Source organism: Solea senegalensis, linkage group LG13 (assembly GCF_019176455.1).
Source record: "Solea senegalensis isolate Sse05_10M linkage group LG13, IFAPA_SoseM_1, whole genome shotgun sequence".
NCBI classification, from domain to species: Eukaryota; Metazoa; Chordata; class Actinopteri; order Pleuronectiformes; family Soleidae; genus Solea; species Solea senegalensis.
Genome location: NC_058033.1, coordinates 17,421,466 through 17,564,970, shown reverse-complemented (window position 1 = coordinate 17,564,970; position 143,505 = coordinate 17,421,466). Strand labels below are relative to the sequence as shown.

Genomic DNA, 143,505 nt, shown 5'->3' with positions numbered 1-143,505 from the left:
AGTAAATGTGTAAAAGTGCTTCAACTTTTTACCTGGTAGTCATCACTAGGAATTACTCTGAAGAAGGTTGGATGTTTTTGTCTGTCTGACAAACATGCACATGAAGAAAAGTAGCTGATCTGTGTAAAAACAGAGTGCAGTGTTACTGAGGAAAGAATAAATTTTTTGTGATGATTGACATAAATAAAAGTTACCGTTACCATGGGGATCCTGAATGGCTGCAGGATTCTTGACAAAACAATAGACTGAGCAGATCCAGAAGCCCCAATCACAGCGAGAGGTGACGAGGCATTTGTGCACATAGAAGAGTTTTCCTCATTCACCCCATTCAGCATCGATAAAACAGCTCTCTGTCCTGTCAGTGGATATCCACATGAATCGAAGATTTTGTAGCCCAGAGTGTGATTCGGCAACAGCACTGGATTTTGGTTTATCTCCTCCACTGCCAGTCTCATAGTCTGAGCCCACCGGAAAGCTCTGGGATAAAGTCTGTGGCTGATACAGATGAATGTAGTCTGTTAATATAAAAACTCTAAAGTTTATAAACACATTCTGTCTAGTACATTTTATATTAAGAGTGCAACAGTAGATATAATTTACAGGAAAAAGTAAGTATAATTCTCCCACTATCAACTATGAAACTCACCCATTGCAATTTATTGGTGGTGGTCTGTAGGTGCTGTTAAGGTCTGGCATTTTCAGATTAAAATGAAGGGGGAAAATCCCACCAATGACATAGTCACCCTGGACCACAAATCCTGGCTGGAAGCTGTTTAGAAGAGTGCACTTTGAGGCTGCTGGTGGAGCTGCAGTGGTGATGCTGGAAAGTGAGCTATCAGTTAAAGTGAGGACACTGATAGAACAAAGCAAAGAAAATATAGCAAGTGAAGTCATAATGTTTCACTGGGCTGAGGAGAGAATGAGAGGGACAGAGGAAATGATAAGGCACTTTATAAAGGCTACAGTAGCTCACCTTCTGAGTCTTGCATCTTATTAATGACAGTGTGGCTTTGGATTGGACAGTAGTCCACAATCAGGAACTAAAGTGGGTTATTGCAAACTGTGGGGAAAAAGCTGAGGCCCAAAACAAAGACAAATACACAAACAAATAGTCTCATATAATAACCGTTGTATGGTACTGTTATAAATGATTATTTTTTTTGTTAAATGTAAAGAGGCAACAGACATTAATGTTACTCATGATTTCTGTTTGGTTACTGTCATAAAGATGAAAGTAAAGATAAACAACTGTATTTTCCTTAGAGATGATTTTGTCATGATGCTTTGAGGTTTCTCAAGTGACAGTCTGACTGATAATTAAGATTTTGGACCCAGAAGGAGTCGAGGTCCAGAGAGCGCGGTGTCTCCGATTCCGGCAGTACACCTGCAGAGGCCCCAACACCTTAAGACACATGGATTCATATGATAAACTAGAGAAACCACAAAACCCTTCTGAATTTCGCACTGATGCTTGCACTGATAACCCTGCAGTCGACCAGTTCCAGCTATTTTCCCCTCCACAAAAGCAGCAATTTCATCCAAGTCCTCAATTCTCCTCCTCTAAAACAACACGTTAGAATATTACGACTTCAATCTCTTAAATGTGCAACTTTATTATTTAACTGTGTGCTTTTTTTTCTCAATGTGGCCCTAATACTTGTTGTACATAATTGACTTTCAACAAGTTTTTCCATTTCTTATTAAGGTGTTTGGGTCTCTACTTCCCATGGGCTCATCATCCATGGGAGGGGCAAAGGAGGTTGGGTGCAGTGTGAATATGCAATATAAATGCAGACCATTTACATTTGTTGCACTATTTCAGTCAACTCCACGTGATATAAAGTATTTCCCCATAAGATGGTCTTTATTTACTTTGTCTAAAGAGGCTTTCCTTTTACTGGTGAGAGCTGATACAAATATTAAACAGCTATGATGGAGACTTTGCCAAAGGTGGAAAAATCTCTGTATTGTTTATTTTGTTGTAGTCTACCAAAGTTTATAATCTACCATGGAAATGACCAAGATTCAATATTTATATGTCCTTCTCGTTTTTTTGTTACACATACTGTATTATAATAACTGCTTTTCTGCAAGCATCCTGTGAAAGTTCCATGTTATCTAGATCTTCTTGACATCAATCAGTATATGTAAAGAAATATCCATATCAAAACAACATTGATTAAATAGTTAGTTAGTCCATAAGTCACTAAAATAAATGTATAAGTCCACTTCCTACTGATTCAATAGCTTTGGGTTCATTTGTGTTTCATCATTTCTTTTCTTTCCCCATCAGGTGCTGTTTTGTATTCTTTTCAGGCTTCAGTAAAATAATGTAACTCTTTGGAGCAAACAGGCAGAACAATAAGCCAAAGCTGGAGGCCAAGATGGCAAATGACTCAACTGCATCTGCATAATTTCCAGGGGAGCTGATATAAGCAGGGATGAATGCCAGCCACACAGCACAGAAGATCAGCATGCTGAATGTGATGAACTTGGCCTCGTTGAAGTTTCCCGGCAACTTTCGGGCCATAAAAGCCAATACAAAGCACAGACAGGCCTGTAGACCAATATATCCAAGAACACACCAGAATGCCAGGCTAGAGCCCACACTACACTCCAGTATGATCTTTGAATGTTCATATTGTGTATTTCTGGATGGAAACGGGGGAACGTCAATGAGCCAAGCAGCACAGATAACCACCTGAACCAGAGTGCAGCTGGAGATGATGGTCCTCTGCTGCTTAGGCCCCAGCCACTTCATGATGTTGTGCCCTGGCCTGGTGGCAGTGAATGCAGCCAGTACCACCAGGGTCTTCCCCAGGATGCAGGAAATACACAGTGAAAATGTGATGCTAAAGGCAGTGTGGCGCAGCATGCAGGACCAATATGTTGGCTTTCCAATGAAAAGCAGAGAACACAGGAAACACAGAGTCAGTGCAAACAGTATGAAGAAACTCAGCTCAGAGTTATTCACACGGACGATGGCTGTGTGTCTGTGACAGAAGAAGACTCCACAGACAGCCAGAGTGAAGCAGGCGCCCACCACAGACATCACTGTAAGGGCTATTCCCAATGAATCAAAGGTCAAGTACTCCACTTTCTTGGAGATGCATGCTGTTCTGTCATTGTTTGACCAGAAATCCTCAAGGCAAATTGCACAATCTACTGAGTCTAAAGGGAAGAAAGTATGAACAATTGTCAGTATTGCATTTCTTCTGTACTACAATTGTAAGAATGGATTTACATTTTATTGTTCAGCTCAAACTCACTTGTCTGATTGCTAATTTTGCCACTGTCACATGGTACACAGTCAAAGCAGCAGATAGGCTCCCCACGACGGACAGCCTTCCGGGAGCCTGGAAGACAACTGGCACTGCACACAGATACTGGCACCTAGAGTGGAAAGACCATGTGCTGATATTGGTAAATTTTTATTGGTTAATCTTTTCACAGATGGAACATTCCTCCAAACCATCTTTCCAATTAAGTATTTGTTACTTCTAACAGTGTTTTGAGATTTATGTTGGTTTGATATATTTGGTCTGCAGATGTCAGTCTAAACGACAGGTATGCCAGTCGTCATCAAACAACTTTTTGATGGTCACATGGTTGTAAGGTGTACACTGAGGACTGGATTCCTTCCCATAAGCTTTTCCATAACCTGTGGTTCTGTTAAATATATTTAGCTGTAGATCTATGAGAGCTTGTTCAAAAATATTTAACGTCATGAAGAAAGACTCATTCATTGTCTACCGCTTTATCCTGCACATGAAGGTCGCGGGGAGCTGGAGCCAATCCCAACTGACGTGGGACAAAAAGGCGGAGTCAGGCCCAGGACGGGTCACCAGTCCAGCACACAGAGACAAACAACCATTCACGCTTACATTCCTTCAAGAAAGATCCATGAGGGAAACAGCAGTGGATAGTAGGTCACCAAACACATCATTGTCCAGCTGGGCTTTGAATCTCCGTTGTGTATGAAAATAAATATCAGATTCAGTCTGCTCTGTCCACCTGACTTACCTCCATCTCAACCTACAGAACTTCAACAGTTGGCATCTGATGAAGGAAAAAACACAGTGTGAGCAGCTTGCCTCACTCTGATGTCCTGCCCACATTATCCCGTCCTCCTGGATCAACAGCTCCTCTCCAACAGCCTTGGTTCCATCAAACAAACCCACGTTGACAAATTCAATGTTTCCTGCTGGGCCTCTCTGCCAGTTGATAATATCATAATAGGGTACAGAGTCGCCCTTGGCATCAAAGTCCACCATCTCACCAGCAATCTGAAAGTTCACTTCCTGGAGGTAATGTTGCAGCTTGAAAATTAAGAAATGCACTACATGAAACACTCAAATGTAACATAACGTTAACGTGAGCACATCTCATGGAAATTAACATATCTTTGTGTGTCTACAATGGAACAATAAACAATTTAAAAATATTCATAAAATATATTTCAATGTTAATGAAATATGTTTAATTTAGATATTGGATTTTTTTTTGTCAAAATTTAGATGCAACACAGAAAATATGTTTGCCACATGTACATTATACTGCATGACTTTGGTAAATGGGAAATTGTTATCATGGTCTGAGGTCCATCTGCAATTGTCATATCCATGCCTGGCAGACTAATTTTTTCCTGAATTTCCCCCTCCCTCCCTGTGGTGTCACTCTCTCACTAGGAGCAGGTCCCAGGCTCAGGCAGCTGCAGCTCACACCTGGTGCCAATCACCTCATCAAGTCCCTGCTCAAATACTCAAGCTTTCAAGCTACTCGCTGCCAGATCGTTTCCGTTCATGAGTGGTAAACTACGTCAGGCTGAAGTTTTCAAACTGATTCTTCCCAGTGCTTCTGTGAACTTGTTTCAGAAGATCCTCCAACCTGCTTGCTGCCTCCCTGGACCTGCTCCTTTCCCAGCTACCTGCCCGCTACCCTCCAACTGCCATCTTCAGCCCACCTCCTGCTAAACTTTTCCACCAAATAAACCTGTTTGTTGCTCAGCTCTAAGTCTGTGTCCTGGTCCTAACTCCCACTGGTTTTCCCAGCAATACTTACAAGGCCCACCACAGGGCTTTGACCCACAGTTTGTAATAGTAAAACAATAGTGGATTATGCCATACCTGCCAAGGGTGTATGTTGTTGCTCTGAGCACATGAGTTGTTCTGGAAAGGCCCCCTCCCTGGCTGACAGAGAAGGAGGTTGTGCAGGGAATGAGCAATTGCATATACAGCCTTATATACATTATAGGCGATTCTAGGGCTGGATGTATTCATGTAGGCTGAGTGCTGTTCCAGCAGAGACTCCTGCCCTGAGCAGGGCGGCATCTGGGTGACAGAGGATGGAAAATAACTGCAACCATACAGAGACTCCCACAGCTCATGCACCAGGACATTGTCAGGATATCTCTTAGGGTTTACTGTCTGCAGGAAGTCACCCAGTCTGGAGATATGACCTTTTCTGACGCCAAACCCAATGGTTCCTCCCAAGTACGGGTAATACTCTCTCCCTGAAAAGACTGATGCTGTGACCAAGGCTTCACTTGCCACCCACTGTATTCCAGTGATGTTCTGAGTCATGTAGTCTCTCAAGAAAGGTGTCATCTCCCCCTCAGCTGCAAATACCACCACCACTTTTGCAGTAGAGCTACGCATCACCTTTACAGAGGGTCAGATAATGTAGATGACAGGGTTTTACACAGAGACATAATCAAAACTGAGTGACAATGAGAAAAACTCATGTACACAGTGAAATTTAACTAGTACTTCTATAGACCTTAATATAAGGCGATATTTCAGGTGTTATAGGTTATACTTTTTTTGCCAATGTCATGTCATGTTTTTGTTTACTTATTTCCTGTTGTATGGTGGTACTAACATTGTCTCTTGACTTCACACCCTGAATTTTCCAACCATTGACATTTTCTAATCTGCCCCAATAATTTCACCTGTGACATTATTCATCTATTGATCTAATATGGGCCTGATGAGATAAATGGATGAAAGTGAGACAAAGATACAGTTTTTTGTGTGTCTAAATTTAATGACGATTTAATGACAAGGAGGTCCATGTGCTTTTATGGCTCTATGAGTTAATATGTTAACGCTTTAAAAGCTTTTGTTTAGATTTTGTTATAGGAACACATCACCACTCTACCCAGCCCCTAGTGTTTCAGAGGGTGTTATTATTTATCACATTATCAGTCTTTCAACTGAGTCTACATGCTGATGTTTCTTTGGGCAAGACACATCACATTACTGTGCTGGCAGTCTGTGAATGGGTATGAAAGATGTGTGACACAAAATGTGCTCCACATAGATGCAATGTATAAAGGTGTGAATGGGTTGAATGACATAAACTGTAGTGTAAAGCAGCTTTTACTGGTCATCAAGACTAGAATTACTGTATTTAAATACAGACCACTTAAAGGTAGAAGTAAACAGTGCACACAGCATTTTCATACCTTCATTATCCTAAGTCCCGCCTGGCGATTGTAGGGCAGAGGAATCATTTCTTGGTACGCTACACATACTTTGGTTTCCTGTAATTCGCTCAGTAAACCTTTTGCAGCAAAGCGGCCATAATCATTGTCTTCTCGCAGCAGCCCCACCCAAGTCCAGTTAAAGTGCACTAGCAGCCGTGCAAAGGCTTTTACCTGGGCTCAACAGAAAAAGACAATAAACTCAGTTTCAAACCAGGAAAGTTTCAAAAACTTGATGAAAGAAAGCAACATCTTCATAAATTATTTGGTTTTGTGCCCTGTTATAACATGTCTGTATCCTTTGTTTGTTAGGGACGCCACATGTAAGCATTGTTCAATCTTAATAAAATGCAAACTGTGCTGTGGTTTCTAAGACTCTGAAACAAGCAGAAAGACTAACAATGGAAAAGACATTGGCAAACATCAATAATAAAGATTATAACAATACATATATAAATAACAAATTTAAATATTATCATCAGACCATATAATATTATTATTATGACCAAATCAGAAAAGAAGACAAACTGAATATTAGAAAGAGAAAAAGTTATATATTTAAATCCATGGATTTAACCCTCAATGGATTTCTCAAATATTACCTGTTGTTTGAATTTTATAGTTTAAAGCTCTAAAGGTAGTTATAATTAAAAAAATATATATGTTGAGCTTTGGATGAAAACAATAACTGACCACACATTTTACATTTTACCTGGTAGTCATCACTAGGAATTACTCTGAAGAAGGTTGGATATTTTCGTCTGTCTGACAAACATGCACATGAAGAAGTGTAGCTGATCTGTGTAAAAACAGAGTGCAGTGTTACTGAGAAAATAATACATTTTCTGGGATGATTGACATGAATAAAGGTCACTTTTACCATGGGGATCCTGAATGGCTGCAGGATTCTTGAAACAACAATAGACTGAGGTGATGCAGAACCGCCAATCACAGCGAGGAGTGACGAGGCATTTGTGCACATAGAAGAGTTTTCTTCAGTCACCCTGTTCAGCATCGATAAAACAGCTCTCTTTCCTGTCAGTGGATATCCACATGAATCAAAGATTGTGTAGCCCAGAGTGTGATTCGGCAACAGTGCTGGATTTTGGTTTATCTCCTCCACTGCCAGTCTCATAGTCTGAGCCCACCGGAAAGCCCTGGGATAAAGTCTGTGGCTGATACAGATAAACGTAGTCTGTTCATATAAAAACTCTAATGTTTATAAACACATTCTGTCTAGTCTATTTTATATTAAGAGTGCAAAATAAGACATAATTTACAGGAACAAGTAAGTATAATCATCCCACTATCAACTATGAAACTCACCCATTGCAATTTATTGGTGGTGGTCTGTAGGTGCCATTAAGGTCTGGCATTTTCAGACTAAAATGAAGGGGGAAAATCCCACCAATGACATAGTCACCCTGGACCACAAATCCTGGCTGGAAGCTGTTTAGAAGAGTGCACTTTGAGGCTGCTGGTGGAGCTTCAGTGGTGATGCTGGAAAGTGAGCTATCAGTTAAAGTGAGGACACTGACAGAGTAAAGCAAAGAAAATAAAGCCAGTGAAGTCATAATGTTTCACTGGGCTGAGGAGAGAATGAGAGGGAGAGAGCAAAAGATAAGGCACTTTATAAAGGCTACAGTATCACACCTTCTCAGTCTTGCATCTTATTAATGACAGAGTGGCTTTGGATTGGACAGTAGTCCACAATCAGGAACTAAAGTGGGTTAATGCAAACTGTGCGGTAAAAGCACCCTAAACAAAGAAAAAAAACAAAGACAAATAAAACAAACAGCAGTGCATTTGCATGATCACTATGCAACACAACATTCAGATTACCTATGTAAACTCTTGATCATTTTTTTTTTTTAATTTCTTAAAAGATTCTGAGGGTTATGGAACAAGTAGAAAGTACAAAGAACATGTGCTAAAGTTTTGGCCGTAACCCACACCAGAAACTCTCTCTCACTAACCAGAGCAACAATAACAGACACATGCACATAGCTCCCTTAGCTTAAAGACACAGTGCACAGAACAGCTCACTGGAACACACACGTTCCTTAGGGGTCATTACACTGCCCCCAACAGTAAGTTCCTTGACCCTGAGGGAACAGTAAAATCTCTGAACCGGGAGAACCTGGGTTCAAGCCTCAGTTTGAAAAAGGGCCTTTCTGCATGGAGTTCTGCATGCTATAAAGTGACCGTGGGAGTGAATGGTTGTTTGTCTCTATATGTGGCCTTGTGATGAGTTGAGTTGAGTTTGGTACATAGTGGTATACAGTCAGAAATATATGAAAGAACAGAGGCTTTGCTTCTATCTCAGCTAAAAAAACTTGTATAGAGGCATGTATGTATTGTTACTACAGGTATAGGATAATGTATTACCAACAGTAGTTACAGTATGAAATTCAAGGAACAGAACATCCAACACTATAGCAGATTGAGTCATTAATGTACCCACTATTGACTCTTTATTCACACTTCACACTTTATTCTACAAATTAGAAACGGTGTACAGTTGGAAGTTCTTGGAGAGTTTTAGCTCAGTTGAGTTCTGTTATGATTATCTTTTACTCACAACCCTAAAATGTATCAAACTTCAGAGACCACCCTATACTCTGACATGTTCAGCTGTGTGTGGTGTGTCTTAAGTCATTGGGTCGTTGAACAGCACTCCTGAAGTCATTTTCATCTCTGCAGCCTCACAACAACAATGGACCTCTACAGTTCTGGATGGAGATGGATGTTTTCTTCTCCTTCATCTCTGTGACACAATAACCATCAGTTGTATATATGTTATTTTTTAAGAGGACTATTCACTGACATTTGAACAACTTTTTAATGAAAAAAATTGTGTCTGGCTCCTTCTATAAGAACCAGTTTTACAAAAATCATAAACCCCCAAAGCAATCAGAGAAAACACGTAGGGATGTTGCTTCTGATCACATAGTTTGTGACTCATATTGAACTGTCGTTTCACAGATCAAAGGAAATCTTCTATCTCACTAGGTAATTGCATCCGTGCTAAGAGCAGTGGTGCTATAAGGAAATAAATAAATGTGAAACAAGATACGAAAAGTTAACACAGATAAATCACTTATACGAACATGAACAGCCACAGGTCTATATATATATATATATATGTATGTTTGTGTGTAACTGGAAGGTTGTGGGTTCAATTCCAAGCTCTGCTAGTTTACATGGACTGAAACTTTACCCCACATTGCCCCTGAGGGCTGTGGCAGCAGTGTAGTGTAAAGTAGCTAGAATTCATCAAGACTGGAAGTGCTTTATAAATGCAGACCATTTATCTATTTTTGCACTATTTCTGTCAACTCTATACAAACTCTGATACAAAGTATTTCCCAAAGTATTTACTTGCTCTGTGCAAAGGGGCTTTCCATTAACTGGTGAGAGCTGGTACAAATATTCAACAGCTATGAAGGAGACTTTGCCAAAGGTGGAAATATCACTGCATTGTTTATTTTGTTGTAGTCTACCAAAGTTTATGATCTACCATAGAAATGACAAGGAACCAATACTTCTATGTCATTTTGTTACACATATGTAATCACTGCTTTACTGCAAGCATCCTGTGAAGGTTACATGTTATCTCAATCTTCTTGACATCCATGAATATCTGTAAAAAAATATCAATATCAAAGCAATATTGATTAATAAACATGTTTTTTTAAATGGTTAGTTATCTATAAGTCACTGAAAGAGTCCAGTGCCTACTGACTCCTTTTATTGCCTCCACTGATGACCAACTGAGTCATCACAGACATACCCACACAGATACACCAAGCAAGCACTGGGGTTATAACAGTCATTTTTACTAGAATCAATATCTGTAAAGAACTATCAAAATCAAAGCAACGTTGAATAATTATTAATTAATGTTTTTTGAATGGTTAGTAATCAATAGGTCACTGTAAGAGTCCACTTCTTACTGACTCAATAACTTTGGGTTCATTTGTGTTTCATCATTTCTTTTCTTTCCCCATCAGGTGCTGTTTTGTATTCTTTTCAGGCTTCAGTAAAATAATGTAACTCTTTGGAGCAAACAGGCAGAACAATAAGCCAAAGCTGGAGGCCAAGATGGCAAATGACTCAACTGCATCTGCATAATTTCCAGGGGAGCTGATATAAGCAGGGATGAATGCTAGCCACACAGCACAGAAGATCAGCATGCTGAATGTGATGAACTTGGCCTCGTTGAAGTTTCCCGGCAACTTTCGGGCCATAAAAGCCAATACAAAGCACAGACAGGCCTGTAGACCAATATATCCAAGAACACACCAGAATGCCAGGCTAGAGCCCACACTACACTCCAGTATGATCTTTGAATGTTCATATTGTGTATTTCTGGATGGAAACGGGGGAACGTCAATGAGCCAAGCAGCACAGATAACCACCTGAACCAGAGTGCAGCTGGAGATGATGGTCCTCTGCTGCTTAGGCCCCAGCCACTTCATGATGTTATGCCCTGGCCTGGTGGCAGTGAATGCAGCCAGTACCACCAGGGTCTTCCCCAGGATGCAGGAAATACACAGTGAAAATGTGATGCTAAAGGCAGTGTGGCGCAGCATGCAGGACCAATATGTTGGCTTTCCAATAAAAAGGAGAGAACACAGGAAACACAGAGTCAGTGCAAACAGTATGAAGAAACTGAGCTCAGAGTTATTCACACGGACGATGGCTGTGTGTCTGTGACAGAAGAAGACTCCACAGACAGCCAGAGTGAAGCAGGCGCCCACCACAGACATCACTGTCAGGGCTATTCCCAATGAATCGAAGGTCAAGTACTCCACTTTCTTGGAGATGCAGGCTGTTCTGTCGTTGTTTGACCAGAAGTCCTCAGGACAAATTGTACAATCTACTGAATCTAAAGGGAAGAAAGTATGAACAATTTTCAGTATTGCATTACTTCTGTACTACAATCGTAAGAATGGATTTGCTTTGACATTTTATTGTTCAGCTCAAACTCACTTGTCTGATTGCTAATTTTGCCACTGTCACATGGTACACAGTCAAAGCAACAGATAGGCTCCCTACGACGGACAGCCTTTCGGAAACCTGGAAGACAACTGGCACTGCACACAGACACTGGCACCTAGAGTGGAGAGCACATTTAACCTGATATTGTTAAATGTTATTGGTTGATATATTAAGAGATGGAAAATTCCTCATAACCACTTGCCAGTTAAGTATTTGTTACTTCTAGTTTCTCAGTTTTTTTGAGTTTTATGTTGGTTAGATTTGGTCTGAAGATGTCAGTCTAGACTACACGTATGCAGGTAGTCATCAAACAACTTTTTGGTAGTCACATGATTATACGATGTACACTGAGGACTGGGTTCCTGCCTATAAGCTAATCCATAACCTGTGGTTCTGTTAAATATATTTAGCCTTAGATCTATGGGAGCTCTTTCGGAAGTATTTAATGTCATGAAGAAAGATTCATTCATCGTCTACTGCTTTATCCTGCACACGAAGGTCACGGGGAGCTGGAGCCAATCCCAGCTGACAGGACAAAAGGCAGAGTCAGACCCAGGAGGGCTCACCAGTCCAGCACACAGAGACAAACAACCATTGGTTACATTCCATACAGAAAGATCCATGAGGAAAACAACAGTGGATAGTCAATCACCAAACACATCATAGTCCAGCTGGGCTTTGAATCTCTGTTGTGTATGAAAACAAATGACCCTGTATCAGATCCAGTCTGTTCTGTCCACCTGACTTACCTCCATCTCAACCTACAGAACTTCAACAGTTGGCATCTGATGAAGGTAAAAACACAGTGTGAGCAGCTTGCCTCACTCTGATGTCCTGCCCACATTATTCCGTCCTCCTGGATCAACAGCTCCTCTCCAACATCCTTGGTTCCATCAAACAAACCCACATTGACAAATTCAATGTTTCCTTCTGGGCCTCTTTGCCAACTAATAATATCATAATAGGGTACAGAGTCACCCTTGGCATCAAAGTCCACCTCCTCACCAGCAATCTGAAAGTTCACTTCCTGGAGGTAGTGTTGCAGCTTGAAAATTAGGAAATGCACAAAATTAAACACTGAATTGCATTGAACAAGGTTTGCAGTAAAATGTTGTCTTCCAGAGCTTCCCTGTCTTCAGAGTTTTGAGTTTTCAAGGCCCCTAAAAATCCACAATGAATATTGATTGACACTTGTCACCATAAGTGAGAAGTCCAGTGCTGTGTTTACAATGGAACAATAAACAATTTAAAAATATTCATGAACATATTTCATTAATATTTAAATATATTTTAATTATATGGATATGGGTATGGATATGTACAGTATGTTACATGATTTTAGTAAATGGGAGATGTTATTGTGGTCTGAGGTCCATCTGCAATACTTACAAGGCCCACCACAAGGCTTTGACCCGCAGTTTGTAATGGTAAAAAAATAGTGGATTATACAGTACCTGCCAAGGGTGTATGTTGTTGCTCTGAGCACATGAGTTGTTCTGGAAAGGCCCCCTCCCTGGGTGACAGAGAAGGAGGTTGTGCAGGGAATGAGCAATGGCATATACAGCCTTATATACATTATAGGCTACTCTAGGGCTGGATGTATTCATGTAGGCTGAGTTCTGTTCCAGCAGAGTCTCCTGCCCTGAGCAGGGTGGCATCTGGGTGACAGAGGATGGAAAAGGACTGCAACCATACAGAGACTCCCATAGCTCATGCACCAGGACATTGTTAGGATATCTCTCAGGGTTTATTGTCTGCAGGAAGTCACCCAGTCTGGAGATATGACCTTTTTTGATGCCAAACCCAATGGTTCCTCCCAAGTAAGGGTAATACTCTCTCCCTGAAAAGACTGATGCTGTGATCCAGGCTTCACTTGCCACCCACTGTATTCCAGTGATGTTCTGAGTCATGTAGTCTCTCAAGAAAGGTGTCATCTCCCCCTCAGCAGCAAATACCACCACCACTTTTGCAGTAGAGCTACGCATCACCTTTACAGAGGGTCAGATAATGTAGATGACAGGGTTTTACAAGGAGACAAAACAAAACTGAGTGACAATAAGAAAAACCCAGATGTACACTATGAAAAAGAACTAATATTTCTGCAGACCTTAGTATGTTTCAGGTGTTCATTTTGAAGAATTTTCTTTTGGCCAAGTCAGGTCACGTTTTTGTTTACATGATTCATCACTCCCTATTGTATTTTAGCACTAATTGTCTCTTGACTTCACACCCTGTATTTTGTCACCATTGAGATTTTATGCTCTGCCCAAATAGTTTCAGTGTGACATTTTTCATCTTCCTCGTGTTATGACCCTCTTCATTTTCTGGACATTGTCTCGCGTTTTGTGACCCTTTTGTCATTTTTGATTGAAAGCACATGCACTGACCCATTGTGGACATAGTTAAATCATGTCTTAGGATTTATTTTTATTGATACATGGTCTGAGAGTTACAATTCAAATCATGACAAATAGATTATAATGCATTATAAGCTTGGGATGCATAAAATATTACTACAAATAATATTTGTAGTAAAATGCCAGACGAGATGTACACCACCGCACACCACAAACTCGCACTCCAAGGTTTGCTCACAACTTGGCAGCCCTGCTAGTCTACATGCTGATGTTCTTTGGGCAAGACACTTAACCTCACAGTACTGTACCAGCAGTGTGAATCCGTATGAACTATGTTTGACACAAAAACTGTACGGTAAAGCAGCTTTGACTGGTCATCAACAGTAGAAATGCTCTATATAAATACAGACCTCTTAAAGGTATAAGTCAACAGTGCCCACAGTGTTTTCATACCTTCATTATCCTTAGTCCCCCCTGGTGATTGTACAGCAGAGGAATCATTTCTTGGTACGCTACACATACTTTGGTTTCCTGTAATTCTCTCAGTAAACCTTTTGCAGCAAAGCGGCCATAATCATGGTCTCCTCGCAGCAGCCCCACCCAAGTCCAGTTAAAGTGCACCAGCATCCGTGCAATGGCTTTCACCTGGGGTCAACAAAAAAAAAACAATCAACTCACCCAGTTTAGTTTTAAAGACATTAAAAAAACGTTCACAAGTAAAAAGCAATACCTTCATAAATTATTTGGTTTTGTGCCCTGCTACAACATGTATGTATTATGTAAACGATAAAGAATGGAAGTTTGGCAGAACAAAGAAATATGGATGTATTATTGACAGGGATGGCACATACAGCATAAGCATTGTTCCATCGAAATAAAATGTAAGCAGTGCTGTATATATAAGTGAAAAAGTGAAAAAGATATCAACAAACAAATCAATAATAAAGATTATAACATCAACAAAGATTATGATAATGACCAAACCTGAAAAGAGCACTAACATCATATAAGAAAGAGGAAAACTTATATATTTAAATGCATTTCTCAGTGTTTAAAAAATTGCCTCTAGTTTATATCTTTATAGCTTTAAAGGTAGCTGTAATAATTATTTCTGATGACAGAGTAGTAAATTTGTTCAGCTTTGACCAAAAACAATAACTGACCACATGTTTTACATTTTACCTGGTAGTCATCACTAGGAATTACTCTGAAGAAGGTTGGATATTTTTGTCTGTCTGACAAACATGCACATGAAGCAGCGTAGCTGATCTGTATGAAAGCAAAGTGCAGTGTTACTGAGAAAATAATAATATTTTTGTGATGATTGACATAAATAAAAGTCACTATTACCATGGGGATCCTGAATGGCTGCAAGATTCTTGACACAACAATAGACTGAGCAGATCCAGAAGGCCCAATCACAGCGAGGAATGACGAGGCATTAGTGCACATAGAAGTGTTTTCCTCACTCACGCCATTCAGCATTGATAAAACAGCTCTCTGTCCTGTCAGTGGATATCCACATGAATCAAAGATTTTGTAGCCCAGAGTGTAATTCCACAACAGCAATGGATTCTGGTTTATCTCCTCAACTGCCAGTCTCATAATCTGAGCCCACCGGAAAGCCCTGGGATCAAATCTGTGGCCGATACAGATGAATGTAGTCTATTCATTTGAAAAGACTAATGATGATAAACACATTCAGTCTACTCCATCTTGAATTAAGAGTGCAAAATTAGACATCATTTAAAAGTAAGTAAAATCCTCCCAATATCATCTATGAAACTCACCCACTGCAATTTATTGGTGGAGGTCTGTAGATGCCGTTAAAGTCTGGCATGTTCAGATTAAAATGAAGGGGGAAAATCCCTCCAATGACATAGTCACCTTGGATCACAAATCCTGGCTGGAAGCTGTTTAGAAGAGTGCATTTTGAGGCTGTTGGTCGAGCTGCAGTGGTGATGTGGAAAAGTGAGCTGAAAACAGAGTAGAGCAAAGAAAATAAAGCAAGTGAAGTCATAATGTTTCACTGGGCTGAGGAGAGAATGAGAAGGACAGAGCAAACAATAAGGCACTTTATAAAGGCTACAGTATCACACCTTCTGAGTCTTGCATCATATTTATGACAGCGTTGCTTTGGATTGGACAGTAGTTCACAATCAGAAACTAAAGTCGGGTAATGCAAACTGTGGGGAAAAAGCTAAGGCCCTAAACAAAGCAATAACAAAAGACGATACACAAATAAATAATATTGAACCTGTTATTATTATTATTTATTATTATATTATTATTAACAGTTTGGTCAATGTCAAAAAGATGCAAGTAAAGACTTGACTACTTTACTTCATCACAGAGCTCATTTTGTCATGACCCCAGGAACTTTTCTCCTAGTCTTAAATGACATTCACTCTTGAGTTTTTCCTTTTCATATTAAGGTGTTTTTGTCCCTGTTTATTATTTCTGTCATATTTTCAAGTACTTCATATCAGTAATTTTGTGCTAAAATTATTCCATGGTGCTCCGTACAAACTGAAGTGGCACCACATTGGCAAATGGTACAAGGTTTCATTTACAGTACATGCATGAAATTTGGCAGGGTATTCAGACCAAGAACTAGTCAAAGATCAAGTGAACTACTGAGTTAAACTCGTAAAAACTTGTACATAACATCAGCGTGATCTTTAAACATTGAACATGAAAATTTACCAAAACTTCCAAGCTACCTTACAGGGTGTGGCTGTGGCACAGCAATGAATTTGCATGATCACAATGAAAAGAAAAATTTGTATTTCCTAAGTATAACACATGATGTTGTATTAAAAAAAAACCTCTTGGTCTTCATCATCATCATCTACAGAGGGTCGCGGGGGGTGCTGTGCCAATCTCAGCTACATCGGGAGATAGGCGGGGTACACCCTGGGCAGTTCGCCAGTCCATCGCAGGGCCACACACAGCTAGAGACAAACAACCATTCACTCTCACATTCACTCCTACAGTCAATTTAGAGTGTCCAATTCACCTAATCCAAACATTGCATGTTTTTGGACTGTGGGAGGAAGCCGGAGAACCCGGAGAGAACCCACGCACACACGGGGAGAACATGCAAACTCCATGCAGAAAGGCCCTTGTTGCAACCGGGGCTCGAACCCGGGTCTTCTTGCTGCAAGGCGAGAGTGTTAACCACTATACGACCGTGTGGCCCACCTCTTGGTCTTGTCCAATGCAATTATTTTCAGTGTCTGCAGGGACTGAACACACCACTTGCAATTGGTCCCAAGCAAAGCCATCTCCATGCTGTCCTGCAGCTGCCTGGCATAGTCTGGCCCAGACGGTGTGGCTGTGTGTCCGGTGGCAAACCAAAGGCCAGTTCTGCAGGTGTCCTCAGCTCCCTGCCCATCATTAGCTGAGCAGGCGGGCACATGGTCGAATCCTGGACCCCTGACTGGTTGGCCATGAGTACAAGGAGAAAATGGGTGTTGGGCCAGTGGTCTGCTGTAAGGATGGCTAACTGCTGGGCGAGAGTCCTGTTTAAACGTTCCACCATGCCATCGCTTTGGGGGTGAGGTGGAGTTGTGTGGGTTTTCTGCATCCCAAGGCACTCGCACATGGCAGTGAACACCTTGGATTCAAAATTCCTTCCCTGGTCACTATGCACAGTCTCAGCCGTGCTAAACATCTCTTCCACTAAGGTGTCGCCACGATCTCAGCCTCCTGGTCCGGGATGGCATAGGCTTCAGGTCACTTCAGAATAGAACATAACAATTTCCCTGGTCCGTACTGGGTAAAGGGCCCATAATGTGCACAGCCACCCTTTCCATAGGGGTGCTTTCTTGTTGGGCCTTTTAAGTTGGGTCTGGTGAGTGGGGGTGGGCCAGTCCTTGATGGCACCATTTTTTCCCTTACAGTGTGTCGACGCCATATCGGCCCAGTTTGTGGCCCAGCAACTCCACCTCCCTCCTTAGGAAGTGGCACTTGTCGGGGTGCAACTTGAGGCCTGCAGCTGCCACTCTCTCCAAAACGTGTTCCATAGAGTCCAACACCTCCTCAGAGGACCTCCCATGAATCAATAGGTCATCCAGGTACACAAGACACTGCTGACAAGGCACATTTAACATACTGTCCATCAATCTCTCAAAATAGGCCGGGGCATTACAAAGGCCAAAGCTAAGGACTTTGAAGTGCCATAGCCCTCTTCTGGTGCAAAACACAGTCTTCGGTTTAGACTCTGGGGACAATGGAATCAGCCAGTACCCACTCCAGAGGTCTAGCTTGGAGAACCAGGAAGAACCCCCCACCAAGTCCAAGGATTTCTGGGAAGGGGGTATGAATCTTTCTTTGTGACCTTATGTAGTCACAAAGAAAGATTCATCCGTGTGCTATTTTTCTTAGGCACTATCACCACAGCAGAGGCCCATGAGCTATTGGACAGCTGAATGATGCCGGCTTTCAGCATCTTCTCCAGCTCCTTGTGAGCAGCGTCCTGGTAAGCCAGGGTAAGGTGAGAAGGACACATTTTAAGGGGTCGAGCATCACCTGTGTTCCACCAGGTGTGTTAGACCCACCTCACTCTAATTGAGGGCAAAAATATCGTTAAATCACAACAGAACCAGTGTTGTTTTTGGAAGCCATTCTAGATTTAGTCTTAGTTTTAGTCTTTTGGACAAAAATGCTTATTAGTTTTAGTCATATTTAGTCATTTCTATATGTGACAGTTTTAATCCAGTTGTAGTTGAGGAAAATTTAAAAAGGTTTTAGTCAGTTTTACTGTATTTTCCAGACTACATGTCGCACTGCAGTATTAGTTGCATCTGTCAAAAAATAAGCCATGAAGAGGAAAAAAACATATATAAGTCACATCAGTCTATGAGTCACATTTATTTTTATGATGTCAAATGTGAGGAGGAATGCACGGAAATTGTCGACCTTGGCTTGGAAGTCCGGTGGCAGTTTCTGACACATCGTGGCACTGCATGAAGTGATAGCACTAAGAAGGCCCGCCATCAAAATCAGTAGGAGTAGATGTTGCTGTCCCTCAAACGAAATAAAAATCCAATCCAGGGCGTCTCAGCCTCCTGAGGAAGTACAGACGCTGGTGTGCCTTCTCAATTTTGATAGTCACATGATTATAAGGTGTATACTGAGGACTGGGTTCCTGCCTATAAGCTAATCCATAACCTGTGGTTCTGTTAAATATATTTAGCCTTAGATCTATGGGAGCTCTTTCAGAAGTATTTAATGTCATGAAGAAAGATTGATTCATCGTATACTGCTTTATCCTGCACATGAAGGTCGTGGGGAGCTGGAGCCAATCCCAGCTGACAGAAGACAAAAGGCAGAGTCAGACCCAGGAGGGCTCACCAGTCCAGCACACAGAGACAAACAACCATTCAGTCTTACATTCTATACAGAAAGATCCATGAGGAAAACAACAGTGGATAGTCAATCACCAAACACATCATAGTCCAGCTGGGCTTTGAATCTCCGTTGTGTATGAAAACAAATGACCCTGTATCAGATCCAGTCTGTTCTGTCTACCTGACTTACCTCCATCTCAACCTACAGAACTTCAACAGTTGGCATCTGATGAAGGTAAAAACACAGTGTGAGCAGCTTGCCTCACTCTGATGTCCTGCCCACTTTATCCCGTCCTCCTGGATCAACAGCTCCTCTCCAACAGCCTTGGTTCCATCAAACAAACCCACATTGACAAATTCAATGTTTCCTTCTGGGCCTCTCTGCCAGTTGATAATATCATAATAGGGTACAGAGTCACCCTTGGCATCAAAGTCCACCTCCTCACCAGCAATCTGAAAGTTCACTTCCTGGAGGTAATGTTGCAGCTTGAAAATTAGGAAATGAACAAATTAAACACTGAATTGCATTGAACAAGGTTTGCAGTAAAATGTTGTCTTGCAGAGCTTCCCAGTCTTCAGAGTTTTGAGTTTTCAAGGCCCCTAAAAATCCACAATCAATATTGATTGACATTGATTGACACTCTTTGCCATAAGTGAGATGTCCAGTGCTGTGTTTACAATGGAACAATAAACAATTTAAAAATATTCATGAATATATTTCATTTAGATTTAAATTTTAACTATATGGATATGGGTATGGATATGTACAGTATGTTACATGATTTTAGTAAATGGGAGATTATTTTTGTGGTCTGAGGTCCATCTACAATACTTACAAAGCCCACCACAAGGCTTTGACCCACAGTTTGTAATGGTAAAGAAATAGTGGATTATACAGTACCTGCCAAGGGTGTATGTTGTTGCTCTGAGCACATGAGTTGTTCTGGAAAGGTCCCCTCCCCGGCTGACAGAGAAGGAGGTTGTGCAGGGAATGAGCAATGGCATATACAGCCTTATATACATTATAGGCAACTCTTGGGCTGGATGTATTCATGTAGGCTGAGTTATGTTCGAACAGAGTCTCCTGCCCTGAGCAGGGTGGCATCTGGTTGACAGAGGATAGAAAAGGACTGCAACCATATAGAGACTCCCACAGCTCATGCACCAGGACATTTTCAGGATATCTCTTAGGGTTTACTGTCTGCAGGAAGTCACCCAGTCTGGAGATTTGACCTTTTTTGATGCCAAACCCAATGGTTCCTCCTAAGTAAGGGTAATACTCTCTCCCTGAAAAGGCTGATGCTGTGACCCAGGCTTCACTTGCCACCCACTGTATTCCAGTGATGTTCTGAGTCATATAGTCTCTCAAGAAAGGTGTCATCTCCCCCTCAGCAGCAAATACCACCACCACTTTTGCAGTAGAGCTACGCATCACCTTTACAAAGGGTCAGATAATATAGATGACAGGGTTTTACAAGGAGACAAAACAAAACTGAGTGACAATAAGAAAAACGCAGATGTACACTATGAAAAAGAACTAGTATTTCTGTAGACCTTAATATGTTTCAGGTGTTCATTTTGAAGAAAATATTTTTGGCCAAGTTAGGTCACATTTTTGTTCATAATAATTCATCACTCCCTGTTGTATTTTAGTACTAATTGTCTCTTGACTTCACACCCTGTATGTTCCCACCATTGAGATTTTATGCTCTGCCCAAATAGTTTCAGTGTGACATTTTTCATCTTCCTCGTGTTATGACCCTCTTCATTTTCTGGACATTGTCTCGCGTTTTGTGACCCTTTTGTCATTTTTGATTGAAAGCACATGCACTGAGCCATTGTGGACATATTTAAATCATGTCTTAGGAAATTTTTTTATTGATACATGGTCTGAGAGTTACAATTCAAATCACGACAAGTAAATTATAATTCATTATAAGCCTGGGATGCATAACATATTACTACAAATAATATTTGTAGTAATATGCCAGACTTGAGGTACATTACCGCACACCACATACTTGCACTCTTGCCCTGCTAGTCAACATGCTGATGTTCTTTGGGCAAGACACTTAACCTCACAGTACTATACCAGCAGTGTGTGAATGGGTATGAACGATGTTTGACACAAAAAAATGTGCTCCACATAGATGCAATGTAAATATTTGAATGTATGTGAATATGTGAATGACAAAACCTGTAGGGTAAAGCAGCTTTGACTGGTCATCAACAGTAGAAATGCTCTATATAAATATAGACCTCTTAAAGGTAGAAGTCAACAGTGCCCACAGTGTTTTCATACCTTCATTATCCTTAGTCCCCCCTGGTGATTGTACAGCAGAGGAATAATTTCTTGGTACGCTACACATACTTTGGTTTCCTGTAATTCTCTCAGTAAACCTTTTGCAGCAAAGCGGCCATAATCATGGTCTCCTCGCAGCAGCCCCACCCAAGTCCAGTTAAAGTGCACCAGCATCCGTGCAATGGCTTTCACCTGGGATCAACAGAAGAAAACAACTCACCCAGTTGAGTTTTAAAGACATTAAAAAAACGTTCACAAATGAAAAGCAATATATTCATAAATGATTTGGTTTTGTGCCCTGCTACAACATGTATGTATTATGTAAACGATAAAGAATGGAAGTTTGGCAGAACAAAGAAATATGGATGTATTATTGACAGGGATGGCAGATACAGTATAAGCATTGTTCCATCTAAATAAAATGTAAGCAGTGCTGTACATATAAGAAAAAACAAGCAGAAGTGAAAAAGTGCAAAATATATAAACAAACACCAAACAAATAATAAAGATTATAACATCAACAAAGATTATTATATTGACCACACCTGAAAAGAGCACTAACATAATATAAGAAAGAGGAAAACTTATATATTTAAATGCATTTCTCAGTGTTTAAAGAATTGCCTCTTGTTTATATCTTTATAGCTTTAAGGTAGCTGTAATAATTATTTCTAAATTTGTAGTAAATTTGTCTAGCTTTGACCAAAAACAATAACTGACCACATGTTTTACATTTTACCTGGTAGTCATCACTAGGAATTACTCTGAAGAAGGTTGGATATTTTTGTCTGTCTGACAAACATGCACATGAAGCAGCGTAGCTGATCTGTGTAAAAGCAAAGTGCAATGTTACTGAGAAAATAATCATATTTTTGTGATGATTGACATAAATAAAAGTCACTATTACCATGGGGATTCTGAATGGCTGCAAGATTCTTGACACAACAATAGACTGAGCAGATCCAGTAGGCCCAATCACAGCGAGGAATGACGAGGCATTTGTGCACATAGAAGAGTTTTCCTCACTCACGCCATTCAGCATCGATAATACAGCTCTCTGTCCTGTCAGTGGATATCCACATGAATCAAAGATTTTGTAGCCCAGAGTGTGATTCGGCAACAGCACTGGATTCTGGTTTATCTCCTCAACTGCCAGTCTCATAATCTGAGCCCACCGGAAAGCCCTGGGATCAAATCTGTGGCCGATACAGATGAATGTAGTCTATTTATTTGAAAACTCTAATGATGATAAACAAATTCCGTCTACGCCATCTTGAAGTGCAAAATTAGACATCATTTAAAAGTAAGTAAAATCCTCCCAATATCATCTATGAAACTCACCCACTGCAATTTATTGGTGGAGGTCTGTAGATGCCGTTAAGGTCTGGCATGTTCAGATTAAAATGAAGGGGGAAAATCCCTCCAATGACATAGTCACCTTGGATCACAAATCCTGGCTGGAAGCTGTTTAGAAGAGTGCATTTTGAGGCTGTTGGTGGAGCTGCAGTGGTGATGTGGAAAAGTGAGCTGAAAACAGAGTAAAGCAAAGAAAATAAAGCAAGTGAAGTCATAATGTTTCACTGGGCTGAGGAGAGAATGAGAAGGACAGAGCAAACAGTAAGGCACTTTATAAAGGCTACAGTATCACACCTTGTGAGTCTTGCATCATATTAATGACAGCGTTGCTTTGGATTGGACAGTAGTTCACAATCAGAAACTAAAGTGGGGTAATGCAAACTGTGGGGAAAAAGCTAAGGGCCTAAACAAAGCAATAACAAAAGACAATACATATATAAAGAAATTATAATGAACCTGTTATTATTATATATTATTATTATATTATATTATTATTATTGTTATTATTATTATTATTATTATTATTTATATATTATTATTATATATTATTATAGTTATATATTATTATATATTAACAGTTTGGTCAATGTCAAAAAGATGCAAGTAAAGACTTGACTGCTTTACTTCATCACAGAGTTCATTTTGTCATGACCCCAGGAACTTTTCACCTAGTCTTAAATGCCATTCATAATTGCAAGTTTTTCCTTTTCATATTAAGATTTAAATTTTCATTTTGTATTTTGGTCTCTGTTTATTATTTCTGTCATATTTTAAAGTACTTCATATCAGTAATTTTGTGCTAAAATTATTCTATTGTGCTCCGAAGTGTCACCACATTGGCAAATGGTACAAGGTTTCATTTACAGTACATGGATTTAACTTGGCAGGGTGATCAGACCAAGAACTAGTCAAAGATCAAGTGAACTACTGAGTTGAACTCATTATTAAGACTTGTACAGAACATTGGCGTGATCTCTAAACATTAAACATTAAAAGTTACCAAAGGTTCCAAGCTACCTTACAGGGTGTGGCTGTGGCACAGCAGTGAATTTGCATGATCACAATGAAAAGAAAAATTTGTATTTCCTAAGTATAACACTTGATGTGGTATTAAAAAAAAAAAAAAACCTCTTGGTCTCATCCAATCCAATTTTTTTTTCTTAAAGCAGTGTGTTCAGTGCCTGCAGGGACTGAACACACCACTTGCAGTTGGTCCCAAGCAAAGGCATGTGCCATCTCCATGTTGTCCTGCAGCTGCCTGTCTGGCCCAGACGGTGTGGCTGTTGTGTCCGGTGGCAAACCAAAGGCCAGTTCTGCAGGTGTCCTCAGCTCCCTGCCCATCATTAGCTAAGCAGGCGGGCACATGGTCGAATCCTGGACCCCTGACTGGTTGGCCATGAGTACAAGGAGAAAATGGGTGTTGGGCCAGTGGTCTGCTGTAAGGATGGCTAACTGCTGGGCGAGAGTCCTGTTTAAACGTTCCACCATGCCATCACTTTGGGGGTGAGGTGGAGTTGTGTGGGTTTTCTGCATCCCAAGGCACTTGCACATGGCAGTGAACACCTTGGATTCAAAATTCCTTCCCTGGTCACTATGCACAGTCTCAGCCGTGCCAAACACCTCTTCCGCTAAGGTGTCGCCACGATCTCAGCCTCCTGGTCCGAGATGGCATAGGCTTCATGTCACTTCAGAATAGAACATAACAATTTCCCTGGTCTGTACACGGTAAAGGGCCCATAATGTGCACAGCCACGCTTTCCATAGGGGTGCTTTCTTGTTGGGCCTTTTAAGTTGGGTCTGGTCAGTGGGGGTGGGCCAGTCCTTGATGGCACCATTTTTTCCCTTACAGTGTGTCGATGCCATATCGGCCCAGTTTGTGGCGCAGCAACTCCACCTCCCTCCTTAGGAAGTGGCACTTGTCGGAGTGCAACCTGAGGCCTGCAGCTGCCACTCTCTCCAAAACATGTTCCATAGAGTCCAACACCTCCTCAGAGGACCTCCCATGAATCGATAGGTCATCCAGGTACACAAGACACTGCTGACGGGGCACAGCATTTAACACACTGTCCATCAATCTCTCAAAAGTGGCCGGGGCATTACAAAGGCCAAAGCTAAGGACTTTGAAGTGCCATAGCCCTCTGCTGGTGCAAAACACAGTCTTTGGTTTAGACTCTGGAGACAATGGAACCAGCCAGTACCCACTCCAGAGGTCTAGCTTGGAGAACCAGGAAGAACCCCCCACCAAGTCCAAGGATTTCTGGGAAGGGGGTATCAATCTTTCTTTGTGACCTTATGTAGTCACAAAGAAAGATTCATCCGTGTGCTATTTTTCTTAGGCATTATCACCACAGCAGAGGCCCATGAGCTATTGGACAGCTGAATGATGCCGGCTTTCAGCATCTTCTCCAGCTCCTTGTGAGCAGTGTCCTGGCAAGCCAGGGTAAGGCGAGAAGGACACATTTTAATAGGTCTAGCATCAGTTCCACCAGGTGTGTTAGACCCACCTCACTGTCATTAAGGGCAAAAATATCCTTAAATCACAACAGAACCAGTGTTGTTTTTGGAAGCCATTCTAGATTTAGTCTTAGTTTTAGTCTTTTGGACTAAAATGGTAATTAGTTTTAGTCACATTTAGTCATTTCTATATGTGACAGTTTTAGTCCAGTTGTAGTTGAGGAAAACTCAAAAAGGTTTTAGTCAGTTTTACCGTTTATTCCAGACTACATGTCGCACTGGAGTATTAGTTGCATCTGTTAAAAAATAAGCCATGAAGAGGAAAAAAACATATATAAGTCGCATCAGTCTATAAGTCCCATTTATTTTTATGATGTCAAATGTGAGGCAAAACAGTGTTGCTGGACTTAGACAGAGGGCATGTGGTGTCTTGGCCATACCACTGGCTTAGGTTTGCAGGAGAAGGCAGGACATCATAGGCAGCCCTGATGTAAAGCTTGTCTTGAATGCCTCTATCTCCCACAGCTCTTACCAGGAGATCTTCCTCTTCTTCACTCCTTCCCATGCTATCCACTGCCCTTGTTTTGCCTGCGCCACCGCTTGTGCGCACCTTCCCGCTTTCGCTTCCCGACGTACCTCCTGGACCACCAGCTTGCGTCTCTCAGATGGAGTGGCCTTGATCCATGCTGGTGCACTGGCCCCAAGGCCAAGACCATTCCTCCCTTCCTGCACTCGGCCCAAGATGTCCCTATGTCCCTGTGTCTGAGTGTTGCCTTTGCCTGCTCAGTTGCAGCCTATGGGGTCCACTTCCTCCTGGTGGCCAGGATGGGGGCGGTTTGCCCCCTGTTTCCAGGGGGGTTGCTTGTTTTTTTGGGGGGGCATGTGCAGAAGTACAGTCCGTGGGGGTGGGGGCAGCAAGGCTATGGGGACTACAGAGAGTTCATGAGTCTGACAGCTCCAGGGTAGAAGCTGTTTCTCAGTCTTGTTGTCCTGCTCTTGATGTTCCGGTGGCCCTTTTCCTGCATCTGGAGGTGAAGATGTCCATGGTGGTGGGAAGGCTGCTGCCCACAGTTCTCTGTGCAGCTTTCACCACTATCTAAAGAGCCTTCTTCTCTGCTGCAGAGCAGCTGCCGTGCCACATAGTGATGCAGGAGCACAGGACGCTCTCCACTACACATCTGTAGAAGGTGATAAGGGCTGACCTTCCAAGTCCAGCGCGTCTCAGCCTCCTGAGGAAGTACAGACGCTGGTGTGCCTTCCAGACCCGGCTGGAAGTGTTGCTGCTCCAGGTGAGGTTGTCCTTGAGATGCACGCCCAGGTACCTGAAGCTGGAGACCACTTCCACCGCTGATCCTCCGATATGCAGGGGAGAATGGGTGGGATGTCTGCCCATCCTGAAATCCACCATCATCTCCTTTGTTTTCTTTATGTTGATGCATATGTTGTTTTACATTACATTACATGTCATTTAGCAGATGCTTTAATCCAAAGCAACTTACAATAAGTGCATTTAAACATTTGGGTACAAATGCATCATATGTTGGGTGCACATTTAAACACAGGATCCAGGCAGCTTTCCAAGTTCCAATATTTTATTTTCAAGTAACGGTAGTTGGTGATGAGGGGTAATGGTGGATGATTTGTCTATATGAAAATGATAAAGGAAATATTACAATCTAGCAAGTATCAAATATACAATAAGAAATTAGGTTGTCTTAGACTTACATCAATATTGCATCCACTCTTACTTTCCTCTCTTTAACAAAGGATTAAACTGAGGAATCTAGTATAAAGAAACACAAACAATAAGTAAATCTTTAAACAATATGTAGTATCAACCAAATGAATCATTAAATGAGTAAACGTCCTTAAAACTCACAGCCAGTGTTCCTTTGTTCTCGTGGATTGTTTGGAGGGAAAATGGGGGGTCAAAGGGCAGAAGGGGCGGATTATATAGCCTTAGGGGTGTGGTCCAGGTAGGTGTGGCAGTGATGAGGCAGGTGAGGAGGAGACAGGTGAGGTGGAGACTTGGGATTTTAACAAGTTTGTTTTTTTTTTGTCGCCGTCGTCTTAGTCAAGGTAGAGTCGGAAGAAATGTGTTTTTAGTTGCGGCAGAAGAGGTGGAGGCGTTCCACCATTTGGGAGCTAGGACAGTAAACAGTCTCAAGATCTGGGAATGCCTCTGTGATCCTCTCAGTGAGGGGGCAGCAAGCCGGTTTGCAGATGCTGAGCGGAGTGGGCGGGCTGGGGTGTAGGTTTTGATCATGTCCTGGATGTAGGCTGGACCGTTTTCCCTGTCCCAACACTCCAGGTGTTCCTATTCCCGCCTGTGGCTTGACTCATCGTTGTTGCTGATGCGTCCAACAACTGCTGTGTCATCAGCAAATTTCACAATATGACAGCTCGGATGTTTAGGTGAGCAGTCATGTGTGAGCGGGGTGAACAGAAGAGGGCTCAGCACGCAGCCCTGGGGGGAGCCAGTGCTGAGGGTGATGGAGGTAGAGGAGATGTCGTGGATCCTCACTGACTGCGGCCTGTCTGTCAGGAAGTCCAGGACCCAGTTGCAGAGGAGGGGGCTCAGTCTGAGTGAAAACAGTTTATGGATCACAGTCTGTGGTATGATAGTGTTGAAGGCTGATGTGAAGTCGAGGAAGAGCAGAAGGACGTAGGAGTCTTTGCTCTCCAGGTGACTGAGGGCTGTGTGGACCACAGAAGAGATGTCGTCCTCTGTGGATCTGTTTTTCACTCAAAGCAGTCCTGCAGTTTGGCGTCAGCATCACTGGGCCGCACCGTGATCGTCATCTGTGCAGGTCTGTTGTGTCTACGCAGTGGCTGGTAAACAGGGACCAGCATGATGGAGATGTGATCGGAGAACTAGAGGGGGAGGCAGGGCACGGATCTATATGCACGTCAAATGTTGGAGTATACACGGTCTTGTGAGCGGGCATTAGCCAGGAACACGGATGGGATCGGTGGTCTGTTGGCCCGCTTGCCCCGCTTCTGTTTTCACTCATGCTGCTTCCTCTTGCCATCTCCCCGCAGCACTCTGCTACACCAGTCCGGTGTCCTCCAGAGCCGTAGCTTAGCTAGCTTAGCTCTGAGCTCAGGAGCTGAGGTTGTAGTTGTTGTTGTTGTTGTTGTAATTGTAGCCAAACAGTTCCTATCTCGAGAAGTACTGTTCGGCTGTATATAATCCGTCAGTTTGCACGCTCGTTTACACAAGCAGAATAATTACAGTTGGCTGTGGAACCAACTAAATTGGGCATAAATCCGGGAGCTAGAGAAGCCGCTGCACTCATGCGCACCGCCATCGCACACGAGTGCACAATGCCGATGTTTTCCAGGCCGCTGGCTACCTCCTTCCTGAGCTGCTCTATTTGCTCTTTGTCTTTGAGGGAGGCATCATACCAATGACCTAGACTCTTCACAGGCTTCTCGGAGACTGTTGGAATGGGTTCCTCGCCAATGTGACAGCAGTGGTCTGAAAGTTTCCCCTTGACGACTGAGATGCTTCTGGACCTGAATTGGAATTAACGGAGTAGCTCCTTTGCCTTCGACCACTTCAAATCGTTCCACTCCATAGGCATAGATTAGATCACCCAGTCTTTCCAACTTCTTCATGGCGGACGTAACTGCACCGTTAAGCCCCTTCCAGCAGCAAGCTGTTCAAGAACCTATTTGTGGACTCGTTCCACAGATTAGCCTTCTTTGATTTTTTCATAGAAGTAAGACTGGGCGTCCCTCTGTACCCGGCACGACTGTTGATCGGAGCGGACTCTCCTTTGGCATGAGATTTGTTGCAGATGTAAACAAACCCAGGAGGGATACATTCATTTAATTGTGAATAATCACTGGGCTGTTGCCACGTTTCAGTTAGGCATTCATCCAGGATGTCGTGAAAAAAAGGACCCTTGTTGGTCAAAGTGTCACGATCCCACTCTCCTCCACTATTATTATTGTTGTGGTTTTCCTCCGTGCTGCTCTCTCTCTCTCTCCCCTCTCTCTGCAGAAGGCGTGGCTGACCTACTTCCACTGATGACGCTGGTGATCAGCAACACCTGCGGCGGGTCCTCCTCACCTGCTCCTGACGATCAATCATGAGTTTTCTTAAGCCTTGCCATCCCAGTCAGCAGCGTCAGATTGTTTTGCTCCACCAGTGGTAACGTTGTAGACTTTATTTTGTGACATTACAACTCTGACTTCCGGATTACCCATTTGTGGTGTTCTGCCTCAGGTCACCACGTCTCCTGCTTCCCCGAGAGATTGGCTAAGAATATGCCATTAAAAACCCTTAATAGTGCAGAGTAGGATTTTAAACCCAGACTTAGTGTTGTTGTTGGGCAGCCCGTGGCCAAGGGGAAAGGGAACTTGGCTTGTAAAACAACAATAATACACCGGGGTTAGAAAAGAAGGGCAGCAGGGGCAGTTGACACATAAAAATACAATATTTTACTTTATTTAAAAGTAGATTCAAGTTCCAAGGAGTTCAAACCTGACGTTTTGGTCTCAAAAATAGCCAAACAAAGAACCAGGTTGATAGACAAGAAAAAACATACACACATCCAAGGAGGGAAAACACCACAGCAAACACCCTCCTTTCCACAAAAAGGAGTATGAACACCATCAAGGTCTCACAAAGCTGCAGCACCTTTTATTGCCTCCACTGTTAACCAACTCAAGACTCCTGTGTGCAGGAGGTTGAGAGTCAAAACAGACATACCCACACAAATACACCAAGCAAGCACTGGGGTTGTAAAAGTCATTTTTGAATACTAGAATCAATATCTGTAAATAAATATCAATATTAAAACATTATTGATTAATGAACATGTTTTTTAAATGGTTAGTTGTCCATAAGTCACCGAAAGAAATCTACAAGTCCATTTGCTACTGACTCAATAGCTTTGGGTTAATTTGTGTTTCATCATTTATTTTCTTTCCCCATCAGGTGCTGTTTTGTATTCTTTTCAGGCTTCAGTAAAATAATGTAACTCTTTGGAGCAAACAGGCAGAACAATAAGCCAAAGCTGGAGGCCAAGATGGCAAATGACTCAACTGCATCTGCATAATTTCCAGGGGAGCTGATATAAGCAGGGATGAATGCTAGCCACACAGCACAGAAGATTAGCATGCTGAATGTGATGAACTTGGCCTCGTTGAAGTTCCCTGGCAACTTTCGGGCCAGAAAAGCCAATACAAAGCACAGACAGGCCTGTAGACCAATATATCCAAGAACGCACCAGAATGCCAGGCTAGAGCCCACACTACACTCCAATATGATCTTTGAATGTTCATATTGTGTATTTCTGGATGGAAACGGGGGGACATCAATGAGCCAGGCAGCACAGATAACCACCTGAACCAGAGTGCAGCTGGAGATGATGGTCCTCTGCTGCTTAGGCCCCAGCCACTTCATGATGTTATGCCCTGGCCTGGTGGCAGTGAATGCAGCCAGTACCACCAGGGTCTTCCCCAGGATGCAGGAAATACACAGTGAAAATGTGATGCTAAAGGCAGTGTGGCGCAGCATGCAGGACCAATATGTTGGCTTTCCAATGAAAAGCAGAGAACACAGGAAACACAGAGTCAGTGCAAACAGTATGAAGAAACTGAGCTCAGAGTTATTCACACGGACAATGGCTGTGTGTCTGTGACAGAAGAAGACTCCACAGACAGCCAGAGTGAAGCAGGCGCCCACCACAGACATCACTGTCAGGGCTATTCCCAATGAATCGAAGGTCAAATACTCCACTTTCTTGGAGATGCAGGCTGTTCTGTCGTTGTTTGACCAGAAGTCCTCAGGACAAATTGTACAATCTACTGAGTCTAAAGGGAAGAAAGCATGAATAATTTTCAGTCTTGCATTACTTCTGTACTACAATTGTAAGAATGGATTTGCCTTGACATTTTATATTTCAGCTCAAACTCACTTGTCTGATTGCTAATTTTGCCACTGTCACATGGTACACAGTCAAAGCAGCAGATAGGCTCCCCACGACGGACAGCCTTCCGGAAGCCTGGAAGACAACTGGCACTGCACACAGATACTGGCACCTAGAGTGGAGAAACCATGTGCTGATATTGGTACATTTTATTGGTTAATCTTTTGACAGATGGAACATTCCTCCAAACCACATGTCAATGAAGTATGTGTCACTTCTAGTTTCTCAAGTGGGTTTAACACAGTGTTCTGAGTTTTACGCTGGTTAGATATGAAGTATTTTGTCTGCAGATGTCAGACATAGTCTACAGTAGGGCTGGGCGATATGGACTAAAAGTCATATCTCGATATGTTTTAGCTGAATGGCGATACTCGATATATATCTCAATATTTTTTCTGTGACATAATTGGGGTTTCCCCCAAAGCATTATAGCATATCAGATAAAATGTCTTCCAAACCCTTTAAACAATAAACAAACAGTCTTTTATAAGTTCAAGCCACATGCCAAATATCAGAGGTCACAGAAATAAAAATGCTCCTTGAAAAAAATAAGAAATCTTTCCTGCATGACAATAATATACAGTAATTAATTAAAAAATACAATACTGTTACAATTTTTACAGTAACAATAAACACCTTTCCACTGACGTATTTACTGCAACTGCACTGCAAACTGTTATTTCATAAAGAAAAGAAACAACAAAAACAGATGATGGAAATATGATAACACTAGTGTAAGGACCCCTCCATACATAGTTTTCAAGTTATTTCATTTCAAATGTTCAGAGTTTATAATGTCATTTTTGTATGTATTGTTCTGTGGAGATCATAAAATAGTATCTGTGCTCCAGTTTCTGTGATGAGAAGTTGCACAGAGAGGTGTCTTTCTCTTTCTGGCCACAAGGTGGAGTATCTGCTAAAGTGAGCATTGCTCAGGAGGCAAGCGCATGTGTATGGGAACAGTTTCCTCCCGGTTCCATAGCAATAGCAGTCAGTGCGTGACAAAAGACCGACATTCTTTCCAGAACACATTTTGTTGCTGGTCATCTGACACTTTAAAACCAAACCACCTCCAAATTATCCAGCCATTGTTTTTTTCGTTTACTATCCAACTCCTCCTCATCATCATCATCCTCGTCTCCATGTTGTTACTGAGTGTAGGTGAGAGGGGAGGGGGAGCACAAAGGGTATGTGTGTGTGTATAGGGATGCAGGGAGAGGAGAAATAGGTGCAAACTTGCGGCCCATGTATTGTCATTTTAACGCAAAATGAACTATTATTGATAGCGATGTTGTCCCGTGTTATATCTTGTTTATATCTCGATATATATTAAAATAAATTAAAAAAATAAAAATAAAATCGCCCAGCCCTTGTCTACAGGTATGCCAGTCGTCATCAAACAACTTTTTGATGGTCACATGGTTGTAAGGTGTACACTGAGGACTGGGTTCCTGCCCATAAGCTATTCCAAAACCTGTGGTTCTCTTAAATATATTTAGCTGTAAATCTGTGCCACATCTTTCAGAAGCCTTTAATGTCATGAAGAAAGATTAATTCATTGTCTACTGCTTTATCCTACACATGAGAGTCGTGGGAGCTGGAGCCAATCCCAGCTGACAAAGAACAAAATACGGAGTCAGACCCAGGAGGGGTCACCAGTCCAGCACACAGAGACAAACAACCATTCACTCTTACATTCCATGAAGAAAGATCAATGAGGTAAACACAGTGGATAGTAGTTTACCAAAGACATCATAATCCAGTTGGGCTTAGAAACTTTGTTGTGTATGAAAACAAATTATCCTGTTTCAGATCCAGTCTGTTCAGTTCACCTGACTTACCTCCATCTCAACCTACAGAACTTCAACAGTTGGCATCTGATGAAGGTAAAAACACAGTGTGAGCAGCTTGCCTCACTCTGATGTCCTGCCCACATTATCCCGTCCTCCTGGATCAACAGCTCCTCTCCAACAGCCTTGGTTCCATCATACAAACCCACGTTGACAAACTCAATGTTTCCTGCTGGGCCTCTCTGCCAGTTGATAATATCATAATAGGGTACAGAGTCACCCTTGGCATCAAAGTCCACCTCCTCACCAGCAATCTGGAAGTTCACTTCCTGGAGGTAGTGTTGCAGCTTGAAAATTAAGAAATGCACAAGAAGAAACACTGAATTGCTTTAAACAATGTGTTCAGTATAATGCTGTCTTGCAGAGCTTCCCAGTCTTCAGAGTTTGAGGTTTTAAGGCCCCTAAAAATCCACAGCCTAAATTTGTATAGTAGTAGAAATGTAACAAACCGTTAAAGTGAACACATCACATGGAAATTAAAATATCTTGTTGTGTCTACAATGGAACAATAAACAACTTAAACATTTTCATAAAATATATTATTAATGAAAGTGTTTTATCTTGATTTTTTTTTTTTTTAGGTTAAAATTTTAAATTTAGAGGCAACACCGAAAATGTGTTTGCCATATGTACATTATGCTGCATGACTTTGGTAAATGGGCTTTGACCCACAATTTGTAATGGTAAAATAACAGTGTATTATACAGTACCTGCCAAGGATGTATGTTGTTGCTCTGAGCACATGAATTGTTCTGGAAAGGCCCCTTCCCTGGCTGACAGAGAAGGAGGTTGTGCAGGGAATGAGCAATGGCATGTACAGCCTTATATACATTATAGGCTACTCTAGGGCTGGATGTATTCATGTAGGCTGAGTGCTGTTCAAGCAGAGACTCCTGCCCGGAGCAGGGCGGCATCTGGGTGACAGAGGATGGAAAAGGACTGCAACCATACAGAGACTCCCACAGCTCATGCACCAGGACATTGTCAGGATATCTCTTAGGGTTTACTGTCTGCAGGAAGTCACCCAGTCTGGAGATATGACCTTTTTTGGTGCCAAACCCAATGGTTCCTCCCAAGTAAGGGTAATACTCTCTCCCTGAAAAGGCTGATACTGTGATCAAGGCTTCACTCCCCACCCACTGGATTCCAGTGATGTTCTGAGTCATGTAGTCTCCCAAGAAAGGTGTCATCTCCCCCTCGCCTGCAAATACCACCACCACTTTTGCAGTAGAGCTAAGCATCACCTTTACAGAGTCAGATAATGTAGATGACAGAGTTTTACACAGAGACAAAATCAAAACCGATTGACAATAAGAAAAACTCAGATGTACACAGTGAAAAATAACTAGTATTTCTAGTGTAGATCTTAGAAGGCAATATTTCAGGAGTTAATTTTGAAGAAAAGAAGTGAAGTCATGTTTTTGTTTACATGATTCATCATTTCCTGTTGTATGTTGGCGCTAATATTGTCTATTGACCTCACACCCTTTATTTTCCCACCATTGAGATTTTATGCTCTGCCTCAATAGTTTCACCTGTAACATTTTTCATCTTCTTCGTGTAATGACCCTGTTTATTTTCTAGACATAGTCTTGCATTTTGCAACTCTTATCCTTTTGTCATTTCTGATTAAAAGCACATGTACTGACTTATTGTGGACCTCAGATTTTTCCGTCACCGTTTTAAAAATGATGGAAAATATTTGGTTAATGCAACCCGTGGTGTTATATAAACATATTAAAGAGGGTCAGTGGTAGAGTGAGTTGTCTTTAAACTGAAAGGTTGAGGGTTTGATTCCTGGCTCCACGAGTCTACATGTTGATGTTTCTTTGGGCAAGATACTTAACCTCACATTACTGTCCTGGCAGTGTGTGAATGGGTGAATGAAAAAAACTGTAGTTTAAAGCGGGAAAGGAGTCAATAGTGCCCACAGTGTTTTCATACCTTCATTATCCTTAGTCCCCCCTGGCGAGTGTAGAGCAGAGGAATAATTTCTTGGTACGCTACACATACTTTTGTTTCCTGTAATTCTCTCAGTAAACCTTTTGCAGCAAAGCGGCCATAATCATTGTCTCCTCGCAGCAGCCCCACCCAAGTCCAGTTAAAGTGCACCAGCAGCTGTGCAATGGCTTTCACCTGGGCTCAACAGAAAAAGACAACTCACCCAGTTTCATATTGCAGACATTAAAAAACTTGAACAAATAAAAAGCAATATCTTCATAAATTATTTGGATTAGGGCCCTGTTATAACATGGATGTATTCTGTAAACTATAAGGCATGGAAGTTTGGCAGAACAAAGAAATATTGATGTATTATTTCATTATTGGGACGACACCAGCATTGTTACATCTTAATAAAATGTAAGCAGTGCTGTATATATAAGACTCTAAAAAAAGCAGAACGACTTATAATGAAGACATTGACAAACATCAATAATAAAGATTTAACAATACAAACAAATATAATTTAAATGTACTGATAACAATTATCAGTGATTATTACAAGGACCAAAACTGTAAAGAAGACAAACAGCATATAGGAAAGAGGAAAACTCATATATTTCAATTCATTTTTCAGTGTTTGAAGATTTACATCAATTTTAAAGGTGGTTGTAAAAATTCTTTCTGATGACAGAGTAGTAAATGTGTCAAGCTTTGACTGATAACAATAACTGACCACATGTTTTACATTTTACCTGGTAGTCATCACTAGGAATTACTCTGAAGAAGGTTGGATATTTTACTCTGTCTGACAAACATGCACACGAAGAAGCATAGCTGATCTGTGTAAAAACAAAGTGCAGTGTTACTGAGAAAATAATAATTTTTTTTGTGATGATTGACATAAATACAAGTCACTGTTACCATGGGGATCCTGAATGGCTGCAGGATTTTTGACACAACAATAGACTGAGCAGATCCAGAAGGCCCAATCACAGCAAGGAGTGACGAGGCATTTGTCCACATAAAAGAGTTTTCCTCACTCACCCCATTCAGCATCGATAAAACAGCTCTTTGTCCTGTCAGTGGATATCTACACGAATCATAGATTTTGTAGCCCAGAGTGTGATTCAGCAACAGCACTGGATTCTGGTTTATCTCCTCTACTGCCAGTCTCATAGTCTGAGCCCACCGGAAAGCCCTGGGATAAAGTCTGTGGGCGATACAGATGAATGTAGTCTGTTCATATAAAGACTCTAATGATTATTAACACATTCTGTCTACTCCATTTTATATTAAGAGTGCAAAATTAGACATAATTTATACAGGAAAATGTAAGTAAAATCCTCCCACTATCATCTATGAAACTCACCCATGGCAATTTATTGGTAGTGGTCTGTAGGTGCTGTTAATGTCTGGCATTTTCAGATTAAAATGAAGGGGGAAAATCCCACCAATGACATAGTCACCCTGGACAAAAAATCCTGGCTGGAAGCTGTTTAGAAGAGTGCAGTTTGAGGCTGCTGGTGGAGCTTCAGTTGTGATGCTGGAGAGTGAGCTATCAGTTAAAGTGAAGACACTGATAGAGTAAAGCAAAGACAATAAAACAAGTGAAGTCATAATGTTTCACTGGGCTGAGGAGAGAATGAGAGGGACAGAGCAAACAATAAGGCAATTTATAAAGTCTACAGTCTCACACCTGAGGTTTGGATTGGACAGTAGTCCTCAATCAGGAACTAAAGTGGGTTAATGCTGAATTGTGGGGAAAAAGCTAAGGCCCGAAACTATGAAAAAAAATAAAGACAAGTACACAAACAAATAGAGTCTCACATGATAATGTACCTGTTATTATTCTTTTTTTTTTTTAAAGAAGAGGCAAGAGGCATTTGTATCTCTCATGATTTCTGTTGGTCACTGCCAAAAAGATGAAAGTAAAGACTCGATTACTGTACTTTTCCTCAGAGCTTATTTTGACATGACCCCAAGAACTTTTCTTGAATGATATTCATCGTTGTTTGTTTTATTCCATATAAATGTGTTTTGGGTCTTTGTTTAGTATTTCTGTCATATTCAATAATTTGTGCTAAAATTATTCCGTGGTCCTTCGTATAAATTGTCACCCCAATGGCAAATGGTACAAGGTTTCATTTACAGTACATGCATGCCACCTGGCAGCGTGACCAGACCAAGGCGTGCGGCAGCATTCTGAACAGGCAGTAGGCAAGAAAGGGAGGCCTGGCTAACTCCAACATAGAGGACATTACAACAGTCTAGACGGGTCATGATAAAAGCATGTAAACGTTTTTCAAAGTCTCTGCTGGACAGAACTGACCTAATCTTAGCCATTTGCCTCAGTTGAGAAAAGCAGTATTGAACTGTCAAATTTCGACTCACAGTCTATTTTCACCCCTGGATTGGTAACAGTGGTTCTTATAGAAGGAGCCAAGGTCAATAAGTTGGGTGTCAGGAGCACAACTCAGACAGAACAATATAACTTCCATTTTTCTGTCATTCAAACTCAGGAAGTTTAATGGCATCCATGCCTTAATGTCATTAACACATTTTAATAGTGAGTGGACAGAGTAGTGGTTAGTGGTATGTAAATTTGACAGTCATCTGCATAGCTGTGGAAATAAATGCCATCTTTTCTCAAAATAGAACCTGAAGGAAGTACAAGAAAAAGAGGACAGGTCCATGAATGGAACCCTGCAGCTCCCAACAGTGGAGCTAAAGAGGACTCAAAGTTGTTAAGGCTCACACAGAAACTTCTCTCAGACAGGTAGGTATGAAACCAGTCCAGGGCTGCTCCTTTTATAACCACCCAGTATTCAAGATGATACATTAGCGTTTTAAACCCGGGCTGAAACACCTCAAGAATACTATTTGTGTCTAAAAAAATACTGTAATTGGATAAAAAACAACTTTCTCCAGGACTTTAGAAAAGAATGGAAGTTTGGAGAGTTGTCTGTAATTAGCAATGTAATGTAATGATGAGATGTCCACCATGGCACATCAATATTATTCAGGAAACACCTCCAGGATTCACTGGGATGCATCATCAGTGTAACCTGAGGTCTCACAACATACACACTCGCCCAGGTGACCCAGCCAGGGCTGATCAGGCCCGACTTGCATCCCAGCAGCTACCCACGGATCAGCCGTTTTCAATCAAAGCCACCTAGTGGTTTTCTCTGCAGCTTCGCTGGCTGATTTAATGGCCCTCTTCTTCTATGCTCCTGTTATGCCCAGCCGAGTAAGGACCTTGCAGAGTGAGCGTCCTTCAAACCCTCTGCAGCCGACCTCTATGGGCTCATAGAAGGTTCTTCAGCCTCTACCGCTGTACTCCTGCACTAGTTTCTTTGCTTCCTCTATGCGCTCTTCCCAGGGCACTGTCAGTTCTAGCATGATCAGGTGTTTTGAAGCCTCAGAGGTGATGATCATGTCTGGACGGAGTGAGGATGTTGTGATATGTTGTGGGAATGTCAGCTGCTTTCCAAGGTCAGCTTGCAGCTGGCAATCAGAGGCTGTGAGAAGGCCTGTTGTTAGTTTTCAAGGGCCTGGTGTTTCTACCCAGCTCTGATTAGGATGACTGCTTTCCTTGGTGGGCTGTGAAGTTTGCTGGTGTTAATAGCTGAATCTAGACACTCTGTGAATGCCCTAAGCACCTGGTCGTGTCGCAGATGATAGTGGCCGTCTGCAAGACCCTTTTGGCAGCTGCTGAGGAGATGTTCCAATGAGCCTCTTCCAGAGCAAAGCGGGCAGGAGTGTGTCTTCTCTTTGGCCAGACGAGATTTGCTGGGCTTGACAAGGCATCATAGACTGCCTGCATCAGGAACCGGACACGACAGAAATCTGCCTGTACGATGTTAGACCAATTGATCCTGCGCTGCAGAGTACTCTCCCACCTGGTCCATGCTCCCTGCTGCCAGAGCCCTACTGCACTTTGCTGACCTGGGTCTTTCGGAAGTAGCCAAAACCTGCTCTGCTGGTTGCAATAGTGCCCACCAGCTCCTTCTGTCTCAGGTGTGACTCGGCCATCTGATCTTCCTTCTCCGCTCTCCATTTTCTTCCTGTCCTCACCTCAATGATAGCTGCTGATACTTTAACATGCCTGGAGTCCCTATACTGGAAGGCTTACCACATGCGAGCCACCATAAACTCCTTCAGACCACTGGGCTAAATTATTTATTTTATTTAGTTATTTCCACGGAGCGAGCACACCAGTTGCATCTGGTGTGCTTGAGATTACATTACATTACATGTCATTTAGCAGACGCTTTTATCCAAAGCGACTTACAAAAGTGCATTTAAACATTTGGGTACAAATAAGACCTAGATAGAACACCTTAAATAACCTTGACGTTTAAGTGCATTTTAGAAATATGGGTAAGTCAAGTGAATTGTCCATAAAGTTCAGAGAAGAGATCATTGCCTTGAACAAACAAGGAAAATGACACAAAAAGAACAAAGGCACCAAATGTTACTATAGATACAGCTGGAAGTATAGTTTTTAAGTTCAAAGTTAAAGGAACAGTGGTTACACAACTTGGACGTGGCAGACGTGGCTGTGTAGACAAACTTGTTTATACAAAGAATCAACTGCTCGCGCTACGAAGAAATGTTGGTGGTGTTCACGTTAACATCCCAGAGAAATTGTGGTGCTTTCGGGGTTGCAAAGCGGGAGTTAAAGTCAATAGTGATGTGGAACGTGAACTCACTGGCTAATAAGACTGACAAACTGGCTGCCCTGGTAACTAAACAGAAGTTGAACAGGGAATGTAGTCCGAGACGTGGCTAACTAGCTGCATCCCCACGGCCTGAAAATTACAACCCGACCTGACCCAGCCCACGCACGACCTGCGTGGGCCTGACCTGACCCGGCCGGACACACTAGCATGAATTGTCCGCCCGAACCCGTCTACTATCGGCTGCTGCACAGTTAACAGACAGGACTTTGGTCAGATGGCAGCATCCACAACTGGTTGAATTTCAGCCACAGGAATGTTGCGGCTTTGTGGAGATCAGTGATGGACATTTTCTCCCCCAACTGGTGCACATGCCGTTGCCACACAGCTGCCAGGGTTAGGGTTATCGCTGGAAATTTTAATCACATAATACTGGATTCCACCCTCACTCATTTTTTACGTTTGTTGAATGCCCAGCTATAAAATAGGACAATAGACCTCATGTATGCAAACATGAGGGATACAGCGCCACCCCCCTACCCCTACTGGGAAAGTCAGACCACAACCTCATTCATCTTCAGCCAATGTACAAGACAAAAGTACAGAGGCTACCGGTTGCCACACCCACCTTCAGAAAGTGGACACCAGAAGCAGAAGAGGCCTTGAGAGACTGTTTTGAGTCCACTGACTGGAGTGTGCTTCAGAATGGAGAGGATTTAGAGGAGGTCACACATTGCACAACTGACTACCTGAACTTCTGCATGGATGTTGTAGTTCCCACAAAGACTGTGCGCTGCTTTTCAAACAACTGTCCATGTCATTCATCTGGATTTGTTTTTTTTTTTTATCATACTGTTTATGTTGTAAGTGTATGTTGTGCGTGATGTCTTAAGCTACTGGGTCCTTGAATTTCCCCTTGGGGATCAATAAAACTATTCAATTTGAATTTGAATTGAATTGGAGTGCTCCATGCCCGAATTCCAAGACACCCTTATTGATCCAAAGGCACGAGAAAAGTCGGCTCCACTTTGCCTTAAACTATATAAATAAGCCAAAAAGTTTTGGGATTCTGTTCTGTTGAGTGATGAAGCAATACTAGAAGTTTACTACAAGTTGTCAGGCCTATGGATCAGTCTGGAGGAGAAGAATGAAGCAAAGAACACACTGTCTACAGTGAAACATGGCAGTGGCACAGTGATGCTTTGGGCATTCTTCCCTTCCTCTGGCACTGGAAAACTTTAGTGTGAGGAAGCTTGGGTGTCATTGGACCCTCCAACCGGACAATAATCCCAAGCATAGTACACCAGGGTTTGGTTTCAGAAGAAGTCCTGGAAGATACTAGAGTGGCCATCAGAGTCGCCTGACTCCATTGAAAGTCTCAAGGTGGGATTTGAAAAAGTTGGTTGGAGCATGCAAACCCAAGACTATTAAGGAACTGGAGGCATTTGCCCCTGAGGAATGGCCTAAGATTCCTCAGGAACACTGCCAGAAGCTTGTGTCATACCAGCAAAAGGGTGATCTACTAAGTACTAAAGATGTGTTAAAAGTGGCAATTTGTGTTGAACTTGATGAAACCACTTGTAATATGACTTGTGTTAAGCAAATTAAATTGTTATTGTATGATGTGTTCATTGCAAACAGCTGCTAGTTTGGACATTTGCCAATAAACCTAATTTGCAGCAGGGATTGAATAAGTTTGATTGCAAATGTATATACTTGTCAGTGTATTGCATATACAGAGAGAGAGTGTATGCACTCCACTGAAGAGACCATCCTACACTTTTTATGATGTGCAGGGTTAGAGCGAGTCATTTTTGTACTGGAAGATTGTGGGTTCAATTCTCACCTCTGCAAGTCTAGAGTCAAGACAATAACCAATATTTCTGTCATTTTGTTACACATATTGTAATAACTGCTTTTCTGCAAGCATCCTATGAAGGTTCCCTGTAATCTAAATCTTCTTGACAGCCAACACATTTAGTACAATCTTGTACATGCTTCTTTAGTGAATTTATTGTTTAAAAAAAAGATAATATTGTGAGGATTCTGTAATATATTAAGTGTCTTGAGATAATGTACCTTGTGATTTGGATCAATTTTGTACACTAGAGTCATATCTGTAAAGAAATATCAATATCAAAACATCATTGATTAATGAACATGTTTTTTTAAATGGTTAGTTATCCATAAGTCACCGAAAGAAATCTACAAGTTCATTTGCTACTGACTCAATAGCTTTGCGTTAATTTGTGTTTCATCATTTATTTTCTTTCCCCATCAGGTGTTGTTTTGTATTCTTTTCAGGCTTTAGTAAAATAATGTAACTCTTAGGAGCAAACAGGCAGAACAATAAGCCAAAGCTGGAGGCCAAGATGGCAAATGACTCAACTGCATCTGCATAATTTCCAGGGGAGCTGATATAAGCAGGGATGAATGCTAGCCACACAGCACAGAAGATCAGCATGCTGAATGTGATGAACTTGGCCTCGTTGAAGTTCCCCGGCAACTTTCGGGCCAGAAAAGCCAATACAAAGCACAGACAGGCCTGTAGACCAATATATCCAAGAACGCACCAGAATGCCAGGCTAGAGCCAACACTACACTCCAGTATGATCTTTGAATGTTCATATTGTGTATTTCTGGATGGAAACGGGGGAACGTCAATGAGCCAAGCAGCACAGATAACCACCTGAACCAGAGTGCAGCTGGAGATGATGGTCCTCTGCTGCTTAGGCCCCAGCCACTTCATGATGTTATGCCCTGGCCTGGTGGCAGTGAATGCAGCCAGTACCACCAATGTCTTCCCCAGGATACAGGAAATACACAGTGAAAATGTGATGCTAAAGGCAGTGTGGCGCAGCATGCAGGACCAATATGTTGGCTTTCCAATGAAAAGCAGAGAACACAAGAAACACAGAGTCAGTGCAAACAGTATGAAGAAACTGAGCTCAGAGTTATTCACACGGACAATGGCTGTGTGTCTGTGACAGAAGAAGACTCCACAGACAGCCAGAGTGAAGCAGGCGCCCACAACAGACATCACTGTCAGGGCTATTCCCAATGAATCAAAGGTCAAGTACTCCACTTTCTTGGAGATGCAGGCTGTTCTGTCTTTGTTTGACCAGAAGTCCTCAGGACAAATTGTACAATCTACTGAGGCTAAAGGGAAGAAAGTATGAACAATTTTCAGTATTGCAAGATTATTTCTGTACTACAATTGTAAGAATGGATTTGCTTTGACTTTTTATTGTTCAGCTCAAACTTACTAGTCTGATTGGTAATTTTGCCACTGTCACATGGTACACAGTCAAAGCAGCAGATAGGCTCCCCACGACGGACAGCCTTCCGGAAGCCTGGAAGACAACTGGCACTGCACACAGATACTGGCACCTAGAGTGGAAAGACCATGTGCATTGGTAAACCACTGCCTAGTGCTTGCTCATTTTGTGAATTGTTGGGTTGCTCTGCTCTCCTTGATGTTGTCTACATACAGTGTCTTGAGATAATGTACGTTATTATTTGGCGTGTATGAAAATAAATATCAGATCCAGTCTGTTCTGTCCACCTGACTAACCTCCATCTCAATCTACAGAACTTCAACAGTTGGCATCTGATGAAGGTAAAAACACGGTGTGTGCAGCTTGCCTCACTCTGATGTCCTGCCCACTTTATCCCGTCCTCCTGGATCAACAGCTCCTCTCCAACAGCCTTGGTCCCATCAAACAAACCCACATTGACAAATTCAATGTTTCCTTCTGGGCCTCTCTGCCAGTTGATAATATCATAATAGGGTACAGAGTCACCCTTGGCATCAAAGTCCACCTCTTCACCAGCAATCTGAAAGTTCACTTCCTGGAGGTAGTGTTGCAACTTCAAAATTAGGAAATGCACATAATGAAACACTGAATTGTGTTTTTTTCAGTAAAATGCTGTCTTGCCGAGTTTTGAAGGCCCCTAAATCCACTGTCACTATTGATTGACATTGATTGACACTTATTGCCATAAGTGAGAAGTCCAGTGCTGTGTTTACAATGGAACTATAAACAATTTAAAAATATCCATAAACATATTTCATTAAGATTTAAATATATTTTAATTTAGATTTTTGTGTTTGTCAAATGTACAATATGGAACACATTAAATTGGCCATAGGTGTGAGAGTGAGTGTGAATGGTTTAATGGTTGTTTGTCTCTATATGTGGACCTGCCATGGACTGGTTAACTGACCAGGGTGTACCCCACCTATCGCCCTATGTCAGCTGAGAATGGCAGAGCACCATGTGCGACCCTCCTGGATGGATGGATATGTACAGTATGTTACATGATTTTGGTAGATGGGAGATTGTTATCATGGTCTGAGGTCCATCTGCCCACCACAAGGCTTTGACCCACAGTTTGTAATGGTAAAGATATAGTGGATTATACAGTACCTGCCAAGGGTGTATGTTGTTGCTCTGAGCACATGAGTTGTTTTGGAAAGGTCCCCTCCCCGGCTGACAGAGAAGGAGGTTGTGCAGGGAATGAGCAATGGCATATACAGCCTTATAGACATTATAGGCAACTCTAGGGCTGGATGTATTCATGTAGGCTGAGTTCTGTTCAAGCAGAGTCTCCTGCCCTGAGCAGGGCGGCATCGGGGTGACAGAGGATGGAAAAGGACTGCAACCATATAGAGACTCCCACAGCTCATGCACCAGGACATTGTCAGGATATCGCTTAGGGTTTACAGTCTGCAGGAAGTCACCCAGTCTGGAGATATGACCTTTTTTGATGCCAAACCCAATGGTTCCTCCCATGTAAGGGTAATACTCTCTCCCTGAAAAGACTGATGCTGTGACCAAGGCTTCACTCGCCACCCACTGTATTCCAGTGATGTTCTGAGTCATGTAGTCTCTCAAGAAAGGTGTCATCGCCCCTTGGCCTGCAAATACCACCACCACTTTTGCAGAAGAGCTACGCATCACCTTTACAGAGGGTCAGATAATGTAGATGACAGGGTTTTACAAGGAGACAAAGGTGCCACTATTGATGTAATTAATAAGCACAAGTCTTAAGAATGGCCGCCACATTTGCTGTTCGCTGTCTGCAAGCACAGGGAAACAGTTGTTTCAATCAGGGTGTAACTTTTAAACTTTTGTTTTAAATTAAACTTGACTCAACATAGATGTCGTGGGTGTATATAAGGCTTTTTATAATTCAATGTATATAACATCCATTTAACTGATTTTTTTTCATTTCGTTCCTGACATATGAATTAAATATCAATACATTTATGCTTTTGAATGTAAAAACACCACAGCCACAGCACAAGACACAACCAGTGGGTACCACACACACATTCCTGCTATTAATAGCCATCTTTTAAAAGTGACTGCAACCTCACCCTATCCAACAAATCATTTTCTCTGATTATCATCCTTCCACTCATCATTTAAATTGCACCCTCTGAGACCTCTGTGACACAGGGAAACTCTCTTATTTCCCCTGTCACTCAAACATTTGTACAAACCGCACACCAGCAACCCAGCAACCCGGTCTAACAGGAGAACTCAGAGCATAAACAAGTTTACTTTTGGATTATGCATTGACTCCAGGTCAGGGGTTCACTGCTATAGAAGCTTTAAATTAATGAGAGCAGAGAAAATGCCACAGCAATTAGTCTCTTTGTGACTGACAATGCAGCTTTACATCACAAACATGTTTGCTTCCAGTGGTAGCTTGACTTCTTATTTGGAGTTCTTTTATTTTCAGGACATCAGTACTGTTACCATCAAAAATAGGGCAGTCTTTAGAGGGACTTACATAGTCGTTTTCTGATTAAAGCACATTTACAGCTTTAAACAGGGGAAAAAAATCACCAGATTATGATTATTACTGAGATTTTCAATACAGAAATGATTGATCGAGAATTAGTTTTGGACCAAAATGGACAAATTAAACTTCTTTTGAGTTTTAATGGTAACTGAAGACTGAATTGTTTCCAGTGAGGGGTATTCATCAGCAACATGCATCTTCACTAATAAATGTTGCTAGATTTTACACATTGTATACAAAAGTACAAGAAAACATTAATAACTCAATTTTGTATAAACCAAATAAGTCATCATGATCAAGAGTGGCCAATTTTCAGAATAATGCATTTTATGTGAATTTCTGATAGAAAAATGTTGTGTGTTCAAGCATGAAATGAAATAAAATGAAATGTTGGATAGAAGTATACTGTAGCACTGCACAAAATGAAAGTACTTAAAAAAAAAAAACGCTGGTTAATATAATATGCGTGCATTGGCGCATTCCTAAAACTGGTTTTAACAGGCACAGTAACAGATATACAGTCTGTTTATTTTCACTACATGTTTATACAGGCAGTGCACTGAGGGCACTGCTTCACTCCTCTAAAAGAAAGCTGGACTATGACTTGATGCTTAAATGGTCTTCTGAGAACGATGTGGTCACCACGGGGCAAGTACTGTACCAGGGCAGAGGTAGCCTGACTGTTACTAAGCTGCTGTTTGTTTTGAACCTCACTTTAATCTGTGAACTATGACGGAGTGTTTTTGCGGGCAGTAAATCAAAGGCCTTTTTGTGTTGCAGTGTATCAACTTACTTTAATAAGCTGTATTGTAGCAGTTGTTTCACTATAACACAATACACAGTCAAATGCCTTTTCTCCTGTTGGCAACAGCCTACACACTAGCTCTACAATGGTGCCCCCTTGAGCCTATTAGAGACATAATATTTCTGCTTATGCAATTTGCCATAGTTTCTAAATCTGTAGTTCAGTCATAAACACATTTTTAACATCACAATGTTAGATTTGTTTTTCATTGTTCTTGAATGGGCATAAACTGCTTTTAGCACTTTGTTCTCTCTCTCTGTTGCAGACAATGATTGACAAATCATATCAATTTATTAAAATATATGACAAAGCATTTAAAATTTGTAATATTTTGTAATTTTTGACTGATTCTCTGGAGTTCACCAGGTCATGAAAAAGGGAGGATACACTCAGAAAAAGAGATACTGATATTAAAAAAAAACAACTCCTGGTTATTGTATAAGTCGGATTAGCCATGGATCTGTGTGTACATACAAACACACACACACACACACATAAGAGAATGCCCATCAAACCTCTCCATACATGCATTATGTAAGACCACTTCAGGGGGTTTTAGAGGTGCAGACTAATGCATCAGTAAAACAAACCCAGAGCTCCAACAAACCAGACAGCAGTAAAATAACATTCCCTGACCAATAATATTAAGTCCTCAAACAAAAACACAAGCTCACAAACTCAAGGGCACCAACAGCTGTAACTATTAGCAATATTGAGGAGGACGGATACTGAGATTATTGCCCACATTAATTTCTAACACAAGAGCTCCTGAGGCAAAGTCAGATAGGGAGTGTGATTGTTAAGGAATGTGTGTCTGTGTACTGATGTCTCAGTATATGTGTGGACTTGTGTTTGCCTGGCAGAAACACCAGGTTATATAAACTGGTGGGAGTGAAGTGCCGGGTGGTGTCTATGGAAACAATGACAGCAAGGAAAGATGGATGGTTCACCAGCTGACTTGGGTACAGCAGCCGAGAGTATGGGAGGTACAGTGGCTCCTTCTTTAATTTCAGAGGAACTAACCAGTGGCCTGCGTGTATCAGCAGGAGAGCCACAGAGCTAAGTGTCACAAATGTACCATAAACGCAAGAGATCATGAACGTGAACTGTGAAACACTCACAATACTGAGACCATTAATCCTAGTTGTCCCTACTTTGTGGTCACCAGGCATGGAGCTACTGTTGAAAAACTGTTTGAAAAATGTCATGATATACATTTTTGGTAATACCACCCACCACTATTTATACGATAGTATGACAACCTTTAAGCTCCAGAATGTAACTTCCGTTGCCAAAACACAGCTAGTGTCGCTACCCCATGCCTCAAGTGAGCCTGCAGAGACATTTCCTTTTGGAAATGTCTCAAAGTCCGTATTCCAACTGTTCTCTTTCAACATTCTTTTCGGCCTCTCACTACCATTATCACTATTCGTCATGTTTGAGGGAACTGGGGTTAATTCCTTAACTCGTGTGAACTCCTTTGACAGTGCTTTGGATGTAATGGACATTCATTTATATTTAACAGTTACAGTGGTATACATTGAAACCAGTTTCTGGTAACTTTCTTCTGTCAGCTAACTCTCAAATACAAATACAAATGGCCTATACTACAGAAGAGTATTTTTGTTGGGCATTATTGATTGTGATTATAAAAGATTACTACAACTAAGTCAAGAATTATTATTTTTTTGGATTGGAATCTACCAATCTAAACCTTTACGATCAAACATAAATGTATTTTTGAGTGAAACTGAATTGAACAGATATTAAACAACACCGCTCACAGCACAATGGCATGACATGCGGCCTACTCCGTGTATGCAAGTTACTGGTTGTGGAGGTCTAGACACAAAACAATGGTGTTAACTGGGTTGCAGACTGGCTGTGCCAAACAGCTGGAGACATGGATGAGGAGGGAGACTGAGTCATGAAGGAGGAGGGGAGAAAGAGTGATGAATAAGAGGCGGGGGGAGGGGGGGCTACAATAAAATGGGAGCAGTATGATTATCCTACTAATTAACCTTAGAGAAAAGGTCAGTAAAATGAGAACAAAAGCAAAATAAACATGTTCTATTTTTCTACATGACAAGGAATGATAGTGCTCAGCTGGTGCTACATGCTGCCGTCTGCTGTCTGGCTGAATATAAATAATACATGCTCAAACTCTGCTTTTCTATCACAAAATGTTCACACTGACTCAGAAGCCTCTCAGCTGCAGAATACTGTAAGACGATGCATGTCAATGGACCATAACCAATCCATGTTTTAACACACTGCAAGTTGTTTTCACCACCTTCTCTGTGTGGTCCTCTGCTGCTCGGAGCCTCTCTGCTTCGAGGTTCAACCTGTTATGCATTCAGAGCTGGTCTTCTGCATGCCAAGAATGTAGCGGGTGGTTATTTGAGTCACCATTGCCTTTCTATCATTTCTAATAAATCTCAACATTCGCAACATGGGGTCCTTTGGCATCAACAAGGCATTCTTTCTGCTGCTTACTGGATATTATCTCTTGTTTGGGCCATTCTCTGTAAATCACAGAGAGGGTTTATGCTGAAAATCCCAGTAGATGACCAAAATCTCTCAAATTCAAGTCACTTAAATCAAATTTTGTCCCCATATTGATGCTGGGTTTGAATTCAGCAGGCAATCCTGACCATGTTTATATGGCTAAATGCTTAAAGTAGCTGCCCTGTGACTGGCTGATTCAATATTTGCATTAACTATCAGTTGAACAGGTGTACCTCATAAAGTATGTAGGTTTAAAAAAGAAAAAATAAGCTAAAAATGACCCAGCAACCATGCCGTCACAAACACATAGTAGCATCATGACCACTTCACTTGGTGTGTTTTATTTAATAAATACAATAACATTTGTTTGTGATATGAGTGAAATAATGTAAACAAAACCATATTTATTTTCATTACTGGTGTTATACAACCACAGTAGTGGTGTTTCATGAATACAGGCTGCTTCTTAGCCGGTGTGTCTATTTACAATCAGGGTCTCCTCCGTTAACACAATAATACAGACAGATGCTAAGCTAATGTTCCGCACAAAGCAAAACAGCGGCATTGTTCGCCGCGTGTGGCTGATACTGAGGGAACAAGGAAGTGTGTTTTATTGACTCGCGTCTTCTTCAAAATGTAACAGATGTCGAACGCTATACAACACCCGCGTCTTCTGTGGCTAACGCGGATGCTAAGCTAGGAGAAGCCCCGGTGCCAGTTAATCGATGTTGTATCAAGTCATTTTCTTTGTCGTCCACACACAGGCAGAAAACAACACCGGACACAGCACTAATGCGACATGTAAACGGAACTGTACCTGCTCTGCGTCGACCTCGGCTTCTACAGAATCATTTCCCTCCAAAGGTTTCTTTATTCGCGTGATTTTTGGAGCTTGTTTTCCATCAATCCGTCTCGTCTCTCCAGTCTCCTCCAGGAATCGTGCCTCCCCGGCTGACAGCACCACCACTGAACGGGATGACAGGGCCACGCCCATAGCAACCAATCAGATGTCGAGGATCTGGAAACTGAGGCAACGGGCGTTTCTCATTGGCCGGACGCGGTGTCCGTCAACGTGTCGCTAGGGGCGCACCGTGGTCCAAGGGCAGGACACCTGCCATGGATGGATGCTGAGCGCCGCAGGTGCAGACAGATCAAATGATGAAAGAAAAGAGGGGGGAAAAAATGAGAAGACATTTGTGTGGAGTGATAATGGAGATGTTAACTGCAGGCAGCTGCACAAACAAATGACGAGTTGGAACTGTCTGCTGTTTTCCATAGCCTGTGAAGACTGGTTTGCACAGCAAATACAGTACTTTATGTTAGTTTGTAATCTGCAAGCAGGGGAATAATAAAAGTACTTTTGAAACAAGACATAAAACATCTTCACAACACTGTTTTTAGCCAATAGTCTTCATTTTATTAAAGTACTATTCTTTTTCTTACGAGAGAATTGCTACATGAGTTTAATTTGTTTGTGCCATGTTCCTTTTTTAGTTAAGAGGAAGCAAAAATACTTCTATGTACTTGTCATTTTTTATTATTATTCTTGTTTCATCTGAAGAGCTGTGGGGGAAACTCATAAACACATGATTCACTTAAACTTGACACCAACAAACACAATGATACACAGACGATATACAGACAAGACAGGTCCCAAATAGTATAACAGCAAAATTCTGCACAGCATAAGAGGAATTGATGGGTCTTATTTCATGAGAGGAGGTTCCACTGCTTAGTTTATACTTGGCAGAAGTTTGTGCAATGATTTTTCTCCTCATTGATATGAATTTCTATGACGTGTTTCCAACATTATCCAGTTGTCATTATAATATACTGTATAATAATAACAATGTGTGTATAAAAAAGTATAAATACAACGTCGAACAGTCCAGATGACATATAACATAATACAGTAACAACAACAAAAGAGAACTGACCAAAAGTGTAAATAACAAACAAAATGGCACGGAAATTCAGATTATATCAAAACAAATTTATAAACAGTCATTTCAGTAAGGTGAAATCCTTTTTTTTCTGCTGTTTTTCAAGTGTCATGTATAATCATTTCAATAAAACATATACTCATTTCACACAATTTAAAATAAGACAGCATTATTAGCGAGAATAGTAATACAAATTAAATAAAATGATGATTTAATGTCCCATTAAAGAGATAAAATCATGTTTGTTGCATGTACAGCACTGTGCAAAAGTCTCAGGGAGCCAAACGGCTTTGTTGTTTTTATTAATTCTGTGATCACTGGCATTTTGGATCGGAATGATGTGACGGAAAGTTGGTCTTATAGTGTATAATGTAAATCAGCAAACTTACACAACATGTGTATGTAAAGCACAAGCACGTGCGGAATAAACCTGGTGCAATAGACCTTTTCTTGGACATGAAACACAGCCGTCTGTCCGACTTAGTTCTCTCTGAAATGGTTTTACCTGAAAATAAAACCTATAGAAGCGTTGTTATTTAAAACTGTATGCATGTTTTTGGATGTGTTTCAATAAAGTGACTGAGAAATAATGACACTGTATGGTCATGGATATTATAGCATTGCTCAAACAACACATCTAATGGTGGCCGAAGACTTGAACACAGTAATGTATGCATTGTTTTAGAGGGTAACACATGAAAGCTATACTAAAATGCAAATGCATTCCTTATTGTGTAGCTTCAGTTGCTACATTTCTGTGTCGATGAGGATAAAGAAAAATGTAATTCAGAATAAAAAAAAATTCAGAATAAAATGATGCAAAAGGACAGAGACAGAGAGCAGAAATGAAGTGGAAGAAGCAGATGGCATAATAAATGCAACCGATTGTTCACAATGGCTTAATAACTTTAATTGTGCTACTAATGTGAATTTGGATCATATTGTGGACAATGTTAAAAAAAAATTATGTGCAAAGCAGATTAAATAAAAATGTCAAATATGTACATATTTTTGCATACAGTGCTGGTATCATTTTCATTTGTAGGGCATAATTTAATTCAAAGTTAACAGTCTAAGAGCTACTTTTTTTTTTCGCAGCCCAAGACTTATTCTGCGACTTCTGATATTAATAACCCTTAAATCTAAATTCTTTATTCTTCAGTCACTCTGTAGAAAAAACTTGTTTCTGAGATCACTTTGTCTCCCAGTTCCATCTCAAAATCACGTATACGGGCTCCATTGTGATGTTTAGTGTACACAATATGCTGGTATTTACTCTTCCATCCATTCTTTGTTATTCCACAGTGCCCTCACCAAGAACAGATGAAGCACGGCAACATGGAAGTGGCTTTTTACGCGGCACAAAGGGACCGACCACTGTGAGTGCGTGACTGGTGATTTGATCCCTGGCTCGTCCTGTCTTCATGCAAAAACACTACATCCTAAAGAGCTCTCTGTGTATAAATACATGAGAGGGAAGGGGGGGGAGGGGAAAGCTGCTTTGAACAAAAGTGTCTCATCGTTGGCATTTTTTTTTTTTACATAACATAAAGAGAAAAGCTCAAGGATTGTCAACCTTGTCTCGCTAGTGCAAGTGTCGCGCAGGAGCCAAAAGACGGCCCCTGCGTCGATAGTTTCCAGGAAAGTTCCCGCCTCCCTCAGGCATAGCGAGGATCCGCGCCGTTGAGCGACACCCGCTGGAAGTAGCCCGGCTGCTGGTAGCAGGGAGGCCGCGCCGTCTCCATGAAGATTGTGGAGGAAGTGAGGCTTTTGCGGTCCTTTTTCAAGATGTGTCTCCTCTGCCAGCGGCAGAGTAAGAGTTCCACCTGCTCCCTGAAGAAGCTGGTGGTCAACGTGTAAAGGATGGGGTTCAGGGCACTGTTGATGGGCAGGATGAAGATGACGACCCAGCTGGAGATGGTCCCTAAAAGAGAAGAAAGTTTAAAGAAGAGTGTGTTCCAGTGTACTTTAATGCCACAAATATGTTAGCAAATAGTTCAAACAATAGAACACAGATGGTCTGATCACTATCACCAGATCATCTGGTTGAAATGTCCAAAACTTAACCATTTAATCACTCACCAGGTATCTCCACCTTCAACAGTGAGAGGATTTTGACCAAGAATATGGGAATCCAGCAGAGGGCGTCAGAGAACACGATGAAGAAGAACCTGTTGGCCACGGCCACATCTTTGTGCAGCCTGCTTCTCAGGTCTGTGGCGTTAATGCCCGTTTTGTAGATGGAGAAGAACATGCTGGAGTAGGAGAAGACGATCACCAGGAACGCCACCAGGTTCAGACCTAAACAAGTGCACGAGAACATTTACATACATGAAGATGTAAAAGATATAAAAATACAAGTATACCAAAGTAAAACTACCTCCAAAAAGGTTTTTTAAAAGCATCAAAAGTACTGAATTTTGCAGGCAAATTGCTCCACAGGTGGTGTTAATGCATGAACATTTATTTAATGTTCAGTTCAGTGGCTCAGGGTTGAAGTTCAGTGGCCATGAAATGCCACATCATTATTTGTAGCTTATTTTGTGACAAGATTAGTTATTAGTTTGAAAATTGTACAGTGCATCTACTGCAGATGTGTCTAAATATCTGTGTCTATAATCTTTAGTAAATAAAGTTAGTTTAGTAATAAACAGAGGTGCATTAAGCCTGTGACTAACTGACATCACCAGACTTGGTGCTAATGATTTGTTTAAGTCAGGGGTGTCTAAAGTGTCCTTTTTTTCCCTTTTTTTAACAGTAACATTTACATACAAATGCACTGTTTTATAAAAATGTAATTTTCATTGTCACAATTATCATTTTTAAATGGAAACATAACCAAATCTAAGTCACGCAGGAGTGAAAGCGATTTTTTTTTGTCCAACTCCATCCCTGGCTATAAATAATACATTATTAAACCAAAGCTTTGGGCCGTGAAACACCTTTACCGAGGGCTGCGATTGGCCCGCGGACCGTAGTTTGGACATGATGCTTCGCTTGTGTGTGTATGTTTTCTCTCTTCTCCAGGAAGTCCTTTCGTTTTGATGCATTTCTCTGTGAACTAGTAGATTAAATGCTTCTCCAGCATTTTGCCGCATCAATAAATCATCAATACTGATTCCCGGGCCTGACGATGAAGACCATGTACCCTTGAGGTTAAGCTTGGGCTCACACATCAGTCCATAAAACCTGGTTCTAGCTTTTTTATCTTTGCTAATAACACGCCTGCCTTCCTACTCTTACTCCTAATGAGTGGTTTACGTCCTGCGTTACGACCTCCGCTTTTCTGCTGTCAGTAGTTCCTTTGAAATATCGACAGTAATAACATCACCTGTGCCATTTGGACGTGGAATCACAGACTGTTGGTTTTTGGGGTTTTTTTTCTTTACAGATCTCTACGTACTTTCGAGCATGAACTCCTGCCGTTGTCCTTGACTGACCTGGCAAAAACTGATAGGCTTCAAACAAAAAACTGGAATTGAAAAGCCAAAACCGAGACGTAAAAGCTTAAACCCTGAATGGACAAAATGTCTTCAGCGTGCACAACAAAAACAAAGTGGCCTTGAGCAACACACAGTGGCACCTCTTTGAATTCATTCAGAGGATTCTTATTTAAACAGCAGAGTGGTTGGAACTGTCGGCGCCCTCTGAGACCGTCAGTCTCTGTAATGGATTTGTCACCGTTGCCAGACTTCCGCTGCTTCTCAGCGACAACACGGGCTAATAAGAAGCCCCGACTAATCATGTATTGTTCATGGAGGAGTGGTGTTTGCTGTTTAATGGCCTCAGCGAAGGTGCAAAGGCTATTACTTGTTGTGGTAGGTGGTTAGGACACTGTGTACAATAGCAATTAAAGTGGGATTAGTTTGCTCTGGGAACTGTGAAGGAAGAAGAAAAAAAAAGCGACACTGCAATCACTTCCTACATGAATCATGCAGCGTTGGTCGTTTTAATTCAATTTTCTCCATGATATGCAACAGCTTGACTTCTTGCAATAACACTCGATACTTTATTTTTGGAATCCTTGGAAATTCAGTAGATTTTGGAACTTCAAGTTAAGTTTGGATCACAAAGAGTGAAACCTCCAATGTGCAATGTCTTTTCTCTTTCAACATTTTATTTCCTTAGCCTTAAGTTTGCTGCCGTCTCACTTAACTAATACAGCTGTCATGCTTTTGCCTTCCCTCCATTACTCGTGATGTAAAGCCCATCACTATTGGCGTGTTTCCACGAGCACTACTTGCCTCGCCTCGGCACGGCAGTTTTGCTTTTCCATTAGCGATAATACCTGGTACTTTTTTAGTACCTGCTAAGATGAGGTGAGCCGATACTGCGCGTGATGTCGTCAGAGTGCCGTCACAGGAAGAGGCACAAAAATAAACCGAACAATGCCCAAACTGTAGATCAGTTAAAAAGACTTAATAGTCCTGAAAATGTGGGTTAATCTCCGACATTTAGCAAAGGAAATGTCTAAAATGTCATCATTTAACAGAGGAGTCTGGTGTATTTAGCCGCCGTCTTTAACCATTTTTACTCTGTCTGGCTTCATTTACATTTTTAACATCTTGTTCTTTTCTTTTTACCAAATTCATAATCAAACACTGCACTTTCCCTCAAGTGCTAAAAAGACAAAAAGCTGCTGCCACTTTTTTTTCTCGAGTTAATTGATCAATTTTATAGTCACTGTAAAATTTTTACAAACTTTTGCTTAAATTTACCCAGAAAAATCCCTGTGGAATATCCTTTGGCAGTAGGGTTTTCTTGCCTGTCAGAGTGCAGGGGGAAGCAGACTCCGTTGCGTCCATAATAGTTTCCAAACACGTCCTCATTCATGAGAGGCACGGCAGCAATAATGAACCCCAGTAGCCAGATAGAGGCCAGCACCACCTCACAGGAAAAAACACACACGTTAGCATTAATGACAGGTTTCACTTCAAAGGCCCACATTTAAAAAATAAAAGTTAAACGATGACTCCTGGTTCCACTCTTGGTTATTTAAGTGGAGTCAAAGATTTAGTTCAGCTTCAATTATCGCCTGTTGATGGACAAGTCATTTGTGGAGGCAACTGTGGACGGCAAAGCTTTCTAACTGAAGCTGACAGACACCGGAGAACGGAGCTTTTAATGCAAATAGTACAAAAAAAGAAAACCCCCGTGCACAACCAGAAACACGAGTAGGTGCGGGTCAAAGACGAAACAATATAAGCAAAAGTGTGCAAAACAAACACATACTGAACTGATTTTACTTGATTTTGTTTGTAACTTCCTCGCGTTCACTGCATGCTGAATAAAACTGAGAAACACTAAGCAACTTTTGTACCTTAACCATATTGTAAAAACACTGTTATATTAGATCTTAGTTCCATTCAAAAATAATAAAAAATACAGACAACATAAAGATGATAATCGGCAAAAGCAAATGTCACATCTGTTATAAATGTATGCTTTATATTTACTTATTCATCTTTGATCTTATATTTTCAGACTGAGTGAAACCATTAAGAACTTGTGTGTTTTTTCCTCTTTTTTTATGCAGTTTTGAGTTTCTGCACAGCCCAGGTGACTCCGATCACAGCACGCTCCTGTGGCTTAGCTGCACCCACGAAACACAGCAGTGCCCTTTAATTATACGTATAATAATGTACATTTTTTGACTAAACTCCGGAGATACTGCGAGCGTTACACAGCTGTGCTCTAATTAGGATCAGTTCTGGCAGAGCAAGAGTCTAATTATAGAAAAACTCAAGTATCTGAGGATCTGACTGTGAATAATTTGTCAATTTCTGAGCACACATTCAGCGAAAGTCGTATCCACTTAATACGAAGACCAAATGGAGAACATTTATCACAATAGTGGCACTAGAGAATATTATTTTAAAACTGAAAAACGTATAAAGTACAGATGTATGATTATTTTATGTGCCAAATTACCTTAGGTGTGCAATAAAGTGCTTCTTTTGTTATTTCTTCTATGAAAAAAAGTCAAATATTTATTCAGTAAAAATAAAAACACACGTCGTCAGCAGAGATGTCGTGTCACTCACCCCCGTCTGAAGTTTTCCTGGGCGTAGGTTGCTGAAGGGAAAGACAATAACCAAGAACTTTTCCAGAGTCAGATAGGTCAGGAGGAGAACAGACACCTGAGAGAATAATAATAATAAAAAAATAAGAAGAAGAAACCCCAAAACGTTTAGTTTTTTTTCATTATAAACTTATGGATTTATTTATTCCCCTCCGACGTGTTGCTTACATTTATAAATGGCCTGTTTCTTGCTTCAGATAATCCATCACAAGAACAAAAAATAAATCGTCTGTCACAGTTAAATTCCCCAATGTGTACAGACACAGACTAATGCGAGGGTGAAGCGCAAACTCACCCTTCTTGGGGGTTTGTTAGGGCGATGCAAGACTTGAATCTCTAAGTTTCACAAACCTTTGAGCAAATGAACATTGCTTTTTTGTTTCCTCTAAAGTTAGATTGTGAATTTAAGTGTAGATCAACGCCAATATGGCATTATTTATCGTGATTGAAGGGTCAAATCGGGTCAATAATTGTGTCCATATATGATTACTTTTATTGTACACAGATAAACTTTATATCTGTTAATTAGATCAGTGGCCTGATTGGCTTTGGTGAGATTTAATTCCACTTAATAATTTCCACTTTATGAGATTTGCAAATTCCAAAATTTGACAAAAACAACACATTCAAAATCAGAAATGGAGTCGTAACGGCTCCTGGAGTCCTGGAATACTCAGAATCAGCTTTACTGATTAGGATGAGTGCACATACAGGGAACATGACGCATTACTATGTGCAATAACACATAAAACGTACACAGAAACACGACAACACAACTGCACAAATAAGTGAAACAATATGGTGAATGAATGAGGTGCAGGGGGAAGTTAAATAAGTGAGGATTTTGGTTTGGGTTGAAGTTTGCAAGTAAATAAATAAATGTTTTTTTTTACACATACTATACACTAATTACAATTAGTATGTGAAGTGTTGGATTAAGTAAATCCCAAATACCGTAAAACAGTGCGCTTAAGGAGAAAGGTCCAGGCACTGAATCAGGAAAAAGGTTGTTTAATGTCTATAATTTATATCTAGTGAACGGTGTTATAAGAGGCATAATAAATTTACATTGCACAAGTTATGAACCTGCCACTGCCTTTACGCGTTGAATCTATTGTGCTCATAAAGGGACGGCATTTATTTCTCCCGCGAGAAGAGATTACAGTCGATTACTCACGGCTAAAAGTATCCATTACAATAGTGGCTCATGAGGGATAAAAGTTGCAAGGTGGAGGTTTTGTATTTTAATGTTGCTGAAGGAGGAAACACATAATCTTCAGCCCATGGAAACGCAATTTAACAGCGCCGCGCCAAGGTGAGTCGAGTTGAGCCGGTGGAAACACGCCTTTACTAAACTATATGTATCAGACCTTTCACGCTGCTCCCCACAATCTGCGATGGCGCCTCAGGTCTCCTCAGATCTGAGCTGTCCAATAAAATCCTTCAACTTATCTCATCACTGACTCCAGAGCTTCCATCATTGGTCCCCTGACACTCAAAAATCTCAGTTGAGATAGTTTTGCAGCTCATAAAACTATAAAAACCTGTCTGTCGACTTAATAAACGGTTAAGTGATCACATAAAAAGGACATGGGTTATTAAAATCCATCATGAAATGAAAGTCATTTTTTAAAAATACATCTGCAACAACAAGAGAGCACTTATTTCTTTTTTTTTAGCTGTTGACTTCAATGATGTGGGGGGTGAAGTGGCGCAGACGAGCAGCCACACTGAGCTGTTAGATGAGTAGCCGCGGGTGAGAGGTTTCCCACGTCCAACCACTCAGTGAGGTAAGCGCCTCTTTTCACTGAGCCCCGCTGTTTGGAACCTCGTGTCGTGTGAAGCGGAAAATCAGAACACAGCGGCTCACAGAGTGACCGGAGAAAAACGACTGCGGCGTAACCTGGTGTTATCAAATCAAGACGACAGAGGCCGACATCGACACGTGGAAGTCGTGGCGTGTCACTCGTGCGTTACCTCTGACGAGAGCATGGCGAGGAATCCGATGGTCCGACACTCCACGCTCTCCATCCAGAGCAGAGCGTTGCGGTTGTACTGCCCGCGAAACTTCACATCGAACACTCCGACAAAGAACAGGTACACGCCCATGAGGCAGTCTGCACCTGGATGGATGATTGGAGACAGTACATCAGCGGGTCCACGTGACAATGATGTAAAATTTGAATTTGGGATAAAATATGACGGGCTTTATGGGCTCAAGGTTCTGTACATTTGGAAAAGTTATGTGCTGAATAAAAAGGGCGAGAGAGAGAGCAGAGGGAGGGGGAGTGAAGCCTGGAAGAGGAATGAGATTCAGAGAGGGACATGATTCATAAGTAAAGTGGACCACAGAATTGTAGAGCAGGAGAATACAGAGAATACAAAACTATGTGAGTGTGAAAATGGATTTATTATGGATTTTTCTTTAATTTATTTTTCTTTAATGCATTCAATTTGTACAAACCATAACGCATTTTTCATTTTTTTTGAGTGATTATCTTTTACTTCTGCAGCGTAACCTCTGTACTTTTCTAGATTGTTGTTTGGAATTTTACATTTCATGAAGTGGGAAGAGGCCAGAGTCATTCGCACAGAAGAAAACCCGATACCAACAGTGGATCATGGTCATGGTCAGACAAAAGTCGTCAGATCGGGATGAAATTTGGTGAGTCTGTTACTCCAAAGGCTCTTTAGGAAAACTACTTTAAAATTCCACTTTTTGAAAGCTTTCACGTAAATAAAATACATGAAATTGCTCACAGTCGGATATGATGATTGTTAACCCTACTTTTATTTTATAATTGTGTAATTATGGCATTGCAAAGTGCATTTTTAAGGGTTAATTGTAGACTTTATGTATTATAGTAGCATCGTAGCGTATGGTTACTCACAGCACAGGACCTTGATGCAGGCAGCATGCAGATTGTTCTCCGCTCGGATCAGTGACCTCATGCCGATGACTAAGAGGTTGCCAAAGCACGTAATGAAGGCCATGACCCAGACGGACACTCGCAGCACTATGTTAGCCAGCAGGTCCTCAAAGGAAGATATACCGTCTGTGTTGGGCTTACAGGACCTGACGTGTGGCGCGTACGAGCAGTACTGGAACTTTGTAAAGTATCTGGCAAAAGAGAACGCACAGAGACATTGACAGAGATAACGCGACATTTTCTTTGGTGGGAGAGGATTGTGACACGTGTGTGGGATGGTACACACATGTGGGACAGGTTCTCCATAGGGAGAAACATCTTAGTCTGAATATCCGGGATTTCTATTCCTTCTAGCGCCCTAGAGAAAGAAAGAAGAGCACATTTTCATTATCAAACAGGCTGCAGCACTGAGTGTGTGTGTGTGTGTTTGTGTGTGTGTGTTTGTGTGTGTGTGTACACACACTCACAAAGACTGAAGATGTGTCAGATGGTTGAAGTGGCTCGGGTGAATGCGGAGGAGAGGATTGTAGGAGACATTTCTGCAACAAGAAGCACAAATGACAAAGTCGGTGAAGCTCGTCAGGGTGAGACATGCCTGAGGATAGATGTAGAAGTAAGTAAGAGTATAAAATAAGAACAGCACTGATATGCTTCTTGACAGCAGATCCAGAGAATGATATCAACATATATACTTGGAACTATTCCTCAAAATAAAGTGTGTATAGTTTCTTCCGTCTTTTGTGTTATTTGTGTGAATTCCTGGTCTTTATTTTTACCTTTTTTTTACCAAAATTAAAACCAAATGTCATACAAGCACCAGTTCATGCCACGACAGCCACAGGCAAATCACGCTACTACACTACCTGTTGAGTTTAGAGCTGCAGCTAACGATTATATTCATCTGTCTGTATTTTCTCGTCCAGAAAATGTCAGTAGTTCTCAAATGTCTTTTTGGACGAAAATGATTCATGATGATTAATGATTTCTTTGTCGTATGGAGCAAAGAAACCAGAAGATATTCACATTTAAAAAGCAAAAAACGATGAGAATTCTTGTTTTAACAATGAAAGAACCCTCAAAGCAAAATAGTTAACGGTTCATTTAATAATCGATTATTATAGTAATTTGTTTCAGCCCTAGTTGAGTTAAGTCTGGGAACTGTCACCTTTCCTTGAACCTGAATGTTCAGCTCCCTGTTTGAAACGTAATCCGCCTCTGCTCCACCTTCTGCTTTCGCCAGCTCATTCACAAAATTTCACAGATTAAAATTGGTCATTTTAGCCGTTCAGTCATTATGCCCGTCCATCTGATACCACGGCACAATGTGACATTGTTCCAGTTGCAGAATGCAGGGGTGTTATGCAGGATTTTTGTCTCTGTGTTTGCCTCCATGTGGGTGCTCAAAGAAAAAGAGGCAAAAAGCAGTTTTCCTTGAATAAAATGAGTCATTTGCCGTCGGCAGAAGCATCACACTGGCAGATCACAGATGCTTCGTTAATGACACAGTGTGAAACGAAGCTGTCTTAACTCGGCAGAAAACCCAACCCGCCGTTTTTAATCATGTGTGGAGGACCATTTTGGAAAATGTACAGTATTAAAAGCGTCAGCACATTTTGAGTGGCGAGAGAACAGATGAAGCCATACGTTTATTTACTATTCCGCAGTAAGCTGCCTAAATTGTTGTGAAGCTTCGGAGACACAGCAGTGCAATTTTTAACTCTGGAAACCATCCACCAATCATTCCACCTTTAACCCTTAGAATACAGAGCTTTTCGGCTGCTTTTTTTTCCATTTCTATGTTAAAAACGTATATAATACAGAATGTTATATGATTTTTTATTTATTTATTTTTATTTATATCTTTATAGAAATCAGATGAAAAACACTATATAAAAAATATGTGATATATGTGGTTCCTTTAGGGCGCAAACGTCTTCACAGCAGGTGAGACATGTGAGGACTGAGTCCATCGTGTCTTTATAAACTCTTGTGAACGTCAAACGGGTTTGAAACATTGACAATCTGTCTCTCTATCACAGCATGTCTGATCTCTAATCGAAGCATCAGTTGTCGTGCTTCCTTTTCTCTCTTTTCATTAAATAACCAACCCCCAAAAAAAATGTTTTATCACCAACCGCCTCTGGCCAAATCAAATGTGTGGACCAACCGCTGTGGCCACAATACTGGAATGTTATTGTGGAATTATATTGCTCAATGACCCAAACATATGCTGCCCACATGACACCGTGAAAATAAATCACAATTTTCTTTTTCAGATCGTTCCAAGCACCACGACTATAAAACAAAAACCTGGCTTTTTGTTATTGATTTCTAATACCTCACCCACCCCCGCTGCTAATGAAATGTGCATGGAGCTCATTAACGTAATAATAACACTATTATTCATGAGGCAGAGAGCGGAGAGATTGAGATTGTATGGCACGAGCTGTGAATTCATCTACGCTGTTGCCTGCCTCTGAAATTGTTTCTGAACAGATTACTATTTAATATCTCTGATTGTCTCTAATGTCTCTGAATTCAAATCTCAAAGCCGGGGGAATCTAAACAGCATTCTATCCTTCACTTCACCCTTTTTATAATCCGCAGATAATACGGCACACCCTCTCCTCAGAGCTGATATCAGTTACTCACAGTTTAAGAAGGGATTTGGAAAGGTTTTTAAAGGTGTTTTTTGGCAGCTCCCTTATCCTGTTACTGGACAGGTTCCTAAATAGAAAAGGAGGAGAAAAGATTAGGCATTCATTACCAAAGACGACTAATGCATAATTAAATGGGAAAGAAGGAGAGAAGGGGACATTTGATTTAAAGGGATTTAAATATACAAGTACAAGTACAGTAAAGACAACTTTTTAAGATCTCAGTCCATTTCCTTCACTTTAACACAGTTTCACGTGGCGTATATGAACTCTGGCAAACTGATTTATAGTCTTATTTTTTTTTCATCTTCGTACATGACAGTGGATTTGATTTAAATACCATGAATTAAAACGTGTATCTATTCCACTCTGTGATTCTTTCTTCGTTTATACCGGTTTTAATGAATTCTTCGGTCATTCCAGACACTGCCACTCCCACCTGTCGACCAACTCCTCCTCTTCCATTCGCTCTCTCTCTCTCTCTCTCGTTCCCATTCCTTTACACACCTGTTTCGACTTGCTCTCTGTCAGATTGTGTTTGTGCCATTTTTGTGTCTTAGTTTCCCAGAAGTCTGTTCTTCCCCCCCCCCGTTCCATTTGATCCTGATTGTATGTTTGACCTTGCTGAATTTCAGCTTGATCGTTTTCTATTTTATATAAAGATGCTTTTAGATACTTTTCTGAGATCTGTGGCCATGATGTTCCATGATGAACCGCCAAAGATAAGAAACTGCAGTTCCCTTATTCTGATATACTTGTAAAGAATGTTTATCTTTTGAATGAAGTGCACTTTTATCTCCACATTTGTAGACATTTGTTCGACTACATGTCATGATTTCATCTGAATCTGCAATGAGAAAGATACAAACACCTTGGGTGTCACTCACAGTTCAGCCAGTTTCCACAGAGACTGGAAGGTGTTTTCAGGCACTCTTCTTATCCTGTTGTCCATCAGTAACCTGAAACGGAGCACAGCTGCTGTCAGGAACCATGCAGAGTTGGACAAACGTGATGTGATTTCAATCCCTGCTAAGACTGGATGTGATCTAATTTGTCATGGTATCTAAACACAATAAGGCTACTGGGGAAGAAGTTTCCAACATTTGTATATATACCACATGCTTTAGCATCCTCTTGCTGGTGCACAGGAAATCAATTCACCCATAAATGTAGGCCTTTACTGTAATCTCTACCATCACGACTTAATCGCGAACCCTTTAAACTAAATGGGCAGAGCAAAATGTCCCTTACTTTCCCCAGAAAATTGGTTTTCACAAATAAATAGAAATCCAAGACTAAAAGCACTGTGTTGACCTAACAAGTGGAAAACTACAGGAGATCCTGTTACTGTTTTTGGAGGTGGTAATAGTCTGACATCAGTGCTGTCACAGACTTGCAAGGCTGAGAATGTGGGTGGAGAAGGGGGTGGAGTGGCTCAGTGGTTAAGACCGGTACCCTGTGTGCGAAAGACATCATAGTCGCAATGGTCGCAAGTTCGATTCCACCCCTGGCTGATTGTACTCAATTCAATGTAAGTTGCTTTGGATAAAAGCGTCTGCTAAAATGACATGTAAGAATGTGCCCTCGCTGTTGTGGGTTTCTGGCTCTCAAAACCTTGTGTTATTGATTGTAACATGATCAACAGGTGCAAAATCGAGCACTTTTTTCAAGACTCAATGTAGGTGTCTTAGACACTGATAACTCAGTGGTTAGTAATGTGGGGGGATACAGCCACTCAAACTCGGCATTATAGAGTAAAGCCGAGTTAAAAAGACGAAACAAATAAGTTTTTATCTTTTATCAGAAACATCAAAACCAGATTGTGTTTGTTTATGCACTACTGAGACGGTAAGACTCCACAGATGGAGCGAGCAGAAGCTTCTTACACCAGTTAAGTGAACAAATGCTGCTCACATCTGTGTGGTTTACAGACTAGAGAAAATGTCACTGAATAAAACTTAAGGAATAAAACAAGTCTGTGCTCCTTTGAGGAAGGAAAAATAGCTGTGTCTGAATTCAGGGGGCCACCTCCTTTGGAGGATGTATTCGAAGGTTGATTGCCTCGCAGTGCCATGACCCATTTTGCACGGCTCCTTTACTTTAATGGCCGCTTACTGCACGTCCAACGATGACAAACAATACGAGACGTTCAGGGCCATCGACGATGACAGAAAGTCGTAAAAACACATTTTTCTATTTGAATACCAGGCTTCGACCCAATTGAAAAGCTATGACTGAGTTATCCATGTATCCGTGTATCCAGTCCATCTGAGACCAGATAATCTCATCTCAGTTTGTTCTCCGCGGTGCATGCGGCTAAATTGAGACGCAGCTGATGTTTTCTCTGCGAAAAACAACGTGACGCGAGCGACGGCAGAAACGTCGCAGAGTGACTGATTGACACAGGGAGACGACTCATTTGTCATCTCAGCTGACACATATGAGATAAGTAAACACGAGGGAGGCATTGCGTTTCCAGCACTTTGGTTGTAAATATGTAGAGTAAATGCAGAGCTTCACTCTTGTCACACACAGATTTTAATGCCATTTGAATATTTTAAGTAATGTTATTTTAAAGTCTTTGATTGTCTGTGATTTTCGTTCTTTCATTCTGATAAAGAAGAGTGCGTGGCATTGCATTAGGAGGACAGGACAGAACTTATCTACATGTTTGCTGAATAGAATGTTTGCTACCACTGTGTTTCCATTCATTTCCTGTGCAACGAAGAGCATCCATCACAGACTTTTGTCCCCACTAAAGTGTAGAAACCATGTATGTGTGTGTAAGTGTGTCGCAGTAGACTCGCCGCCAGCGTCTCACAGCGGAGAATGCAGCTGACCTTTAAATGATTTAAAAACATAACGGCTTTTTCCAATCACTCAGATTCGGTAAGGTGGTTACTGACACATTTTTGGGGGTGAAGAAAATACACTTTACGAGGATTTAATGTCAGATACTCACAGAACCCCAAGCTTGCTGCAGGACTTCAGGAGGGAGTAGTTGAGAGTTTGAATCTGGTTTCCCTCAAGATCCCTAAAAACAGCAGGAAAAAAAATAGGGAATTTAAAGTGTTTGCACTTGACAGGACTTGTATTCCAAATAAAAACATGATCATATTTATGTTTGAGTGGCATTAAAAGAGAAAGAGTGAGAGAAGTGAGGTGAAATAGGGACTGACATAAAAGCTACAGGTGGAATTAGGTCATTACTATTTCAGAATCATCTGTCAGGCGCTCTTTAATCCACTCTCAGACCAAATTTAGCTGGTCGAGCTGACCGACTGCAGTGACATCCACTGAGGGCACTTCAGCGCCACTCGTCTGCCTCATACCACCGACTACACACCTCCTGTTACCTCCGGGTCTCAGTTGATTTGATACACACACACACTGTCAGTCTGCTACATCCTTGAATCCCACACACACACACACACACACACACAGTCTGACAGAGCCAACTCACAGCCAGTCCAACGCGGGCATGTGTTGACAAAAGCTTGGGTGTGGAAGCTGCAGCAGCGAGGTGTCCACCATGGATCTGGATGGAGAATGAAGAACCATTTTATTTTGCGTGAAAACTTTTCCACCTTTAACAAACGTTAAGAGTTTACGTTAAGAGATGCTCCATCCATGTTCAAAACTTAGACTTTATGCACTTTGTTCTCTATGTTGTGAATAAACAGAGAAATCCTGCACTTTTAACTTTTCATGGACATTTTGTTTTCTTCAGTTAGACAGATATTGTCATGTATCGCAATATGATTGTCTTGCAATATATGGATTATCACAGAATCGCTGTATCGTGATATTATTGGTATCGTGGACCATGTATCATATCGTGTTGTATCGCATTGTACCGTTTTGTGCAGCTTCGCATCCCGTCGCCATTGTATTGTATCATATCGTATCATTTGGCGTCATACGTATCATTTCGTATGGAATTATTGTATCGTATCGTATGGAATTATCGTATCATATCATAAATTATCGTATCAAATGGAATCGTATCGTATCATTTCGTATCGAATTATCATATTGTATCATTTCATATCGTATATTATCGCATCATATGTATCAAATTGATATATCGTATCATTTTGTTTCGTAACGCTTGGTATCGTGAGGTATCCTGTGATTCCAACCCCTATAGTTTCATCTAAATAAAATGACTTTGTATTGTGTTTATTTAATACTATTGTGTGATGAAATCAAGACTATAATGTGAATATGTATGTGAATAATGACGATATAAAACAGTAGAGAGATTAACAGCAGATCCCAGGGACGTGGGACCGTCCTCTCATTTGACAGTGGTGAATGTTTAAATCTAAAACCAAACATTTGGTCACTTCAGTTTCAGACAGTCCCTCCTCAGAGGCCCAGATCAGCACATGTACAGTATATGACTTATACTGCTCGAAAGATTCAGTATATGAATCTTTCGAGCATAAACCTTTAAAGGCCATTTTGAGACGGCTTGTTGTTGACATCACTGATACTAATAACACAGAGACATGACTGAGCATGCAAGGAGGTGGGAAACTGAGCAATTCAAATTATTAACAAAGAGCAAAAGTGATCTGACAAGGTCTTGATTTCCTCTGAGCATTTGAAAGAAAAGAAAAAAGACAAAAGAAAAAAAGGGATTTCATAAAAACAATGAAGGGAGACGAGGATAAAGTTGATAAATAAAAAGATGTAACTCACAGATACATGAGAGACTGGAGTCCGATGAATGTGTCCTGGGACAAACCTCCGAGTGGATTATGGTCCAACATCCTGGCACAAAGAAATAACACAAAAAATGTATATATTATTGGTATCAAAGGAATAGTGTTATACAGGTGCATGTAGTTTGTGTGTGTGTGTCACTCACAGCCACTCTAACTGGTGCAGATCTCTGAAGACACCAGGACTGAGGGAAGATATCAGGTTCTCACTGAGAAACCTGATCCACAGAGAGTACAAAAACAGTAATGTGTATTTAATGTCATATAATAAACACCAAAAGAGCTCAAACTATTGCTTTTTGTAATCAATTATCTACTAATTGCAACTACTTTGACGATAAATTAAGAGATCCAGTCATACATTGAAGCAGTGATAGTGGGAATAATAGCTACTGCGTCAACTACTGCGTCAACTGGAAACTGTGATTTTGTTTAGTAATTTAATTGAAAAGAAATGAATGAATTAGTCGATCATGTTAAGAAGTTGTTACGGTCTAGTTACAGAGCTCTTCTTTTTTACCCCAAACTATAAACTTTACAATGTCACCTGGCAGATTGAAATTTTGCAATTTTAAATGTCACTTTACAGATAATAGTATAACCTGTGGGAAAATGTCAGCATCTGCTGAGTGAATGAATTTAACACAGTGAAATATAAATAGGAGACGAATTAAATACTCACAGCCTCTTTAAATTGTACAGGCCACTGAAGGCATGTTTGGATACTGACTGGAGGCTGTTGTTTTGAAGAAACCTGAGGTAAACAAGAGGGATAAAAGAGATTGTACAGTAATTGGGTGAAGTTTGTTCTTTCACCTGAAAGCCATGACTATAAACATGGTCACACACACACACACACACACAGAGACACCGGCACAAATAAACACACACACATACACATGTTCTCGACCTGTACAAAACGTCACAGTGATTAACTCCCCGCAGTTGTTGTCCTAATTATCGCCGAGAGCGCAACCATTTCTCTCCCTCCTCTTTTTGTCATGGCGGTGACAGGATAATACACAATCAGCATATTCTCCACAGCAACAGATTATTGGATGCAAATGAGGACGCTTACAAAAAAACTAAATGATGACCCCTGAGCACTTAGTGACCTTTAATTTGGAAATGTGAAACTTTACATGAACTTCCCATCAATTAGCAGCCGTTATTATTATTATTATTGTTATTATTGTTGTTCTAGATTCTGCACAAAGCCCTGCGTTTGCTTTTGCAGCTTTTGCTTATGATTCACCTTTTGAGCCTCAAAGGTGACGAGAGAAATAGCGAAAATTAGGGTAGAGAACAAATCAAAATTTTATGATCGCAATATGAAATATTTCTTCAAGATAAAAAAAAAATTGAAATCGCAATACAGCTTACAGCTATTTTTCAAATCGCATGAAATGCAATATTTGTGTGTCAAAATATAGTTTCAGATGAATTATTATAACACATCTTATTCTACAGACTGGAGAGAAGATCTTCGCTTCTCAAAGAGCTGCACAAATATCACACATTAATCTTTTTGAAATAAGTTTTTCTGAATTAAAATGAGAATAATGATTTGAATGAATCGTATTTCCTGTCAAAATAATTGCAATTAGATATTTATTAATAATCGCTCGGCCCTACTTCATTTAAATTTTGTCTATTTTTTCATTTGTTTGAGATGATGTTGGTTTGGAAAGTTGATTTTTCAGCTGGATCACCTGCATAGTGATGCATCTACTTTCTTTACATCTTCCAGTCACAAAATATCATCTCAAGCCTTAATAAAAAAGAATTCATTCTTAAATGCTTGATATCAACTGCATTTTTCACATACTGTATAAGCCACAGCTTTAAACTAATAGGAAAACACGAGTAAATATGAAGAGCAAAACATGAGGGTTGTGTGAGATATATTTTAAAATTCATGGAAAACAAGCACGAGTGTAGTACTCACAGTCTCTGTAGGGCGGAGAATTCCGAGAAATCAAAGTCAGACAGCACTCGAATCTCGTTGCTCCGCAGTGACCTGGAAAAAAAAACCCGCGCAATGCACATTAGAGGAAAAAACGGCAACACATATTTTGCATAAACAGACACCTGGAGTGCAGTTAGATTCAGACAGCGAGAGACGGCGAGGGAGAGAGAAGACTCCAGGACTGCATTATAGCTTCAGACTCTTTGAAGAAGCTTATAACTGAAGTGTCACCTGTCAGATTAAAAATAATCAAAAAGTCCATCATGTCCTGGAGTCTAGGAAGTTCATATAAAGGACATAAACAGAGTATTTTTGGCTGCTTTTTTCCATGACTTTGTTGAAATGTACAGTTTGTGCAGAGACTATAATAGTGTCATGTTTCCTTTTTTTTTCCATTTTCACCAACTATATAAACACACCTGCGCAAAAAAAGGTACTAAAATCTGAATTTGCGAAATTTGGAAATACGTCACAGTTCAAAGTTCACTCGGCTCATTTTTTATGAACAAAAACTAAAGAAAAACGGTCTAATTTTGTGACGTCTGCACAATTATTGCTACTTTATATACTAAACTACTAAAAATTCGATATAAAATGAACCATAACTTTGACTCAACAACACATAAAAAGCCTTTCTTTTTAAAGCCTGAATATGTGACCTATAAGCACACACACACCCACAGGACGTCCATATAAGGAGTTGTGTATTATTACCGTGGCAATTTACCACGTGTGCACCTGCTGTGTGAGCACTAAGGGTTAAACACACACGGGAACACATCTGTGCATAAAAGCATACTCACACACACAAAATGATGTTACAATTCATGTAAATCTTTGTTAAAAATGACCTTGTAAAATTATTATTTAACCAACCAACAATCATTAGGTAAACAACAACTGGAAGTAAAATGTAAAGCATATTTTAGCGATGCATAGTAGAGACAAAGGGTTAATAAGTCATTCTGTATATTCATTCATTCAAGATACTTACAAAAGATAAGAGATTTTAAGGCAAACAAATGTCTAAATTTGACTGACAATGGACACCATCTCCTCAAATCAAATGCTCACACAACAAAACTAAAGATATACAAAAAGGAAACGGTTAAAAAACATTACAATCCTGAGATTTTCAACTTGAATTTGAATGATTTTAATCCCAAAATGCCACGTCTTGTCATATATTCCATGACGTCACATGTCATACTTGTCGTACACAGTCTTCTGGTTTTAACGACACTTGAAATTACACAGATCCGGTAGTTAAGAATCTCACATACAGTCATTTCCACATGTAACAGCAGCTCTCTTTGTGCAGAAGGTGCCCACTCGCTGCATTAAGAGACAAAAACAGTGAGCAACTGAACACCAAATTTAAAAAAGGAGATAATTACATGACATTAAGTCCCAGACACAGTTACCTGCTTGTACTCTAATGTCTCTATAGTAACAGACGCTGCTGCAAAGATCTGACTGACCTGAAACAAGTGAGACAATAAGCATTAAATAATAAATAAAGACGAGGTAGTAGACCTGGAATTACAGTCGCCTCACCCTGAAGTCCAAGAGGATATTCTGTGCCAAAAAGAGCTCCTGATACACGTGAACTTGAGGTCACAGTGAGGCTGGACGTTGACTGATCCAAATTGAATGAGTGAATTGTTAAGTCTAAGTAAAAAAAATAAAAAAGGTAGGATTTTTTGAAATATTACATTCTGAGAAAGACGCAGACAAATGGACGAACAACCCCAACACTGAAAGGAAGGGAGGCTTTAAAACAAAGGGATTTTCATCTCGCGGGGAGTTGAAATTAAATAAAATAAAATGTATTGGCCTGATTTATACTACTGCAAATCAACAATAACACTGTCACCACTCGTCATCCTCAAGGACTCAAGCAGATGATTTACTTGAGCTGACTTCACTCTCTCAGTATTAAAGGTCGTATTAGTCATGAATCAAAAAAAGACTGAAGTGTTTCTTAAGTTTCTTTTCAAAGCTTCTTTATGCAAACTCAGGCTGGTTCAATCCTAATGTCACGGCTGTCAGACTTGAGAGCAAAGCACCTGAAGCAGATCTTCAGAACTACTTTACTGAAAATGAAAGTGAATGGTGACTTTATATATTAACAAGTTACATCACCCATTCATTTGTGAACTGCCATAAGTTTTTCCTATGTGCCAATTAGTGTTAGTTAGTCTTTGTTTTTCAGTGATTGTGGATGATGTCATTAATGGTGATTAAGACAAATGTTATTGCACTATACATACAGTAGTTTATTTCTTTTTTACCACAAGACCACAGCAAAGGTGGTGGAGGTCAAATGTGCTGTGTAGGGGTGAACTATAAAAAAGTATAACTCCATTTACATATACGTTCCACAAGTACAAGTAAAATACATAAAAAGACAATAAAAAGAATAAAACAACAAGAACCCTAGACTAAACAAAAGCCTGATTAAAGTCAGATGTTACTGCACCTTACACACCGGGTGGCACATTTAGACGCTCAGATCAGAGTGTAAACATCCACTGAGCCTAACCTCAGTCCTATCCTGGCCCTTATAACCCTAACCATAATCTGTTTACTTTTATTTTACCTCTCCTCTGCTGTGAGCTGCCTGTGGGTGATCGGCTTGTTATTGGATTTTTAAGTCAAATGTGAAAACAACACTGCAGAGAAAACAGAAGAGTCTTGTCCTGCAGTTAATGGACGTTAAACACTGATTTCTGGCTGCAGGCAGCAACTGTTTGAGAGTAGTTACAAGCTTTTCGTTCTTTATTTTTTGTTCAACTGCACTTCAACATCTTAACAAAGGCTGGACAAAAGGCTGCCAGTGTCATTAACTATTTCCTCATTCTGGGAAAGTTGTCTCAGACGTTGAATGAACGACCTTTAAAGTACAAAACTCAAAGTCGGCGAAAGTTTCCTCAAAGATCCCAGCAATAAATAGCTTGTGATCGGCGATCACCGTGTGATGGGATTAACTGTGAGCTGTTTTGAGAGGAAATATACGCAGAGAGTCATGTTATGACGGACCCCTGCCTCGCTTCACTCCGTATAATCCCTCAGGATTACAGACTGTACGGGTCAGTAAGTGATGCTGAATGAAACTGACTTTGAGCCAGACGAAATGCATGAATCTGCATTAACAGGTTGTTATAGAGATTTACTCTTATCAGGTTTTCGGGGCAATGGAGGAATCAATGGTGTTGTTTTATCGGGAGAATCACAGAATTATACGATGATATTCTGTTCTTGTGGGACAAGTAAATTAAATTGTATTGTAACAAAAAAAAACCCAAATGAAACCAACCCAAACCCAAACTGAAGACTATTTTTAGCCTCAGTGTTCTGTGGACTGTGCGATCTCTGAGGATTTCTCTGCCGGTGTCTCTATGGTTTCCATTTCCGCAGCTGGTTCACACACACACACACACTTCAAACGTAATCCTTTGTTGCGGCTACACTTTCATTCATAACCATTTACAAAGACAATTTAACACAGACACGTTGATTTAGACTGGACTATGGCGTGTAACAGACGTCCCACTGACTGATTGGTTTGGATATTTACCACATGGCTGATACGCCTTGAGCAGCTGGCCAGCAGTTTGACGCCCAGCTTCACTGACCTTTATTACATCTACTCTTTCACCCCTGTTTCCTGTTGACGATTCACTGTGTAATCCACACAAAAATGCCAAAGACATCATTAAAAACGGGCCACAGAAAAACACTGTTGAAATTATACAAACTCTAAATTCTAAGTGAGTATGAGAGTGAGTGGTTGTTTGTCTCTATTGGACGCTTTTCCACTACATAGTATCTTGGCTCGACGAGGTTGGTTTTCCATTACACTACAGTACCTGCTCAAGTGGGCGGACTCATCACAGCGCGGCTGCATGACACTGCCATGACTTTGTTTTACACGCGACACACAAACGCACCAACTAGTGACTTGTAAAGCAGCTGTTTTCGGTGTAACTGAATCATTAGAATCAGTTCATTAAAAAGATTTGTTCACAGAAGCGTCCCCCGTGACGCTCATGTGGAGGACAAAGCAGAGTAGAAGATGAATGACTGTTGTAATTAAGTTTTCTAAGCTCAGCAGGGCTGCTTTGTCCGCTCTTCCTATTTAAAAAAAATAAAATAAAAAAGCATTAACTCATCATGGGTGATTTCAGCATGACCTTTGTGACAATAATTTCAACGTCTGAAAAGACGAAAGGCTTTTATTATCAGTTCCCGTGCCTGTACCCGTCTAATCTAACCTTAAAGCCTGAAGCCAAATGAGGAGCCAAAGAAGCCCCGGGAGAGAAATTACGACTTCACACAAAGACAGCATTTCAAAAGACGCATAATTTCACACAGAGTCACACTTACAGCCAGGTCACATTTGGAGACAGGGGTGGAACAGTCTGCAGGTTGACCTCCACACACTCCACATCTGTCTGGATGCAATCACAGCTCTCTGGATACTCCTGCAACACTACACACAAACACACACACAGTAAATCAGTAATTTGTTTGTATTTCTGCTCCTGGTCTCTCTACCTCACCTCTCCTTTGTCCCCTATTTTTCTTTTCACCCCAACCTGTCTAGGCAGACGTCCGCACATCTTTGGTTCTGTCAGAGATTGCTTCTCTCCACTGATGCCCAGTGCTTGCTCATTGTGTGAACTGTTATCAATAAGGTTGTCTCTGTGCAGTGCTTTGGATTAATGTGTGTTGTGAGTCGGCGCTATACAAATAAATGTGAATTGAATTAGTGTCTGTCTGTCCGTTGTATTCATTACAGTTTTTCTCCACGGTCTCCAAGTCAGAAAAACACAAGTCTATGTGGAGGAGAACTTTCACCGCTCTCACACAGAGAAACAAACAAAAAAACGGAGGTGAGATGAACTATTTATCTGAGATACGCGTGGGTTATGCAGACTGTGTGAAGAGTTTTGAAAAAAAAAGTTGCTTCACTGTTGCCCAATGCTCGTTAGCATCTGAAGAAAAAGTAAGTCCCAGTCGAGCTCTGACTCACAGCCATATACTGACTCATAGAAGGAAGCTCCTTGTGTCTCCCAACAGTAAAGTATGCAGTAGTAAAGCATCAGAAGCTTAAAGTACAACATAGAACAGGAAAATACTGTGTAGAACATGTATGGTAAGAAACAGTAGAGCACAAAACACAGTCCAAGTATAGTATAATATAATAATATGCATGAGTAGAAGTAAACACACATTTTAGATATTTAGTGACAACACTTACGGCACTCTTTCTGAAAGTCCTGGTCCACAGGATTGGCATTCTGTAGTGTTTGTCCAAACAGGTCTGCCCATCCGACGTTGTCCCCTGCAGAGACGGACAAGGAGCAGCCGTTATGTGTGCAGCGCAGTGGAAAAGTGACCACTGCAAGCAGAGCAAGATTAATGCATTCTATGTCGACCACTTCATTCTCCACACGAGGGTCGCACGGCCGCTGGAGCCGATTCCAGCCGACATAGGGTGAACACCACAGCCAATATAGAGGCGAACAACCACTCGCTCTCAAATTGGAGTGTCCAATTAACCTCTGCATGTTTTTGGACCGTTTGTACCCAGAGAAAACCCACATACACATGAGGAAACCCACAGAGAAAGATCCTCGGTTGAACCAGGATTAGGGCAGTTATCATTAGTGCTATAATTAGCACCAGCCAGTTAAATTCATTGCCATAATTAGCACTGGCTGAGTAAATGATCACCACCAGCACAGAGAGGGAGTGAGTTTTGTTTAATCATCACAACTCTGGAATCTGAACTGTGACCCAGAGTATTTAAACTTTTGATTAGAAGCAAAAGATGCTGCACTGCAGCACAGCGCAGGGGAGAGCACTAAGAGGCGGATCACGTTGTTATAGTCACTGCATTTGGGAACAACAATGGAGCAGCTATACAGTGACTGTGAAAAAGATTACCATCAGTTCAAACTCTGAAATGACTTGATTCTGTTGTGAATGCAGCTTTCTGTCAGCTACCATTCGCGGCTGCCTCGCGCTGCAGCGCTTCCTTCCAAGGCTTTCCTGTTCAAACTCAGCCTGAGCTTGATGTAGTTAGTCTAATATGTGTTTGCGTCACCCTGTTCATCACAAACAATTGTTGCTATGGTTACTGCTTGTTTTGCCCCTTTTACAGAGCGTAAAAAACATCCAATGCACATATACTGTAGATATGAAAATAAATATTAATGGCCCAGCCCATCTACGGTGAACACAATTTCAAAATAAAAGTATATATATGAACGTCCACAGACATCGCCTGCAACCAGAGATTTATTGGATGACACCAGCTGTCAATCACATCGTCTACACCTCCTGCAAAATTTAGAAAACTGAACCATTTGCTACTGAAGAAGACCTGAATCTAACAACTGAGACCTTTAACTATTTTAAGTATTGGCTAAATTTTCCCACAAACTTCCATTTAAAAGGAAATATTTGTTATGTAGTTAATTGGGTGGAGTTGCTTCATCTAAGTGAATCAAACCTTTAATCTTTTATTGTGTTTTTTCAATTTTTCAAAACAAACCTGCTCTTAAAACTAAAACTAATGAAAAATCTAAAACTATTGGTTGGGACCCACAGTCGGTGGATTTGCTGCATCTTTCCAGCCTTTTACTAAAGATATATTAAAAAATAATGTATAAAATGAAGTTGTGATTCATTTATCAAATATGTATCCAGGTTTAGTTATATTATGCAGATGATTTCCTGTTGTCACAGTTTATATTATGCAATCGTTCTTCATCTTTAAAAAGTTGGTTCCCCATTAAAAAAAAATGAAATAGCTTTGATGGCACAGCTGCTTCGTGGAAGAGCCAAAAGTAGCACCTCGTGCTTTAAATATTACGAGCTTTAAATATTACTGTGGATCTCACGATGACGATGACAGTTCCGACCCCAAACTTCAGCCTGAAATTCCCCGCAGTCTGATCGTTACACAACGCCTACGGCTGAATCTGTGTATTCACTGTGCTGCGGCTCATAAACACAAAGGAAATGAAAGCAAAGGACTTTAAACACAGGTGTAATAATCACCAGCACTAATCCATCTGACTGTGTTCAGATTATCAGTTTGTTTTTTCAGTTCATGTGACTCAGCTCGGGTATCTATTTACAGGGCTGTGTGAACACATGGGAATAATACACAACTCCTTATATGGACATCCTGTGGGCCAAGTGAACTTTTATAACTGTGACGTATTTCCAAATTTTGACAAATTCAATAGTAAGCAGCAGAAATGAGTGAAACATTAAACAACAAATGGAGGGGAGTGCTGCGTTAACTACTGTCTCTGAATCTAGCGTGTTGGGGGAATAATAAACGTACCGTCTTATCTTCTTTTCTGTTGTTGTTCTGTTACGTGTCGTCATCCAAGAGGACGATCGCTCTTAGAAGCAAAAACGTTAATGTCAACTGTCAAATCTGATCAGTAAACGAAATCAGATCGAGGAGAAGAAGAGAGAGCCCGGCATCTGTTTTGCACTGTGTGCATCACATTTCAGCTGTCAGCTGCAGAGCCGGATAAACTATGATAAACTCTGCCTGTGAGTCTGGAATTTCTCTCTGCGAGTCAACGAATGATGACCCCTTTCCTTTTGTCAGTACAGATGCTATGATAAACAAACAAACACAAGTCATGATAACTACATTCCTGTAAATTCAGCCTCCAGCTACGAGAACATGGATGAAAGAAGAGATTAAAATAAATGTGCTGGTGCTCACGGTTAGGTGAGGTTTTTTCCCTCTTATTATGGCACTGCTGCACAGCACAGCACAGCGGTGGACACGGCGCTGAGGGCAGGCTACCTGATGATGAGGAGGACGACGAAGAGCGAAGGCGAAGAGGAGAAGTAATAAAGCACAGATGGATTGATGATGGATTTCTGGTAACCGGCATGAAGCCGCGAGCGCAGCCAGACTGAAACCAATTTGTGCCCCGTTTTCTTTCGTGATCTGGACACTGCGGGAAATTTTTGTTTGGAGAAACTGCAATACTTTATCTGATTCTGCCGAACGTCGACTACAACATCGTCATTCACGATACCGTTTGAAAGCAGTGGATGTATGAAAAGGATTGAGTCTCGTTATGAGCAGCAGAAACACGATGTGTTTAAAGACACCTGATGCGCTATAATTTATGCCACAACACTGGTCTGTAGACACACAGTAGTTACAAGTAGCCTGAATTCAATTATTTGTTCCAGAAAACGGGTTCCAAACAAAACAACAGCTAATTGGGAATGCAGTTCTAGTTAAGTGGGAAAATAGATTTGAGGAGACAAGGTATCGACACAGTTAATATTCAACGTTTGCACATTTCTGCAGCTAATGAAGCAGTCAGTGTTTATCTGTTTCCGTGCCCAGTTTCCTCCTAATTTACTCGAAGACAGCAGAAAAGTGAGGTGAGTTTTTCCGAAAGATCCTTAAAGGTTTCAGGAGAGTGAGCGAGGCCGCGCTCCGCTGCATTTCCTCTGAAAAAAATGTTGCTGTGCCTGCTTTAACTTGCCAAACATGGAGGCTTCAGTCATTTAATGACATCTTTCATCGTGAAAAAAAACAAAAAAAATCGTTGACTCTTCAAAGTGATTGAAGCCGACATATAATGATTTGCCTTGTCGTTTGCTTTTGGGTGACTTGACATTTCGGATCGACTACGGAATATTGAGCTGAGTGAAAATCTGAAACCTTTCCCTTTCTCCTCTCACTCGACTAAATCTGCAAACGGACACCCTTTCTTTAAAAACATACGTGTAGAAAAGTCAATCTTTTCTGTCAGTATCGCCCTGTGTCTACATGCATGTGAAAAAAAACTACAAAGTTTGCTAGGCAAAAAAGAACTTGAATCTCGCGATTAAAAAAATGACGCCGTTAAAATGGGTTTGTGTTGACGCCGTTAATAACACGTTTAACTGACAGAACTAATCTTGACCTCACTCGAGTCTGAATTGTTTGTTATTATAGTGGCTGTTCCGATTCTCGTGTTTTTTGGATTTGTTTACGCCTACGGAGGATGATCTAATCCAAAGGTTTAGCACAATTACTCAATTAATCGATTACTAAATGAATTGCCGACTATTTTGACAGGTTTGAGAAACACTCATCGACATTTTACGGACCAAACTAGAGAGAGAGAGAGAGTGAGTGAGGAGCACCGAGACGAAAGACATGCGGGAGGCAGGGATTATTAAACACAGGTGAAACACGTCAGGGCAAACAATTACCATAGACGAAAAAAAAACAGGAATTAAAACAAGACAAGTTACAAATAAAGACATGTACAAATGAGAAATGAGAAAAATAGGAACAAAGTGCAGAGCGACTGAAGAAAACTTTCAGGGAAAAAATAGTGAGCTGTGAGTGAGATTCACTTCATGGCTTTTGTCTTTGACGAAGGTTAAACTCCAAACAATAGCCAACGCTTTACTGGCCCCAGTATAGCAGCAATTACACCTTCATGCCAAATGACTTGGGAAGTCTGTGCTTTTATATTTTTGAGCATCTGCCCAGTTTCTTGCTGTAAACAAGCACATTATGTAATTAATATAAAAGTGAAACACTCTTCTCTTCTTCTGGTCTAATATGATAAAAAACTTTAGGACCCCAGTTAAGATGATCACTACTAATGAAGATGATTCTATACTTTTTTTTTGCCTAAATGTCATTATAATATCAACTGCCAGGCGACATTTCTTAAATCGATCTATTACTTTTTTGTGGTCACTTCAAGATAAGATTAGATTAAATTACCCTTAAACACCTGACCCTCGACAGGATTTTTTTTTTGCTTAATTTAACCATCAAAGGAACAGAGAATGTCCTGTAACTGAGTGCCTTTTTCCCATTTTTTCCAGAATAACCGAATCAGATCAGAATCAGAAGAGCTTTATTGCCAAGTATGATTTGCACATATAACTTCCACTATCTGGCAGTTATTTACAATTTACTACATGTTAAAATACGGGTTTAACTATTTAAAATGAGGAAAAACACTGCAGTTGTATGCAAACAACAGATTGTGTTTAAACTGAAATTTGAACAGTATAGTACATATTTACAATAATATTTGTCTCAGTGTGCAAAAACAGGCCTAAAATGGAAACTATGTACAGGTGTTCTTCCATCTCTCTCCTCTCTGGCGACAAAGACGCTGATTTTTAGGCTTCCTGAAAGAGTGCAAGTGAAATTACCGTAATTGCTACGATGTGCAATCTTCTCAGCTTTCAGAAACCGTTGGAATTTTTTCCGACAGCACAAACGCAAGAGGAAAGAGTGGTGGAGAGGGCGAGAAACATTGATAGTGATCAGAGTTGCTTTCCTGATCACCGAGCAATTTACTGCCACTTTTCTATAAATACACACATACAGACACTTACCACAGCGCCGCTCATCTGCTCCATTAGGACAGTCTTTGTGTCCATTGCACTGCAGAGCCTGGGGGAGACACTCACTCAAATTCCCACATGGGAACTGACCCAACGGGCACCTGGCCTCTACTTCTGGTCTGCTGCTGGCCACCAGTGCTGGAGAAGACATGGAGGGAACAAAAAAAAAAAAAAGAGTGAGATTATAATAATAAACCCAGTTCTCTTCTAATTTTGAGGAAAAAAGTGTGATTTTTAGTCCAAAAATATAAGTCAAATTGTCTGCTTGAAATCTTGGTGATATAATAAAACAAGTGGTTGTAATTGGGCGAGCATTTAACTGTCAATTTATTTCATTGACAATTTCATCAATAATATTAATAATAATACATTGTATTTGTGCCTCTCTAACACTCAATAAATCAAATACACACAAGCTTAAGATAAATTGAAACAGACCAATTAAAAAGTTAAAAGAAGTCAGAGAAAAATAACCTTTTCTTCCTCATGAAAACCTGGTAGTGAATTCATTCTACTTCACCTTTTATTTGACTTTACTTTGTGCAACCGGTGATCCAACATTTTGATCATGAGGCGACATTTTAAAATGATTACAAAGATATTCAAAATGGTCCAAAGAAAGACAAAGGAACAAAAAAGACACAAGGCAGCAATAAAATCAGCTAAAACCACCACACAAAGACCTTCTTTCACACCAGAAAAGGAGGTAAAGTGAACACAAAAAGACATAGAATTACAATTAGAAAACAGAGTACTGTAAATCATCATAAGTGACTGGAAATATGTATCTCTGCACGTTTGAGTATCTTGGGAACTTTTTAAATTGTCCTACAGTTGACGTGTGTAAAAGTGCATTTATTTCACAGTCCTTTTGTTTTGAGTTTGCCCAAAGTTTGGGCATGAAAACATACTCTTAGTTACTTAGTTACTCTAGTTCTTTTAGTCTTTTTTTTTTTTTTGCTTAATTCAACAGTAATAATTTAGTATTTTTAGTATAATTACAACACGGTTGGAAACAAGAAAACAGGTTGATATTTTTATTTGAATTATTTTATGGATTATGATAAAAATGTTCTCCAATTATGTGATTATGATGATAATGTTTCTTTTTATGTGTCTCCAGAATGTGAGAGCAAATAAAAAACAAATTCCCCCCCACCCCCACACACAGAAATAACCACACCGTCATGTGAAATGTTAAAAGATATTTTTACAGATTTTATTGAGTTTGCAACTATTCATTTGCACCACATGGCCAAAGCAAATCCGGAAATACCAACTAGACTATTCGGAACTAAACAACAGGGAAAAGTAAAAAAGACTTTTGGAATTTGCGTTGCTTGTGACGCGAGTGAACGCACACAAATGTAACAAAAGATAACGTGTGGATCATGGGAGTCGTCCTGTCATCTTGTTTGGTTCACCTGTGCATTTACATTTTAAAGAGAGAGTTACAGCAGGAACGGACGGTAAAGCACAGTAAACGCGATTAAAAGGCGACCAAGATCAAACAGTCAAAACTGGACCAGAAAATATCATTCCCTGTCGAGGCACGGAGAGAGGACAGTGAATGTTTGAGTGATGAGACGGTGCTTCTGCACTGAGATGCTGATGTTCAGGTTGACTGAACTGAACTGGAATTTACCGACAGTACAGCATCATAGAGCCGAGACCTTAAAAAAGTTTAATTCCCAAACTGAATTTGACGGAGAACAAATGCAGCACAGGGATAAACGAGTGGGACTGCATGTGCTGTATTATGAACAGTGTCAGCAGGTGTTCATCATGCTGACAAAGCACACGGCACTGATAAGGGCGGAGCTCGTGAGGTACGGCAAGAAGAGAGACTGACACAAACACACGTCGACTGAATTCAAAACTGCATTTTCTACAATAATAGACTGAACTGTCCAAAGAGACAGAGAAGACAAAAACAGCTTGCAGCTCTCTCTCTTTTGCCGCCTGTGTAAATGATAAAAGTGCACCTACTAATATGTTCCTTTTAGTGTAGGTGTTTTGTTTTTTTAATCACATGCACAGGTTTAACCTCCTCCCACATCCACTTTCGTTCCTGTGGATGATGCAGGCCCTTTCTGCAGCCTGCTGAAAATAAATCAATGGGTTTTCTCAAGCTCTGTAGCAAAACTTTTAGGTTCATTTTGTCTCGTTCTTACCGAGCAAAGAAACAGATTAATTACGACAAAGAGCGAGAGCGACGACGGAACAGGCTGTTTGAATCAGGCCGACTCTTCCTGGTCGTAAATAGCTGATACACATTTTCTCAGAAAGTAGGATCTGCTTAATTGGATTTCATGGTCTCTGGTCCTGGCAAGGTCGGTGTTTATGCCAAAAAAAGGTCCTAAAGAGCTTGTACACACACACACACACACGCACACAGGCTGAAGCCAAGACGAAATGCAAACTGACATCCCGTCCGCCTCTGTTACCTCCACCTCTGTACAATATGCCAACACCATGAAAAAAAAACATGATCTAAAATCATATTGTGACACATTTTCAATATTGCTCTTATTTCATGGCATGACAGAAAAGAAATGTTATTAATATGAGCTAAACACCTAATTTGTTCCTCTATAAATGTTTTTTTTTCCTCCTTTTTCCAGTGAGTAACATGAGAGACTTCTCCACAGGCGCCCACATTTCTGGACACACTGAAGTCTGAAGTGAGCACTACCTTTTCCAACTCCAGATCGTTGCCCATCGCTTGAACGAATTCAGGAGTCAAAAAACTATTTTGTATCCAAAACTCTTCATAAGTGCGGATGTTACGCTGCTGGAACCACACTTTGTTGTCCAAGAGTACATGGATGTGGTGTATTACTTCATACCATAGCTTGCTTTGTTAAATCTGTCCCATTGCAAATGAATAAAAGTTTTTTTTTGGCAATGTAATGACAGTATGAGAATTTTTTTATAAAATAAATCGGCATAGAACACAGAACAGTCAAGAACAGAACGATGATTAAACTATGACGCTGCTTGAAAGTTTGTGAACTCTGCCATTTGTCATTGTTGTCTTAAAATAACCTGATGAAATGAACATGCAAATCTCAATTTGTAAAGCAGAACTTCCAAATCAGAGACACACAGAAAAAAAGAGATGGATTTTCATTATTAATTCAACAAAAGTAATTTCTTTACCTCATTTTGCAGCCATTACTTCCAGCAAACGTCTTCTGTAACCACAGACCAGTGTCTCACATCTGCTTCCTCTGAAGATATGAGGTCCAGTTTTTGCCCGGCCTAATCCAGAGTGCGACGCTTCTTTCTCTTAACACTTCATGAGTCGTTGTCTTGTTGCGTCATCCATTTCTGTCTGAACTTCAACTCCCCGACTGATGGCCACAATTGCTGGTCAAGAATTTGTTAATAGGCCTGTGACTTCATGGTTCCCTGGGTAATGTGGAGTCGAAAGACGGGCCAAAAAACAGACCCAGGCCCAGACCTGCACATTTCCACCACCATATCTCACTGTCGGGAGGAGCTTCTTTTCTTGATATGCAGTGTTAGCATTTCTTCAAACATGGCGCCAGAGAATGGACTTCCAGAGAAAGACCTCAGAAAGCCATGTCTAGTCATTTTTCCCCTGATTGTAGATGCACGTACATTTATCCCAGATGCTGCCAGAGAGGGTTTCAATGGAGAGTGTGGATTTATTATTTTTCTGGTGCTTCTTGGTGAAATTTTTGATGGCTGGATGGCTGCACGCCCTCCATTTGTAAATGATTTATCTTATAGTGGACGGTTGGAGCCGGAATCTTTTGTCTCCTTGCAGCTTCCCCCCCGACTGATGGGCTGTCACCACCTTCCTCACAGGGTGTCCTCGGATGTCTCCTGTCCTCTCGGCGTTGTTGATCTGTGTGCTTTACCCTTTACAATAGAGGTTTGGTTTGGTGTCCTCTCTCTTTTAATCAGTGCGGCTCAAAACCATTCCCAATAAGATGCCTAATCTGATTGGTCGACTTCAGCGATTACTTGAGCACCCACATGTGTGTTCCACTTTTTACCTACTTTACATTACCAAATGTAGCTGTGGTTCACTTGCTTTTGCACGTACTCTTGTACAGTTCCCTTAAAACAACTACATGGAATTGACATAAAAGCGATGTTAAAACAGCAGAATAATCTAAACTACTTGAGGGATTTCACAAACTTTCAAGCAGCTATGAGCAACTATTTACGGAGCCCCAGACAAAAACTCTGATTTTGGCCATGAAATACTAATTTGTTCCCTCAAAATAGGTCTAATGTGCGCATACAATGAATAATATGAATAACATTCACATAAATTACCTGGAGAGCTGAACAAGTAAAGCGAGCGAGTAGGGCTGAAGCTTCGGGGATGGACAGAGAGAGTGTGATTGGGTTTTATTTTAGGTTGGGAATGAGTGTCGTGCCAAGGTTAGTTATCCCGGGAGGCAGAGGGTGGGGTTACGTTGCTACCTGTAAAGTAACCTGGCTCTTAATATTCTGTTTAAATGCCTCTCGCCAATTATCATCTCTTGCAATTCCGCGTTTGACCTATCACAGTTTTTTGTCTGGGGCTCCGTAACTGTGAGCGTAATGAATCAAAAGAATCATTCTGCCAATGAATCCATTCGTCCATTCGTCAGCGTATTCCGTGCAAGTCAAACTTAAAACATAAAGTTCTGTAAAAGTCATTGACGGACGATGGATCGCGAGAAAGCTAACAGATCACAAGGATGTGTGCACTCCATCTACTCTCTTGGCAGCAGAGTCCTGGATAAAGCTGGTTGAGCTGGTTTAAATAAACAGCTACAAACAGAGGTACTGTAGGTGTCTTGCTCATCAAGGTGTGGATAAATCAATTCAATTCAGAAATGTTGATCAAATGATCGGCTGCTCTTTCCGGCTACGCCCTGCACACAGCAACAATGCCACACCAGAGTTTTCCATAGGGCGAGTCTCTGTCTTTCGTTAGAGGAGGACATTCTTCTCTCAGTTTATCTATGCTTTTTTCCAGGCGTCCATCATTTAAATCCTAATGCAAGACAAGTATTAGCTTAAAATGACTCTATTAGATAAAGAGTATGTAATTTGTGGATTTGGAAGCAGATGACGGTCTTTGCATCAGCACTAATGTCTGGATGGATGACACATGGACGTGTTAAAATCACAACAACAAAATTCACCCGAGAGCATCCTTACAAACTCAGACATTCACATAAATTCACTTGATAAAGTGATAGAGAGACAGAGAGAGAGAGCTCCAAATGGAAGTCGTTGGGCAGCTGCCAGCATATCCTCTCTCCATGTATCGCGTTAAGCTCAGCTGTATTAATAATTAATCACAACAATTAACGCGTTAAACTTGACAGCCCTAATAAATACAGACTATTTACCATTCAACATTTAAATCCTGTCCTTTGTTTCAATGTCCCGGTGTCAACCCCTTGATTGCACACATGGACATGTGCAAACAGTCATAATCTGGTGGGAATTAAACATTCCAGATATGTGATTTGGGGAGAAAAAGAGGCTGAGATAATCATTTTCTGGCGGCGTCCCCTCACTCACTCATTAACAGAAAAAGGTCTCAGTCTTTGTGACTCGTTTTGCACCGTGACTGACGTTGATTAACTGGATTAAAGTTCCAAAAAACATTCCTCCCAGGTTTTCACTCTGTCACCTTGACAGAGCAGAGAAGAGTGGACTTGTTGTGAAGAGCTAAATCATGTTCGTTCAGCATTAAACCATGTCTGACCCTGAGGAAATGAATTGGGCTTGTGATGTGACTGGGAACCAAACCCCCAAAACATAAACTGTACTTCAATACATACTTTTCAATACTTTAACATCTTTAGCTCACAGGTTATTATAGACTATGCAATGTTTTACATATTAACCAACCACAATAGTATTAAAATGCTGCCTATATTGAACGAAGACGTTTGAAGGCACTTTGTCTGATGAAGATACAGCGTTTTGGCCCAAATATTCATGTTTTCACTCTGTGAGTGCTCATTTTTCTCAATATTTTTTTCATCCCCTTCAGAAAATTCATTAAAAATAACAAGACAGGGCCTTCTGTCACACTGATGAAGCTTCTCCTGCAGGCAGCACCAAAACAAGTGCCACCAATCACAGCTCATTTCACAGGAATTCCTCAAAGAGTCCTTTCACCTGGTTGAGAAGGTGTGTGTGTGAATTAGCTGTAAATTAAACAACAGTTGCTGGGAGTGAAACAGCACCTGTTCCGTCCCTTCATTAAAAAGAATTGCAATATTTACAACAAACTGTTTCAAATAAATGTTTGAATAAGTTCTGCACTAGTTTAGACCCAGAGTTGAATCAGCTCAACAGCTCAAGCTCAACTTAAATTCAACACACATTTAAACTCCGGAGGGTCTATTTTATTCCTCTGCAGCTGCTGAATAATTGACCTCTGTCCTAGTCCAAGTTTGTGGGACTGTTGACATAATAGCTTCCTGTCCACGTGTCTATTAGATGTCTTAAAAAAAAAAAGTATTACATAAAAGTAATTGTTACTTTGTTGTTGTTATGTGTGGAACTGGAAGCAAAATGTCCCAATTTGGTAATCTATCCAAACATGCTGACCATGACGTTGAGATAGAAACATAAATGCATTATATTAAATTTTGGTAACATATTATTGCACTGAGTTGTTGGCTTTCACGATTTTTTTCACTGTCTCGTCCGTGACTTTACCTCGAGTCTCGCTGTGGGTCAGGTGGATGAGCAACATAATGACAGTTAGGTCCATTCTGATGATCAGAAGTTCGCCCGCTCTCATGTCGCTCCCGTGTTTTCAGCCTCCAACAGATCCAGGATGATGAGAGTTTCCGTTCTTTAACAAAAAACACAACCAGACAAAACAGTCGACAAAACAGTCCACAGGCAGCGGCTGCACGAGCTGAAGCAGCAGCGGCTTTGTTCACCGAGCCGGTGAGTCAAGACCGAGCCGCACTCTCTCTCTCTTTCTCTCTCTCTCTCTCTCTCTCACACGCGCGCGCGCGCACAAACACACCAGTCCACCAATCACACACACTGAGCGTCCTCCCCTCCGTTCTTTACTTTCATCCACGCTTTGGTCTTTTCGCACATGATTTCTGCGGCATGTCTGCAGAGAGGCTCGGTCCTTTTGCGCCAGACAGAGTGTGACAGAAGAAGCGCGCACACACAGGGAGCGCGAACATCAATAATGTCTGTTTGTATGAGAGTGAGAGTCCAGCTCAAAGGTAGGTTTAAAGAAGTGAAGTTGGCGTATTAATATCTACAACCACACTTCAAAAAACCCTGATCTGCTCCTTTAACATGAATAGAAACAACACCATAACATGTAAAAAACATGTTTGTTTTACAGAGGATTCAATGGTACAGTGCATTAGATCTCAAGGCCAAAACTTTGTAAGAGAGTCATTAAAGGTGACATCGAATGCTTGTATCACACGTATATGTTAGTATGCTACTTACATATATTAACTTGTTTTCATGATTAAAAACCTACTAGTCGCTGCAAAATTAAGCTCCAGCGTTAATTGGAGCTTCCGGTCTATGTCGTCTTTAATGTCTCCATCTTCAGTCGCATGTGGAAAAAAATAGACCAAGATTAAAACATTTTATTGAATTGGAACAAAAAAAAAAGTCTTTTCATTTCTGGGTCTCAAACCATGTCGTCCATCGCTCTTCAAAGGTTCTTCTCCCTCAGGATGAGATGTTTGGCAGTGGCCAAATCTAATAAAGGATTGTTGAAAGAAGGAAATTATTATTATTCTATTTTTTAATCAATTATGTTTAATGTAATGAAAAGATTGACCTCATTTAGATAAAGGGGAAACGATAATTAGAATGGCTTATGGTTTAAAATCACATGCTGTTACTTTGTTTTTGTAGAGCGATAATAATGTACGAACCAGCACGGATAACAAAGAAGACACTAATAAAAGCAAGGAATTCAGTCTTGATTAGAACTGAGGTTACATCTGTGAAGATCTGTGGTGTGTGCGCGCTTCAACATCAACAATGTCTTCCTCTTTCATGGCAAGAACTTGACATTCACAGAAAGGAAGAAAACAAAAAAGTCTAAAGACCCGGAGTAACTTTATCACACAGTTTCCAACGCTTTATCCATCCTCCGCATGTGGGTCACAGGAGGCAAGTGTGTAGGTGCAATCACCGTAAAAAGGGCAAAGAAATTGAAAATGTCACAGACTCCCTGTTGGGTTTACACTGTGGGAAGTTATGTAATCAAAGATGAACATGCATAACCTACATACATGTGCAAAGGTCAAAACACCTTTGAGGCCATTTTAGTTCCTCATAATATTGATTTGTTTAGCTTAAAACAATAAAATGGTTCTGTTAGGACGCAGCAAGTGGGATCCAGTCTTAATAATGAATGTGAACATTGTGTCTAAATCATGTTTCCTGACACAATGTTTATCAAAGTCCGCTCTCCCTGTTTCACTAAACCACTCAATAAATACAGTACATGAAATAAGAGAGTGTGTAATAATTGACAGTTAGTCGATAATGTTGGGTTTGCTCCCACATCTTGGTGGTTTGATGTCGCCGTCCAATTGTGGGATGGATTTCCCGCCTGCACTCCCGCCTCCACCACTTCAATTATGAGAGTAAATGGGAGATGTTAAAAACACATTACACTTAATAAAGAGTCATATTTATTCAGACGTTCCCATTAATTCAACATCATCCTGTGGGTGTGTGTGTTCATAGTGTGTGTTCGCAGCCGAAATGCTCTGTGTTCTTCTATACTAAGGGTTAAATACAAAACAGAACCATATCATAAATCGGGTTCTTATTCTCAGAAACGCAGATGGATTTAAACACAGGTCACATTACAGTGGAGACAAAGCAAAGTTCACACCGATGCATCACACAGTGCACGTCCACATTCATCACCGAGCTGTGAAAGCGTTTTTGTAGGGAAAAGAAAGTTTTCCAGATGATTAATTTTAACTTCACTGTGCCCAGCACAATTTAATTTGGAGATAGAATAGAATAGAATAGAATGCCTTTATTGTCATTATACAAGTTGTTCAACGAGATTTACTTGACTTCACCTTGAAAGTGCATACAGCTAACAACGAAGAACAATAACAACAACAACAACAACAACCAGTGTATGGGTCAAGGACATTAAAAAGAAAAAGTGACCCTAGTTAACGTGAGGTGGGTTTTCAGTTGCAGCGTACTACATTAAAAGGATATACAGCCATCAAATTCTTATTGCACAATATGAAATAGCAGATCTGTAGCAGGGTTTAAATATAAAAAGTGCATTTCTATGAGACGTGACCCATAGCAGGGTATAAAAAATAATAAATAAGACTATTTCCACAGTATGAAGTGTATTTTTTTTTTTTTTAACAGTATATGAAATATAGAAATGTAAATATCACAGTGTGAGATATGATTTTAGCAGCATATAGAATATAAATATCACAGAGTGAAATGTAATTTTGCAGTATATAAAAATAGAAATATAAACATTTACACAGTATGAAAGTGATTTTAGCAGGGTACCATTTAAAAATACAGATATTGCACAGTTGGAATGTAATTTAAGCAGGATAAAAATCTGTATATACAATATAAGTAGTGCACAGTATATAAGTATTGCATAGTGTGGAGTAAATTATTAAATAAATAAGCATTTCAGCATGAAATGTAGAGTATTGCACATGCCAGAATGTGTGAGAGTATGTGGTAGAGGTAGGATGGTCAGTGCATGTCCATGTTCAGTGTGGTTATGGCTCTGGGGAAGAAGCTGTCCTTAAGTCTATTTGTCCGAGCTCGGACACACCTGTAGCGTCTGCCAGAGGGCAGCATGTTGAACAGATGAAAGCCGGGGTGGGAACTGTCCTTAACAATGTTCCTCGCTCTGTTCAGGCAGCGAGAGTGGTAAATGTCCTTTAGGGAGGGGAGAGTGCAGCCGATGATCCTCTGTGCTGCGTTGATGACTCTCTGAAGACCCTTCCTGTCTGCTTCAGTGCAGCTGGCGTACCACACTGTGATGCAGTACAGCAGCAGGCTCTCTATGGAAGAGCGGTAGAAGTTCACCAGCAGCTTCTCATCCAGGTTGTTTTTCCTGAGCACTCTCAGGAAGTGCAGGCGTTGTTGGGCCTTCTTGGTGATCTCCGTGATGTTCGGGGTCCAGGAGAGGTCAGCCGAGATGACGGTGCCCAGGAACTTGAAGGTCTGGACCCTCTCTACACAGACACCGTTGATGTAGAGGGGAGCTGGGTCTGCGCGGTGCCTCCTGAAGTCGATGACGATTTCCTTTGTCTTTGTGGCATTCAGTGCCAGGTTGTTCGCTGAACACCACGTTGTCAACTTTAGGATCTCATCCCTGTAAGCAGACTCATCTCCCCCTGAGATTAGTCCAACCACAGTGGTGTCGTCTGCAAACTTGACGATGGTGTTACCAAGGTGGGTTGGGCTACAGTCATGGGTGTAGAGGGAGTACAGTAGTGGGCTCAGCACACACCCCTGTGGAGAGCCGGTGCTGAGTGTGCGGGTGGAGGAGATGTGGTTACCAAGTTTAACAGTCTGTGGACGGTTCGTGAGGAAGTCTTTTATCCATGAACAGGTGTGTGGGTGGAGGCCTAAATCCACAAGTTTACTGACCAGAATGTCCGGGATGATTGTGTTGAAGGCTGAGCTGTAATCGATGAAGAGTAGCCTCACATAGCTCCCCTGGTGTTCCAGGTGGCTCAGCGCAGTGTGGAGAGCTATGGCTATGGCATCCTCCGTGGATCTGTTTGCTCTATAAGCAAACTGATGTGGATCGAGATGAAGTTTGAGCCACAACAACAAACCTTACCACCTGGATATAAACAGAAACATTTGCGGCATTTTAAAGACCATTTCTGCCACGTTCATGATGTGTTAAATCTCACCGACACCTAAAAAGCAGCCTCTTGTGGGTGTGAAGGGATTGGGTACATTTTGTTTTTCGTACACCCATGCACCAATCCCTCCTGACTGGAATAGTTATACGGCACGTGTTAAACTGTATGTTTTTTATCAAGCTGTGGTCGGTAAAAAGTCAACGACAGAGAACGGGAGCTCGGAACACACGAGAGAGACAGAGAGAGAGCACGCGAGGGCTGAAAGCTGCAGCTGGAGTAGTTTGTTTAAATGAAAATGAAATGGAGCTAATAAGAGAGACACAGAAGTGATGAGCAGATGGGCAGAGAGTGGATACTGCAGGACAGGAGGGAGAATAAATGTATAACGACATATTCTAAATGTGTGGTGAGAAACAAAACATCCTCTGTGGACTCAGTTAAATTACAATCTCATTGGAGGAGGTGCAGCATAAGCTTTTATACTAACTTCTTCAGAAAGGCCAGATTTGAGAAAAGTGAATGTCCCGGTGGGCTGGAGATTTGCACTTTCTATTGGCACTTTTCCACTACACAGTCTCTGCACGCCTTGCCTCGGCACCGCTTGATTCTGCACGGTTTGATATGGTTTTCCATTACTATATAGTCCTAAACGTGGGCGGAGTCATCAGAGCACAGCTGCGTAAACGTTTCAGGATTTTTAATCCATCAGTGTGTCATGAACCCGCACTTCCCTGCATTTTTCTCAATCAAGTCGGACAAGTCTAACAACACAGATGACGTCGCGTCACATTCACCCATTCACTTTCACGTACTCTTCATCGTCATCACATCATTTTTTACATATTTACATATTAAATTCACGTACAATTCCAAGTGCATGAAGACACAACAGGGACAGAGATATTAAAGATTAAGATTGAAATAAATAAACAATAAAAAGCAATGAAATCACGACAGTTTGTGCTATTGGATAAATTCCAACAGTTTCTGAAAGCTGAGAAGTTGCACATTAAAGCAACATGTGGTTATTACGGTTATTTCACTCGCATTGTTGCAGGAAGCCAGAGAATCAGTGCCGTTTTTGCACATTGAGACAAAGGATCAAAAACATTTGATTGTAAATATGATTTATACTGTTCACAATCCTACTTTAACATGCACAATCAACTTTTCTAAGTCAAACTTTTTCTTTTTCTTCATTTTAAATGGTTAAAACAGTATTTTAATATGCAGTAACTGCCAGATATTGGAAGTTATGCTGGAAAAATGGGCAAAAACACTTACAGTTACTTACTGTACAGGACATTTTTTGTCCTTTTTTTGATTAAAATAAGCAGACATTTTGAGAATTATGTGCTAAAGGGTTAAGTATTTAAGTTGAACTTGAACTTGTGCTGCTTGAGTTTTTATTTCCGTGTTACAATATCATGAATCTTATCTAAATATAAGACCATAATACTGCTGCTACTTTAACTTTATCTCAAATAGTGGCTGCCCCCACGGCTCACTATCAAACATTTCATTATATCCAGTTGGAAATAATGTGTCGACCTTCTGCAGCCTGACAGAAAACTGCACGAATGAACGCTGAAGTGTCTGTGAAGCACTGAAAAGAAAGAAAAAGGAGAAACAACACAACTCTTTGGCTGCCACTTTGCAAATTAGCATAGAGTGAAAACAGAGAAGTAACCTTTAGGCAGGGACCGAACCCCTGCCAGCTGCACTGGATAACACTTGGCGGCACGCACACACACACACACACACACCTACACACGTGGACTGGTTCACTACACTCAAAGGTGTATAATCATGTAGTTAAAGATGAGAGGAATAAACATGTTGACTGATGTTTATTCATGAGGAGTTTGTCAGCGGCTGAAAGAGGAAAGCATTTAATTTTGTTTTTGAGGGACATTTGCATTGATCAGCATTTTTTAACTGTGATGAGCGGAAAACTGATCTTTTATTCATCATTCATTATCGGGATTCAGCGGAACGGCCGCCTTTCGTCCTTTGTCTTGTTCTTTTCTCATCGATGGGAAATGAGTCGTCTTCAAATCTGGACAGGTCAAGTTCTTTTGTCCCGATAATGGACATGCAAATGAATTCAATTCATTATCAATTTATGTCATCACCGCTTTGGCAATGGAGCGCTGCACTAGATGAATTCATCGAAAATGTTATTTTAACAATTGAAGGAATGCTGGTTAAAAAGAATTTCATACGTGTCGAAATTTACAACGGAGGTTTAAGGCCAAACTGAAGACATTTTGTTTTAATCTTTCCAGAATAAATCATAATATTAGGAGAATAAAAAGTTGTAATCTTCTGGCACATCAGCAATATTACAACTTTATTCTCATAATAATATTACAACGTTATTCACGTAATAGTACAAGTTTATTCTCGTAATATCACAACTTTATTCTTGCAATAATATCACAACTTTATTCTTGTAATATCATGACTTTATTCTTGTAATATCATGACTTTATTCTAGAAAAGTTCTTTGTTCTCTTCAGTTTGGCCCTCGGGAATAAATAAATTAATGAATGAATACATTAAAAAAAAAACATTGTGATTGGCTGATGCGCTATTTGTGTTAACACACTTCTAAAGAAGTGGTTGTGAGTGAATGTGGGCCCTATCATGTGCTCAGAGATAAAATGAGCAAGTGAAAAATAAATGTGCAGTATCAATATTGGGTGTGACCTCCTTTGGTGTAACCTCCTTCAAATAGTAATAATTCTCCCATGTCCACTTCTTCCAAACATCTTAGAGAATTAAACCCCAGATTTTAAAGGTGGTGTCTCTCTCTCTCACACACACACACACTACTGATTTTATATGTCGGTCAGGAAGTAATTAATATTTTGTCATTTTACCCCAAGGTTTCACTGCCATTTAAGCTGCCAAAAGCTATTTCCACTGGTGGAGATTAGAGTGAAGGGAATGAAATTTCACATTACTTTCTGCTCCTCTGCTTCATTAAAGATGCTGTAAATTGGGTAAAGTGAACCAACAGTTTCTCATCACCTCAATTTTTAACTTTTCTCATAGCAGCAGAGGGACTTTCAAAGTAGCCATATCATAGAGAGAATGAGCAACTTGAGCATCGTTCTGTATGATAATAAAATACCTGATAACTAAACTAACTTCAACTGGGTCAGAATTCATCTGCATCACCCCCATCCTACAACAACTCCACTGACTCTGGTTAATTTCCGAATTACCTCCCACAACCTCGCCCCTCTGAATCTCTCCAACCTCCTCCACCTCTTCCATCCACCTCACCGTGTCCTCTGCCTACCTCAGCACCATGTCTGGAATTCACATCCACAACTCTGACTCTCTTCCCCTCTTCACATCCTCAACAGATGAGTCAAAGCAGGAGAAAGCTCATCGTGACAGAAATAACTACACAAAATGAAGATAACTGACTTGCAATTGACCACTTGTCTACTTGTAGTTGAACTGAAAATTCAGCTCTTCGAGTTCTGACCGTGGTAAACTGTTGCTGAGGGTGTTTGTTGTCACAGCTGGAAGCACTGCTGCTGAACTCTGGAGGTCACTCAGCTCCTCTCAGTTCTTAACGTTCATTTACTCAACCAGAAGACACAGAGTCAGTTTCTGCTGCTGTGAAATGACACAGTTTCACAGGATACAACACATACATAGAACTAATTATTGTGTTCGCTGTGTGCGGTGGAAGACAATTAAAGTTCCCTCAGATGAAGAGATTGCCTTCTTTCTGTGTCATCGTATTGAATTAAGAGACAGTGTGTAGTTTAAGTTAAGTATAGTCTAAGGTGACCTGTTCAAATCGAGCATCAAAATGAGGAAGAAAGATCATTTAAGGTATGTAAAATGTGGCCTGGTGGTCGATGGTCTGGTCTGAGTATTTCTCAAACTGCTGATCTACAAGGATGTTCCTGCACATCCATCATGACAGAAGATGGTTAGAAAAAGAAAAAAACATCCTGTTATTCTGTTATCCAGTTTTATTGGACAAAAATGCCTTTCTGATTCCAGAGATCAGATGAAAATCACCAGACAGATGAATTTTCAAAATAGCAATATCCTCTGCTGCTACTGTGAACTAAAACAGTATTTGTTCTCCTTAAATATTTTAACTACAGTACTACTTTTCTACTCTTAGTTGCACTATTTTCATACATAGTATTTTGTGTGCATCTATATTTTTGGATTCTACTCTTTCTAATACTATTGTGTAGAATGAATGCATGAGTGAAAGTGTGTATGTATGCTTGTCTGCTGAAACGACAGCTCTGCCCCAATTTCACTGTACGATGTGAGAAATCTTTATCTTTATCGTTACAGAGAGCATGAGCACCTTGGTATCAGCTAGGGTTCGGGTTAGGCACACAGAACTATGCAAAAAAACTATGTATCCAAATACCTGATAACTAAAGGTCTACAGTAGCCTTTCCATGCCAAAAAATGGCATTTTTCATCATTTGTATAAACTTCTGCTTCAAAACGCAAGCTTTGTCCAGTATCCGGTCCAGATGCCTCCCTATAAGGGACCTTGAAAGGCTTATCGTAAGTTACGGCTGTTTATATTGACCATCAGGTCTCGTTATAAGAATATGTGAGTAATTAAACTTAAAGTTGGCCAGAGATTAGAATTTTCTCTCACAAAAATGAGCGGACTGGTTTGAAATTATATAAGGAACAGTAACTCAAATAACCATCTGACACATATAACACGATGGATCTTAAAGCAGCTGAAGACCACGCTGGGTCCCATTCCAGTGACAATCAGCTCACCGCTATGGTTCATACATTTATACTTAGATTCTTCATCCACTTGGCTGACCCTTACTGGCTGACCAGGCAAACACAACAACAGCTGCTCCTCTCCCTCCTTCTCTGAGAGGTTTGTAGCGTGAGCTACATGTTGGCCACACAGAAAGTGGTCAAGAGAACAAAAAAATCAGCAAAGTATAAACAAATGTCTTCTGCCCAAACACCTGACGTCATACTACATTTGGCAAACTTAATCCACCAATAAATGTGTGTTTTTAGCCCATTTTAATCAGGCAGGGTTTTTGAAGACCAGTTTTATGGGTTTTCCTGCAACTAAATCTTGACTGCATAAATGAACAAAGGAGACAAACCTGACAAACAGCCAAGGATAACAGCTTTCACACATAATGAGATCAAGAAAAGACCAGAGAAAATAACAGGAGCCTGACAGGTCGACAGTGTGAGTCTGTGACTGATCAGGTGCAATATTGTGGGTTCATTGTCGCGAGTCTCTTATCTCATCTCTGAGTGTGGCAGTGTTCCAATTTAAAGGCTTTCTGTCCAAAACAGATAGAAGTGTTTTATGGTCAGTGTTAAATGATTTTCCCCAGGGAGAGTATTATGGATAAAGAGGGACACGGCGTAAATCCCTCAGAGCGACAATAAAATCTGAACGTTTTTCACAGCAGCTCACCCAGGCCAGTCCAGCCCAGTGGTCTTTTCCCTGGAGCCAACAGACATAAAAACAAACATAACAAACAAAACAACGTATTTTTGTTTGTGTAGAAGTGAAAACATCTTGTTTCAGTGTCTTTGAAGCTAAAATAGAAAGTTTTTACAATGTGAAAATTGTGGTTCTTGAATAGCTGTTCCATCAGGTTGTTAGTCACCTTTTAATCGGTCTCCAAGGTGAGAGGAAAGAGAAATATTATGCTGCTGATGCAGCAAGAAAGAGTCACCTACACTGAGTGATTGACCTCGCCCAAAAAAGAATTCTTTGGATTCTTTAGTTTGTTGTTAATCTTGATACATACATTTAAATCAGTGCAAAGATGAACATAAAAGGTGATTTTACACAAAAAGTCTATTTACAGGTTGAGTTACATGTAACATTCTTTATTTTGTTATATATCGGAACTGATTATAAGTGTTTGTTGTGACAGTTGGACAATGAGCACTTTATAAATCTCAAAATAAGGACAAAGGCTCCTCACTTTCTGGTTTTTCCTGCTCTATCACATGTTTTAGACTCTTCCTTAACTTCCTTCCTCTGTCTTCCTTAACTGGAACACAACTGTTTTTCCTTCTCTGCTATTATTGTAGTATTTACATCTTCTTCTTTATTCTGTGTACTTGTGTATATTTGTTTTATTCCATCAACCTGCATAGGGACTACATGTACATGAGTTTTAATTGCTATAATCTTATACATTGATTGTTCATGTTCATTTAAAAAATTTACTAATTTGTTCCTAAAGTGGCAAAAAAAATTGCACCTTCCCAAAAACTGCAGTAAAAATATTATACATTAACATTTTTTTTGAATTATTATGATGATTGGCAGCAACATTGATTTTGATGACCGTTCTAAAGTTGACCAAAAATGAATATCCTCTGGCTAATTTCAGCTGTATTCATTCAACACAGCCAAAATGGCTTAAGTTAAATAATAAAACAATAAAAAACAGAATGGCAGAAAATGTGCTTAGGAACTGTTAAGGGTTAATGTGCAATGTCCCGACTCAAACAAGCAAACTAAACAAGTATTTTATCTGTTTGGTTGCGAGACAAACATCTTTGTGCTTATTAAGCAGCGATTCCTTTCCCCACAATCATTTCTGGTCATAAAAAGCACATAATAGCGGCATTTTAACTGAACTAAATCACGCTTCCGGACATATTTGTGTTCCTATATTATCAAAAGGCTTAAATCCCACCTAAACCAACTCAATATTTCATCAGCACTATCATTGCATTGGCAGAGCCCTGCCGGAACAGCGCTGGAGCTCTGCCAAACCCTGATGAAGATGAAATTACTTTTTGCTGTGACTTCTGGGCCAATCTCTTCCTCTGTGATAGGCTAAATGCAAGGCCGGGCTGTGAAAACCCTGCACACAGATTAGATGTGACTGGGCATCTGAGAGCGAGTAAGAATCAGGGCCCCCCCGAAATAATGTGGGGCTAAATTAGACTCTGGCCTGAGCCAGGCTGGATACAGTACAGGCAACCAAATTAAGTTCGACATTTGAGAGATCGCTTGCTATATTGTAGCACAGTCTCTGGATGAGGAGGGGGTGAAAACAAGAAAGTGGGATATGTTACCTGACATTCACCTGTTCACCTGTGACGTTAACGAACACTGACAACGTGTCGCAGCTTACAAAGTAATAATGTGTTGGTTTTTTTTTAGAATTTTGGACAGAGTTTATACAATGGTGCACATTCTGTGGTAAACATGGATCTTTTATCCATTAATAAGCGCTTATTTTATCACCCCATTCATCACCTTTAAGTGGCTCCTTGTCAAACTTATTAAAAGTCTTTATTAGATTACCACACTGGATTGTAAATACAAACAAATGTCTGTTACAATTAAACTATTGTTAAATGAGTTCACACAATGATATATATATATAAAAAACTAATACTGAATGTCCTAAAAGCCTTAATAATAAATAAATTATATGATTCTGCAAATATTCCACTATCACACTGGCTAATTTTGTTATTTATGCACAAGAGGAAGGAGAAAATGTGCCACCTACATAAAAGAAGCAGAAATATAAAACTAATCTGCACAGTTCAAGTCCTTTAAGGATGAGTTTCAACCACATGATGTGGTAAACAGCTACGTCTATACACACTGAAACAAGTCTGCAGACTTCATTTTTCTATGCCCCAAAAAGACTTGCACCATCCGAGTCATTCACCGTGCCTTGTGTCATTAAACAATAGGATCATTTGTATTCACTAAACTGCCGTCAGCTTATTTCTCTGCCATCTGCCTGTGCTTTGTGTTGTCATCCAAACCTGTCGGGGTTTACACACACACACACAAACACACACACAGTGACACAGACTGGGATCTCCAGGATGAATCACTAGCTTTAATCAAACAGCAAACGCTAAATAAATAATAAACAAACGACAGAAGGAGAGGAAACACACACACAAACACAGAGGAGCTGAAGCTTCGAGACTCAAACAGTGTGAGATTCAAACATTAGAGAGAGAACATTAATACTGTTTTCAGATTCTCACTCTCGCGAGTTATATTTGGCTATGCATAAGTTTGGTTTTATTTGTGGGAGAGACATTTATTTTTATAATAAATAAAAACGGTATATACATAAATATATATATATATATATATATAATGATATATTGTATATCTCTGTTTACTGCAGTGACTAAAGCCTCCTCTTAAATCTAGATTTTCGAGCCATGCTCAAATGGTAACTGTCTCTTCATCATCTATTTCCTCTTATTGAGAAAGATAATTTACAAAATTGACATCATGTTCTGATGAAGTCCATTTTTATATACAGTCTATAATCGTGCCTGTAAAGCTGTGACTGCATGATGTGGGAATAAATCTCTCTCTGTCTAAAAGCCTTTTTAAGAATCCAGTGTGAGCTTTAATGAGATCCCGTTCTCTGTAACGCAGGAACTAATCCTCCACTCAACTGAAGAAAAAAAAAAAAGAGTATTCTGACTATTGTGTGGCAGCAATAGCAAAAAAATAACTAGAGGAGCGAGCGAGTGAGTGTATGGCAGGAGATCACAAGCAAAATGTGGGACATGCTGCACCCGCTGTTGTGATAATGATCCTCTATAGTAGGATACATGAGAGTGCAGCTTTTTGACAAAGAACAATATACACATGCAAGCCTCATTGAGGAACACAGTGAAGCTCACTGCACCTGGAAAAAGTAGGTTCTATAGAAGTTATAAGGGAAGAAAGATGGTCAGAGCAATATGCCTTTACTACCACACATACTGTGTGCCACAAAGCGCTTAATCTCAACGAGATTTATGAATAAAATTAGAATTATTTTCATGTATATATTACATTTGCATGTGGATGTTGTCCACTTTTGTGGTGAGCTGCTGACTGCAGCATTCTCTACATAGCTTCATGCTTAAAAATGTTCCTCCTGCTTTTTAAAACAAGCCCACCTTAATTTGATCCACATTTCCCCTCATTACTATTTGACCTTAAACCATATCTTTGAATGAAGCCACATTTTCAGGCATAAAATGCATGCATGACATAAAAAAAAAGACATATTTTCACACCTTGATAGTTATAATAAATCTAATTGTCTGGGAAAAAAAGTGTTTTACCGCTTATAATAGTGGACACCTGTTCCAAAGGGATTGTGCAATTGAAACAGCAATGTGTGAAATGTCTGTGGGTTTGTTTTTAGAGTGTAGATTCCTAGATTAGCAAATTTCTTAATATATACATATCATATCCTTGTCCACCATTGTTTAAGCAATGATTTTATAACCTGTCAGAGGTGTAAATAAGGGAGGACCCAAACGCAGTTGCAAAAAAATGAACAAAAAGAGTCTTAAATAAATTAACAAAAGACGAAACGACACAGACACCGCGGAGCACATTGACTTAAATACACGAGGGAGGCAAGGACAATCGTACACAGGCGAAACTAACGAGACACAGGTGAAACACATCATAGACAATCAACAGGGAAGACGGGACAGGAAGCAAAACTCCAACAGGTACACGAGGAAAAACCTCCAAATAAAACCGTAAAACCAGACACAAAGAACCAAAAACCCAGCAACAAAAAGTCCAAAGACGACGGTCGTGACAATAACCATATACAGTAGAACTTAACTGAAACATATCAGTTATTCATCAGTTATGATATTTTTCTTCCAATGGAAATTTCCCAAATTAGCAGTTTGCTTCCCGTCATGGCTGCACTGTTAGATCTAATACCATTCTCCACAGTAACCGAGAAAAAGAAGAGGAGCTAATAAGTTTGCATAATTACTTGCATATGAGTACTTCCCCTGAGAGAATAATCGGTGCATAATGTGCCATTTTTAACTGAATTAGGGGTCTTATGATAGAACGAGTAGCTGAGGGCAGGCTGTAGTTGTTTCTCTTTTGTTGCGCAGATCGATTACAGTTTCAAAAGGAAAGCTTTAAAACTCAACATGTGTTTTTGTGCTGGAGAAAACATTCCTGATACACACACACACACAGATGGAAAGATTGAATGATAAATGGTAAAGGCACAGGACAAAGAGACAGAAGTTCACCCAAAGAAATGAGGCTGAGACCTAACGTAACACCATCGCTTTGCAGTTCGACTTAAATACTTTCTCCACATCCATGCGCTCATTTTTGTATTCATTATGGAATAAACCGGCAGCGCAGCCTTGAGCCATGTCCCCACAAATCACAGCGAGGCTCTGTTTTTGCAATTCTGCAGCAGTGGGGTGTCGGCAATAAGTTTTAGGCAGTTAGAATTAGATATCTAAACCTTATTTTTCCTGTAGGGAAACTTCAAAGTCTATATTGGCATGACAATGCAAGCACAAGGCCCATTAACCGTCCAATATAGAGTCTAAAATTACCCTTAAAAGATGAGGAATAACAATATTATTCACTGGAACATGGCACAAACCATAGTACTCATACCAAAAACCTAATAAAATCAAATCTAACATTACCAGTTAAGTATTTATATTGGAGGATTGGAGGATTTAATCAGTTGTGGTATGACTGTTTTGTTCTATTCCTTGAAAAGTCTGGGTAAGAGGGATGGGCAGTGGCACGTGAATGAAGGTATGTATAGTTTGAAATATACAGAATATTGCAACATGAAAAAAAATCTCAGATTTTCATTAGATAACCTAAAAATTTCTATTCTGAAAGACTCAGTCTGAAATGATTGTGGTGATAGAAACTTGGATCATCTGCATAGAAAAGAACAATAATGATAAAAAACACCGTCCTTGGGGGCCAATAGAGCGTCAATTAATTATGAAAGAAAACTGTGAAAAATATTGTATAAAACATTGTTAACATTGTTAACAATCTTGCTTTTTTTCCTGCTCCTTTCTCATTTTTTAAACTGCAGTCATCTGCTAATGGTGCTGGGTGCTGTTGTGATAAGCCATTAAGCAGATAAGACATAAAGAACAGAACATTAGGCTCTTGTGTAAAGCAGTTGTGTTGTGTTGAGGAGCCACTGGAAATACTTCTCTAATTAGTAGGTGCAACATAGACAAAAGGAGACAGACATTTATTCTTTTCAACATGAACAGAAGAAAAAGGGTTGCTCGGGTTCCAGTGTGCAGCGACATGCCTGAACATGCAGAGTGAGCAGATTAAATTTCACTCTCTTTTTTCATCACCCCCTTCACCTCTACTTTACAATGAGACATTTAGAAACCATTGTTTTTCAAGTTCTTTGAGATAAAGTATTCTACGATTTGGCAGCTGTGGCTCTGAAAACCATTCCCTAATCAAAAAGTTGACAGTACAATCCCCAGCTCTTCCAAAGTGTCCTCCAAACACCGAACCCCACATTTCCTCTGACAGCTTTGTTTAAATGATGCGAGACAGAAAAAGTGTTGCACACTATAAATAAAATACTGGATTTCCCATGACATCGCTGTTTCTGAAAAATAATTATGTGAAAGGGCTCAGTGACATTTTATGTTAATTCTGATTTCACCCCATTACCTGACACCTATTCATCAAATGAGTCATTAGGACCTCAACAAAACAATTATGGACCTGTGAGGAAAACACACACACACAAACACAGACCTGCGAGGACATAATGCATACGGGTTACTGGCAAGACAAACGGCATACGGCTTCAGTCGCTGCTGAGGCTAAAACGCCTAGTACAGGCTTTGGTCATCTCCTGCAACGCCCTGCTAACAGGCCTCTCGACCTGTGCTGCGAAACCACTACACTCTTCCAGGAATTCTTCGAGATGTTGTGGGGCTCTCCTGGTTGACACGCCTTTGCAACGTGGCATTGACATGGGGGGGACGCAGTACCTCTGGAGTGGCAGACTGGGGTTGTGAGGGTGTGTTCAAGAGGAGCAATTTGGTTTTTGTCCTGTCCTGAGTGTAGAACACTAGACCAACTCTATACCACTGCAACCCTACTGGAAGGGGCATGGGAGTTAGCGCCAACCAGTCTACATGTGGCTGTAATACAGAAAACTCTGTGATAACAAACTACTTCAGTTCATCCTCTGCTTACAGAGGTCAGACAGTGATCCAGGCTCCTTTCTTCTTGACAACTGAATGTCACTGGAGTTTTCTGTGGTCTCAGCATTCAGTTCACATCCAGAGGAAGTGACAGGAGAGTCGACAGGTACTCAGTCATATTACAGTGCTGGTGGCAGTGCGTTCACTTGTTGTAAATGAACCAAGAGCAGCTGATCTGTTGACTTTAAGGATATACAGTCAGTACAGTGAGTGCACAACAGGATCATCTCTTCCTATTAAATAGACTGAACTGATGACAGGTCATTAGTTTCATTACATAAAAAAACAAGGGCCCATACTTTGATTGGTGTGTGTCGTTCAGTGCGTTACTTCTACGATGAATTGCGCCTTTGTTATTCCCGACATGCCCTGCATTACACACAGACCATGGAGGCTTAAGAGGTAGAAAATGAATGAATGAATAGATCAATGAATGAATGAATGAGAAAACAGTAACTCTGAATAACAGGACAGTTATATTGTTCCTCTACCACAGTTTCAGCTCAGGAACACTGGGGTTTAAAATGAAGGAATGACGTTAAGAGTGCTGACTCTGTGTTTCGGATAAGCCTACATATCCACTTGGGGACAACGCTGCACAATGGTGTCCCATATGAAGGTGGAAAACATCCTTTTTATGGCTATGGACTTCAGTGAGTTACTGTATATAAACAAAAGGATTACATTTTTCTCTAAAGCTGCATTTCTAACTTGTGGATGTGCTAAGTTTCTTTCCGAAGAACCGATGCAGGTAGCCATGGTGCAGGACAAGGCTGCAAAACTGAATCTCACATGATGACACAGATTAGTTCTTGGTTAATTCAACTATTTATTGAGTAAGTATGTAAATATGCCAGATTATAGCCATTACCTTACTTGCTTTAGCTATTCACTGTTTACTGGCAAGACTGGCACCAGGAAGTATTGCAACTTGGCTAATCCAGGTGTAACTTCCAATATGAGAAGAACAAAACACATTTCCATTAAAAATCATGACAGAAATAATAGTCTGCTGAGACATTAAACTTTAAAAAAATAACCCTCCATGAGCCAAAATGGTTTTAAAATGCCGGCTCTTTGACTGATGCCAGGAATATAGGCAGTTTGTTTATTGATGACAAAATAAATGAATAAGCTGTCGCTGTATCGGGCACGATCATATGAGTGAGATGGATGTGAGCTGTTCACTCGCAGCAGTCAGTCAGTGAGTTCATATCTTCCAGGGGATCTGTGTGTGCTCTGAGAGTGGTAAATTATTCCTCAGGTACATAACAAAGCCTTCAGTGCTGTGAAAACACATTTTTGAAACAAGACACTTTCACACGGGTTCAGAAGTGAAACAAAACGTGTCTCATTGCTCGTCTCTGAGAGCAGTGTTCCTGCGAGTCGTTTGTGTGTGGACTGATAAATTTGCTCCCAGTTCATTGACTCTTCAGCTCCCTCCTGAAACTGTGCAAGATCCTCTTTAGCTGGCATTACCACAGATCGTAAATGTGTGACGACAGTTTTGGGGGAAAATGGTGCATCATTATTCCACTGAGATGTAATTAGGAGGAGAATGATTAAATGTGACAGGGTGGTTCTGTTTGTACCAGTTTACTAAATGTCACAACTTGTGTATCGGAGCTCTGCGAGCGTTAGAGGATGACCGGACAACTTTGTTAATGATTAATTTTGCAAGCCTGGTGCAAAAAAAAAAATAGATTGTATGTAAAGATGAACAAATAACTCCCAATGTGAGGCCTCAAATCTCAAGATTTGACAGACACCATGTCAGTTTTTAAAATTGGAAAATGACAGTATCAAACTTCAATACTATTGACCTTCTTCTTGTTTTTTTGACAACAAAAAAAATAATTAATTCCAAGTGCGATATGTATTCGTAAGTCCACAAAGTCTTGTCTTTCACAATGTGTCCTATTTCTAGTTCTTGTTCTATGAACACCTCTTATTGTATTTTAACCATGTACTGTTTTTATTACTTTCTGTACGTCTCCTTTTAAGATTCTATGCTTTTATGCCAGTGAGCCGAAGTCAAATTTCCACCTTGGTGGACAATAAACTTTTAATCTATTCTATTATATCAAATTTCGGTACCTAAAGAGTTAATCGCACCTGTTGCGACGATACAAGCTGTCAATCACACTGGTGTCCACTCATGTGCTGTGCTTTTCCCTCAATATTTACATCATGTGCTATACAAATGAGCTGGAAACTAGTCCAACATTGATATCAATATTTTATCAATAATTTGTCATGTCATCATATTAAAAAAAAAGGAGAAAATGAGGCAAGACTCTTGGCTCGCTGATGTTGTGAAACATAGCAAGCCTTACATCAAGCAGGAGACAACAGCTACAGACCAAATGTTGAAAGATTTTTGCATTTTCTTGAGTGTTTTTAAGGAGTAAATGTTGACAGCTGAAACACAATAACGTTGATACATGTGAATAAGTAACGTAGTTTTGTTTTCATAAATGTAAGCGCATGTGTTCAGTATCTGGGTTTTGGCCAAATCAACAATGGTAAGAGTTGTACACGACATTCTGCGACATCAACAACCAGAGTGATTAAAAAAAGAAGAAACAGGTTTAGTAAGTGTTTGGTTTCACCCTAAAATAGGGAAGTGCATTCATTAATTCATTCACATTCAAGTGCACATGTTAATTAAATTATCTCATAAAGCCAAAAAGGAACTTCCTGTATCCACCCACTCAGATGGATTTTCCCCATCGGGTCGTGCCCCCGTCTTTTCCACTTTCAACATGGGAATAAGAAACAAAACAGTTTGGAACGACACTAAACACACAACCTCCACGACAGCAAAGGTTCTATCATCACGCTCCACTACAAACCCACACTGATACAAAGGCTGGAGGGAAAAGTGATCATCATTGAAACAAACACAGTGGGGGCAATAAAGACCAGCATCCATCTGTGGCCACTTCTTTTTTTTTTTAATCTGAATGGGAACGTTGTCTCAGCCTGGGAAAGTGGTTTTTCTGGAGACAAAGTGTATATGTACAACAAGGACAATAAAATTAAATTCCCAAGGCACTTATGAATTATTCAGCCATGACACAGGGCTTTGAATGGGCCTAGTCAAGGTTTGTACACTCATTATTGCCCCTGGGTGATAACCATTATAATAATACTACAAGGTTTGTCACTTGTTTTACTTTATTTTGTAGAGTTGGGAATACTCTGGGACACTGTTTTGAGGATAATTCACTCAACATCAGGATGATATTAATGTGTTGCTGCATCCACGAGGGTCAGATCCTGTAAATAGTCAGATGTGAAAATAAAATTATTGGGTATTGCTTTCTTATGTTGTATTTTCTTATTTTTTATTTTATTTCCAATTGACGAGATATTGACTCAATTTGAATTTAGATTCATTTCGGTTCATTTAGAACTATATCCTTACCAGTTTTGCCTGGTTATGGAAGCGATTTTCACTACAATGTACATTAAAAAAATCGACTAAAGTAGTTAAATTACACTACTATTCATTTAATATCACAACACAGCACAACTAATATAAAAAGCTACACAGTTGCAGCATCAACCAAGAACACAAGTATAAGAATTGTCTTATCTTGTCTTGAACAATGAAGATTAGAGAAATAATTACTATTATTGTTCCTCTAAAGTACAGATGAAGAAAATTATTCAAACTTGAACCTGTTTGAGTTCAAAATATACAGCTAAGAAGCACAACAGATCGTTTGAAGTAATTACAAAAAAGGGCAAAATATGGTGTTTGTCTAACACATGACTCTTCATAAGCGAAATCTTTCCTCTTGTAATAAAAAACATAAATTGAATCTGTGTTGCAGGTTTATGACTGAAATATGTATCTGATCTAAAATGTTTTCTTATCACTTATATTTGCAGCTCTAACCCCAAAAAGTGAAAATAGTGATCAATTCAATTCAATTCAATTCAATTTATCAAAATTAGAAATATTTATTTAATCTTAATTTTATCATAACTATCCCAGCCTGGTTAAATTACAGCTGTCAGATCAGTCTTTTAGTACAATGTCATTTAGTGTGTTAAAAATTAATTAATAAATCAAGTACAGACTTTCTTTTTCTATAATTTATCAATTAAACTTACAGCTAAGAAACCTGTTGTTTGTTGGACAATTTCTACACTTTTCCAGTGTCATGTGCTGCTGTTATTACTGTAAACTGAGCAGCAGCAATGAGGAAACAGGCTCTAGGACAAGAGTCCAATCATAAAATTGTCACTCTCAGCTCAAAAAAAATGAAAATGAAGGAACATAAGTTAAGACTTCCAGAAAGAAAAAGAAACGAAACATGGTGACAAAACAAAACGTCGCCTGTATCCATCAGTGCTAGACAAAACCTGCAGCACAGACACTGAGGACCTGCGACGCCGCTTTATTTTTAGTAAGACCTGATGAAGCTGCGGTCAGCGAGGAGGGGTCAAGTTCTTTGTTGTTGTTGTGTGTTGTGATTCTGGATGTCAAAACTTTCAAGACAACACCGCCTACAGGAAACTGAGTCATCATCATGGCCCCCTCCCTTCTTTTTTCTTTAGCAGTGATTCATGCTTCGAGTGTTTGTTTTTTTTCAACAAGGCGATTCAACAACTCGTCACTGTTGCATTCAAAGAGAAAATATTCATCATTCAAATGTCCTGAGTCTTACAAAGCGGCACACATGGATAGATAGATGGATGGATAGATAGATATAGATGGACAGATGTATAGATGGATGGATGATAGACAGATGATATTTTTTTTTTGACTCATCTGAAAGTTTACAATGTATGTTAACATCTAATGACTTGTCAACATCAGTCACATGTTTTTATTTTATTTCATTTACATCAATTCACTAATTCATCTTCTACTGCTTTATCCTCCACAGGCGAGGAGTCATATCATCACAACAATGTTGTTTCTATATCAAATTATCCATCAACAACTGTTTTGTGAGTGATCACAGGTCGCAGCCCTGTGCTTCAATGACTGAGTGTGTTGTTTACAAGTCACTGCAACTGCTTTTAACTGGAAACTGGACAAAGAGAAGCTATTAAGAGCGGCAGTGACGGCCAATATTTTCCCTGGCTTTTATTCATAAAGCAATAATAAAAATAAAATAATCCTCACAAACATCCATTGACAGTTATGGCTCTGCTTGTGAATTTGCTACTGAAAAAGGTAAATATTTAGATTATTCTTTGTCTGAGATAATTGATAATAATGTGTGTGTGTGTTAATCGGATCAGATTGTTGAGAAACTGGGAGGGAAACAGTGGAAGCTGCAGACTTTTGTCACTGGAAGTGTCCCGAGTTTGTCAATGGGATAAAAAAGAACTCATTAAAGATACCAGTATGTGTGTGCGCGCGCGAGGAACATCTGTGAATGGACGTATGATAAGAACAGATATTGAATTTTTCACATGAAAAGAACGGTGTAATGACGAGCCTGGAACTGCACTGCACAATCACTCAAGGTGTGTCCTGATACCTAATTTGAGGGGAGCTGCAAATAAATGTTGAAAATCTGAGAGCGATAGAGAGCAAAGTATTCTGGCAATCCCGACTTGAGGAGTATGAATGTCAATCATGCCAACAGATACCAAGTGATTCATTTCAACTGGCAGTGACGAATGCGTCAGTTATTTATCTCTGCAACGGATTCCGACTCCGCATTTATCACAATAATGTTGTCTGTCTTACTTGATAAAAAAAAAGCTCCGGAGGGAACGATCGCTGTGGACAGTCCTGGATATCCCTGTTGCTATAGTAACTAAAGTCACAATGACACCTAATACGAAGGCACTTTGCTACTTATGGGATTCAGAGTGTAGAGAAATGACAGACACACTGGCTGAGGCGGAGTAAAAGAGAAAGGGCTCTTGTGAGTTCCTGAAGGACGTGGTAATCAATCGACACAGCTCCACACCTCTTGTTTTTACAAGTCACAGACAAAAGCTGTAAATGAAACCACGACTAGACTGAGATGGAACAAAGCAGGACTGCCTCTAATTGTTTCCAGGGTTGTGGGTGACACCCCCCAACTATCACAGCATCCGAGGAGTACTGATTTTGATTATCAGGTGAGATGACCAAAGGATGGAGTTTCTGGAGTTAAGTTGGAAAGCTGAATTAATGACAGGCTCAGATCCGAGGAGAACTAAGACAACGCCAAACACGGAGCAACGAGACGCTAACAGTGAATCTCAGAGTTAAGGTATAACTTTGGTTTGGAGGAGAGGCGTCAGGTCAGGAAGTCTGGCACCTTCCCCTGCTGATACCTAGAGTCGACATTGGGGAGGACTGCATAGTTAAGTGATCGGTCCTTTTTTGGTCTCGGTTCAACAATGAGGAGCACTCTGTAGACAAATTATGGGTGCCAGGGTTACACAGAGGCCTTTGTGATTAGCCAGTTTCAGCTGGTCTATACTGAGTTGTTCGGTTTGTGCTCAGGAATGTAAGTTGCTCATTTTTAAGGAAGTTTTTCTCTTTCAAGCACTACCTACTATCAATGTCTACTCATCCAATTTCGCCTCACCTTCGCTTTGCTGTTCAATACGTGTGGGCTGATCCATATTATTCACCGACATAATGGAGGTTCGCACGAAAAGAGCCCTGCATTCCAAAAGGTTGAGATAGTTTCATCCTAGAAGAAGAGACGTGACGCGAATACATGTGTCACAACCACGTTGCTCTCATTTTACTACCACCTACAAATGAGACATCTGCACACAAAGCAGCATTTTGTCTTTCATTTAATGATATATGGTTTTCAGATAGCACATAGAAAACACACACACACACGTGTTCTCAGGAGGCGTTGAAAAATAGTACTTTAATGCAGCAGTCGCATCCGCACACGTCCACCAATGAACTGACTCGCATACAAAGATCAAATATATATTATATTATATATATAATATATAATATAATATAATATAATATAATATAATATATATAACTTCTATTGCCGACTTTAACTTCAAAAGGTCTCTTTCTTTGCTCATTTCTCAGTATTGTGAACATGTTTTCAACAACTCTGTATTTGACTTCATCTTAAGCCTAGTTTTTAGATTTAGAGGTTGATGCAATTTGTCATCCCACGTTTACTGTGGACGATTTTACTGGCTATACATTTTAAAAACAAGTGAAAAGATGTAAACTCCTATGTTAGCAAACAATCACCTAAATACAGTATGTTATTCAACCAAGACGACAACTTAAGTCAATCAGCCTTTAACTTGATACCCAGCCATTTGATTTGATTCTGATATTAAAAATATTGATTAACATTTGAATTAGTTACATTTGTACACACACACTAATCAGTGAAAGCATTTTACTTCTGCATTTAACACCATCTTTATTATACACAAACCCCTAAGGAGCAACGGGGGGGGGGACCGATCGTAGGATTCAAATCTGCGACCCTCTGGTTACAAGCCCAGTTTCTTCCCACTTAACCAATGGCTGCAAGAAATCAGCATACCCATAGCCGGAGTCGCCAGAGTGAAAACCAGGAATTGGAAGTGCCAAACCATATAGGACTAATATATCAAATAATGCTTCAGGACAAATTTGCCAGGTCTCTCTGGACTTTACAGCCACTTTGGTTCCCACAGTATGTCACACACACACACATACAGCACATGCACAGATCCAGTGTGTCTACAGTTCATCTCTTAGGTTTGTGTCCTGCAGCCAGTATTTGTAGACCGACACAGGATCTACGTTCCAGTGCTTGTGGAAGGATATGGCCTGGCGTAAGGAGATCAACGAGTAGTTGTAGTCATCTGGTCGAGCCTAGAGTAAACAAGTGGGGGTTTTCAGTGCGAGTGTCACGGTGTGTCTGCGGCTTCATGACTCACGTATCATTTACACACAGGATTAACACTGCCGCGGAATACATGGGACTGTTGCCTCGGGGTAGCACATTTCAGCGATCTGTTTTTTTTTGCCTCAGCGATCCACGAGGTAGCCTTTGTGTCTTTTACCACTTTCATTTGGAGAAGGAAAACACGGAGTGGGCCTCATGCAGCGCATGCCTGACATTAGATAAGGGTCAATGTCTTACACATGAAGCGCCTTTGGCTTACAGTTAGCTGAAGACTGAAGGCTCATTTATACCCTACGCAAACAAAACAGGGGCAGAGAATTAGAATTAGTCATTTTTGCACACACAAATTAGTGATAGTGAACTTGTCCTCTGCATTTGACCCATCCAGTTGTGCACACACACAAGCTGGGTGCAGGAGCAGTGGGTAGCACTTATCTGCACCCGGGGAGCAATAAGGGATTGGGTGCCTTGCTCAGGGGCACTTCAACCTCCCGGTTATGAGCCCAATTCCTTTCCTCCTTCCGTCTGTACTTTGCCTTTATTTCACTTCAAGCAGTAGAGCTTACGAAGATGGACAAAAACAGAGCAATACCACCGTAAATTGTGGGAGCAGCACAGAGACAGTCCGATGAGTCAGGTTTAATTCGAGGGATTATCTGGCGAAGGAAGTTGTCAAAAGTCGCTGCGGACATGCAGAAATATTGAAAATGACACTCATCATCGGTCTCTCTCATCGGCAAAACATCGGCGAGTAATATTCCCCATTAATGGGACAACTTAGATTAAGTACTTACCGCTTTTCAGGCACAATAAAAATAACCCCTTTTAATGGTCGCTATGTTGATGCCTGCAACATGTTACTCCTCTAGAGGAAATAATGTGTAAACGTCCATATCAACGCAAAAGACACAGGTATGTAGTAACCAAGATAAAGTTTGGAATGGACGGACGTAAAGCGGATGGAAATTAAGAATTTCAAATTCTTAAGGATTCCACCTGTGTGTGTGTGTGTTTTGTTCTCTACCTGGTGAAACAGTGGACTGTGTGTGATAGGGACACCAAGGGAAGTGAGGCACCTGCCCAGCACCATGTCATCAGGAGCATCGTCGCTGTAGCACCTGCAACCGCTGGAAAGTAACCTGGAAACTGCCACCCGACTGAGCACTATCCTGCACACACACACAAAAGATAGACTCTGATGAGACACGGATCTCATGACGGCAACATTTATCTGGTGGAGGATTTATTGGTGGAGCTGTGTGACTGTCTGACTGGGAGGTAGTCGTTGGTTTTGTTCTTGATCATGCATGGCAACATAAGTCACCAGTTTATTTATTTTAGTTGCAAAAACCAGCTATTTGACTTACATTCATCATTCGTCAGTTCCAAAGCAGAGCTTCCCTCAAGTTTTCTAAAAGTGGTATTTAATTCCCTCAAATTGTATTTAAAATTCTACTCACTATCCAAGTTTTGACGATGTTCAGGACGACCATGTCAGCACTCACAGATTGGGACGGTTAGATGCATAAATTGTCTTATACTGTAGCTCAGCCATTGCTTAACGGCTCTGATCAACGCCTGAGACTAGGACGAATAACTACCATATATATGTTATTGTTTTCATGTGAACATAGGGATAGAGAGATTAATAATCAGTCCACTTTATTTCTGAACTTGCATATATTTCAACGCATGATGCAGGTGATACACAGCTGGGCTCCGTGTCACATTTGAAAGTTTTCGCTTCACAACAAAGGGCTCATGTTCAAAGTTCGTAATTATCCATCAACATAAAAAAATATTTTCAAATAGAAATATTAGGCTTAATGCTGACCATATAAAATGACCCACACTTGCAGTAGTAGTATTTGTAAATCTAGATAGATAATGTTTGCTTTAGTAGGAGAGCTCTTCATTCATTTGACTTGCAGGCTACGATCACTGTGACACTTTCCCATCGCAGTCTCACCCGCCTCCTCCTGTGATGTAGCTGTATCCGTTCCGGACCAAACCGAAGCCGTATCGTTCCCCAAGGCTCACCGCTTCTCTTGGGTCATAACAACGCAGCAGTCTTCGCAACCGTGGTAAACTGCAGACGGATGAACACAGACAGACAGGAAGTGAGGTGCGAACAAATATGAAGCTGCACGAGTATCAAACTTTATAAAGGTTATTTTGTTGCTGGCAAAACTCTCTCTTGTTTCTCATGTTGTGGCTCTAGCTCTCAGGCTTAAAATGGCAAAAATAGAATTTTGAATATTGGTGAAATATGCGTGACGAAGCAAAAACAAATGTGTGACCTGTACAGGGATAGAGAGAGATGGAAAACTCTAAACAGAGGATGTGATCTTTATGTATAAGTTGTGTTTCTAATACCGTTTATATATCGGTACTTATTTATCCAGTTCTTGTACATTTGACAGATATCAGTATTTTATTGTATATCATTTTTATTCATTTTTTAAATATATTTTTCTGAGTGTATCACACCTCACTTATTATCTCAGTGTCGGCTGTGAATACATGTTATTTTCTGTTCTAGTATCTGCAACGATAGTCATTTCCCCCCCGCAGAGGTAAAATAAGTATTTCTGATCCTGATTGATGACGACACAATGTCTCAATAGCCAAACACAGACTTAATTTTCCCACTAAATTATTATCATTTCTTTAAAAAAACATTTGAAAACAGTCAGTGGAAAATAATCATAACAGTGGAGAGAAAAAAGGAGAAAAGTTATGGAAGCAATTTTGCTACTTGTGAGTGCTGTCTTCAATGATGTACAATCATCAGCAAACTCAGGATTCAAGAAAGGCCTTAGAAAGCTGCCGTCTGATTGGCTACTGGGTTTTGGAGCAACAGCTCAAAGGACTCGAAATCTCACAGGCTTGGAGTCGCTGTCCGTCTAGAACTCTAATTGCAAGTATCTAACGTTTGTCTGATCATAAACGTTAGATACTTACAATTATTTTGTCGGATGTCGTCGGAGAAAACGAGTTCCAGACAGAGAGCAACTCCAAGCCTGTGACGACTACTGGAGAGAGAAGACAATAAGTCACCGTAAAAAAACATATATACAGTGCCTTTCGAAAGTATCCGGCCCCCTTGAACTTTTCAACCTTTTGCCACATTTGAGGCTTCAAACATAAAGATATAAAATTTAAATTTTTTGTCAAGAATCAACAACAAGTGGGACACAATCGTGAAGTGGAACCAAATTTATTGGATCATTTATACTTTTTTAACAAATAAAAAACTGAAAAGTGGGGCGTGCAATATTATTCGGCCCCCAAGCGTTAATACTTTGTAGCGCCACCTTTTGCTGCAATTACAGCTGCAAGTCGCTTGGGATATGTCTCTATCAGTTTTGCACATCAAGAGACTGGAATTCTTGCCCATTCTTCCTTGCAAAACAGCTCAAGCTCAGTGAGGTTGGATGGAGAGCATTTGTGAACAGCAGTCTTCAGCTTTTTCCACAGATTCTCGATTGGATTCAGGGCCATTCTAACACCTGGATATGTTTATTTGTGAACCATTCCATTGTAGATTTGGCTTTATGTTTAGGATCATTGTCCTGTTGGAAGATAAATCCCCGTCCCAGTCTCAGGTCTTTTGCAGACTCCAACAGGTTTTCTTCCAGAATGGTCCTGTATTTGGCTCCATCCATCTTCCCATCAATTTTAACCATCTTCCCTGTCCCTGCTGAAGAAAAGCAGGCCCAAACCATGATGCTGCCGCCACCATGTTTGACAGTGGGGATGGTGTGTTCAGGGTGATGAGCTGTGTTGCTTTTACGCCAAACATATCGTTTTGCATTGTGGCCAAAAAGTTCAATTTTGGTTTCATCTGACCAGAGCACCTTCTTCCACATGTTTGGTGTGTCTCCCAGGTGGCTTGTGGCAAACATTAAACGAGACTTTTTATGGATTTCTTTGAGAAATGGCTTTCTTCTAGCCACTGTTCCATAAAGGCCAGATTTGTGCAGTGTACGACTGATTGTTGTCCTATGGACAGACTCTCCCACCTCAGCTGTAGATCTCTGCAGTTCATCCAGAGTGATCATGGGCCTCAGTGATCAGTCTTCTTGTTCCAGATGAAAGTTTGGAGGGACGGCCGGGTCTTGGTAGATTTGCAGTGGTCTGATACTCCTTTCATTTCAATATGATTGCTTGCACAGTGCTTCTTGCAATGTTTAAAGCTTGGGAAATCTTTTTGTATCCAAATCCAGCTTTAAACTTCTCCACAACAGTATCTCGGACCTGCCTGGTGTGTTTCTTGGTCTTCATGATGCTCTCTGCGCTTTAGACAGAATCCTGAGACTATCACAGAGCAGGTGCATTTATACAGAGACCTGATTACACACAGGTGGGTTCTATTTATCATCATCAGTCATTTAGGACAACATTGGATCATTCAAAGATCCTCACTGAACTTCTGGAGTGAGTTTGCTGCACTGAAAGTAAAGGGGCCGAATAATATTGCACGCCCCACTTTTCAGTTTTTTATTTGTTAAAAAAGTATAAATTATCCAATGAATTTCGTTCCACTTCACAATTGTGTCCCACTTGTTGTTGATTCTTGACAAAAAATTCCAATTTTATAACTTTATGTTTGAAGCCTCAAATATGGCAAAAGGTTGAAAAGTTCAAGGGGGCCGGATACTTTCACAAGGCACTGTATATACAGAATGTTGAATATCAGGCAACAACATAAATGAAAAGAAAGAAGAAACCTTGGCAGAAGATGGAAAATCCACAACAGCATAACAACAACTCTTCTATCAAAGCCTCTCTACTTTCACACATCTATATTTAAATGACGGCAAACATTTGTTTTGTTTTCCTCCACAGTTCAAGACATTTTTAAGAGAACTAATGAAGCTTTTTAAATGCAGCATTTGCTGGCATCTAATCCTGTGTGTTGAAGCGCTATGAGCTGTGTCATTAGGTAATCAACAGACCATAACACCAAAACAAGAAACATACTGTACACGGATTAAGATGAATAAAGTGGCTGCACACTTTTTATCAGTAAAAACAATATTTGAATTAACATGCTTCCTTAATCCTCGGTGACAAACCACGCTCTTTCTATGACTGACTTAACATCATTTATGACATCGAACAAAATTAGAAGTGTGTATTGCCAGCCGGTTTTTGTTGAAGCTTTCAAATATCAAACATGTCTTCTAAAAGGTGCCAGGGAAAACCACCAGTTACCTGATGAGTGTATCGTCATCAACGATGAGAAGCCAGTCCGTCTTTGGCACAGCTTCACTCAGAAACCGCCTCAAGATGGCAAACGTCTTCCCACAGTGTCCTGCAGCAAAATGAACACAAACACAGCAGGTGTGAGAATGAGGCAGACGAGGTGAGGGTCATCGATTAGTGAAGGGACTGAAGAGGAGCAGAAATCTCAAACCCCATTACTGAGTATATGTCACAGAAAATGATACGTCGGGTTAAAAAGGAGAATCGTTCAAGCTTGAAAAGACAATTTGGACAAAGAAAAAGGGCTGTAATATAAAATCAGATAAAATGAGATAAAAAAAAACCCCACTTAGTATAATTCATACATCCTCTATTTTGTGTCAAGACAAACTGCATTGGTCATAAAATTTAATCAATAACTCTAAATTGTAGTTGGTATTTCTAAGAGATAAAACGAGAAAAAAGGGAACATGTCTTTTTAATACATTTATTCTCCTGAATACATATATAATATTAAGACAGGAGAAAATGGGGACGGCACAGCGCTGGCAGCGTGACATGTCCATCAGCGTGTGAACAAGAGCAGAGCGAGAGGAATTTAAAAATGAACAAGAGACAGAGATGGAGGTGTCATTGACACTGTACCAGTCCCCCTGCTGTGTGAAAGTACATGAGGGAGGCAGTGACGCAGGTAGAGATCTGTGCTGTATTCAGACAGGAATTCTACTCAGATAAAGAGACACACACCGTTAAAACCATTTAGTTCAGAGGGGTGATGGGAATAACTTGAAGGGAAGTGATTATCTCATTACACCTGACAATGACTTGAATAAATTGGGCGACAAGTATTTCTTGAAGTTGAAAAAAAAGGATGTAACTGACTTTGACGAGGGCCAGATTGTGAAGACAAGATGACTGTGAGGTGTTCCCGGTACGTAGTAGTTAGTGCCTAACTAAAGTGTTCCAAGGAAGGACAGAGACGGTGAACCAGCAACAAGGTCATAGGCACCTAAGCCTCCAGAATGTGAATGGGGAATGGCCACACTGTTTCAAGTCCCAAAGCACAGTAATACTTGATTTTTATCTATTTTTTTGTTGAGTTATGTACTTATATGTGCCAAAATAGTTTCCCAAATCTCTCTTCAAGGTAATGGACTGTTTCATTTTGTCATCTGCTTTAACGTCTCTGCTATAATTCCCAGCAGCTCTTCCTGTGAAGTGCAAATGCACAGGGGGAAACAAACAAGTCAAGAAGACAACAACTCCCATGATCTCCCGCTGCGTTCCAACGAAACATCAAACAAGGTATTTTGTTGTCGTTGTTTTCATTGAGAAACCCCACAGTGGCAGAAATGACATACTTTGCAGTTAAAGAGGGAAAAGACAACATTTTGTGTCACTGTTGTGTAAGGACACAGATATTTTTCCTCAGAGCTTGTCACGGTGCAAATGTAAAAGGCTAGGACACTGTGAACACAGAAGAAAAGAGTACTGGACATTTAACCAAACTGGGTCAGGGGTTAGAAAACAAAATTTTTGATCCAATGAAGGAAAAAATGAGAGAGGCAGGAATATTAAGACACAGGTGGACCACATCGGGGCAAAGCAGATAATCATAGACACACAGAGAAAGAAACCTCAAAGTATATCAGTGAAATAACTAAAATGCAGTGTCCATCAAAACAGTAACATGAAAAGTCCATAAGAGAAAAAAAACAAATTTAGTGTCCAATTTGGGCCAGTAGACAAACATGACCAAATGAAATTCTTAGCAGGATTACGGAGAAGCTACTTCACCAAATATCATGAACCAAGGAGCTGCAGTAACGACCAGCTCACCTCTCTCCGTATTGGGCACTCCCAGGCTGATCGTGGGTATGGAGGCATCAGCGACGTCGCTGTAATACTCCAAAATCTCAGCATCCTTCTCCCAAGTTGCCTTCACCACTGGCACTGTGAGGAGACAAATGGGATGTGGGGGTTTCACATCTTTTAATAATTCAAACTATTTTCAAGTTTGTTATTAAAAACACAAGTGGGATTGAATACAGGAAGATGTTCCCTGGTTCTGGAGGGAGAGAGAACAATTCTATTGTCTCTTATCAAGGCACTGATGAATTAAAAGCGTACTTGCTGCACCTGCAGCGTACTTGCTGCACCTGCATTAAAATACATAAATAAAATACAATCATGTTCTCACACACAAACATTTCATAGCCTTAGCGAATGGGGACCAATCCTGCATTCATTTATCTTTTACAAAGAGAGGCAAAATAATTGATTGTGCTGAGAGTACACCCCAAGACAGCTTGTTATTATACTATGAAATTAAAAAGCAAATAACTCCACTTGTGTTCACTCTTTGTACCTTTGCATTTTGTCAACTGCTTTAAAGTCCACAACAACTGGTTCATTTTTAATAACCATAAAAACAGATGTCAATGTTTCGGATAACTAATGCGCACACACACACACACACACTTATGCAATTTTAGCAGACAGCCGAGATGAGGTTATGAATTTGAACAGGTAAGTTTTTCACCTGACACGCTCCCTCTCACAAAACTGAGAGGGAAGAATAAATTCCATTTCATTTTCATTTATTTATTCTGTGATAAAACATTAATTAAAAAGGGAATAGACACGTGTTAAGTTCATGCACCTAAAATGAAGGACCGTACTGCTTCTTCCACCACTGTAGGACATAATTAATCATAGTGGATCGGCGTCCTCCTAACACCACGTACCTCGCTCGGAGTGGAATCTCTGCCACGTTTTCACAGCAACAAATACGTCTTTTTTTGAAATGGGTTCTCCCTAAAAAGAGAAGAGAGAGAGAGAGAAAAAAAAGGACCCTCTTCACTGAAAATATCAGGCATGAAAAAATCAGTGTGAGGGTGCAGTATATACAGAATGTAATGGACTTAAAATTGAGTCAGAGTGGCAAAATGAGGCACACTCAGTTCTAACTGTATTATGTGTGTGTGTGTGGAGGGGGGGAGCAATGTTTTATCACTTCAATTTTCTGGCCTGACTTAAAAATTCTGACATCTTGCATCATTCTAGCACCGAATTTCCATTTCAGGAGTGAAAATTACCAAATGTCAGGTGCGTGTTATTACTTAATTAGAGCTGACAGTTCTAATCTGCTACCTTGGCAGAATATCCAGCTCAAACTTGCTTTGCCACGGCCATAAGTACGACATTCATCTTTGGTGCTTTCACGTGTTACGTCTGCTTGAAAATGGATGATGTGGACAACTTTTGTTCCTTCGCTACTGCATCAGTGTGAGAAAAAAAAATGCATCCTTTGGCTTTACAACATTAAAACTGTAATAAATATTACCAAATATGCTGGATGTTGGTAGAATTATAAAGAACCAGCATCATAAAGGGCTTAACATTCAAATTCTAATACATAGTTGGATTAAATTTGACCAGTTCTTATTACTTTTTTTTTTATTTTTTCCCAGATTACTCATAAAACATGTTATATTTGACCGAAACGCAGTGTAGGGGCTTTTATTTCCTTCAAAGTAAGTGACATTGACGTCAGATATTTGTCAGTTTTATTGCTTTCTTTCAATCCCCCCCACCTCTGTTGTTGAGGGATGGGAATGAGCCATGTATCTCAGATCCACTGATGATCAATGGAGATTTATCTCTAGTAAAAAAAAATATATTTTATGGCCCTTTAACAAGACTTTTTGCTGTTCACACTACTGTCAATAGATTTACTTGGGTTGGGGGGAAAAAACACCATCTTTAACTCATATTTCTCGCTCAGATTCATGTATAAAGATAAAGCGTGTCACCCAGCTCAACAAACACTGCAGTGATCCGTCAGTGCACCTCTGTACTCGGGTTTCTGTCGAGTCATCGGTGACTGAGCTCATCCCTCGGGTTCCGTGTGTATAATGGACTCGGTGTTTGACCTTTGACGCAGGTGGACGGCTCAGATATAAATGAGACTTATTATTGTCAGTCAAAGCTAAACAAAACAAAACAACATCTATCAATTGTGTTTGTGTAACCATGATCCTCTGGGTTTTGACATTTCATTTTGGTTTATAGAAGGAAAGTAAAAAAAAATTGGCCCTCACATCTCTGCGTCACATGAAGGTGACAGATATGAATCGTACATACACAGTTGGGCAGGTAGGTTGTAAATGTGGTGGCACAGTCGTCCCTCGACTCAGTACAAAACTCTGGCACAGCTGTCAGCTTTGGACCTTTTCCTTCCTCCCAAATATACAAAGCAATCTATGGTGGAGACAAAAGCAAATTTTTATCACTGTTCTGCTTACATAGATTTAGCTTATACTAAGAATTAGCATAAGTGTACAACCCCCATGCAGAGGATAAAGCAGTAGTAGACAGATAGATGGATACCGGAAAGCAGAGAAATAGAGCTTTTGCGGCCATATACGACCGTCCAAGATTCCCCCGCGTTTATGACGTCAGCTTCTCAGTACCGTAATTCCTAAACGGTGGAATAACTGCCAGATATCGAAAGGAATGAACATTATCTTGGAAAAAGGGGGACAGAAGTACTCACTCATTGAACATTGTTTGGCAATAATACAGCCATAAAATCTAAATAAATCCCAGCAGCCTGAAGGGTTAAGAATTTCTTAGGCGCTATTAAGACTCATACTATGAATTTAAAATGTTAGATTTGGGAATTAGGCAAATTGGACACTTTAAATTGACCATAGGTGTGAGTATGAATGGTTGTTTGTCTCTATGTGGTCCTGTGATGGACTGGCGAACTGTCCAGAGTGTACCCCACATATGTCAGCTGGGATTGGCACCGGTGTCTCCTGTGACCCACATGTGGAAGATAGAACGGTAGAAGATGGATGGATGGATGGACAGTCTGTTGCATTTTGAGCAGTAATGATGAATCAATAAAGTTGCTTGGTATAGAAGCAAAATGAAATAAAACTTGTTGAACCAGAGCCGAGTTTCAAAGTACCTCGTGTTTCAAGTCGATGGTAAAATCCGACTTCAGCTGCTCATGTTGGATCCGCTTTGCGAGTCTGGTTTAAAAGAAAAAAAGAAGAATTAGAAAGAAGACAAACAAGTGAATGGAAGTACAAGCATTCCTACACCGTAAAGGGGAATGTACATGTTGGAACCTATATTTTTTGGGTTAGTTTTAGTCGCAAATCATGATTTTTATCGTTATTATTATTATTATTGGGTATGATTATTCAGGATGGAAAAACATCTACAACTCTTATTATAGACAGGGTCTCACTTGAATGTACTTGAGATTATGACATAAAGACTTCCTTCCTACTCTAGACCAAACAAAAAAACCAAAAGCACACACACACACACCTCTGGAGTAGAGGCGCACTGAGAGCCAAGCCTGCTGCAGGGTCAGGATAACCAAAGGAACTGGGGTCCTCGGAAAAGGCGTAATGGTGGATGATTGAGGCCTCGTTGTCATGGAGATGCTTACCCAAAAACCATTCCTGTGTGAAACGAAAAAGGAAGGGGGGGGGGGATTCTATGAAAAAACTATTTCTCACTTATATTTGTTGCATCGCTCTATTATTATGTGCAGCAGTGACAATTAAGCAAACAGACGGCTGCAATGGAAAGACGATAAAGTTCTTCCAGCCTGGAATTTCAAATTTGAAATGTCTTTAAAGAAGGGTGGGGGTAGGGCAAAACAAGGTCCAGAGGACAAAGAGAATGTTCAGCTAGAGTTGCATGTATGTTTGAAGGAAAGGCAAGATCAATCCTAATATGGCTGTACCCATTTTTTAATGTTATTTTTAGACCTCAAACCTAATAATCACAGTGAGTAACTTTGGATATAACATGCTGGCCAGAAGCAGATCAGGACTAAATTGAGCCCAATTACCAAAACAGTTGTTCTATGCAACTGTATATGGTCATTTCAGTGTTTTTCTCACCTCATGTACGTGATACCTCTGCAGGACTTGCAACAGAGCAGCCAACGTGACTCTGGTTTCCTCCTCGGTGAAGAAAAACCAGGATGCCGATTGTCCATAAATGGCAGAGAGACTGGAAAGACACACAAAATGAGTCTGTTAGCTTTTGTGCTGTTTTTTTTCTCCCACACATGAATCACTACAGCTCCATTAAATTAAACCACATGACATGTTTTTGAGTTGATTAATTTGTTATTTATCTCTATACTGTATGCATGTTTTTACACCCACCGAGGAAGAGCAGCGAGGACGCTCCAGTCCCCTTCATACTTGGACAACTCATGGAGGAGAACAACAGCTGGAGGTCCCTGCATGAAACAGAACAATTGAATTTTACAAAATGTCCCTAGATTATGAACATGCTGCAACCACATGGAAAAACAAAAGCAAAGCAAATGTCCCCCAGAGCAGTTTCTCTTAATGGCTATAATGTGCAATGAATAGAGAGTGCACTTTTGGTAGAATAAAGTCAAAGATACAAAACAAACATTATATAAATATTATGCTAAATCAATGAAGCCAAAAACTTATCTGGCAACAACAGCTAGTACTTTAGGTTTATCAAAAAAAATCTACATTGGCTACAGTGTAAAATCGATATTATGAAACTGGTCTAATTTAACATTTCCAATCCAACTTTATTCTTAAAGCACTTCAAAAACAACAGCAACAACAGCTGAAACAAAGTGTTGTGCACCAGAGATAAATAAAACAAATACAATATAAAAACGTGAGAGCTAATAGACCTAACAACAAACAATATGACAATAACACATTGTAAGAAGATCTCGTTTCACTTTGTGTGAGCACAATAACGCTGAGCCGGCTTGTTTGCACTCTCTTTAAGCAGTGTAATCTGTCATAGCTGTACTGTATTTTACTGTACAGCTGAAGGAGACCATAAACTTTCAGGTTTACTTTTGTAGCCCTGAAGTACATTCAAACGTTTGCGCTTTTGTTTTCTTTTGATTTTGGGAATCAATTTCGAGACAACGATTTGTAGGGTTCTTTTTCAGCTCTTTTAATATTGATTTGGTGGTTTTTCTTCCTTGCCTTATGTTTCACTGCCTGTTGCTCATTTCTTTCACCTGTGGCCTGCTGGTTTCCCTGATTCCCCCCGTGTTTCCTTTTCTACCTGCTTTTCTTTTTTTCTGTTTTTCATTTAATCGCTCTGATCTACCTGCCAACTGCCGTTAATGCTCAGACTTTTGTGTCGTTTCCAGTGTTTCCCCTATTTTTGTCAGCAGCGGTGCAGTGGCAGGGTATTTTTTTTATATTAAATGTCCTAAATGGCCTTAACGCTCAGCTTTTACTTGAGAAGTTATGAGTTATAATCCTAAGTGGCAGATTGACTGTAGGCGACACGTTTGTATTACCATAATTTGTACTTTGGTAATTTCACTTGCGCTGTTGTGCAGGAAGCCGGCAAATCCGTGTCCTTGTCACCAGAGAGGAAAAAGCTGGAAAAACGCCTGTACATAGTTTCCAACGCAAACAAATGTTATTTTAAATAGGTGTTATACAGTTCAAATTTCAAATTTAACACACAAAATCTGGTGTTCGTGTACAGTGCTTCTTTTTAAATTATGAATGCACTATTTTAACATAAATTGTAAGTAACTGCCAGATATTGAAAGCTATTCTGGAAAAATGAGCAAAAGCACTTAACTCACAGGACATTATCTGGCCCTTTTATGGGTAAAATAAGCAAAAAACAAGAGGCTTAGGTGTTAATGGGTTAATGATCATGTGAGGTGCTCAATAATGTATAGCAGCAGTGGCACACATAAAGCTGAATGAATGTAGGGGAAACACTGGGTTCACACTCCAGTTCTTCATTTTGGGTCCTCCCTTTTAAAAACATGGAGAAGGAACCTTGGATCAAATATGTCAGACTATTCCTGCTCTAAACATACACGTCATTTTGTGGCTTGACTTTTTTTTGACATTTTGCTTTAACAATACGTGTTGCTTAGAACGGACGCCCCATCCTTTACTTTCGTTGACTTCTTGTAGTACTCAGGTAGGCTGAATGAAACATTCTTAAGTGCATAAACGCTAGCGACAGACTACGCACACACGCTTCTTCACAGATTCAGAGAGAGATGATGATGTAAAGGGAGGGAGCGTACATAAGCGAGATGGCTCTGTAATGAGTTTGGATGACGCGGCTAAACAGATGCACCGCAGGTGCTGACGTCTCGGAATAAAACAATACACTTTACAGGCGACAACAACAAACAAAAGAGCCTTGTGACTCAAACGTTAAAGGAGTAGTTTCACTTGTACATGGTCAGTGTATTGCACACAGCTGACTACGCCTTGTAAGCTTCCTGTACCAAAAAAGCAGCCAGGAAAAGCATGGTCATGGTCAACGGTTGCTTCAATTAGCACGTTTTGTGTTACTTAAGCAAATTCTAAATAGGCTTATAAACACATAAGTCACAGAATAACACAACAGAGCTCACTGATGATGGCAACAGTCAATTAACTTCACTTGGTTCTATGAGCTAAAATTGCTGTTTTATTTCAGTGGAGTCTGAGGTGATGGTGAGTCAGGAAATTACAAAGTACCATAAACTAAACAGTTTCCTGTTAGAAATGTAGCAGCCTCATAACAGAGAAGTAAAGGGATGAGCATATTCTTTAAATACCCAATACCTTTAAATACGTAAATACCCACTCGTCCCCGCCTGAATATCACTATTAACAGAAACTTTTTTTTTAAGTTTTACATACATGTTTTGTTTTGTTTGTCGCCCCAATAACATTCCATGCCGCACACAGGGTGACAGACTTTACATCGCGTGTGAGCAGGCGAGGCGTATCAGCGAGACATCTTCATATGCGTGCTCTAGGGATGAAAACATCAACAAGTTTCTGGATACAGATAAAACAATAACCCTGGATTTTCTGCAAGACTTCACAAAACACATGGCGCACAACCTGCCCCGGTGCAAACCAGCTCACTACAATCAAGATCTCGCTTGCTTTCATCAACATCCAAATCAGGAGAAAAGTGCTCGTCACAGCAGGTCACCACAAACACACACAAACACGTAGACATCCATCTTTTAGAAAAATGGAAGAGCTGTTATCACACGGTGTTTGTCTTGATTTTACATGGATCATTTCTTCTCAGCATCTCCACTTCAGAGTGAGACACACACACACCACACCTGTTTCCGTAGCATTTTTCTTTCGGTGATCAAATTTTTTCAATAGCTCTCTTTTGTACATAATAGACATCTTTAATCTTTTGTAAAAATTAAGGATGAATAAATAAATCCAGTGCTGAAGCAATCTATATTGACTACTATTATTGTATGATTTATTTCTCTGGGTGATAATGTCGCAGGTTAGGTTAAGTTTTATGTATTGAACTACTAAAAACTAGTTAAAAACTTAAAGTTACATGAAATGTAAATTATTTTCAGAAGTTGTATAAATTTTGGGTGGACAATGACCCTGAAGATTAACGTAAATCTGATCGAGACTACCTTAAAACAAGGGTTTATTCATCAATGAATAAAGTTTTCTGAGGGGGGTGCATCTGTGGGCTTACACTGCAGTATTTAATATAAATGACCAATCCTTACATTCTTACATTCAATTGTTTACCTGTCTTTTATTGCCCGTGCTCTTACATCATGAGACAAGAGTCAAAATGGCAAAGAAGGTGCAGCTAAAGTCCCCAGTTCTACTACAGAAAAAAAAAAAAACTTCCACTATTTTGGAGGCTGAGTTTTGACAAGAAGCCTGACAGAATGTATTGTTTCCCTTTTGCTGAGTCAGCATTGATGCCATGAGTGGGAGGACTTCAAGAAAATCTTTCACATCAAAATATGTCTGAGCTGAAGCAGTTCTGAAGGAAACATCCCAAAAATTGTGCAGGCCTGATCTACAACTACAGAAAAGAATGAGTAATCATGGCTAAAGGAGGTTTGACCAGTTCATAAAACCAATGATTCACTTGCTGTTTCTACCAAAACTTTCCTCACCTGCTCTTAGGGGATGAAAAAAAAAAGTCAGTCTTGACATTAACGGAATTGATTTAGCATTAATTTGACACTTTGGATATGTTTCTATAACTCGCTTTTTCAGTGCGCAATTGTGTGTGTGTGTGTGCACTTCTAGTCCTCATGGAGACCAAAACCTGGTCCGAATAAGGCTGAACCTAATTTCTGAGGAACTGGTTACCTCTGGGGCTCAGTTTCGCATTGTGGTTAGGTTAAGGTTAGGGCTAAGCATTAACTAGTGATAGTTTAAGGTTAAGGATAACCCTTTTGTTAAGGCTGTCCAAATCAGTGAAAGTCAATGTAGTGTCCTCAGAAGAATAGCTGCACAAAGCTGTATGTGTGTGTTTGTGTGTATGCCCGGTGTCAACAGATGGAAATAAATTAGCTAATAGCTTAATCTGGTACAAATTTACTGTTCTGTTGCTGAGATTAAATGGATTATAAGAGCTTGTTATTTGTTTTAGCACATTGTGCCTTATCACTTCTGACTAAGACGAAGCTTAGCATACACTGTATTATCAATTAATGCACATGTCAGGCTCTTCTCGTAATGCATGCACTTCATCTTTGTTTTCTTTCGTTTTCATATGCTTCGCTGTTGAATTACACCCGAGTATTGAGTTTAATGATGGCACATTAATTGCTGTTCACAGCCGCTACGCCTAAAACAGACCATGAATCATAGAAGGGATTGTTGATGGACAGCCATATTATTATTTTCTTAACCGTTGACACTCTCACAGAATGCCTCTTCTTTTTGTCTCTCAGCAAGAAATTGGTGTGTAAACACCTCGGACGGCCGCTGCTGTCGCCGGCACCACAAACAACACATGGCATCAAAAGCAAACAATCGTAAAAAAAGTGTCAAATTCAATCACATTTGTGTCACTTCAATCGCAGACAAATCATGTCAGGTTTGTTCAACAACGACGGTGCATGTGTTGTTCACAGCTTCGGCCTTCATTAAAAGACAACACAAACCGAGCCACAAAGACGGGAGATAATTCACGCAACAAATCACAGCTGTCATCATCGCACAAAAAAAACCTTTTCTGTCCAGTAGGTTTTTTGTGAATTCTAAATGATGTGAGATGTTTATTTCACACAGTGATCACAAAGACGCATGTAACATAATTATGTTGTTATTGCCAGCATAAAACTAAATACATTACAGGAAGTGCAGAGCCATGCAGACAGGCGTTACCTGTTCAAGTTCAATTGCCTGCTGCAAAATCTCCTCCTTCCTCTCAACGGCTCGACGGGCGTGGTAGGAGTTTCCCTGACTCTGGATGACAAACACCACCTCCTCCAAGCCTGAGTAAAACACCACAGGACAAAGGAAATTGCGAAGAGCAATGAGACAGGGTGACGCAAAGAGACATTCACACACACAATTTAAAATAGGTAAAACTGTGGCAAGGAAAATCAACCTCATAAAAGGTCATTTGTTGTACCTAAGTCTGGATGTGCCACTGTGTGTCCATCCTCAGCAGAGGACCCTTGAGACAGAGAGAATGGCACAAATAGCATTATTAATATCAAACTACTATACTACATATATACATACATACATATACATATATACATATATATATATATACATACAGTATATACTATAATATCTAACCAGTGGTGTGCATGGGTGGGGGGGCAGGGGGGTAAAAACATGAGGAAGTGCCTTAAGTCTCTGGTATATCTCCATGCACAGCGGCCTGTCCCATCAGTACGTTGGGAACCGGCCGACACCACGAAGACTCCCCTGCCTGACGGGCCCTTTGTCTGTGAGCTGCACAAACCAGACTTGTCCAAGGGAGCTGTAGCATTGTTCTCTTCTCCTTTTGGTCGGAACACGTCCTATTCCCTGTATCCAGACTTCACAATGCGACGTGCACAGTGGCGTGCGTGGAATATGTTTACTGGCTTACATATGTGGCCTTTAAAGCAAAATATAAATAAAAAAACTGAATAACTTTTTCTAAAAGGAGTGCCTTTCTAGTGGAGAAAAGTGATGCAGTGCACTATTAGATGCCTTTTGAATGATGACATATGAATGTCCATACTTCCCTACTGAAAGTGATGCTGTGCTGTAAAGGATGTCCCAGTATAGGTACACACAGGTGTGTGAGAATGTGGTTAATTATATAATAGTGGTATCTGCCCCACCTGTGCACAGTCCAGCAGGTGCCCCTGACCTTCCAAATATCTGTGCACACCACTGTATTTGAATTTTTTGCACACTATGTGAAAATATTTATTAAAGTAAAATCCTATGGAAAGGATTGGAAACTTTTAAGAACTTAACTGAAAAAAATTATAGAACCAAAACTTTTATTTGCTAAATTGTCACTTCAAATAAGAACTAATAAATTATGACAGTATAATTGTTAATTGTATTGTCTGATATGGTATTTTCTTTTTATTTTGAAGGCGAAATTGAAGCCAGTTTCAACCTGTCTGCCTGGTGCTAGCCGGTTAGTTAGCTTACACGGTAGCTGTGGTGGCTGAGTGCCAGGCTCTTATTACACTTACCGAGCCAAAGAAGGAGCACGGTGACAAGTTTGCATCCGTTAACCACGTCACGGTGTGACATGACTCCCGTGGCTGCTGGGGTTATTTTTTCCTGTAAAAAAAAAAAAAATACCGTGTGTTCATGGCGACCTGGAGAAGATGTGCAGCTACATTTCTGAGCGTGAATGCGCGAGAGAGTGTGCTGCACTTTCAGTGACTCTTACTTTGGAGCTGCAGCGACCTCTGGTGGACATTAGTTTACTCCCAAGACGTACATTAACAGCAATTCACTGTTGCAGTTACACTTCTGTGCTGAAATTGTTCTACTCAAGTAAAAGTACTACTTTTTTGATAACATTTTACTTAAGTACAAGTAATAGTACTGATCTAAAAATGTACTACTAAGGGGACACATTAAAAACATGAACTGTTTTTAATTAAAGGCAAACCTTTACAAGTTAAAGTGCTGACCAAATAAGATATATAAACACATAATGTATCAAGTCAAAATGGGTCAAAGGTCATGTTTCACCCATTTTTTTCCACTTAAAATCATTATGATGCTGCTGGGTTAGTTTAATTCACATTCTTTTTCTAATTGATTTAATTTTCTCAGATCTTTTATACCTACAACTTGCTATTATTGACAGAAACACAGTGAAGAGCAGTGATTTCATTTTTGTCAGTCCCAGAGAAGTGTGTCTCAGATCCACTGACTGACGATCCAATAACACATTTATGCCTGGAGATTAGTCAATATTTTTTGGGTGAAGTGGCCCTTTAAGAACATCCACAGTGACTGAAATGTCCGTTCAGAATCCAGATAAGTTTTTGTCGCACTGATGATGACAGAGTGGAGCGGCTATTTTTAATGTTTCCTATCAGTTGGTTACTCATGTAACTAATGTAACCCTGGACAAACTGTAAGTGGGGTGTGTGCTCATAATTAGTAATGAATAAATCTACTCTACTCTTTCTGGTCAATGGTTTCTCCAAACAACGGTGAAAACTAAGCGCATTTTCACTTACTTTTAGTTTGTTATAAATATTAATTATCGACTCCTTCTGAAATATGATCATGTTTACTAAGGGAATAGGAAATAAATGTCCGTTTCCTTCAGCAGAAATAAATAAAGTCTCTGGTCACTCCTTGAGAGGATCTTAAATTCACACACAGACGTTGACACAGTTTCCATTTATGCTTTCTGAAATAACATGAAACCATATTTTGCTGACATGCTTTTTTTATGTATGACACATTCATCAACAATAAAAAAAATCTAAATATGGGATATCATTTGCATATAAATAAAAGTGTTATTGTACAAGTGGGGTAAGTGTTTGACAGAGCAGATTTTACACTCTTACAGCAGAAAACAGGACCTTTAACTCTATAGGTCACTGAAGGTCGTCGTATCCTGCAGGAAATCCCTTATAGAACAAACTTGACAATGCTCAGTATTTAAGGGCTTTCAACATAGACTCAGTAGGTAGTATTCTTTTTTTGGGTTGTGCTAGTTTCATGTGGGGGAAACATGGATGCAATAAAGAGGCTGGTGTAGGCCGCAGTGCGTGTGCAGACTGGTGGAAAAATTCAGCACCAGTGAGTCAACCGTCCTCTGACCACAGAGGCTGAGCATGGACGTCTTTACTTTATGCAGGCCACAGAAATGGAACAGAGCAGCCGCTTCTGCTGAGAAAAACCACGGCTGTGTGAGTGTGTGTGTGTGTGTGTGTGTGTCCCCACATTTTTGTGTGCAAATAACATGAAACACTACAGCAGGAAACACAGACGAGAAAAAAAAATACTCCTCCTCAGTGTCCGGGAAAAGCACAATGCACAGGTGAGAGTAAACAGCTAAAGCAAACCAGAGCTGTGTGTGTGTGATGTTTTGTCATGTTAAGTAAAACAAGGTATGTGAGTACACTGAATTTGAACAAAAGCCCTGAAATGTGATAAGACTGTGAAAACATGCAGCACATTCATGCTGGAGGCTCTCAGGTGACTCATAGTCCACCAACAGCACAGTGATTTTCCCTCTCTCTCTGGTAAACAGTGTGTTCTTTCCAAGCACAAGGCCAAATGCTGCCTTCAAGTGGTTTCCTATAAAGACGGTTGTTCGTTAGACACTCAGGCGTCTGACCACGTGCTTTTCAATGCCTTTGAATATTCTTTTTTGTACAATAAATGTGTCTTTTTTCTTATATATGTGGGTTAGTGCTGTATGTATGAAGTCATTGACCAATTATAAACAAAAATAGTCTTTGGAGGAGTATTTCATGTAAAATGCAACAAGAAGTAAACACCTTTGCCTTCAAAATAAAAGCAGAATCAGTGTTTATTCTGTGAGAAAATGAAGAGATTTGACTTCTTGCAAGTTTAAATCTGGAAAAAAAAATGTATAGCCTACTTGATTACATTTCTTCCATAGCTTTATATTTCACATAGCTCACTTTTGCACTTTTTATTGGTGGGAAAACTGTTGGGGCTCAACGATGAAGAGGAGAATATTCCAAGTTAACTGTCTTGTGTTATTTTACAGCTATTTTATCCAGATAAAATTACACATACACTTATATGGATAGCTTTCATCGAATACAGTTTCTGTAGACTTCCTTATAGATTAACAGACTATCATTTCATTTCATCTCCCACAGCATTTATCACAATGAAATCAATGGCTCATCATCACTTATACAACTTTATAAACTCTTTTTTAAAATAACTTTTTATTATTTAATAAATAATAAAATCGCATCTCATATTCACATAACTCAACTTGAAATGCTAGCTCAACAGTTTGCAAATGAGGAAACATCAGATGTTGAGTTATTACTAATAACATCCTAGAAAATAAGTCAGAAAAGTAATGTTTATAGTAAAAAAAAAGCTAAAATAATAAATAAATGGAAAAGGAAATAGGAATTGAAAGAGTTTATATATATATATCTATATATACATACATTTATGTAGGGTCTCTTGTTTCGTTGTTTTATTTTGGAAACAAGAGACCGGAAGTGTCGCAAACCGTCGTCTGTCGCAAACTTGACAGTTGGTTGGAGGTTTATTAAAGCCGAGCGCTGTCGTCTGCGTTTCATTCACAGGCTGCGACTGAAGATGAAACAACAACAACAACAACAAAACAAAATGACTTCACACAAAGTGTCGCACAGCAGGAGGGTGGAGGTGACGGAGCTGGAGCAGTTTTTGACCGAGCCTCCGGCTGGTTTCTCCGTGGAGCCTCTCAGCGGAGGCGGTTATCGTGTCCACAGTGACCCGGAGAGGAACCTGGTCCTCATCGATGACTGTCAGTCCTGCAGAGGGACCGTTGTTTTCCACAAGTCACCGGGAAGGTGAGGCATAGAATACAAGGTGTATGTGCAATATGCACTATTCTGTGTATAGTTGTCCTTATCATTTACATTTCTCTTTTACTTTATTTCTATAACTAATTTTCCGTCTTGTATAAAGTGCCTTAAAGGTGATACTTTAGTAAAAGTACAAGTATGTTACCAGAAAATGACATTTTTTGTAATAATATTACTTAAGTAAAAGTATATGACATTTACTGTACTAAAAAAGTAAGCAGTCACGGTTGAGCCATGGTGGCTCAGTGGTTGGCCGATTTTTTTATTAATTGAAAGGTTGTGGGTTCAATTCCCAGCTCTACTTGTCTCACATGTGTCCTTGAGCAAAGCAACTTAACCCCCATGTTGCGGCATATGAATGGGTGAAAAAGTATATTTTGAAGCAGCTCATCAAGACTAGAAAAGCACCATATACAGTAAATACAGACCATAATACCAATTCTTCTTCTTCTTCTTCTGATTTTGTTTGGTAGCAACGAGTAATAAAGATATAAAGGTAGTTTTCAGGAAATGTAGTGGAGTACAAGTAAAAGTTGCTCGAAATACAAATAATACAAACGGGAAACACTGATCAACATTTTATGGAGCAAACGATTACTGGATTAATCGAGAAAACAATAGACATGGAAAATAATCCATAGTTCGCAGCCCTAGATTAAAGTTAAGAAAAGAAAAGCAGTCACTGTAACTCATAATCAAACAAGTCTGCAGCTGAAGATCTACTCCAAGTCTCAAAAGTGTTGATAGTCTTCTTTATTTGCTAAACTTTCTGTCATCTTTGAGCCAGAAATTTTCCTCGGACCTCTGGCATCAACAAGGCCTGTTGTCTCTTTTCCACATCAGCCCCATCTGGCTCCAATAACCACGCCACATTCAAAATAACTTCCATCACGCTTCCTCCTGGTGCAGTAGGGAGTCTTACAGTCGCACAGGTGTACCTAATAAAGTGGAGTGTGTGAACTGCATTACACGGATATATAAAACTCACACGTCTGTGTTTGTTCTCTACGTCCAAACCAAACAGGAGCGTTAAGATGCAGAACTTGTGGGAGTACACCAGCACGAGGAAGAGCCTGTTGTCCAAGTGGATCTACGTGCTGACGTCTGCCTGCCGGGAGAACTGCGACAAGAAGTCGACCGATGAGTTCGCAGGTAGCTGTTTCACTGTGTCTTTGAAGGCACCACTTGCATTTCTGCTTTTATAAATCGTTCACAGCTGGGCGGCACGGGGCGACTCATACTTGCTGCCAGACAGACAGAGGGACATTTGCGTTGGGTGGGGCAGAGGAACAGCAGCAGCACTGACTGTGTTCCACATGACAGCATTTATTCCTCCTGCAAACTCTTTTTCCCTTCACGTTTCAGTGCTGAAGCAATATGTGGTGGCCATTGACGGCAGCGATCCTCTGATCAAGTGGCAGATGGAGCGAGGCCTGGACTGGACCATCTCGTCTGTGGCCGGGGAAAGCTACAGGGTGGATGTAAGCACGGGCTTTTCTGATCTATCCTAAAGGAAATCGGATGAAATTATTATTCATCTTTTTTATAAACTATATAAATAAACACACCTGAGCAAAAAGGGATTCAAATCTTTCAAATCGGATTGAATTTATGAAATTTGGAAAATACGTCACAGCTCAAACTTCGCTTGTCCCATTTTTAAAACAAGAAAAGAAAAACAATCTATTTTGTGACTTCTGACTTCTAAATTATGCAATATAACGTGAATCATAACTTTGACTCAACAACACATAAGGAGACATAAAAAGGAGCATTTTTTTAAAGCCTCCCCCAGGAATGTCCATATAAGGAGTTGTGTATTACCCAATCCAACTTTATTTAAAAAGCACATTTAAAACAACAGAGTTGCACCAAAGTCGTGCTGTGCAGTCTAACATCTGTACATACCTACTAGTATGTGCATGCAAACGAGAGATAAAAACAGACAATAGAACGACACCAACGTGGAAAAACACCCACAAAATGGAATCAAAGTTCATGAAGCTAACATTAAAACAAATGTGTCTTTAAAAGAGATTTAAAAAAGACAGAAGACAGTTAGAGGTGACTTATTCCAGAGCTTGGGAGCTGCGACTGCAGATCCCCTCAGACATTTATGTATAATTAAAATCTAAAACCGTGCAGCAGCAGCAGCAGCAGCAGCGTTCTGGACAGTAATCCAGAGACTGCAGCGACACCATGCGTGGCTGTGCATGTTGTCGTTAAGTACTTGATAATTACTTCAGGTTCTGATAATGGAAAACCTTTTTTTTCTTTTCTTCTCACGTCAGATTGACTTGACTGAAGCCGTGGAGAGCTGGGCTGCAAAAAACATCAACGTCAACACGGACGATCTGATGCAAGATGAACCCGTGTGGAGAGACGCCTCCTTCACCCTCAAATACTACTCTGACGCCCTCTTTGATTTCCCACACTGGTTCGGCTTCAGCAAGAGAACCTTTAAGGTAACCTTTCCCGTAACATGCCCGTCTTACTACACACAGTACATGACAATACTGTAGTCAGTATTTGCAGGCTTGTCTAATAAACCGTCCTCTCTGTGTTTATGTCGACTCTTCTCGTCAAAGCTGAGACTGACGTGAGGAAAACAAACCAAAAAAAAAGCCGTCTGGATCTGCTTCCTTGAGGGAAAAAGTGGAGCAGTGGAGGAGTTTCCTGATGTTCGAGAGACAAAATGGTTTTGATACCAACGTGACACGTCGGTGAAGGACTGACCGTCTTCTGGAGAAGATGCTGGACATCTTCTTGTGCTCAGTGGATGGAAACTACTGACAATGACGAAGGAGGGATGTCACAATGACATGAAGATGAATTTGTATGAGGTGGAAGTAGGTTTTTTTTGTGTGTAGTAAAATGTGTAATGTCTATGTTTTAAATCACATCTTTTACTGAGTAAAAAAAGAATGTCGGCTTTAATTCAAATAAATAATAAATAAAATAAAATTCACACAATGGAAACTTTGGCAGTGAATGATGAGATCTGAGTGATTTTAAGGAATTAAAGCAAGTTTCCTGATTGTTTCAGCTTCTTTAATGTGAACATTTTCTGGTTTAGAAATCATTCAAACTGAATCCAATTTTTTGGGCTTTTTGGACAAGACATTTGAGAACATCGTCCTTTCTAGGTTTGAGAAACACTGATGGACATTTTCTGGCATTTTATGGACCAAATGATTACTTGCAGCCCTGGTCAGCACTTTAATTTGTAAAGGTTTGCCTTTAATTAAAAACAATTCATGTGAGAGTTGTGTCCCCTTGTACTTTTTTGCACGGCACAAGGAAGAACCCCAACCTTAAAAAAGTAACTTTTAATCTGAGTACATTTTAAAAAAGCTGCTTTTATTGTACTTAAGTAAAAATGTTATCAAAAATACTGGTACTTTTACTAAAGTAGAATATTTCAGTACTCTTTCCACCGTCGGTCATTTTATGCCTTTACTGATTTAAATTTCTTTAAGGAAATACACTTTTATGTCATGATTTGCAGCCATTTTATTGTATTAAGGTTTGAATGGGTCAATGGGTCATCTACGTTCTTACAGAATAAAGTATTATCAAGACTGTTTCACACACACACTGGACTATGGGATGAGGAGAAGAGTAGATGCGGCGCCGGTGATGGTCTGTACGTATTCTTTGTAGTCGCTGCCATAGTATCGCCGCAGCAGGTGGTTGAAGATCCCCACGACGCACATCATGAAGAGGAAGAAGATGATGCGCTTTCCAAAAAGGTAGCCTGGAGTGCTACAGAAAAAAACAACAACTGTTGTTATGACTCAGATGATAAGAGATTACACACACACACACACGTATTACCTTTGAGATGTTTGTCCCAAGTATCCCACAAAGTACTTCTGCCTCACGAGAAGGTAGATGATGCCGGCGAAGGCAGCAGGAGCTTTCAAACACGTGATAAAAAAGTTGAAACTCACAACCCACAGAATCAAATATGATGCATTATTACATTTCTGTTGGAAGACATTGTCAGAGGATCAGAAGTCCAGTGTGTAACATTTAGGACGGATTATTGGCAAAAAATAAATTATATTACTCATATTTGAACACTTGCATAATCATTTTAAATAAATAAAGCTTTAGAATAAGACTTATATATGCTTATACTTGCACCGCCATGTTCATAAGTTAAATCTGATACACAAAGAGTTGTAAAAGAGTGTTGACATCCTTTCTGGCATGTGAAGGCCACCATAGTTGCCCCATGTATTTGTTGCAGTCTTCGCTTTCACAGTTAGATGTCACTAGATCTTTTATTCATGGGCTCACAGTGTGATTTGAGACTGTCATTGCAACGTCTTTACTTTTTAAAGTCCTAATTAAGTATAAAAATCTCTTTGTGAACATCCGTGAACACATGAACCAAGTCAAGAAAAATGATAATGTCAAATGGAGATAGTTATAACTACTAGGTTCTCTGATCTTTGATTGATACTGGGCGATCTGGACATTTTTAAATAACAAAGCATGTGAGACGTTTCTGTGGTTTAGGTGAAAGCAGAGAGAATGACTCACTTCAAATACACAGAACCTCTGCACTAATAAAGTGGCTGACTCTGTCATCTGAGACATGCAGCAGTTACAGTTTGAGAAAGGCTCCCTTTCCTGTTTCGGCAATTACCGTTTTTGCACAAAGGGAGGTCCGTGAAGAAATGGCTTCTGAAGGAGGCGTTTGGGCGCCTAAACTTACACTTAACATTAAAACGCCGTCATTACAAGCTGGGAAGCAAACTGTGTGAGTCAGGCTCATCAGTAAGAGAAGTAATGTTGTTGTGGCTCATGAGAGAAAGGAGTACACACACTCACACACACACACACTCATTTCCATGTAATGGGACATATTTGCATTTTGATTCTCACTTACAAGATAAGAAATATAAGGGTAAGAATGCACTCTCGTCTACATGACAAGTCCTAGTTCACTGACTCTGGTGGGTGTGTGTGTGTGTGTCTGCTTAATGATTACCTTGACTGAGACAAAGGCCGGCACACCACATCACTGCCAGGAAGGTCGGGTATGCGTCCATGCAGTTACGACTAAACGAAACACACATAATAAGCTCAGTCAATAACAATAATAATGCATCTCAGATAAGTCACCTGCAATGAGATTATGTGGCATTTACAGACCGCCGCGACAGAAACCAGGCTCGTTTTCCTGCGACTTGTGCGTGTAATGTAATATCTGCTTTCATTTTATTCAAATTTACTGGTGGTAATTGTAGGTCCTCATTATCCAATTATATTGTAATATAGTAAGTCTGGTGTCAGCATATATTTGAAGGGGCTGTTTGAGAAAGGAGTTCATTTAGAGTGAATAAAACCTTGAAGCTGTTGGTATTTAAAAACAAAAATGGGACTATGGTGTGGAAATCTAATTTGAAATGGAAAAGCCAGGAAAAGGAGAGCCCAATTCTCAGAGTTTGATCACATTGGATATTGGGTAGTCTTCAGGTTATTTTGATTATTAATTACTTTTTCAACCTGGTCCAGCTTCTCAAATATACAGTATATAAATTTATATAATGTGTATGTGTATAAATAATCAAAACTGGATTAAGAGTTAGGTGCTTTCTAAACTTTTGCATCACATTTTGAATGAAATCTTAACATCACCTATATACAGGACAGGATGTGACTCAAACAATTTCCTTTTAAAAACAGGAAGTGCTTCTCTTTTTTTGTTGTCGTTGCTGGTGGACCAACATTGTTCCTCAGGCGACATCTGCACTGTTGCAAACATTTAGATTTCCCAATTTGATCTCACTGTCAGAGCAGTTGAGTGTGTCCAACTTTAAACCCAATCACAGTCAATTCACAAAGAGAAAAAAAAACAAGGTCAATTCATTCTCGGCATACCAGCGGATCAATAAAATAAAAAGATAATTTAGCATTCAATTGCTGTTGCACCTTTACAAATACAACTTAGTTTTATGAACTCTTCTGACGCCTGTAAACTGATCTTTATAAACCTTACAGTTTACATAGCAGGTGTATGAGTAGTTGTCTGACTGTATGTCTTTGACAGGATCTATAAATAATGGTGAATATTGTTGTTTTTCCCAGCAACCATTCAAATGAGCTCTGTATCAGGCAGGCAAATGAGGAGTGCCTCTATCTCTCCCTGACAGTAATATTTATAGTTATGTAAAATCGAAATGGAAAGTTCATGTTTGGAAATACAAACAAAACTTGCTTTAATGTCAGATTAAAAACCCGAAGAATAAAATAAAAAGCACTTACTTGGCACAAGACACTCGGTCAGTGCAAGGCGTGTGGGTGTGGGATTCTCTCTCTACCTTCTGTGCAAAGAATGCTTTAAACCACAAGACAAATATTAAACAAGAAAAACACACAAATCCATCACTTCTAAGCTTGAATTGCTCCTGCTGCATCTCTCCCTGGACTCACCATTCTGCAGAACGCTGACGAGGGTGACGACGACCAGCAGGTAGATGTTTTCCACCACTGTGTTGGAGTCCATGATCGGCAGCTTCACAGAGAGGGAATGAAGATTTACTGTCAACTGTGGAGCACACGATCATGTCTCCATCCCACATTACGTACGTACACTGTTTGTGTTTGTGGTTTCCCCTTTATGTAAATTATGCTCAGGCATGACAGTCCCTATGTCTGTGTGAGACTCACACACAATCAGACACACACTTAAATGGCACAAATGGTGAAAGGTGAACGCAGAGCAGTTGATGCAAGGGTGCAAAATATGTTTAAAATGCAAAAAAAAAAAATTTGTCTAATATGAATCCAGCAAAGCATCACATCTGTTGTCTCAGATTCATGCATATACAAAACACATAAGGAGAAAAAATGTAAGTATTTAGTTATAATAAAATATTATAACCTAAGGATTGTTGGTTCAAATACACAGACAAGGACTGAAGTGTCCCCTGATCAAGGTACCTCACCTCCCCCATGTTGTGTGTTACTGGTGTGTTAAACCCACTAACACTGGTTAGTGTGTGTATGAATATAAGGAATCCAAATTCTTACAATATAAACTTCTGTTCAAGTGGGTTTTATGACTGGTAAATTTAACGTGTTATGAATAATATACACTACGTGTAGAGCTAACGCAGTAGCATGCTGCGGCTAATTAACATAAACTATGACAAACAAATATTCAGATAAGCAGATTTTGGACATCTTTTTGAATGACAGAGGATAACATTACGTCAATCAATATATCAAAATACTACATCCGTCTCCGGCAGATCTTCAGTTTTTATCCGGTAAGACAGCCATTCGTTGCAACAGCTCCCATATGGTCTAGCGGTTAGGATTCCTGGTTTTCACCCAGGCGGCCCGGGTTCGACTCCCGGTATGGGAACTTCGTTTTTGCTTTTTCAGATGGTGATATAGAACAGCATATTCTTTTCTCGGCTGGCTGTGAAAAACTAGTGAACTACAAGAGCTTTACAAATTAAGTTTGATTAAGTACTTTTGATTAAGTAAGTGCTAAAATTACTCACCTTTCTCACCATGATAATGGGGGCTGAATTGTGTACATACTCTGGTTTCTATGCTCCTCTATGACAAACATTGGACATTTATGGCATTTGTCCATGACCGTAATTACAATTAATTTACCTGAATGGTCTCAAACAATAACACACAGTAATACATTAAGAAAATTTGGAAGTGAAATCCTGATTTCTTCACGCTGAACTCTGTCACAATAATTTTCACTGTGTAAATAAGAGCATTTATTAAATTACATTTTAAAAAAAAGACAACAAACTTTCAAGTATTTTATCAAAATATAATTAAACAGAGCAAACAAACAGCTCTGGCTATAAACACGATGCCATCATACAACCACACACAAACACAAACGTGCCAACTGTCCAGAACACATTTAAACATGTGCAAGTTTTACAAACACACCCTCAACATGTTGACCTCAATAAATTATCCTCACCTCCCCTACTCATTAAACTCAAACTGACATCACAGTGCATAACAATGGTTTAGGTTTAGTAGCATTTTCCCAGAACTGAATTTGTCTCATCAAAGTAAAAAGTACTTACTGTGGTTGTACTCTCATTATTTAAGTCAAGACACAACTTTCTATTTACCATCACCTGATCATTCAACTCATCAAGACTGCTAATTTGAACAAATCCTGTATCCTGATCCCAAAATGTAATGGATCCTAAATGGAACCAGCTATAAAGAACCCATTCTAATGAGGTGAAGCTTGTTAAATTAACTGTAGTTTACAGAAAATCACATTCATATTTATTTTTAAATGAAAAGTTCAAGTGCACTCAGAGCATCACTCTCCATCTCTGTGGGCTTGTGAGCCATAGCCTGCATCAGAAACTCGTCCATAAAGTTCTCTGCGCCGTTTCCATTCGTACAAGTGTCTGTTTGGAACGCGCCGCTGACGCCGCTAACCCCACAGTCCAACTGGCTGCCTACATCTTGTCCTTTGACGAGCATTTCCATGTAGTCGGTGCTGTCTGGTGACCGGTTGCTCGCCGTGGTTGCCGGTGAGAGCAGATCCGAGAGGATGCTGTCGCAGGTGGAGCCGTCGTAGGTGCTGGAGGTAACCGTGTGTGGAGAACTCAGGTCAGTGCTGTCAGGCCAGGGGCTCGCGCCCCCCTGATGACCCAAGAGTCCATTGAGCTTGGCGAGCTTCTTCCTCTTTGCTTTCAGTTTCTTTAACAGCTTGTACCTGAGGACTTCAGTTTCACTGAGACCTGGGGGAATCTTTGAAGAGAGTTTCTTTAAGGAGGAGATTTCAGGGTTACGGTTTGCTTTAGGCGGAGTAAATAATGCACTGGACATTGCTGCTGTGTTTGTTAGTGATTTTTGGTTGCGAGGGGTTATGGGTTGAATCGGCATCGATCTGACACAGGGAAGGGCAGCAGGCGAAGGTAGAGAACTTGGCGAGTGCGAGGTCCTGGCACTGAACGCGCCATACATTTCCGCAGCTTTCAGTGGGAGACCGTCCCTCTGCTCTGTCCTGAGCTGTGGTTTTGGTCCTTCAGGAATCTGCTTTGCCCACACAGGGTTGGGGATAGAGTGAATGGTTGGCGTGGGCTTTACTTTTGTGACCGGCATGGGTGTGAGCATGGGGCTGGGTGTCGTCACAGGGTTCTGAACGTGGTTTAGCAGCCGCTCGCTGAGCATGAAAGACCAGCGGGCGTTCTGATCTATGGTTGGTGGACATTTCTGATCAGTGGACACTGGTGAAGTGTCAGTAGAAACCAACATGGAGGGCATTTGGAGTGAGCTTTCAACAGGTGGAGTGTTTACTGGAGCAGCAGACCCTGAGAGTTTGTTAGCAGTTATTTCTATGGGCTCAGAATTCACTGGTGGTGAAATATGTGAAGCTGCGTGAGATGAGACTTCTTTGTTATCCTTTCGTGTACCAATAGCTTTGCCTCGGCCATTTCCTCTACCTCTACCTCTGCCCCTACCTCTACCTCTACCCCTACCTCGCCTGGTACAAGGCTCAAATGTTGGATCACTGGTTGAGCCATCCCCAGATTCAGGGTCAGAAGAGAGGGTAGTGGGAGGATCCGCATCAGGACTGTGACGCGTTTCACTACCTGCGACAGTGGAGGAGCTATCTGGTGTCGTGCCAAGCATTTCACACGTTCTGGGATGAGTCAAACCCTGAGTTTGTTCTTTGCCTTCGACGGCCGTTGTCTCCAAATCCGGTTTCAACTCCACCAGCGTGAGTGTGATGATGTCATCGTGGCTGAGGCCCTCGAAGGTGTCGAGCAGCGTTGAGGAGCCGATGGACGTATCGGCGGGGAAGGTGGTGTCCAAGTTGTTGATGCCATCTTCAGATACTGAGAGTGCACGGGCAATGTCAGAGTCATTGTGCGACAGGACAAAAGACTGATCCGGAGAGCACGCCACCGGTTCGTCTGCGGCTACATGTTTGTCAGTGAGACCACAAGATAAAGTGGAGTTTGTCACATTGTTGGACGGGGGAGAGTCCGAGAATGTGCTGGAGGGAGAACAGACGCGAGACTCTCTGGCCTCCTCGGACGTCTCCCAAAAAACGATGTGCATCTCTCCGGCAGGAACCGAGAGTTTCTGATGCCTCTTACATTCTGGATGTTTCAAATCATCATATTCCAGCCACGACCCTGTGGGGAATAAGGTAAAGGAACACGGTGAGCAGACAGCAGCATGTTTGTTTATACTGACGTAAGATTGAAATCAACAACCAAATTCAATGCTAAGTGTCAATAAATCAGATTTAGTCACAGTTGATTATACATCTAGACCCTCCATAGTAACAATAATAATAATGGCTTTTTTGACAATTAATTTGGTCTATTAAAATAATTACTTAATGATACTAACACAATCTCTTCAGTGGGATGACTTACTACAAATCAACAGCTACCAAATACGAGAGCAAATACATATATCACCACGTTTTTAAAAATGATAGTGTGGATTAAATGTAGATGTGGATTACTGTTTGGCTTCGACCCAGTATGAGATGTTTTTAAATCCTTTTTTTATATAGTTTTATTGTATGCCTTGTTTATTTGTGTTGTTTTTATATTTTATACAGTATTTTATTGTTTGTTCTTAGGTCTATTAGGTCACACTTTTTTATTGTATTTGTTTTATTTATCTATGTACAGCACTTTGTTTCAGCTGTTGTTTTTAAAGTGTTTTATAAATAAAGTTGAATTGGACTGGGTAGAATGTTTCGTATAAATGTCAGTAAAACAAGCATTAAAAAAAAAATCAACATTACATGAGTTGTCCAGCAGAATGTGCTGTTGGCAAACATGCATCTATATCCTTGTGACTTCACAGACACTGAAGTCAGTGCCTGTGGTTTTTACTTCAATGAAAATGAAGGTTAGATATTGACAAAGGGAAGCAAAACAAAAAAGTTCTGCGACATTTGTCTTCAGTAATCTGCTCTCTCATATACAATGTCAACGTATGTTGGTACAACTTTCGGTTATGTGGCCTCAAATGTCCTGTATAACCTGTATCACAGAGCAGGTGAACAGCAGCCTCTGTTAAACCCTGCGTCTTCTAATCCAAGCATGTCTGAGTGAAAGAGGTGGAGCCGTGGACTGAAAGCAACACCGTCGGAGCGAGTGAATGTAGTAATTGATGAAGGAGGAACTCTTGATACCTGCACCGTGTTAAAGCAACAGCCAAAAATAGCAAATGTAAAGTAAACAATATGATCATTTTCACATCAGTAAAATAATGAATATCTGATTAAAATACAACAACCATTGTCAAGACTGTTTCTGCAGCCAAAACAGAGACACGAGCAAACAGAAGAAAAGGAGGCTGTGTCGGTCTCCTTTGGTAATAAGGAAGTATTTAAAGCTGCTGCTGTCAGTGAAATGCTCTATATTACCACAGATATTACGGATCTCGAGTGTTTGCTCAGTGACATGACTCCCGCGGCGAGACGTCGACCAAATACGGGTTCTTCTTTTCTAATCATTAGATGTCTGTGACTTCAGGTTCCAGCCACCAAAACCATCACTCTGGTCTTCGATTGGCTGCGGCAGCTAGAGCTGTCATAATTTGACTTAATTGTGGTAATCTGACTAATCTGGGTGTGTGATGCTGCGTAGAGGCATCAGCAGGTCTACAGAGGCAGTATCTTGGAGCCTTTTCACAATTGGTGACCGTCAATCAATCTAATTTGAGATTTTTCTGACCTAATATTGTGACTGGAATTTTATTTACAAAAGCGCATTAAAAGTCAAGCTCAAGTTCAATATTTGCTGTATATATTATTTATATATTAGTTATTATTATGTATATTTGTTATAGATGTAACACAACTATCATTATTTAATTAATAACTTTGTGATAAATTATCATTCTGTTTGTTCAAAGTGGCATTTTTAAACCAGATAAGGCACATAAACTCTGGAAAAACAAAATTTATCTGTAAAAAACACAATTAAGTCAATGCTTTTGTGCCAGTCCTGATGCTGACATGATAAGAGTGGTTAGTCGGTGGAATTGTTGACAGCAGCTTTTTGATCTGCTCTGATTCT

At 40.3% G+C, this 143,505-nt stretch overlaps 10 protein-coding genes and 1 non-coding gene across 13 annotated transcripts in view; 2 read left to right on the top strand and 9 right to left on the bottom strand.

Annotated features, from left to right (window-relative positions):
• LOC122779729 (extracellular calcium-sensing receptor-like) overlaps nt 1-1,743 on the bottom strand; it is a 10,436-nt gene extending 8,693 nt beyond the window's left edge. The window contains exons 1-5 of the mRNA XM_044042316.1: nt 1,722-1,743; nt 1,332-1,384; nt 647-786; nt 201-489; nt 33-119 (exon numbers count right to left, since the gene is read on the bottom strand). Of these exons, the coding sequence (XP_043898251.1) occupies nt 33-119; nt 201-489; nt 647-786; nt 1,332-1,384; nt 1,722-1,743 (591 nt within the window). The remainder of the gene's footprint in view (nt 1-32; nt 120-200; nt 490-646; nt 787-1,331; nt 1,385-1,721) is intronic.
• Nucleotides 1,744-2,179: 436 nt separating this feature from the next.
• On the bottom strand, nt 2,180-8,058 carry LOC122780024 (extracellular calcium-sensing receptor-like). The gene is made up of 9 exons (XM_044042783.1): nt 7,811-8,058; nt 7,365-7,653; nt 7,197-7,283; nt 6,467-6,658; nt 5,391-5,660; nt 5,127-5,330; nt 4,100-4,319; nt 3,270-3,386; nt 2,180-3,165 (listed from the first exon to the last, which is right to left on the bottom strand). Exons 1-9 carry the CDS (start codon nt 8,056-8,058, stop codon nt 2,270-2,272), a joined length of 2,523 nt encoding a protein of 840 aa, XP_043898718.1. The 3' UTR covers nt 2,180-2,269.
• A 1,890-nt stretch (nt 8,059-9,948) lies between these two features.
• On the bottom strand, nt 9,949-16,021 carry LOC122780029 (extracellular calcium-sensing receptor-like). The gene is made up of 8 exons (XM_044042788.1): nt 15,636-16,021; nt 15,196-15,484; nt 15,028-15,114; nt 14,299-14,490; nt 12,943-13,476; nt 12,331-12,533; nt 11,684-11,685; nt 9,949-11,366 (listed from the first exon to the last, which is right to left on the bottom strand). The coding sequence occupies exons 1-8, from the start codon at nt 15,863-15,865 to the stop codon at nt 10,474-10,476; spliced, it is 2,430 nt and encodes an 809-aa protein (XP_043898723.1). The 5' UTR covers nt 15,866-16,021; the 3' UTR covers nt 9,949-10,473.
• A 14,086-nt stretch (nt 16,022-30,107) lies between these two features.
• Nucleotides 30,108-36,668, bottom strand: LOC122780025 (extracellular calcium-sensing receptor-like). The gene is made up of 7 exons (XM_044042784.1): nt 36,417-36,668; nt 35,969-36,257; nt 35,800-35,886; nt 35,048-35,239; nt 33,814-34,347; nt 33,171-33,390; nt 30,108-31,131 (listed from the first exon to the last, which is right to left on the bottom strand). Exons 1-7 carry the CDS (start codon nt 36,662-36,664, stop codon nt 30,236-30,238), a joined length of 2,466 nt encoding a protein of 821 aa, XP_043898719.1. The 5' UTR covers nt 36,665-36,668; the 3' UTR covers nt 30,108-30,235.
• A 5,011-nt stretch (nt 36,669-41,679) lies between these two features.
• LOC122780028 (vomeronasal type-2 receptor 26-like) lies at nt 41,680-42,593 on the bottom strand. Its single transcript, XM_044042787.1, has one exon. The coding sequence runs from the start codon at nt 42,590-42,592 to the stop codon at nt 41,987-41,989; it is 606 nt and encodes a 201-aa protein (XP_043898722.1). The 5' UTR covers nt 42,593; the 3' UTR covers nt 41,680-41,986.
• A 9,198-nt stretch (nt 42,594-51,791) lies between these two features.
• On the bottom strand, nt 51,792-86,547 carry LOC122780196 (relaxin receptor 2-like). 2 transcript variants are annotated; one of them, XM_044043048.1, is made up of 20 exons: nt 86,301-86,547; nt 79,581-79,727; nt 74,434-74,517; nt 73,557-73,662; nt 69,147-69,218; nt 67,881-67,952; nt 67,345-67,416; nt 67,176-67,247; nt 65,932-66,006; nt 65,431-65,502; nt 63,356-63,427; nt 62,464-62,538; nt 60,279-60,350; nt 60,098-60,169; nt 59,773-60,002; nt 58,859-59,004; nt 56,844-56,939; nt 55,518-55,686; nt 52,882-53,100; nt 51,792-52,723 (listed from the first exon to the last, which is right to left on the bottom strand). In XM_044043048.1, exons 1-20 carry the CDS (start codon nt 86,383-86,385, stop codon nt 52,458-52,460), a joined length of 2,274 nt encoding a protein of 757 aa, XP_043898983.1. In that variant the 5' UTR covers nt 86,386-86,547; the 3' UTR covers nt 51,792-52,457. The 2 variants fall into 2 exon arrangements, with proteins under 2 accessions (XP_043898983.1, XP_043898984.1); XM_044043049.1 differs by lacking the exon at nt 51,792-52,723 and having other exon boundaries at nt 52,964-53,100; nt 55,565-55,686.
• Nucleotides 86,548-87,119: 572 nt separating this feature from the next.
• On the bottom strand, nt 87,120-128,246 carry LOC122779140 (beta-1,3-glucosyltransferase-like). Of its 2 annotated transcripts, none has more exons than XM_044041243.1 (14): nt 128,087-128,246; nt 127,012-127,056; nt 126,762-126,871; nt 121,770-121,846; nt 121,500-121,611; nt 120,916-121,052; nt 120,548-120,611; nt 119,716-119,832; nt 118,317-118,386; nt 117,409-117,522; nt 115,579-115,678; nt 112,328-112,447; nt 111,383-111,527; nt 87,120-87,326 (listed from the first exon to the last, which is right to left on the bottom strand). In XM_044041243.1, exons 1-14 carry the CDS (start codon nt 128,145-128,147, stop codon nt 87,297-87,299), a joined length of 1,302 nt encoding a protein of 433 aa, XP_043897178.1. In that variant the 5' UTR covers nt 128,148-128,246; the 3' UTR covers nt 87,120-87,296. The 2 variants fall into 2 exon arrangements, with proteins under 2 accessions (XP_043897178.1, XP_043897177.1); XM_044041242.1 differs by lacking the exon at nt 87,120-87,326 and adding an exon at nt 109,260-110,324.
• A 2,905-nt stretch (nt 128,247-131,151) lies between these two features.
• LOC122779274 (mesenteric estrogen-dependent adipogenesis protein-like) lies at nt 131,152-134,048 on the top strand. Its single transcript, XM_044041445.1, has 5 exons — nt 131,152-131,419; nt 132,459-132,586; nt 132,800-132,915; nt 133,726-133,899; nt 134,023-134,048. The coding sequence occupies exons 1-5, from the start codon at nt 131,184-131,186 to the stop codon at nt 134,035-134,037; spliced, it is 669 nt and encodes a 222-aa protein (XP_043897380.1). The 5' UTR covers nt 131,152-131,183; the 3' UTR covers nt 134,038-134,048.
• An 884-nt stretch (nt 134,049-134,932) lies between these two features.
• LOC122779289 (arachidonate 5-lipoxygenase-activating protein) lies at nt 134,933-138,026 on the bottom strand. Its single transcript, XM_044041465.1, has 5 exons — nt 137,882-138,026; nt 137,714-137,786; nt 136,437-136,507; nt 135,272-135,353; nt 134,933-135,199 (listed from the first exon to the last, which is right to left on the bottom strand). The coding sequence occupies exons 1-5, from the start codon at nt 137,952-137,954 to the stop codon at nt 135,037-135,039; spliced, it is 462 nt and encodes a 153-aa protein (XP_043897400.1). The 5' UTR covers nt 137,955-138,026; the 3' UTR covers nt 134,933-135,036.
• Nucleotides 138,027-138,746: 720 nt separating this feature from the next.
• Nucleotides 138,747-138,818, top strand: trnae-uuc. The gene has a single exon. It is a non-coding gene; the product is annotated as a tRNA-Glu (tRNA).
• Nucleotides 138,819-139,236: 418 nt separating this feature from the next.
• The window catches only part of uspl1 (ubiquitin specific peptidase like 1), a 13,887-nt gene continuing 9,618 nt past the window's right edge, over nt 139,237-143,505 (bottom strand). The window contains exon 8 of the mRNA XM_044042110.1: nt 139,237-141,597. Within this exon, the coding sequence (XP_043898045.1) occupies nt 139,736-141,597 (1,862 nt within the window). The 3' untranslated portion in view covers nt 139,237-139,735. The remainder of the gene's footprint in view (nt 141,598-143,505) is intronic.

Excerpts from the sequence above, each read along its gene's own strand:
- LOC122780024 (XM_044042783.1), bottom strand. The coding sequence starts at position 8,058 with ATGACTTCACTGGCTTTATTTTCTTTGCTTTACTCTGTCAGTGTCCTC. Across the intron at positions 6,659-7,196 it reads TTCCTAGTGATGACTACCAG|GTAAAAGCCTTTGCACGGCT; the intron begins GTAAAATGTAAA and ends TGTTGAGCCCAG. Across the intron at positions 3,166-3,269 it reads CAAAATTAGCAATCAGACAA|TAGATTGTGCAATTTGCCTT; the intron begins GTGAGTTTGAGC and ends CTTTAGACTCAG.
- LOC122780029 (XM_044042788.1), bottom strand. The coding sequence starts at position 15,865 with ATGACTTCACTTGCTTTATTTTCTTTGCTCTACTCTGTTTTCAGCTCA. Across the intron at positions 15,115-15,195 it reads AGCCATTCAGGATCCCCATG|ATCAGCTACGCTGCTTCATG; the intron begins GTAATAGTGACT and ends GCTTTCATACAG. Across the intron at positions 13,477-14,298 it reads GGGGACTAAGGATAATGAAG|GTGATGCGTAGCTCTACTGC; the intron begins GTATGAAAACAC and ends CCCTCTGTAAAG.
- LOC122780025 (XM_044042784.1), bottom strand. The coding sequence starts at position 36,664 with ATGACTTCACTTGTTTTATTGTCTTTGCTTTACTCTATCAGTGTCTTC. Across the intron at positions 36,258-36,416 it reads CTACCAATAAATTGCCATGG|ACTTTATCCCAGGGCTTTCC; the intron begins GTGAGTTTCATA and ends TATCGCCCACAG. Across the intron at positions 31,132-33,170 it reads AATGTGGGCAGGACATCAGA|TAGATTGTACAATTTGTCCT; the intron begins GTGAGGCAAGCT and ends CTTTAGACTCAG.
- LOC122780028 (XM_044042787.1), bottom strand. The coding sequence starts at position 42,592 with ATGCTGCGCCACACTGCCTTTAGCATCACATTTTCACTGTGTATTTCC.
- LOC122780196 (XM_044043048.1), bottom strand. The coding sequence starts at position 86,385 with ATGAGAGCGGGCGAACTTCTGATCATCAGAATGGACCTAACTGTCATT. Across the intron at positions 79,728-86,300 it reads GACCCACAGCGAGACTCGAG|CACTGGTGGCCAGCAGCAGA; the intron begins GTAAAGTCACGG and ends TGTCTTCTCCAG. Across the intron at positions 66,007-67,175 it reads CTCCAGTCTCTCATGTATCT|ATCCATGGTGGACACCTCGC; the intron begins GTGAGTTACATC and ends TTCTCCATCCAG.
- LOC122779140 (XM_044041242.1), bottom strand. The coding sequence starts at position 128,147 with ATGTCACACCGTGACGTGGTTAACGGATGCAAACTTGTCACCGTGCTC. Across the intron at positions 121,612-121,769 it reads GTCCTCGCTGCTCTTCCTCG|TCTCTCTGCCATTTATGGAC; the intron begins GTGGGTGTAAAA and ends GTGTCTTTCCAG. Across the intron at positions 112,448-115,578 it reads GATGACGATACACTCATCAG|TTTACCACGGTTGCGAAGAC; the intron begins GTAACTGGTGGT and ends ATCCGTCTGCAG.
- LOC122779274 (XM_044041445.1), top strand. The coding sequence starts at position 131,184 with ATGAAACAACAACAACAACAACAAAACAAAATGACTTCACACAAAGTG. Across the intron at positions 131,420-132,458 it reads TTCCACAAGTCACCGGGAAG|GAGCGTTAAGATGCAGAACT; the intron begins GTGAGGCATAGA and ends CAAACCAAACAG. Across the intron at positions 132,587-132,799 it reads GTCGACCGATGAGTTCGCAG|TGCTGAAGCAATATGTGGTG; the intron begins GTAGCTGTTTCA and ends TTCACGTTTCAG.
- LOC122779289 (XM_044041465.1), bottom strand. The coding sequence starts at position 137,954 with ATGGACTCCAACACAGTGGTGGAAAACATCTACCTGCTGGTCGTCGTC. Across the intron at positions 137,787-137,881 it reads CGTCAGCGTTCTGCAGAATG|CATTCTTTGCACAGAAGGTA; the intron begins GTGAGTCCAGGG and ends TGTGGTTTAAAG. Across the intron at positions 135,200-135,271 it reads TTGGGACAAACATCTCAAAG|CACTCCAGGCTACCTTTTTG; the intron begins GTAATACGTGTG and ends TTTTTTCTGTAG.